At 38.9% G+C, this 125,022-nt stretch overlaps 2 protein-coding genes across 4 annotated transcripts; one reads left to right on the forward strand and one right to left on the reverse strand.

The window, feature by feature from the left end:
* Positions 1-14,520: 14,520 nt before the first annotated feature.
* LOC136752806 (low density lipoprotein receptor adapter protein 1) lies at positions 14,521-83,448 on the reverse strand. Of its 3 annotated transcripts, none has more exons than XM_066708480.1 (10): positions 83,253-83,448; positions 44,504-44,646; positions 34,037-34,149; positions 25,393-25,507; positions 24,415-24,487; positions 23,480-23,560; positions 23,266-23,393; positions 20,774-20,808; positions 17,028-17,056; positions 14,521-15,566 (listed from the first exon to the last, which is right to left on the reverse strand). In XM_066708480.1, exons 1-10 carry the CDS (start codon positions 83,335-83,337, stop codon positions 15,520-15,522), a joined length of 849 nt encoding a protein of 282 aa, XP_066564577.1. In that variant the 5' UTR covers positions 83,338-83,448; the 3' UTR covers positions 14,521-15,519. The 3 variants fall into 3 exon arrangements, with proteins under 3 accessions (XP_066564577.1, XP_066564749.1, XP_066564661.1); XM_066708652.1 differs by lacking the exon at positions 83,253-83,448 and adding an exon at positions 69,139-69,233; XM_066708564.1 differs by lacking the exon at positions 17,028-17,056 and having other exon boundaries at positions 83,253-83,446.
* A 13,394-nt stretch (positions 83,449-96,842) lies between these two features.
* On the forward strand, positions 96,843-102,198 carry LOC136752975 (mannose-binding protein C). Its single transcript, XM_066708766.1, has 6 exons — positions 96,843-96,927; positions 97,703-97,746; positions 98,403-98,649; positions 100,843-100,932; positions 101,256-101,351; positions 101,525-102,198. Exons 3-6 carry the CDS (start codon positions 98,427-98,429, stop codon positions 101,896-101,898), a joined length of 783 nt encoding a protein of 260 aa, XP_066564863.1. The 5' UTR covers positions 96,843-96,927; positions 97,703-97,746; positions 98,403-98,426; the 3' UTR covers positions 101,899-102,198.
* Positions 102,199-125,022: the final 22,824 nt, after the last annotated feature.

Raw genomic sequence — 125,022 nt, forward strand, 5'->3', positions numbered from 1 at the left:
ATGTGTTTTTCTGGATTTTTTTGTTGTTATTCTGTCTCTCACTGTTAAAATACACCTACCATTAAAATTATAGACTGATCATTTCTTTGTCAGTGGGCAAACATACAAAATCAGCAGGGGATCAAATACTTTTTTCCCTCACTGTAAGTTAAATTAAAGTATTCAATTTTGATTAATACATTGAATACAACCAAATACCAGACATTTAACTATGATCCCTATGCTTGTGTTAATATACATTGAAATGTATAGTATTTTGCATTGTATATAATGTGGTTTTCAATTAAATACCTGTAGCAGTCCCAAACACACAAATTAATATTTCATTAATGGTTTCAGCATAATTAATGTCAGTAGGAGCCACCATATATTTGTTCACAAACAAATACAATTTTGAAGACCCCTCTATTTGTATAAGGCCAGGTGCTTCATTATTGTTGAGTATATGTCATGTTGCAATATTTCTGCAGCCTGACAGTTCAATATACAGGGGATGTATTGGTAAAACAGGAGATGCGTCTGTTCTTTTTACCAAAGATAAAGAGATCAGCTCTTGAATTGTGACTGTAAAAGCTCCGGCAGTATATTTTACATTATAAGGCAGTGTGCAGAAACCCTGAAATTTAGTGGCTCTTTCAAAGGAAACTGGCATTGCTTTTAGACACGTTTTTCTGAAATTCTTCCAGATGTCTCTAAGAGGAGCTGCACATGTACAGAGAAAATCTGCTAGATTAGATAAATAGATCATATAGATTAATAGATTGATTGCTTGATTGATTGATTGGTTGGTTTAAGTGGTGCCAGAAAAACATGTTTTGTTGTAAATGAAAAGGGTGTGGTATACATTAATTATTGATTGTATAATGACCATTTCTCTTTTTATTGTAAACAAATTCTTGTGGTATGGATGATCTGGGTTTACATTAGTAGTCCTACAATCCTGAGGGACACTTACATTATATTCCCATTTCATATTCTTTTAGATCAGTGGTTCCCAAACCGGTCCTGGGGGACCCCCTACCCTGCTGGTTTTTGTTCCAACCGAGCTCTCAATTACTTAATTGAACCTTAATTGAAGTAACAATCTGCTTAGATTTTACTTATTAAATTGTGTAAGAAAATAGTTGTTTCTTCAATACGTTTTTTAATATAATTCTATACTTAAAACCCCTACTGTTTAAAATAATTAAAAGTCTCTGATTTAGGAAATTATTAGTTAAATTAAGGGTTCAATTAAGTAATTGAGAGCTCGGTTGGAACAAAAACCAGCAGGGTAGGGGGTCCCCCAGAACCGGTTTGGGAACCACTGTTTTAGATTGATGAAATTCATAAATATCCATTTCCATAGCTTTCAGAGTAACACACGTGTGAATTGATTGTTCTAGGAACAAAATATATATTTATACTATTGTACTTAATTTGTCTTTGTATTGTATACTTTTGGAGGTTCTTAAAATAGTGAAGGAAAATTCTGATGAAAGAAATAAAACAAAAAGAAACCAAAAAAATACTTAAAAGTGGTCCCAATCTGGATTCTTCTCAAAGTCCTGTTTTCATTCACTGCCATCTACCTATCTGCAAATGAACTCCATTGCATTTTTAAAATGAGCATATCTCATTGACTTATTTTTCTTAAAAACTAAAACATTTACATCTGTTATTCTTAATCATTTCTTTCATCCATCCATCTTTAAAACCACTTATCCTGGAGAGGGTTGCAGGGAAGCCAGAGCAAAGCAGGAATACATCAGTCCATTGCTGGGCAACACACACACTGCAATTTTAGACAGACCAATTAACCTAACCTGCATGTCTTCGGACAGTGGGAGGAAACCAGTGTCCCCGGAGAAAACCCACACAGACATGGGGAGAACATGCAAACTCCACACAGACAGGCCCCCTGAGCTGGGACTCAAACCCACCACCCTGGTGCAGTGAGGCAGCAGTGCTTAACCACCACACCACCCATCTCATTTCTTTCTTCTTGGGAATATACACTAGATACTGGTCTTTGAACTCACCTGCTCTGGAGCTTTGGTACATTTGTCCTGTGTATTTTTGGGCTCAGAAGTGCTAACCATTAGTTCCATTTAATAGAAATCATCAGGAATGCAAATGCAAATAGAAAATGTGCCCTTATCTTAAAGAAATGCACAATTCAGGTCACAGGTTTGTGAATGCTGGGAAGCCCCTTTGTTAATATTTTTTTTCTGTGTTGTTTTAATTGACATTATTGATTTTGAACTGTCGAGGGCACAATAGACTCTGAAACCTGCCCATTCTTTCTATCTGAAACCTGTCAAGTTAGATTCCTGTTCTTAAATCAGAAGTAATAGTCTTAGTACTCCATGCTATTTAAAATCAAGCGACTATTTTAAAACCTTGAGGGAGGCAATCATTGTACCTTTTCAGCAAACTGAGGAGCATGTGGAGCAGGTAAGAGTTACATGGTCCGCTTAGCCTTTTATACAGCAGCTGCACAAAGCTCTCACAGCAAGCCAGTGACTCGATGAGGAATCAACGCTGCTCTCTGGTCTAAGTGCGAACAGTGGGATTCTGATGACTCAATGAGGGGGAGAACAACATTAGAGCTGGACTACATTTGCCTGCAGTTAATTTGTTTTTTTTGTTCTCAGTTCAAAATCATGACGCACACTCACAGGCAAATGCAGAGCCACTGGCACCATTGCTCTGTATGTATCTGTATGTATCACAGAACACCTGCAGAGGCCCTTCAATATCACTGTGCAGGGTCAAACAGGCCACTCTCAAATAGAATAGCTAAGATATGAAGTGTGGACAATCCCAAAGTGCCTAGGAGCTGAAGTGATGTGGTTTTGTGGAGAGATCAGGCAGGTGGCTGAATCTTAGGCTGTCTGTGTGAGATTTTCTTGTCTACACTAAAGAATAATTTTATAAAATGTAACCTATTTATTCTCAGTTTCCAGGTGATTCGTTTGATTCTAAAGGGGGACGCTGTATTCAATTTCTTTAATTTTATATCCACTTTTGCTTGTTTTGTATCTCATCATATGTCTAAACCACATTGAAAGAGGGATTTTATTCTTAGCAAGACATGGTGTAGCAATATGTAGGTTTCTGAAGCTGATTAATTAATTGTAGGTTTTGATGCAGAAAATAACCCGGCTCACGTCTGTGCTCGGCAGATCAATAGGCAGAGCTGATATTTGAAAGGGTATTTTGATATTTTTTAAGAAGACGATATATTGTAGTCATCCCTTCAACTAAAGGCATAGGGAGTCAGATTTCTCTCTAGGTATTTTTTACAGCCATTTTACAACTGAATGAATTATCAATTAATCACAAAAAAATAAATCTAATTGTTCTAAAATACTTCAGGAATTGACGGTGCATTTGGCTGTGTTCTATGTGTCCTATTTCTTTTGTGTGTTTTTAATCATCTCCCCATTAACTGGTATGTTTGAGGAAATAAACTGAGGACAAATCATTAACTTTGCGGCCGGTGCAATTAGCCCAGCCCCTTGTACGCAACCCCAATATTGACATCATAAGCATGTGTTATGTCTGTATCTGAGTTACCTTATGTTATTCCACATATGGATGAATACTGTAATACACTGTACATAATTCATATATTGATAACATGTACTGATAAAATATTAGGCAATTGTTAGACATCAATGGCTTATTGAATTTTGATGAATAGATCAATTGATAATTGTTTAGTATAATAATTGGATCCTTAGTGTATAAGGACATATGTAGTTCAAAGTATTCGTATCCTTCATTTGAAACACTGTTATCCAGGGATTCATTTAGTACAATATCATTAATTTAAGATGACTGATTAATGCATTTCATGATTTTAGAATTAGATACTATTTATACTATGATACATTTATCTACTATATCATGTTGAGGGTCATTACTTATTTATAATATGAGTGTGTCAAGAATTGCAACACTGCTTGGTTTTTCATGCTCAACCATTTTTTCTGTGTGTATCAATGATGGTGCACCACCCAAAGGATATCCAGCCAATGGCAGGCCAGTGGTCGAAAATGGCTCATTGATGAAATGCCAATGGAGGCCAGCTGACAGTCAAGTACAACACTGGTGTCAAAAGACCCATAAAAAAATGCATAACGCATCCTACCTTGACACAAATGGGGTATGGCTGCAGACGACCCACTAGAGTTCCGCTTCTTTCAGCAAAACACAAGAAACTGAGGTTGCAGTGGGATAAGAAACGAAAACACTGCACACGAGGATTGGAAAAACATCCCCTGGTCTGATGAATCCCAGTTCCTGCTGTTTCACATTGATGGGAGGACTAGGGTATGGAGAGAACCACATGAGTACATTCAATAATCATGCCACGTGTCAACACTGCAGGCTGGTGGTGGTGGTGTGATGATGTGGGGTATGTTCTCATGGCACACATTGGGTCCCTTAAAAAAAGTGGAGCAACGTCTGAATGCCACAGAATATCTGAACATCACTGCCAATCAGGTGCATCCCTTCATGGCAGTATATGCATCTGCTAGTGGATGTTTTGAGCAGAATCATGTCCCATGCCACAAGGCTAGGGTTGTCCAGGAATGCTTCCACAAACATGACAGTTTATTCAGCTTACTGCAGTGGCCTGCCCAGTTATCAGATCTCAATCCACTTGAGCAAATGTGGGATGAGATGGACGAGCTATTCGGAGTAGAGATCCGCTACCACCCAACTTGGCACAACTGTGGGAAGCATTGGAGTCAACATGGGTCCGCATCCCTGTGGAACGCTTTTGACACCTTGTAGAGTCCATGTCCTGACACATTGAGGCTGTTCTGAAAGCAAAAGGGGGTGCAAATCAATACAGAAATCCCTTGCCAAGGGGGTTAGGTTCCTGAAAACCCTGGTGGTGCCAAAACCACGGTTGGCAAGACTAAAAGCCTGTGGGTTTGTAAGATATCTTGTATACATTTAATTGTTGGTGATTATCAATTGAGTAAGATTGAGTAGCACTACACATTTGCCCTTTATGGGTATCCACTGTTCTGAGTGTCCATAAAGAAAGGCACTAACTATTGGTCCTGCAGTTTATTATTTTTTACAGCTGCAGTCATTTTGAGATGCAACTAATTATTTCATGGTTAGATGCAATAGGTGCCCAGGAGGCTACAGTCATTACTGTTGCCTGGGAAATCCTGGTTTATTCAATCCCACCCAATGACCAATAAGGCAATGATTGAGAAATTATTCTTAGAGAAATTGTTAAAATGCAAACGAGTTAATGTTAATAACCCATGGAATCTAGACAATTAAATTATTTCCTGAGTCAAAGCAGGGTTGTCTGGACTTTGGGGTTCAAATGACACTCTGAAAGGAGGCTTTTCCAGGTTATAACACTGAGGAAGCCCATAAATAATTTTGCTGAAAATGTATGTTAATGACATATGTGAAAGGCCAAATAAGAGACCTGACCTTCCAATCACACATTAAAACAGATTATAATTACTCTGCACATACGCTCTCCCAATGCATTAGCCCTCATTCTAAACAGAAGGGGGGCTAATGCATTGCGAAAGAGTATGGGCATAGAAATTGAGAATATTTTAAACTAGGGACCAGGGGGGCAGGGAGCTCTGACAATGGGAGATGTTCCACTAAGGAAAGAAAACCAAGGGAAACTACTAGTAGGAAAGTCCTGAAATGTTTGTACCTCAATGCCAGGAATATAAGGAACAAGATGTTAGACCTAGAAGCCACAGTGCTGGTGTGTGACTATGATGATGTAGGAGTGACAGAAATATGGCTTACAGAAAATGATGGGGATGAATACAAATTGAAAGGATTTAGAAGAGAGAGGAGGTGGTGGGGTAGCATTATATGTCAAAAATGACATTGACGCAGAATAACTCAAATTAGATGCCGTTAATGAAACATAATCATTGTGGGTTAAACTTTTGAATAAAAGATCTGGAGGATTAGTGGTAGGAGGGTGTTACAGGCCACCCAACTCAGATATTCAGAAAGATGTTGCATTGTACAGTGTAATCAGGACTGCGTGTAGCAAGAATGTGGCTGTTATAATGGGGGATTTCAATTTCCCAAACACAGACTGCGAAAGCCCAGTTAGGACTACAGAAGAAGAAGTGGAATTGGTTGAGATGGTAAATGACCATCTTTCTAACTTTCTAGCTTGGAGTCATTCTTTAAAAAAACAAGGACCAAGTCTAAAACAATGGTCTACAATTTCAGAAAAGCAAATGTTGAAGGTATGAGGTGGCACTTAGAAGAGTTAGACTGGAGCACACTGGATACAGATTCAGTTAAAAAATGATGGTTACAAGAATATACTACTTGAGGCTAAGGAGAAATTTGTACCAAAACTTAGCAAATTAAGGACCAAAAAACAGTGGCCAAAATGGTTTTATAGAAGTATGAAAATGTTGTATAGCACATACAAAAGGGATAGAGATGAAACAAAAAACAAAGAATATGTCTGGCTCAGCAGATACAATCTCGGCAGCACAGGTTATTGAAAGGGACTTAGATAATATTCAGTTGTGGGCCGACACCTGTCAGATGAAATTCAATGTGGACACGTGCAAGGTATTACATGCAGGTAACAAAAATGTTCACTATAATTACTGTAATAATTCAGGACAGCTGAGATGGACCCAAGTGCAAGCTTTTATACAGAGGAGGCACAGCTGACAATGCCAAATGGATATCCAAAAGATGAGGTTAAAGACAGTCCAGGGGTCAATAGAAAGGGCAAAAAGGGCAGGCACACAGGAAAGTCAAAAGCCAGAGGGGAATGCTTAGAAATGCAACAAGACTTAGCAGAGATTGAAGGACAAACAGGGGTTTAAGTGCAGGGCAGAGTGGAGTCATTGGAGCTGGTGAAGAGAGGTAGAACCAATGAGTGAAGAGGGTTATTTGGACAAGTGCACATGGTCGGTAGGAATGTTAATTGGATGATTGCAGGGTTAGTATTCAGGGGATGATGACCTCAGGTGGTGAACAGGGGAACTGTGGCTGACAGGTGTGACAATTACACTATGGGAGGAATAGAACTAGATGAAGTATCGCATGATAAAGACCTTGGAGTCTATGTGGACTCCTCACTCTCCCCATCCAAAAAATGTGGGGAAGCAATAAAAAAGGAAACAGAATGTTAGGGTATATTGTCAAAAGTGTAGAATTGAGAACAAGGGCAGTGATGTTCAGACTGTACAATGCACTAGTTAGAGCTCATCTGGATACTGTGTGCAGTTCTGGGCTCCACACTTCAAGGAGGATATCGCTGCTCTAGAGGCAGTTCAGAGGAGAGCAACCAGACTTATTCCAGGTCTGAAGGGAATGTCCTACTGAGAGACTGAGGGAACTGAACCTTTTCACCCTGGAACAGAGGAGACTATGTGGGGACTTGATCCAAGTCTTCAAAATCATGAAAGGAATCGACCACATCAAACCAGAGGAGCTTTTCCAGATCAGCAGGGACACACGCACCCGGGGACACAAATGGAAATTGGGCTTCAAGGCATTCAAGACGTAAAACAGGAGACACTTCTTCACACAGAGAGGCGTCACAATCTGAACAAACTCCCCAGCAATGTGGCTGAAGAGACAATTTGGGAACATTCAGAAACAGACTGGATAGGATCCTTGGATCACTTAGTTATTAACAGACACCAAACGAGCACAATGAGTCGAATGGCCTCCTCTCGTTTGTGAACTTTCTTATATTCTTATTTGATGGCAGGTTTACAATAAATAGAAAGAAAATGTCAGATAAAAGTTTTTCAGTAGATCCAGGCCTAAAACATGTATTTCGTGTATTGGCATACCTTGCAGGATGCTATTAATGAAGGACTAATGTGTGATGGTTAGCCACAACGATTGTACACATATAGCACATGTGGTTACTTATTTTCTGGTCAAAGATAAAACACAAATATGACATCAGTCTCCTGGAAATTTGCTCAATGTACACATGACAGATTCTGTTTAAGTGTAACTAACCACTGACACTTACTTTGTCATTACGCAGAACTGCAGTTCAGCGTTCACTGTTTCCTTGTCACTCTTTCCCAAATCCAACCAAAGGAAGGCAATTGATGTCTGCACTGCCAGCCTTACTGTACTCTGGTTCCACACACCATTAGAGATTATGGAATTGAACTAATGCAGTTTTAACCATCCTTCAACTAAAGTCCAATGGCAGATGAAAAATAAGAGATTATATTTTCAATGTAAACAGAAAAGTATGTGTTTACAGCCTGCCTTCAGCTTTTATATTTCACTGCCAGTCCTGTAACAGAGTGACTATGATTTCAAAATAAAAGCCTGGTGCTGAAGCCACTCACTTCATCCTGGGACTGCATAATAGTTATTTATGTGTGAGCTAAAACTAAATTAACACAAATTACAGATAATTAAACAGTGAGCAAATTCACATTCGAACAACCATCTCAGAAATACCCCTGAGTTCCTGACCAACGCAGCTCAAACATGCTTCAGATCCTTGACTCCTGAAGACTGGACCCCAATATAGGGGCTTGCAATCTGTCAAAGTTAACGGAAGTGACATCACTAAGGAAGTGACATCATCCAGGATTATGTTCTTCAGGTGTGTAAGAAATATAATGTGTGTGTGTGTGTGTGTGTATATAATATATACACACATTTGCACAAATGTATTTATTATGCAGATGCTTATTACATCTCAACAATTATCAAAGTCCTGTTTACAAAGAAACGTTGTACAAGTACAAGGAATTCCATGTGCTCTGTTGTCTAAAAGTCCTTTATCACAATGTTGTTAATAGAAATCTGTTTTTTGCATAGATTTCAACAAAAGCACCTATCATTGATCAACACATACATAAATGAATATTGGGACATACATTTGAAATTCAGATGATACACATTCACTTGTTTATTAAGGACAAAATGAAAACAGTATGGAAGAAATATCTGATACTCCACATTTATAACACATTATTTGCATGGGTTTGGCTCAATGATGGACATAATGCACCACATGAGTAGTCAGAGAAGACCTATCTAAACAATTATTATACAATATTTCATTCCTGCACTTGGGCATCTCTGTTCCCCAGGAAGCCACTGGTATAAGGAGACTTTGCAGGGTGTTTGTCTAACTTTTACCGTTAAACGCTTTTGTAAGTGAACCATATACATTGACAGTACATTTTATACATGAAGAAAAGTGTCCATCTATAGTAGATGTCTCAGAGTGATACTAAATGTCTTGAATGACAAAATTATTTAAACAGTTAACATTAACATATTAACAAAGCCTTTTATTCAAAATATTCATAAGGTCTTTAAAAAATAAAACATCCCAGTTTTTGTATGTTTTTAAACAAAGAAAATATGAATGCACAAATATGATTCAAATGTATATTTTCAAACCTCATTTCCACCCATTCCTGTCCATAATAGTAATCATAATCACTATCATCAACATAACAGTAGAAAAGGACCAATAATAGTATAAAATTAGCAAAGAAAATAAACATTTCAGCACAAGCTAATTTAAATATTGAATGTATTTTTGTATGTATGCATGTATTTTATCAGCTTCAAACTGTCACCGAATAGGAAGATGGACCATCCTGCAGTGATAAATAAGAAATAAGTAGCACTTATAGTAAAATCCAACAGGAGGGAGTCAATTCACAGCCTGCAAAGCATCCATTCATTAGTTCAGTTCATCTGCAGTGCACAAACTGCATCTACAAAAAAAAAAAAAAAAACCTGCGAGGTTCCTTATAACAGAAAATTGTCTGGATTTCCTTCTACTTAAAAAAATAAACACTAAGAAAATATGTTTTTCTCCATGCACGTCCTGATGCTGCCAGTGTTTTCCATGCATTTCCCCATGCTCTCCCTGTCCCCCACACACATAAAAGTAGTATATGTGTTCACTCACAGTACAATACAGTGAAAGTGAAATGTTTTAAACCTTGAGTTTACTGCTTTCACTCTAACTAAAAGTAGTGTCCAGTATCTGTTTTCTACGGCTAAAATCTCCCAATAAGGATAAAGATTAATATGTGGTAACACGGAACTAAAGTAATAATGAATATTGAAGCTTTGGAGAGTAAGATCATTAACCCTTGTTGATGTAAACTGAACAGCTATTTCACCAGATTACAGACACTGTATGTACATGTGCTAGTGCTTTCCCCCTCAAAGTGATTATACAGCTGTGAACTTTCTTTCACAGATAAAAAGGGAATCAAATTGATTATTGTTGCATCGACTACCTTAAGATCTCACTTCAGATGAGTCTGTTTATATGCAGACAATAAATCTCAATACATATTTTTATCACCTCACAATTTAACTAACATGGCCAATGAGCTTACTTTGCCACTGAGCCGATAACGAAACAGCTCTTCCAAGATGGATTTTAAACGGCTGAAGGGTAGACTAGCAGAATCTGTCTGGAGTCTAAATATGAATGTTGAAAGGAGTATCAGTGATAGAAAATTGAACTTATTGCATTAACAGCTAAAGACACTTGATCCTAATATAAATTAAGAAAATACATTATAAGATGGGAAATACATTTCTGACCCTGAAATAGTCAAAGTTTCTTTTCATTCAGATGGAATACTTTAAGTCATCCAAAACATTATATGCTTTTAAGTCTCTGGTTCATGAAAAGCCTGTATGTCTTTATTTAAAAAAAAAAGAAACTATTATAAATTCTCAAATTTAGTAGCCTACATCTCTTTTAAATAGCATTATTATGATCCAGTACATGCATTTCTGTGAAGGAAAACAATTGACAGTGTTTGATGTCATTTTAGGCTACATGTTAATAATAACAATGCAGTATTAAACAGACGACATAGGAATGAAGTATAAAATTACAGAATGACATGATTAATTTCAATATTTCTAGAACATAAACTTTTTGTATAATTCTTTTAGACTGCGAAAGAACTACAGATATGACAGTTACAACTATTTGTAATACTTTGCTAGGTAATATGTTAATGGCATCAATACAAATATCTGTACAAAGTAAAAGGATTCCTTGAACAGAAGTAGTTCTATGATAAACATGATAAAATGTCTCCTTTTTTCTTTTTCTTACAATGAATCATGTAATCCTCAAAGTCCTTGTGTCTTGGTATGTGTATATCATAATATATGTTCCAATCTTTTCTCAACCTTGGGCGCAGAGTCATGTTATCTCTTCAGCGTCTGGCCCGACTCACGGATGCCTTCACACACTGAGATGCTGAAAGCAGGCAAGGCTTGACATTTCTATTGATAGTCTTCTGACACATTGTGATTGGGAAAGGATTCTGCCTTGAGAATACACCAGCTTTATGTGTAAAAGTTTGGGGTTTTAAGCTGTACAGTAGGAACTTTAATACTTTCAGTGCGATAACCCCTCAAAATCCGACCAAACTGCTGACACATTCACCAGCTCACTTAGTCCTTGTGCAGTGCTTAGATGGGTCAAATCCAAAACACTGGAACAAGATTATATCACAGTCTGTATCTGTATGTATACACATGTTGTGTTACAACCTGAAATTTTAATGCATTGAAATGGGATTTTTCCCCCCCCTTTGATTTACACTCCTCTCACCTACTCAACACTTTGAAAAGGCAAGATATTTTATATTGTGAATTAACGGTTAATGATAAATAAATAAATAAACAAAATAAATGTCTTGGTTAATGTAGTTTTCACTACTCTGAATCAATACTTGGTAGAACCACCACTTCCCTGATCTGTGCCTTTCCACCAATTCATCCCGGAGTTGTTTTGAAAGCTCATGGTCTTTACTGCAGTATCTTTGCATGAATGCACTAGCCCACTGTGGGACCCTACAGAGACAGGTAAATTTAATCTGAAATAAATGTGAATCACTTTTATTACACACAGATGGACTCCATTCAGTGTATTCTATGCACCTGAGATTTTTCACTAGTGCCATAGCAAAGCTTGAATGCTTATTTAATCAAAAGAAAATCTAATTTAAATGCATCAAAATGTCAAGGTTTGAACACAGCAACAAAAAGTCCAAGGGGGGTGAGCATTGTATATCATCATCAGCCTATACAGTGAGGGAAAAAAGTATTTGATCCCCTGCTGATTTTGGACGTTTGCCCACTGACAAAGAAATGATCAGTCTATAATTTTAATGGTAGGTGTATTTTAACAGTCAGAGACAGAATAACAGCAAAAAAATCCAGAAAAACGCATTTCAAAAAAGTTATAAATTGATTTGCATGTTAATGGGGGAAATAAGTATTTGATCCCCTATCAATCAGCAAGATTTCTGGCTCCCAGGTGTCTTTTATACAGGTAACGAGCTGAGATTAGGAGCACTCTCTTAAAGGGGGTGCTCCTAATCTCAGCTCGTTACCTGTATAAAAGACACCTGTCCACAGAAGCAATCAATCAATCAGATTCCAAACTCTCCACCATGGCCAAGACCAAAGAGCTGTCCAAGGATGTCAGGGACAAGATTGTAGACCTACACAAGGCTGGAATGGGCTACAAGACCATCGCCAAGCAGCTTGGTGAGAAGGTGACAACAGTTGGTGCGATTATTCGCAAATGGAAGAAACACAAAATAACTGATGCAACATGCAAATCAATTTATAACTTTTTTGAAATGTGTTTTTCTGGATTTTGTTGTTGTTATTCTGTCTCTCACTGTTAAGATACACATACCATTAAAATTAGACTGATCATTTCTTAGTCAGTGGGCAAACGTACAAAATCAACAGGGGATCAAATACTTTTTTCCCCACTGAATATATTATATAATACATATATATACACTCACCTAAAGGATTATTAGGAACACCTGTTCAATTTCTCATTAATGCAATTATCTAACCAACCAATCACATGGCAGGTGCTTCAATGCATTTAGGGGTGTGGTCCTGGTCAAGACAATCTCCTGAACTCCAAACTGAATGTGTGAATGGGAAAGAAAGGTGATTTAAGCAATTTTGAGCGTGGCATGGTTGTTGGTGTCAGACGGGCCGCTCTGAGTATTTCACAATCTGCTCAATTACTGGGATTTTCACGCACAACCATTTCTAGGGTTTACAAAGAATGGTGTGAAAAGGGAAAAACATCCAGTATGCGGCAGTCCTGTGGGCGAAAATGCCTTGTTGATGCAGGAGGTCAGAGGAGAATGGGCCGACTGATTCAAGCTGATAGAAGAGCAACTTTGACTGAAATAACCACTCGTTACAACCGAGGTATGCAGCAAAGCATTTGTGAAGCCACAACACATACAACCTTGAGGCGGATGGGCTACAACAGCAGAAGACCCCACCGGGTACCACTCATCTCCACTACAAATAGGAAAAAGAGGCTACAATTTGCACAAGCTCACCAAAATTGGACAGTTGAAGACTGGAAAAATGTTGCCTGGTCTGATGAGTCTGGATTTCTGTTGAGACATTCAGATGGTAGAGTCAGAATTTGGCGTAAACAGAATGAGAACATGGATCCATCATGCCTTGTTACCACTGTGCAGGCTGGTGGTGGTGGTGTAATGGTGTGGGGGATGTTTTCTTGGCACACTTTAGGCCCCTTAGTGCCAATTGGGCATCGTTTAAATGCCACGGCCTACCTGAGCATTGTTTCTGACCATGTCCATCCCTTTATGACCACCATGTACCCATCCTCTGATGGCTACTTCCAGCAGGATAATGCACCATGTCACAAAGGTCGAATCATTTCAAATTGGTTTCTTGAACATGACAATGAGTTCACTGTACTAAACAGTGGCCCCCACAGTCACCAGATCTCAACCCAAGAGCATCTTTGGGATGTGGTGGAACGGGAGCTTCGTGCCCTGGATGTGCATCCCACAAATCTCCATCAACTGCAAGATGCTATCCTATTAATATGGGCCAACATTTCTAAAGAATACTTTCAGCACCTTGTTGAATCAATGCCACGTAGAATTAAGGCAGTTCTGAAGGCGAAAGGGGGTCAAACACAGTATTAGTATGGTGTTCCTAATAATCCTATAGGTGAGTGTATATATATATACACACACACATACACACAAATATATTGTTAAGCTTTCACCTCTCTTAACGATGAGCAACAGGTGGAAAATGCAATGTAATGGCATTGTGCTTTATGGTTATAGTTCTCTGATCAGCCTAGAAAGCAGGATAAATCCAACAGCGCTGAGATCCCAGGTGTGGTCCAGGACCTGCTGACTCTAGCAGTGCTGATTTTATGATTCTGCAGTGGTGGCTGCCAGGATACACACAGGGCTGGGCAGTGTTCGTTTCAGCCACGTCAGGGGATGCAGGACTATAAGACAAAGATATTCATCTCCAGATCGCAGAGCCATTAAGTGCAGACTATGTCCCTGAATGTTATTCCTCATTAATGCTGGATCAGAGTGCTGCGGGAACACTTACTGAAGTTAAAGTTGTTTTTTTAGGGCACAAGAGGGAGGAAAATAATTCACACTTGCAAATAATGAGGGAAAAGCGAAACAAAAAAAAGAGCAATTGGCATTATTTAATCAAAAACATACTTAAAAAAAAAATAGTTCACTTGTTAAAAGCTTTGTGAATATGGACCTGCAACAACAAGGCCTTCATTAGAGCCGACAACACAAACTTAGTCCAAGTGACTTTACTTCAGCCAATCTTAAAGCAGTATTTAATCTGTAACACGAACACTTCCACTCATGAGGGAGAAGCCCTTAAATAAGCATCCATATATATATATATATATATATATATATATATATATATATATATGAATTAATTGTGACTATGCATCAATTCAATTGTTTGTTGGGTTGGACATTTGGTGCGTTAAACTAATGGAAAACAAAATGGCCCCTGCAACAAGACATTGATACATTTGATGTGCATCTCCTAAGAAAAACTAAAAGATCCTGTACATTTCACAGAAAACTGATTTTCTCTACAATGTCCAATGGCTGATTATAAAAATGTTAAATTAAATGCACCAAAGGGGCAAACATATCACAATCTGCTTCATAGAATACAGTAGGAAATCTTGCAAATAGATTCCTTTGTTTTTAAGAGGAAGCACCAATTAAATAAATTAATGTACAACTAAAAGAGGCACAATTTAGATGGTCTACATTATTGTAATGGATCCCAGCATTGCTTTCATGACAGATAACAACTAAAAGCAAACACATTGTAAATACAAAGTCAAACATCGCATATACCTCAGGTATTTTGATTCAGTGCCTTTTATCCCATGGTTTAGTAGAAGATGTAGACAAAATACTGGAGGGATCTTTGTTTTGGGCGAGACAGTTCCAGAAATGGTGCCAATCCACATCCCTGTACCCTGGATGACGTGAGTAATTGAGACGACTGCTTGCGTGAAACGAAGACATTTCCTTCCACTGAAAGAAACCGGAGTCCCTGTATTTCAGAAGTCCACGTGTGTTTCACTGGGACATGTCCGTGTTTCCAAGATGGCTGCTTTGCTAGTCCGATTGGCACCGCAGGTTTTCAGAGCTGCATCCTAAGACTGCGCTCCGGTCCGGGACTCCGCCAGTCTGACAAAACAGCACAACACAACAATGGTGCATCATTCCATCATTTAGAAACCTGTCTCTACACACACTGATCCTTACAAGTATGCATCTCAGGCATGGCAGGGCTTAATCTTTCACATCTGAACCTGAACTAAATAGGTGCTGAAAACTAAAGAAACCTGTTCCTCTTTGCAGGGCTCAAATGGCCACTTTTCCAAAAAGAACCTGAAACGTAAAACTGAGTGCATTTCTGTAAAGAATTGGTACCTTCCCTGCTTGTAATGTTAAGGATAAAAGAGCAAACTGCTAGTAAAGTCGCTTCAAAAGAAACACTTTACAGATATATCAATATAGCTGGTCTCAGGGTTAAGGAAGTGGGAGTAGAAATGCACTAAAGGCACTTTAAGCCCTCCAGCAGACATAATAATCAAATAAAAGCCAAGAAGTCCTATTCAAGCTTTGAGAAATAAAAGAACATCTATATACACACACAACAGTGAGAGGGTTATTTAAAACATATTCTGTCAGCGACCACAGATAATTTTGTTTTATAAAGAAGCTTATTAAACACACTTGTCCAAGTCAGCAACATATTCTGATTACTTTTAGATTGCTTGTGGGATATTATTCTTCCTTTATTAAAAATAAAATACAAAATCCTACAGCTGGAGTTCAAAAAGTAACATAAAGTGTAAATATATTCTACTTCTGTAATCAATGTACGTATCAATCAATATACATATTCACATACCAAGTCTGTTATCAAATAGAAAAAATGCTCTGTTCTGTAGGATGGAGGTCTGGAGATTGAGTTGGCTGAACAGTACAGCTACACTGGGACAGTTTCAAAGCCAAACTGGTAATGAATGTTAAACTTTTCTATCATCTAATGTAAAAACATGGCCCTTTAGTCTCTTCTTTCAATGCTGCCATGTCAGGAGAGGTTTCTCCTGTGGACCCACGTTGAAATGATCTTCAATCATTGCCCCTGGGTTTCAGTGAGCTTGCAGCTTTCCTGACAGCACATTTGGGGCAAGACTCTACTGAGTAGCTACTAACCCACTAGTCCTGAACTTCTATATGGGATGTAGGTCTTTTTATAGTTGCAGAATCCTTCAGAAGATTCACTGACTTGGACCACGATGAGGATTAATATTGACTGGATTCTTTCTGTGTTTGTCTTGTAACATGTACTGGCAATGAACATGACTTTAAATATCCACTAACTTCCACAGGTTCCATGATACTTCCACATAACCAAGAAGTGGTAGAGGGTTACATTTACACCATTTATGGTCTGGATATTGTGTATTTAGAAAATACATCATTACTTTTGACTTTTAATATTTCATTTTTTTCACATTTTGACTTATTTGTTCAAAAAGCACTGACTGTACACTGGTTTGTGGTTTTGACTTAATCCATTTATAGTCATGCTTCATTGTTTTATATCAAAATGCCTTACTACGCCACCACACTTACCTGTGTCCATGTCTTCACTATCCACATTGCTGCATGAAAAATCAGAACACAAGCACAGGTTGACAGATTCCATTGCAATTAATCACTTTGGCCTTTTGGATGAGTCTACTTTTCTACTAGAGACAGAGAGACGGGACCCTAAAGGACTGGGATCCATTTCCAGGTTTGCAACGAATTGGAGCTGGGGCTCCGCGCCCACACGTGCTACACGAGCCCCACACAGACATAATCCTCTCTGATGGGCTGATGCCCCACGCTGAATTAAGGGATCATTCCCCCAAAATATCTCATTTCAAATCTGTTGCAGTCTTCTGTAGTTGATTCCAAGCAGTACTTCTGAAGACTGAGTGTTTGAAATTATGAAATGCACTTTAAAAGAAAAATGTAGGTTTCATTTTGAGTGAAATTACTGCTAATATCTGAGCAGGAAATTCCAATTTGGATCACATTTATGAACATTAAAATTGCACATAGCACACTGTATACATCACAGTTTACTTCACTCAAGGAGCTTTATGTAAATTATGTTGTACATCCTTGACATTGCACAGCAGAATAGTCTTTAACTATCCCTTTAACTGGACAGGTGATCGCTGTAATTGCTAGATTTGGAAAGTACAGAAAAGACTGTAAATGATATATAAACATACTCTGTCTGAATACATATATTACTGAATAACAAAACGAATGTGCTTACATCTGCTTATATATGCAACGCTTATATAAGCTTTCTGAATTCAAAGAGCAAGCTGTGTGCTCACATGGAATGACTAATGCATTACAATTCACAGCGAAACGAAATATGGACATATTCCTGAATACTGGATACATACACTCTTTCAAAGGTGAGGAAATCCCAAAACATTCCTACTTCCATCTACCAAAGTGTACCTTTCAAAGCATGTGTATCACATGGTGTATTTTAACAGCAGCCACAATTATTTATCAATAGTTCCTATATTTTAGTTTTGTATTAATGTTGTTTTAAGGTCTATGCAGAATGATATAGTCAAGTGAACAGAAATAATTGTTTTAGAGGATAGAGAGGATTTTTCCACTGCATTAGCTTCCTCCCAATCTAACACACATCCTGCAGTAAAGCGATAATAACATCCACATGATCTATGAATCTCAATTGACAGAGGTCTTTTATTGCTCATTTATATACCTTCACGCTATGACCACTAATAAATAAAACACAACCTGCTGGAGATGGCTCGGTCTCAGGCACCCCAGAGAAAGACACCCCCTCCTCATGAACTGGCCTTCAGAGGAGCCAGCCTGCTCATCTCAGCACACCTCAGCATTCCCACACAGAAATCAGACTAAAAACTCAAATCTGCCCAAACCCCGTTCACAACAGGTATATTTTGCAAAGGGACTGCTAATTTAATTAAAGAAAAATACTACAAATACTAATAATAATCTTATCTATCCCATAATAACAGCTATCAAATAATAATAATGGTCAATTGCAGTGTTCTGCTCATTCTTCATCATATCTCATTATAGAAATCTCTATTGTCTTATATTTTAAAATGTGTATTTAACTATCAGCATTCTGGCAGCACTTCCCTTCCTATCCTTCATTCACTTCCCATATTCTGAGCGTTACATGGCAAACTCACGTCTCTGGAAAGCAATGCACATGATCACAGGACAATGCGGCATGTTGCATCCTTTTGGAAAGTCATGACTGAGGAAAAATACTAATTGTGCTCTGTACGGCTCAGAAATAATCTTCAACAGCACTGGGCAGCTACTGAAATATCGCCACCAGCTGCTCATTCATTTTTGACTTACATATAAGGGGATACTATAATCTGTTCAGATGTCAAAACATATTTAGTACATTAAGAACTGCTAGACTGCCAGATATAGTGCTTTCCTCATAAAAGTAAATTGGGTTATGGTTGCACCAGTAGGATGTATTGCTAAATGAATCCATAATGTTTTGATATATGAATTATATCTTTGAGTAGATCCAGCTGTGGCATCTGAGCAGGGTGAAATATGAGATGCCGTGGTGTTTTATCTAATGCTTTACCTGGTTTCCAGATACAAAATATGACTTGCTGTCGCTCTGCTGTCACTCCTGTTCTTAAAAGCATGAGATATGCGAGGGATCTGAAAATGTGCTAAGTTCTCCGAGTGGATAGAGACTCACTCCAGTCGGGGGGTTTCTGCAGGGATATAGCTGTCTCCCAAATGGGACAGCAGGAGTTGAAAACATCAAGCTTGCACAAACGTGACACCAGCCCTTGGTTACAATATCTTCAGTGTGAGGCGGAGGATGTAGTGTGTAATGGACTATGTAATGGGCTGACTATGAAATCATTTTTTCTTGTTTTGTTTTGTCTTCAGCTTTCAATCTCCAAGAGTCATTAGAGGAATATGAAGTGAATAAGAACAGTAACAGGAGGTTCAGGAGCTCCTTGCAGAAAATGTCAAATCAAAATTAATTGAAAACCCGTTTCCACAGGTCCTTTAAGGTCCGTCTCCCCTGCTGTGTGAGAGCTCCTTGTGTTGTCAGTGCGAATAATTGATGTGGGTGTGAGTGTAACATTTCAATTTGCTTCTACTTGACTGTGCATCTGTGATATCTCACCAGCCAGGCCACAGAGTGGGGGGGTGACTCGCTGATTGAACTGCTTAAAATCAAATGAATATTTAATACATGTTTTTGATAAATGCTAATTAATGGACATAATCCAATTAAGTAAAGGATGACAGAATAATGAGCCACTACATTAAAGATGGGAATATGATATGAATACAGATTTTGCTGCAATCACAATTTGGACAGATGGAGAGAACTCAAAATATTCAAATAAAAGAAATAGTACATTTTTTTCTGAATACCCTCAAAAGAGCACATCAACAGCAAAATAAATAAGGGTATGAGATGAATTTGGTTATTTTGTAAAGATAGTGTAGTGTTCTCCACCTGCAGATGTATATGTCCTGAAAGCAGTACAAATATGCTGTGACAAAGCACCATATAATTACATTTAAAAATAAAATAAACTGGCATTGTACATGAACACATATAAGACTATTTACATATATACACACTTATTTTCTGCAAATCTACAAGGCTACCAAATAATAGAGGCATATGTGGAATTACATTAAATGTAATGAATTCTGGAAATACAAATAAATGGAGTCTCAGGATAGATATCTCTTCCCCTTCCTGTTCATGACTTTGGGTGGGACAGGAGGTCATATCATTTTAATAAACTGAGCCCAAACAGTTCGAATGCCATTTCCCATTTGGCTCAAGCAAATTGTCTTTAGTAGAATTGAAGCACTAAAAGAAACGCCAACAATGAACCATTTGAGGTCTTATTGTGGGATGATAGTGTCATCTAGTGGCCAAAAGAGTTACTGCTGCTTTAATGTTGCTATTTAGTGCATGGTAAAAAACTGTAAACTTTGGGATGCTACTGTTTGAACACAATACACAACACATTGTTGATGCAGAGGTTTTGTTGTTATTTTGAGAAAATTATGCACAAATAATTTGCACAAAAATTACACAATAGTACAATTCTCAAACTGTATTTTGGCCAAATTAATAAATCACTATTTCTCTTGTCTATGGCCTTTGTTATGAATTTGCACCTTTAGAAATCTCTAGCATTAATTTCAGAATATAAAAAAGCTTGTAAAATATCATAAAATTTACTATACATTGTACATTGCACATGAGATTAAAAAAAATATACTAGACCAAGCTTTACCTTGAGAAAGCATCATCTAGCCCATCTTCTACATCCTAATCAGAAAAAAGAAAAAAAGAATGAGAGAAAGGTAGATTATGGCAATTAATAATAAACCTTCGCTAACATTCAAAACAAACAACAAATTAAAATTGAATTTATATCAAGTCAAAAGTGAACCCTATGTCCCTCGCTGCAGTTCATTGTGGGAAAGCTGTATCCGCAATATTCCGCGGGAGATTTCTGTTTGGCATTATGGGTGAAACGCCATAATGTGTTTCATCTGGTTTGCTACCAGCTGGGAGTTTCCTAGCTAGTCAAGTACTCAGTTTATTCATTGTTTGCTCTACCGATATGTGTCTCCAGATGAATTAAATTTAAAATTGTTCATGGCGGCCAATACAACCAGGCTAAACTTAACATGCACCATTAAAAAGGTCTGGATGCTCATGCCCACCGTGGTATACATGCCATTGTCTAGCAACAGTTGAAGAAGGACAAACTGCAACAATGTTTTTCATACATGGTGATTTAAAAAGTTTGAGATTAAAAAAGACATTTTTTCAGAAAGATGAAAAAGATCAGAAAGACTGATCAATATATACATTTTTTATGTGTACAAACCAGTTTTTAAAATACATAAATTATATATTACATTGTTCTAATTGAATGGAAATACAAAAGGTGTACATTATCCTACAAGAACTGTATTGTATTGTATTGAGTAATAAATAAAAAAAACATGTTAATGTATTAAAATTTAAATAATGACTACTTCAACACATGACATATTTACACAGCAATACTGATGGGTTTACAGACAGATCCATCTGTTGTTTTTCTTTACTGTCTCTTTACTGAGGGCCCAATAAAGTAAAAAATGTTGGCGCTGCAAGTCACTCGCAGAAGCATTAGCGCATGTCTGCGAATGGAATTCGCGCTGCTGAACTATCGCGATATCAAATCTGACCCGATCTGCGCCCCAAAACGACCTTCTCACAGCTCCTTTCTGGCACAACGTGAGAGAATAAAACCCAGCTTTCACACAGCCGCTACTACAACACTACACCACTGTACTCAGTCGCGCTTTCGTGTTTAGTTAGATGCTACTCTCTTCTCATTTTTAATGTAAATCCCATGATGTACAGTTGTGTAGTTAAAGTTGTAGTTAATCCCGCCCAACAATACAGTGGGAGTGGTTACAGTTTCGCTGCATTAAATCAAGAAAATATCTGCGAGAAAACACCCTGAAAATGCTCTCGCAGCTCCTCTAGTTTTAAACACTGAAGAGCTGTCTAAAGCCTCTGCGGTTGAGGCGCAGTGAGAGAAAGCGCGGCTCCGGCACAGGTTTGCGCAGGCGCAGCTCCGGGTTCATTCCAGCCTCCGCGGCTCTGTGTGTTCAGTGGAAATAACTGATTATTGCTACAGCAACTACGAGTATTAAAATTTGGAATGTTTTTATCTCTGTAAATGTAAAATACTTTCTCATTAAAACAGTAACTACAATACAGGTGTACAGTGCGGGTAACAAATTACATGTTGCGCCCAACATCCATACAAATGAAATGTTGCCTATTTTCGTGCATATCATTTTATATTATATTTTGTTCAACAATGTGTCAGTGTTTCGAATTATGTTTTTTACGTATTTTTTCATGACTTGTTTAATTCACTCGTTCGTTTATTCTGCTATTGCTTTGTTCATTGTTCTGAAAACTCTTGTCTTTAAAATGGTTTCCTTCTTAAAACATCTTTCGTGGGAGTAGTGCCTACTATCAAGTAAATATTGATCCTCACTCCTACTCACTACAACGTTATGTACATTCGGCCTATATTCTATAGAAGGGGGGTGTTTCCATGCATGATATATTTGGCATTAGTTTAGAGTTTTACATGTAACAGAAAAGGTGGGCAGCTTATTCCAGACAGGTATATCCAACAGAAGGACAAAGGTAATGCCGGCCAGTCTCTGTTTATATCAGGTTAGCATACACATTGTAGTGAATATTGTAGCGCTCCTGCTGCTGCCGGCTGCGGGACTAATGGAGAACTGTTGCGGCAGCATCCCAGCATGCATTGCGGCGCATTTTCTGTGTTGTTTGCCTGATTATTGTTGTGTTTGGGGGTATTGTGTTGTTGGGGTTAGTGTCTGTCTATGTGTGTGCCCTCACCTACTGTGACTTGCCTATGTGTTGTCCAGTCTGTTCATCCTAACTAGTCGGTCTGCCCCTATGGGAAGCCCCCTCCTATTCCCCATTGTTTCTGTTTCTGTCTCTGCCTGGTAAGTGCAATTAATTTCAGACACTCTGATTGGAATGTAAATGTAAAATACTTTCCCGATAAAACAGTATTTTACTCTGATTGGCTCCGGTTTCTCTTGTGCTGCCCGCCCACCATGGAAGCTTTTAATGAGAGAGGGGTGACGGGGAGTAATGCTACCTTGTTTAAAAGTCGTTTTACTGTGCTCCCAACATTGTATAATGTTAAAAAAAGTGTACTTCAAGAGCGCTTACCCATGAGTCATGTTTGATTGGTGGTCGCCGGACAGGGCTGTTGTGCTGTGACGTGGTGTGAAACGAAGAAGAGAAAAATGGCTTCCTTAAGTTTTCTTCTTTACTTAGACCTCTGTTAATTTCAGGGTCTGGATTTGATGGAAAAAAAATTGTATTAGATTTTTTTTTTAAGTTTTACTCCTGGGTAATGTTGTGAAAAGTGACTTGCCTTTACCTGAAACACAGTGGCTTTTCAGTTCACTCTTGGATTCTGTTCCTGCGCAGGAGCAGCACGGATGCACTTTCTTGCTTTTGTCTGTGAAGTAAGATAAAGGGATTTCATTCTGTTGTGTACCGCGACACTTCACTTTGTTTTTTTCATGCAAAATTAAATTGGTCTCTTTTCCGAAATTGCCATCCCATTTGAATAGGACTAATATGGATGCCTTACTGTAATCTTTCAAGCCCCAATGTTTACATGCAGTGTTTTTGACTTGAGAATTGATGATGCACATGCATGTCTGGGTCAAAAACACAGGAGAAGAAAGTTTATAGCCAAAAGAAAAAAGGCCACAGAGAAGTATAGGATCAGTCGCAAAAATACAGATACATATATGAAAAAATTACAAAATCATAGGAAATCCAGGCCCACTGGATGTAAACTCACATTTCACATGCAAAAGTGGGTGATAACACCCGATAGCTTTAAACGAGTGAGGTGTATTTACTAGTGAGGGCTCCAAAACAACAGAGAAATGATTTCACAATGTAATCCTCTGAGTCACAGTTTCTGACATGACAATAACATGAAAGCTGTACCCATGGCTTATGTGTATGATCTCAGGTTTACAGCAGCTTTTTCTTAATAAATGCAGCCCCTGTGAACCCAAGAGGGATGCGCTCATTCCACGTTTGTCTGGAACGAAATGTGTTGAATTTAAACCCTACCAAAGATGTTTGCAAGAATCAAGCCACTAGATGGTGCTGGTGTTTTAATTTTAAATTGGAGGAATTTCGTCTCTTCGTCTCCAAAGCTCAATGTTGGAACTCATCCCCAGTGAGCCAGTTCTACACTGGTTAGTTAAGCTCATTACTGACTATTGCAATAATTAATATATCACCTGGACTAAACAGTTTTGAATGTGTGTAATCATGAGATAAGTGATCTACCTTCTTGAGCAAGTTCCCACAGATCCAGAGCCACTTTGAAGGCCTGGGCAACGGTCAGCGTCACAGCCTGAGCCTACAAAACACACAACGGGTCAGAAAACGGTCAGATTTTAAACAAGGTTAATTAGTACTGGTAAAATACTGCATCCAGAACAACTTTGACCTGGAGATAATAGACGTTTCACTTACTCCCACTATAAACAGAATGAAAACAACACAATTCTGGTCAGGTGTGGGTTTGAGCTTCAGTGCATGTGAGTGAAAATAAGCAGTTAAAAAGTAATTTTAAAAACCTCACTCGGGTCCTTTTAAAAAAGTATGATGGGCCCAATTGTTGTTACTTAAAAATATAGATGGATTTGAAAATGAAATTATTCCTTTACATAAATTCAACTTCAAACAAATCCTATAACGCTCAGTTTGTTTTCTGTCCCCCTTTGAAAAAGCATGTCTTACATAACGCTTTTCAGGGTTTGAAGGTCAGCTTATGATTTCGCTTTCACTGCCGAGACCCTGCTTTCCAGATTGAGGGGACAAGGCAGAGGTAAACAATAAAAGAGAAAGCACAGCACGCAAATTATCCAATATCCGTTTATTTGTGGAAACCTTATTTCCCTCAGTGAAGTGAAATACAGTCGGCAACCTACACTTATTTGAAGAGTGACTCCAAACAACCTTTAAAGCTAAAGCAAAATGCTGTACAGCTGGCGATTGCATGCATAGTGAAAGCCACTGCGATGAGCCAACACTTCCAACACCGATCAATATGAAAGTGTGTGGGATTGAGCAGAGTTATGCATAATAAATATTCCGTTACAGAGGTACGGGAAACGTCCAGAATCCACACTCGGACTGAAACAGCCTTGGTTTTCAGGGTGACTGCATTCAAACCTGAGCTTTTAAACAGAAAGTGGACGTGCCGTTTTCTATTTTCATCCCACCTTATAAAGGTCACCTTACAGAGATGTGTGTACTTACGATCTTCTTTTTGGGGCACAGAAAAGCATGGCATTCCAGCGTCTCATTAAACTGGCTCTGAGCAACATAGGCAAACACCTTGTCCTGAGCTTTGTCTGCAGTGCAGTAGGAAATTCTACAAAAGAAAAGAAAAAGGGAGACAAACAGAGACAGGAATGATAATAAGGACACTTTTTTCCAATAAACTTTAGGAAATTGTGTATCATAGTTTTATGAACAGGATACATCTGGGAAGGTTTCTTTCTTGTTGATAATCCAGGGTATAATCATTTCTTTATGAAGTTATATTTGGATTCACAGTGTATGTTAAACACACACCTTTTAAAGAAGGTTTAAAGCCAAAGCAACACAACAGCAGGAGGGGAGAGATACAAGTGATATTAACGGATAGACTGAAATACCCTAGAGAGCGTCAATGACAGATCAAGAAGAAATCGACAGGTGGGTGCAGAGAAATTACATAAGGAACAGAAAAGTGTTTCCACAAACAGTTTAGAAGGAATCCTATCCTACATCAAATACATAATTACCCAGAGGACTGTTCTTTGAATGTGAAATAATAGGTTGACGTAGAGTTTGAACAGGGATATTTTCAGTTTCCACTTTCCCCCGTGCATTACAGGCCGTCAAACACAATGGAAAATTAAAGTCTGATTTTATTTCTCATACATATGCTGCTTGCTTCACAAGGTTTCCAGGTGCTTTATAATTTGATTTGAGTGTAATCTCTCAGAAAAGTCTCCATTGTATCAACAGCTTATGTAAATTAATGATAAAACATTTCTATTTTCTTTGCTTTGTATATTGCTAGAGAATAAAGCAAAACTGTCAAGGACAAAAGGCACTGAAGATTTTCAGTGTTGAAATGTTGTCTGCTCTACATTACTGAAGTCCTTTATAATGCATGCAGCTCCATTTTCATCATTGGTAAACATATTTTTTCATTGTACTGTACAAAAAACAAAAAATATGAATGTGTGTCACAAGGTCCCTTCTCTGAGACCCATGTGATTACGTTCACTGGATAACAAAGTCCCAAAAAGAACCAAGTTGTTATAAAACAATTATTTAATTAAGGTCCTTTATAAAACCCAAGATAAAAAAATAATAATCATCCAGGGATACAATTAATCAGAAGATATTCATTTAAGGAGATAAGATTACAGGACATAAACTATCCTGCAGAATTGGATTTAACAAGCTATTCCCTTTACTCTGTTACTTCACATTCTCTCTCCCTGTGTTCCTTTTGTCTCCTTTTATTCACACCAGTCCTTCCTGTTCCCCACAACCACACCTGCAACCAATAATTAAGTAATTGTGCCTGTGATTACTCAATTAAGCAATCAAGTGATAATTGGCAAACATCCAGACAAACAATGAACAACACTTACAGATAACAATACCAATACTCACTCATACACAATTAATCACAAATACAACTATTGTATATCCCACTAATAAATATCTCATTAATACATAATAACATTACCATCACTATACTAATAAACAATAACAATAATCTCAATTAATAAGCTTTATATCCCTTCCCCTACAGGTCAATTCTATATTTCCATTTTAATTCCCCAGTTGCAGGGTAAGTCTTTCATTTTAAACAGTCCATACTAAACAGGCCAGGGAGTAATAAAAGTCCACGGCCATGTGATATCACCTCATCCCAGTGTGATCATGCTGTTTCTATGGTTTAATTCTTTGTTTTTCTCTCATAGCATGGTGATGTATTTATGTGAAATACATTTAACCATTTCAATCTCACAGAAGACAACCATTTGTGCATCTCTGGCAGGTAACTCTAATATTCAAGGTCCACAGTTTTTAGGTTTTCATCTGTTGTTAATGCATTTGGAAAATAAACATCCATGTAATCTAATAACTACTTTCTGTCCACCTGAGACGTACAGCTGAAATTAAACGTGCAGGTGGGAGTGTTATATACACCGATCAGCCATAACATTATGACCACTGACAGGTGAAGTGAATAACACTGATAATCTTGTTATCATGGGACCTGTCAGTGGGTGGGATATATTAGGCAGCAAGTGAACATTTTGTCCTCAAAGTTGATGTGTTAGAAGTAGGAAAAATGGGCAAGCGTAAGGATCTGAGCGACTTTGACAAGGGCCAAATTGTGATGGCTAGACGACTGGGTCAGAGCATCTCCAAAACTGCAGCTCTTGTGGGGTGTTCCCAGTCTGCAGTGGTCAGTACCTATCAAAAGTGGTCCAAGGAAGGAAAAGGGGTGAAGCGGAGACAGGGTCATGGGCGGCCAAGGCTCATTGATGCACGTGGGCAGCGAAGGCTGGCCCGTGTGGTCCGATCCAACAGACGAGCTACTGTAGCTCAAATTGCTGAAAAAGTGAATGCTGGTTCTGATAGAAAGGACACACAGTGCATCGCAGTTTGTTGCGTATGGGGCTGCGTAGCCGCAGACCAGTCAGGGTGCCCATGCTGACCCCTGTCCACTGCCAAAAGCAGCTACAATGGGCACATGAGCATCAGAACTGGACCATGGAGCAATGGAAGAAGGTGGCCTGGTCTGATGAATCACGAGTTCAAGGTGTTGACTTGGCCTCCAAATTCACCAGATCTCAAACCAATCGAGCTTCTGTGGGATGTGCTGGGCAAACAAGTCCGATCCATGGAGGCCCCACCTCGCAACTTACAGGACTAAAGGATCTGCTGCTAATGTCTTGGTGCCAGATACCACAGCACACCTTCAGAGGTCTAGTGCAGTCCATGCCTCGACGGGTCAGGGCTGTTTTGGTGGCAAAAGGGGGACCAACACAATATTAGGCAGGTGGTCATAATGTTATGGCTGATCAGTGTATACACACATGCATAGTCATACATTTCCAATGTAACACCTTTCTCCCAGACTGATCCCTTCATTCGATAATAAAACACATTGTGCAGCTCGATGGGACATTAAACACAGATTGCAGCCAAAAAGAACTTCACATCACAGAAACATTAATTATATTAAACACAAAAAACAACAACACAAAAATGAACCAGAATTTAATACCTTATCAATTTGCTTGATACTAGATAGGAGTATTAAGATATGGGTTTTATTACCGGGGGAAAGGATTGAAATGAAACAAGTATTCCACTTCAAAAGACTTCCTAACATAATTAGTGCTATCAGAGAAATAGTGCACAGCAATGCTCAGATCTTAACTCTTGTTGTGATGCATGACCTAAATAATAATGTTGCAATGAGATTTTTGTTTCCATGAAGAAAATACTCTTTACCTTTTACCTTTAGCACTTCATATGAGAATAACAAATCTTAAATGATTAAATGGGTGCGTTTAAATAATGACACTGGGGCCGTGTCCAAGGAAACATGCTGGGAACAGCAGACGCATGTGACTTCAAATTAATTTCCACAAACCATTGCTAGCCTTTTCTTAGTGATCGGATGTGGTCAAATGTATTCACTCTTCATTTGAAACAATGTGATTCAGTCATTTAAACTTGTTTGATAAATATTGTTAATTAAACTATATGTAAACATCAAGGGCATCATGTAGCTAAATGTTTTGGGGGGCACAGTCAGAACAAATTACGATTGTTACAGATTGTTGGTATTTAATGCTGTATTGCTGCTACTACTGATCCTACAGCTGCTTCAGGGAGACGTCACTCTCATGGGCTTTAAAAGAAAATAAACTTTTTTGTTTAATATTTTGCTCTGCATCCTCACTCAACATACTATTATTATTTTTTAATTATTGTTTTTAAGAGGAAAGGGCCTAAAACAAACAATAATAATAATAAAATTTAATCACATCTACTTGTATTTCTGCATCTCCACACAGTAGCAGATCACATTGTACTAATTGTACAACACTGCCCTCCTGATTTATTTTTACCCGATGCAATATAACAAAAAAGTTTTAGCAAAGTGTGCAGTGAGTTTTGTTTTGTTTCTGTTTTGGATAAATACATGCAGATATAAAACACTGACACGATCAGTGTTAGATATCACATAAACATTTCAGTCCAAAGTTGATTGGATTTGAATGTTTAGAGTATGCATAATTGTGAACCTCGTTTTTGTACAAATATACAAATATGAATGCCTGACTGTTGTCATTCATTTAAATGGAAAGAAATACTGAATGTACATTTTAATTTATGTTGCTAAACCCACTGTAGTAGGCTACAGTGAGGGAAAAAAGTATTTGATCCCCTGCTGATTTTGTACGTTTGCCCACTGACAAAGAAATGATCAGTCTATAATTTTAATGGTATGTGTATCTTAACAGTGAGAGACAGAATAACAACAACAAAATCCAGAAAAACGCATTTCAAAAAAGTTATAAATTGATTTGCATGTTAATGAGGGAAATAAGTATTTGACCCCTTCGACTTGGTACTTGGTGGCAAAACCCTTGTTGGCAATCACAGAGGTCAGACGTTTCTTGTAGTTGGCCACCAGGTTTGCACACATCTCAGGAGGGATTTTGTCCCACTCCTCTTTGCAGATCCTCTCCAAGTCATTAAGGTTTCGAGGCTGACGTTTGGCAACTCGAACCTTCAGCTCCCTCCACAGATTTTCTATGGGATTAAGGTCTGGAGACTGGCTAGGCCACTCCAGGACCTTAATGTGCTTCTTCTTGAGCCACTCCTTTGTTGCCTTGGCTGTGTGTTTTGGGTCATTGTCATGCTGAAATATCCATCCACGACCCATTTTCAATGCCCTGGCTGAGGGAAGGAGGTTCTCACCCAAGATTTTATGGTACATGGCCCCGTCCATCGTCCCTTTGATGCGGTGCAGTTGTCCTGTCCCCTTAGCAGAAAAACACCCCCAAAGCATAATGTTTCCACCTCCATGTCTGATGGTGGGGATGGTGTTCTTGGGGTCATAGGCAGCATTCCTCCTCCTCCAAACACAGCGAGTTGAGTTGATGCCAAAGAGCTCGATTTTAGTCTCATCTGACCACAACACTTTCACCCAGTTCTCCTTTGAATCATTCAGCTGCTTGGCGATGGTCTTGTAGCCCATTCCAGCCTTGTGTAGGTCTACAATCTTGTCCCTGACATCCTTGGACAGCTCTTTGGTCTTGGCCATGGTGGAGAGTTTGGAATCTGATTGATTGATTGCTTCTGTGGACAGGTGTCTTTTATACAGGTAACGAGCTGAGATTAGGAGCACTCCCTTTAAGAGAGTGCTCCTAATCTCAGCTCGTTACCTGTATAAAAGACACCTGGGAGCCAGAAATCTTGCTGATTGATAGGGGATCAAATACTTATTTCCCTCATTAACATGCAAATCAATTTATAACTTTTTTGAAATGCGTTTTTCTGGATTTTTTTGTTGTTATTCTGTCTCTCACTGTTAAAATACACCTACCATTAAAATTATAGACGGATCATTTCTTTGTCAGTAAGCAAACGTACAATATCAGCAGGAGATCATAAACTTTTTTCCCTCACTGTATATGAAGGATGTGAGGCAACTGTACCTGTAGTTAAGTTAGTAGTATTACTAGAGCTAACTTTTATTTTCTTCTCTGTTGACTTTTCTTCAGGTTAAAGCACCTGAACTCTTAAATTATAATAAAGTACCAAAAGTAAAATGATTGACAGCAACTTATGCTGTACACCCCAGTTACACAAAACACATTGAATAGATTTACTATTTATATTCCTTAAAACTGGTTTTAAGCAGATTGCATACTGATTAAAAACAGAACATTACCACATAAATATCAAAATAGAAAGTTTGAAAATCCTGTTATAATTCATTTTAACAAAACAAAGAAGGCACAAAGTGCAACCGAATAAGAAAGACACACTAAAATGCCTAAACAAAGTGAATTTTGAAGAGCCTGTTGTGATAATCATAGTGTTGTTCAGTGTGTGCTGTACCTGCTGCCTTGCACACAAAGTGCAACACAAATATCAGCGATGCCAGGTACACACTCGATGACGCGAATGCGCTGATTAAGGGGCTGTTGCTAAATTGAACATTGTAGCTGAAGTGGTGAGGGATCATCTAAGAGAAATCATATTTACTGAAATGTTTCTACATTGGTTTGACATACAAAATATGAACAATTGAAATAAATTGGGGGAGCAAGTGCCCCCCCGTGCCCCAGTGGCATGACGTCACATGTATTTATTGTATCTTTTCACATGACATATAACACTTTTAAAAATCTGTAAAGACTGCAGTTGAGTGGATTAAGACACTTTCGACTAAGGTTCCATTGATTTCTCTGGCAATCAAAAGATTACACATCCCCTTCCTTGATGTTATTAAATCAGACCCTATTTCCCTGTTTCTTTCCAGCTCTAATCATTCAACCAAAGGGGCTTCAAATAAATTGAGTCTTAAAGCTTTCCAAAGGTTCCAAAGCATTCAGCTGTTATTTCCACATTTTAAGGCAACGCAGTATACAACAAACCCAAAGAAATTGGTAGAATACAGCATTCTATTCCATTAGAATATATCAGCCTTGTTAAATGCATTACTCCTCTCTCTGATATCCCTGATGCTACTCACAGTATATCACAGTGCATGACATACTGTGACTAGCAGTATATCATTAATGGTCTTTCTCTACGTTAATGGTACTTCTTGTCTACGCCCATTGCTTGTGATTCTAAAGCAACTGTTCATTCTGAAGTTGTGAACCCCCCAAACAGGACTGTGGTGCAATTTACACAGCAAGTGATGGTATGATGCTATTACCCCTGATGATTATAAATGTCAAGCAATGCAATTTGTGTAATACACTTTAGTCTCTGTAGCAATTCAGAGAGTGATTCAATATTCCACATGGCTGCAGTTTGATTCTCCGAGCACGGCTTGTGTTCAGCAGCATGAACAGCAGACAAAGCTGTGGCAGAGAGAGGGTGTCCCACTATTAAACTCTGTGAGGTACAGATCTCAAGCCTTCCTACAGCTTTGCAGCAAACTGTTGAGGAAGTATTCCAGATAAGGGGAATTCACACAAGGACACAAGCTGAAACCATCTGTAAGAAATGTCTAAACCTGTAGACAGAAATTCTTTTAATCTTAGCCCTTGTCTTAGAGAAGACATTCAATAAGATAAGGAAATCAAAAATACAGGTTATGGTATGTGAGCAGGACCCAGCCCCCGGATAGCTAGATTACACAGAGTTTAAAATTACTCATCAGACTCAATCCTCCTGGTAGACGTTTGCCTGCTAAATAAAGCTGCAGTATAAAACTCTTCCTGCCTTCTTCACAGCATTTAACCAAAATGTAATTTCGGAAGAGTGGTGAGGGAATAAAGAAATGCTTAACGAATTACAGCTTGTATTGCTGTTACTCATTTGGGGGCCAGCAAAAAGAGAGACCCTGTACTGCCTATATAAAAACCCCTACAGTGTTTTTCAAAATCTCCAGAGTTTGATTTCAGGATTCCAGACTCAGCGTTCGATTGCATTTAAAGAAGTTAGTAATAGTCAACCAAAATCTACTGACATGGTCCCAGTAGCCTCTCCTGCCCCAGGGCAGCAATGAAACAGGTATCAGAGGCTCCAAGTGGGAACTAATATATTAGGTTCCTTTGGGACTGAAAATAGCAGGCACTTCTTTATACAAAGCGTAGTTGGGGTCTGGAATAAGCTTCCCAGCTAAGATGGAGACGCCTTGTCCTTGGGTTCTTTCTAGTTCTCAATATAAATTTGGCAATCAATTAGCTACTAAAGTCAAAGTGCAAGATGGACTGAAAAAGACCCATTTGATAAATTTCTTAGGTTCTTATGTTGTAAAACTGCAGACTTATAGATAACGAACATCCACTCCCTGGCAGACTTTAAACACACCCAACCACGAACACACTAGGCCAATGTTGTTGTGCATCTTGGGAAATCCCAGTTACAGTAGGCTGTGAGATAATTCACATTTAAGCTAGCAATGTCTGGGACACTGTCATAACTCTCAGTGGAGGCTTTTACAGGATGGGCCAATCACAACTTCATTGGCAGTTACCCCTCATTGGAATTTCAAAAAAGTAAGCAGGTACAGTGACACATTTCATTCTGGTAGCATCGTGAAGTTGTAATTTGGCTGTAGTTGGCTTCTGACAAACATAACCAAAAATGTTGTGAGCCCTGAACTGGACCCTTTAGGAGAGTTCAAGACATTGATTCCTACCTACCATTATTATTTGTAAGGGAAACAAGAAGCTCACATGTTATTGGCCTCTTAAATGTGCATTGATTAACCACAGCATAACCCTGTTGTTTTCTGTCTAACATTGAAAATGCTGTTTGAAGTGTTACATCCTATTTCGAGAGTATCAATTTACTGCACATGCAAGTAATTCTTGCCTTACTGTGTTGTGAGAATAAAATATCAGACACCTTGTTTTTTTTTGTTATTGTTTCTTTTATACAAAAAGGAAACTCCTTTTGGAGAAGCAAGCAAACATTATAGTCCAATCTCTTTCACAATGGGCAACAGCAATGCAGTGATTTAACACCTAAATCATGACGGACAGTCCACCACTATAGAACCAGAGACAGATATTTCAAAGTTAGACTATCTGCTCCATCATATATCACAGCCGAACATCCCCAGTTTAAAACGAATAAAGAATAATACATAAATATGCATAAGGTTCCTTGTGTTACGAACCTGTATATGGAGACGTTTTCAATTAGTTCATTTGTTTCCGAGTCTGTCAAGATGATTCCCTTTGGAGACACTGTCAAGGTCACTTTCCGAAACTTCTTTGCGCTGGCTCTCGCCTGACAAGAAGAGAAACATCATAATTAATATCATGACCTCAAGGTGCGGACCACTGTCTCGGGTGTGTCTGGGAGCATTTTATCCATATGTCTCCAAATGAGAGCTGGGAAACTAGCGTGAGCAAAAGACCAGTCTGCTGACACAGTGGTTTGAAAACATTTCCAACTCCAGGGAGCTTGTGTGTGTGTGTGTGTGTGTGTGTGTGTGTGTGTGTGTGTGTGTTCGTGTGCCTGTGCCTGTGCATGTGTGAATATATTTTGAACACAAAGGTGTGGGAGAGGGTCTTATATTCATCAGATGTCAGAGTTTTGTTAAGGCTGAGCAATATCAATACAAGGATGAGTCACTAACAATACAAATGTCTCCCTGTGAAAAAAGAAACCTGTGCCCACGTACTAGTGATAGACTAGCAGGCTACCACTGCTTTGGGACAATCTTATGGAACAATCTTTCTCAGGATACCTATCTTTCTATATCAGTAACAACTTTTAAATATTGATATATTTTTACTTACCTTTAAAGTAAGTTTTTGTTTTACCTTTGTTTTCTGTTTGAACTGTATTGAATTATTAGTATTATTATTATTTATTTCTTAGCAGACACCCTTGTCCAGGAGCAATACAAAGTGCAATAATACAGTGCAGTTAAAGGCATAATACATTTTACAAATTCCAATTTACACAATTTGTACCAGTCGAATTTTTAGGGGTTATAATGGGAGTTTCAAATGTAACTGCCTAATGTTGCGTTCATATTGTTGACAAGAAAGACAAAATATAAATGAAAAGAATTGAATGACCGAGGGAAAAGTCTTGTAGCAGGTATTCTCTGGCCTATTGGTTGTCAAAATCCACATTCTACTGAGAACATATTTCTGAATTTACATATGTTTGTTTAAAGAATTTTGGAAGCTCTGTAATCATTTCTGTAATAAAGCAGAATAAATACAATACGTTCAAATACAAAGTTAACAATTGCAATTGCTGCTGTTGTGTTACTAAAATCTTGCACAGGGAGTTTCAGTTCAAAGATTGAAGTTGACTTTGTTGCTTTGTCACACTACAGTCGCACACCAGCAGTTAATACATTACTGTTTTTTAAATGTTTACTTCAAGCTACAAACCCATTTCCACAATATGTTTAAACCTCAATCTTTAAACAATAACAACTCTGCACACAGGCAGAAGTAAAAAAAAAAAAAAAAAAAAAAAACACATTGTAAAAGTTCATCATGGGGAAAAGGTGAAGAGAGATTCCGATTATTCAAACTATGAAAATATGCACCTAAAAACTAAAATATGATTTGGTTGCCTATACCGGGGGACAAGTTTGTGTGTATAATCATTGACAATGACAATGGTCCTTTATTTAATAAGGAAGGATGCGCAGGGACCAGGAAACGTCTTTCTCATTTCCCACACTGAGATCTGTGTCATTGCAACAGCCACGTCAAACAGACAACCAATGCAGAAACATTTCCCCCTGTCTCAATACTAATCAAGTCTGCAGAGCGAGCATGTGATCTCAAATCTCATTATATGTTTTAATGTCCCAGATAAAGTTGTAGCAATCAGTGAAATCTTAAAACATATAAAACATGGTGGTTTTTGCTAGAACATCTGGACAAGAAGTCATCAGCACAGATCTAGACTAGTTCTTGTGAACGTGTCAGTGAAAATAGAATCCACTGAAAATCAGGACCTTTTTATTGATGTGTTTTATATTTGATTACACATCAGAATGTGATGTATACCTGAAACAACATTGTGTTGGTGATTTGTCTTGTCAATGTGTCTTGAATGTTAATAATAAGGGAACTATTCTGTAGCATACAGGACTGGATCCACCGCTCTTATTGATTTGTTCCATCCACCTTCATTTTCATTCAACAGAGAGTAACAAGAAAAATAATTAATAGTGTTAAAAGGATGCCTCATTAAGGGAGAGAACCAAGGTATATTTAACTTGATAATTGGTGACACCAATTGAATGGCTTGCTAATATTTTCCTCTTTTTCTTAGCAAAGGCAAATCTAATCTTAAAATATTATATTCTAATACCTGTACAGAAGTGTTACATTATTTAGCATTTGTTGCGTTTCAGTCTCTCTCAAGCGGAATAATGTTGTGTCCACCTTTTATTGAAGATGAAATGGAGTTTAATGAGAATAAGTAGAAAACACACATACAAAAAAATATGCCGAGTCAAAGATAAATTAGTCGAAAAATAAAACTTGCCCACTTACTAAAGCTGCAAAAAACTATGTATTATTATAACATAATGCTCTCATTGTTTCTTAACAAACACTATGAGCATTATGTTATACTAATAAATAATTGAATGAGAATACCCTGCCAGGGAAAAGCTGAAGTATACTAAACTAAAATAGTGTCTTAAATAACATATTTGTAGTCAAGATGACAATGCTTAAGCATTTCAAAAGACTGGACAGTGAGGTTGACTCTCATAGACCCACATACCGAGACACAGCTACAACCCCACACCATTATCAGAGCCTTGAATGAAACTAACGGAAATCAAGTGAATGCAAAAGAAAAACCTCTGTACACTCAAGGGCTTTTCTTACGTTCCCTAAAATGCTAAAAATATGGAAGACCATTTCCACCACAAAAAAAAAAATTCACCCATTTTTGTTTTATGTTTTTTTTTTTATCAATTTGCCATAATTATGACTTAGTATCTCATAATTTCAACTTACGCTAACGGGGAAATTATGAGATAGTAAGTCATAATAACGAGATACTAAGTCATAATTATGAGATAGCAAATTCACCAAAAAAATTTGCAAAAGTAATATTCCATGACACCAAAAAAGACTGAATTAAAAAAATAAGGTCATTTTGCATTGAATTTACAAAGCCTTTTCATTCAGAAGGCAAATGTGTTTTAACAAGGGGATCCAACTGGGAGTGAAATTATAATATTCTAATTTAACGAGATGACTTTGTCAAGGACGAGTGGAATACAGTGGAGGGTTTCTGACTGGGACTTTGACTCCTGTATTATAGCTAGAAGAGTGCAAATCAAATTTGAGTGTAGCAGCCTGCTTATTAGTGAAAGCAAGAGAGAGACTTAACTCTAAAATGTTGTTGGGATCATGGTATAACATACAGTACTCATTCACCACTTCTGGGACAAAGAAGTTTTGGGTTTTCCTATCTTGTGGTAAATGGCTTTAAACACAACCATAGTGCTCTCGACCAGAACTCCTGTCAATATAAAATTAAAAAACGCAAATCAGATTCAGCTACTAATGCCCTTAATCCTATTCAACTAGTTTTGTTTCCATGGGAACTAAGAGACAAAAGCCAGAGCGGAGCCGAATTAATCTGCTCTGCCACTGATCAAATTCCAGATGCTAATTGGGAAATTATTTCTTTCTTAATAAGTTTTCTTTGTTTGTATATTCGATGAACTGTCCTCTACAGATTACCTTACTTTACATTGACTTATCAAATCTGTTGTCTGTACAGTTTTGAAACATCCTACACAAAAGTATAAAGACATGTATAAATACCACTATGCCATTCACAAGGCTACAGGTATCTTTTAAACTAAATGTCTTAGCTTTTCCCAGAACACACATGACAGCTGTTTGTGTTACAACAGCTTAGATTAGTCTTTATACTCAACTCGGTACTAATATGAAAGCTATGGCAATATTACAAAAGGAGGAACATATTGTATAGAAAGGAAAACCATGACTTTTATTTCTTAGTATGCTGCAGGCAGGGCAATGTGATCTCAGTTCAATCACTCTGATTCTCAAAAAGATTAAAAAGGATCCAGCTTCTTCCATCCCTGAAATATTCCAGTAAATATGCATGATGGCATACAGTTTCAGTTTTAAAAAGGAAAAAAGTAAAACTAAATGCTAAAATGTAAGCACAGTACAGTTGTTTTCACACATTACAGTTTTACCTTTTATGATTTTTGTAATGCAATTTAGTGTAGTGCAATTTTTTGTTTAGTGTTTTGACAAACCATTGTATAAAACACATAAAATAATACAAAGTTAATAATTATATATTTCTTGTTAAATCAATGCAATTTAATTTCTTAATAACATGAAAAGAAAAAACAAAAATCTCTTCTTCAGTCATTGATAACATAACTAACAACAGCAACAACCGGAACAAAAACCAGTCCATCATGTATCCAAATTGAAACTATCAGCAAGGATAATTTAGAGGACGCAGGGTTCAACACGAACAGGAACTTTATTTGCACAGTGCTTTTCAGGCTGGAGTGACACTCCTCTAACACGCTACCCTCACATGTGCTGAACTCAGCTCACTCTGCTACTGAACTGAACTCTACATGCACGCACTCACTGTACTGAATTCCACACAAACCACTCTGCACTGAACTGACTCAGCGTGTGGGAACCGTGCACCCCTATTTAAGCCCTCTGGCCCCATGACTGGCTCCTCCAATCACGTCGCCCCCCGTGTTCCCACGCTAACCCTTAACCCCAGTACTATCATGCACATGCACTACACACGTGAACCAGTAAGCATGCACACACACCATTAACCGCCCCATGCCCCAACACACAGACAGACACCCCCACACACTTACCCATGCCCCCCCAGTCCCTAACCCGTCGAGGCATGGACTCCACTAGACCTCTGAAGGTGTGCTGTGGTATCTGGCACCAAGACATTAGCAGCAGATCCTTTAGTCCTGTAAGTTGCGAGGTGGGGCCTCCATGGATCGGACTTGTTTGTCCAGCACATCCCACAGATGCTCGATTGGATTGAGATCTGGTGAATTTGGAGGCCAAGTCAACACCTTGAACTCGTGATTCATCAGACCAGGCCACCTTCCTCCATTGCTCCATGGTCCAGTTCTGATGCTCACATGCCCATTGTAGGCTCTTTTGGCAGTGGACAGGGATCACCATGGGCCCTTGTCAAATTTGGCCCTTGTCAAAGTCACTCAGATCCTTACAATTGCCCATTTTTCCTGCTTCTAATACATCAACTTTGAGGACAAAATGTTCACTTGCTGCCTAATATATCCCACCCACTAACAGGTGCCATGATAACGAGATTATCATTGTTAGTTACTTCACCTGTCAGTGGTCATAATGTTATGGCTGATCGGTGTATATAAATATATATATATATATATTGTGACAAAACGCCTTGGCTGTACACGTGTGCGGGTCTTCTCTGTGATCTTCTTAGGAGTAAAAAGAAGTCATGACCCAGGGAGGAGGTTGCAAAAACAGGGCTGTGCCTGTATGTTTACTTCAAACAAAACAAATCTGAAAACAAAACCTAACTCACACTGGAGTTGTAACTAATCTTACATAATCATTCTATTTTAAACAAAGTCTGGAATAAATATGTCTTGGCTTTCTCCTTATGAGCTACCTCTGTTTTCCAGATCACTCACCCTATTGTCTCTCTCTTCTCTCTCTCAGGCCCGCCTTATATACCTGGTGAATAATTGAGGAAGTAGCACCAGGTGACCACATTAGGTGGTAGAATGGCTGCCTGAGGGTTTCTGGGAAGTGTAGTTGTCTAGGGTTGGTATTCTACCCTAGAGTACAGACCTTGCAGCAGACCTGGCCTGACATATCTGCCATGTATGACCCTGCCCCTTGGTTTGTCACACATCCTCCCCCCCAGCTGCGACCCCATAGGTTGAGCGACAGCCACAAAGAAAGCATGCACCCGGGACAGCCCATCAACATTCCCCATGGCCTTCCCTGGCCTGTGCTGCAGGGTGAAATGAAAAGGTTGGAGACTCAAAAACCACCTCATCACACGGGCATTCCTGTCTTTCGAACGATGCATCCAAGTGAGGGGGGCATGGTCAGTGATCAGGGTGAAGTGCCTGCCCAACAAATAGTATCGAAGACTGTCCAAAGCCCACTTCACTGCCAAACATTCTTTTTCAACTACTGAATAATTTATTTCATTGGATTCCAATTTTCTGCTAAGGAACAACACCGGGTGTTCGTGATCACCCATTCTTTGGGACAAAACCGCTCCGAACCCCACCTCAGAGGCGTCCGTCCGGACTATAAATTCTTTCTGAAAGTCAGGTACCATTAAAATGGGGTTGCTGCAGAGCGCCTCCTGTAGGCTCCGGAAAGCCTGGTCTGCTGTATCACCCCATCTAACCATATTGGGTTCTCTAGCCTTAGTCGTATCAGTCAGAGGGGCCGCTAAGGTAGCATAGTCGGGAATAAACCTCCGGTAGTACCCAGTTAACCCTAAAAATGCCCTAACCTGCTTTTTATTGACAGGCCTAGGCCAAGAGTTTATGGCTTCAACCTTGGATATTTGGGGTTTCACCATACCCCTCCCTACTGTATAGCCCAAGTATTTGGCCTCTTCCAACCCCAAATTGCATTTGGTTGGATTAGCCGTCAGGCCTGCTGCATGTATTGAATTCAATACCGCTTGGAGCTGAGACAAATGTGATTCCCAATCTGGACTGTGAATGACCACATCATCTAAATATGCTGCCGCATACGTCCTGTGTGGTCTAAGTATGTGGTCCATCAACCTTTGAAAGGTGGCAGGAGCACCATGCAGGCCAAAGGGCATCACTGTGTAGTGAAACAGACCATCTGGGGTTGCAAAGGCTGTTTTTTCTTTGGCACCTGGGGTCAAGGGAATCTGCCAGTAGCCCTTGGCTAAGTCAAGAGTTGAAATATAGCGAGCATTCCCAATATTCTCTAACAATTTGTCTACTCGGGGCATTGGGTAGGCATCAAACTTTGAAATTTCATTAACCTTTCTAAAATCATTACAGAATCTCCAGGAGCCATCAGGTTTGGAAACCATGACTATAGGGCTGGACCACTCACTGTGGGATTCTTCAATAACCCCTGCCTCCAGCATTTCCTTAACCTCATTTCTAATAGCGTTCCTGCGAGCTTCTGGTACCCTGTAAGGCCTCATATTTACCTTCTTTCCTGGGAGAGACTAAATGGGTACGCCCTGGTATGCCTGAGAAAACTTCCCTATTACGTATTATCAAGTCGTTCACCTCCTTCAACTGGTCAGGTGACAGGGCGGCTGCAATATTCACCTTCGGTGTCCCTAGTGGCTGAGGGGGGTAAGTCAACATCAACACTTCCCTGTCCTTCCAGGCTTTAATTAAGTTGACATGATATATTTGTTCTGGGGGTTGACGGCCGGGTTGTCGAACCTTATAGTTCACTTCCCCTATTCACTCTATAATCTCATAAGGTCCCTTCCACGTAGCCAGATTGGTCATAACCTTAGACATAAAGGGTGTGCCCTGATCTGTTAATATCTCCCTCGGTATCCCCAGCCTACTACACATCAACATTAGCTCTTTTGCAATACCTTTTGAAGCCATGGTCCGCAGTGGAATGGCTTCTGGTTACCTGGTGGCATAATCCAAAATAACCAGTATATACTGATGCCCTCTGGCTGATTTCGGGAGAGGTCCCACCACATCCATAGCTATCCTAGCAAAGGGGGTCTCTATGATGGGCAAAGAGACCAGTGGGCTTCTGAAGGCTGGTTTAGGAGCATGTAGTTGACATTCAGGACATGAGCTACAATGTTCTGTCACGTCTGCATGTAAGCCTGGCTAGTAAAACCTCCTCAGGAGTCTATCCTTGGTTTTGTCCATCCCCAGATGTCCCCCCAGGATATGCCCATGTGCCAGATTGAGAACTGTTCGTCTGAACGGGGTGGGAACTAGCAATTGATCCACAATGTCCACCCCTATCTTATTTACACGGTACAATAGGTAATTTTGTACCATAAAATAAGGATAAGCTGTTGGCGGGTCTGCAGTAGTCATAGGGGTCCCATTTACTACCTTCACATTTTCTTTAGCATAGTATAGAGTGAGATCTCGCACCTGTGCACTGCCAAATTCAGTGGGGAGTCCCTCTAACACTGACACTTCTATATTGTCAGCTTCAGGGGTCTCTATCAATGGATTCTCACCCACCCTGCTAGTGCTGGGTTCCTCACCCTCCATAGGGTCATCTACGTCACTACATTCCACCCCTATGTTTTCAATTTAAATTTTCCCCAACCAAAACCTTCACTATCGACTCGACTGGAACCAGGTCTACTTTTAGCTCTAGTTGTGGGATCGAGGTAACTTCTGGCTTACAGTTTTCAGTGTGCATTTCCAATTTACTCTGTTTTCTACCTAGTTTTAAAAAAATAGGAAAATATCGTCCCAGTATCACATCATATGGCATGTTGGGTACCACACCGACTTCGTTATCTATATATAGACAGAGAGAGAGAGAGAGAGAGAGAGAGGCTAAATATCCTGGAATAATACTCTTCTCTATCCAGTCTGAGAGATAAGTCTATTGTGAAACATACACTTAAATACATCTTAGAAGTATGCATTCACACTCAGTACTGCTTTTAGAAATACATCATTATTTTCTTGTTTTTCTTTGTTATATTTGCTTAGGATAGCTGCTTCCAATGCCAACCTGAGGGCCAATACTGAGTGCTGTTTTCCACAGTGCTCTGATCTGAAATAGACTGGCGACTGGAAATTCGGTAACAAATAGAAAATTATAAAACCACAGAGTAATTGATTACATTCTTTAATGGCATGAGCAAAAGCAAAACACCTTAAATAAAATGTTCATAAATAAATTTTTGTCTTTAACTCACATCTGGGTGTTACACTCTTGTTAGCAATTCACATTTTTCGCAGAGTTAACAGCTAAGAGAGGGAATTACACATTTGCATTAAAGGAGCGCTATATTGTTCCCTATAATGGCAATAACAAACCTTTTAGAGAAATTAACTAGTCTCAGCTCGTCAGTACATGGAGACATATGAGTTAGTACTGTGTTGTTGGAACTGCTGCACTTGCTCTCTAAGATGTGGCAGTTTAGCAATAATATTGGTCTTGTTCTTATATTATTACTGCCAGTGCATTACTGATTTAATGTGGAATTCAAACACCTTGTCACTCTCGGCCTGAGGACGACTGGAAAACAGGGCGCAGAATTCCTGCAATATCTGCATATTTCAGCAAGAAAGTGTGTACATCGAAATGGGCTTTACAAACCATGTGATTTTATATTATACAGGATCGTACAGAAAATCACAGTCATCTTGGCATAATCTCTGTCTGAATATTTCTATGACCTTGAACCATGGGGCCATGTGAGCTATACTATCCTGCTATACTGATACTATCGATATTCTTCACAGGGAGCTAAAGCAAAGCTAGTATGGAAAATGAACAATACAACCATATAAAAGTTTTCCAGATCGCTATTACTAACAATGCACATCTCTAAAAAGATTGCCATAGTAATTTTTCCACAGCTGCTTTAAAGCTAACCATCCTTTGCCCAAGCATTCTTCACCCATCTACTGTATCCTCTCAGCACAACTTTACATTGGTCTTATTTCTGAGCCTTCCCACACAATATGAAATGCCAATATGTTATTGTATTGTCTTAGCCTAATTGTGGTTTGGAATATTAATGTTACATATAGAATTGATTGTGATAACTGTTTTGATGGAATGTATTATTTATTTATAAAACAACAAGCACAAAAGGAAGCAGATGTCAGAACACAAGAAAGTTTGCAAACGAGAGGAGCCCATTCGCCCCATCGTGCATTAATAACTAAGTGATAAAAAAAAATGTAAGCACAGAAGGATCTGGTAAATTACCCTTTACATTAAATGCAATGTTGCAAATATATAAATATGTGTGTGTGTGTCTGGAATGCATGTCAATTCATATGATCAATTTAATTAACATTAGGTGGATTAAATCAACCCTTGACATACATCCACTGATGGAGGAATTCTGTTCTCACATCTAATAATAAGGGAGCCAAAATCAATAATTTGTTAATTACAATAACTTTGAAGCCTTATAATAAATATGTCTATACTTGTACCTTTTCAAAACATGAATGGTCAATGAATAATACACTCAGTTATGGATCTTAAAACAACAACAAAAACAAAAAAAATCAGTTAATTACATTTTCTCTCAGAGAGTAATTTTTCTACTCAAAGAAGGATGTAATGGCTCACTATACTATGAAGATCTATAGCTAATGACTCAATCTAACTCATGTAAAGGGATTATTTATAAAGACTCAATTCTCATCAGAGCTCTGTCATTTAATCGTGAAGCAGACATGGCTTATCAACACTAATCCCAGCTCTAAAGGCAGGTAGAAACAGTACCAAGCCTCAATATATCAATCAAGACATCTCAATCAACGCCATTGCTTTTAAATGGATGGTAGCATTGATCATTCATGCGAGGCAGACCTTTGATTGGACATTTCACCCTGCCTGGCCTTAAGACAGACCTCACTCACCATGGAAACTATCCTTCTGATGGCTGCCGATGCCATCTCTTCTCCCTTGGGCTGCTCCACGAGGGTCATACCCAGGTACTTGACGTTGAACACCATGCCTTCCAACAGGGTCTCTTTTGTGTCCGTCCAGTTCTCTGGCAGCTCTGAAAGACAAGTTAGGTCATATTAGAAAGTTTCCAATGTGGTGGCTAGGGTCACACTACACAATTTCTATAATCCGACCTGGTTTTGAGAGCGGTGGGCAGCTCAAACTTAACGACCATTTTTCACCAAATATATGTCTTTTGCATCGTGAAGGAATGCACACTACACGATCATTTAAGGACAGGGGGTCACACACTTGAGCTAAGGTCACACTAGATGATTTTTAGCCCGATCTGAGCCCGATTTTGCTCTTCAGACAAATCTGCACTGTTCGTCATGACAAGCAGCTTGGTCGGGGCGCGTACCTGCCACCAATGGTCGCGTAGTGTGAGACAGTCCATAATGATATCGCTTGCCCTCCGATTCAATCATAACCTAGTCGGAGCCCCTACGATTTTATTTAACATGTTTAATATTTATGACTCACGCGGAGACTGGCAGCAGCCAATGAGAGTTGACCTGACTGAAGAGAAAAAAGAAACGGGAAGACTAATCATGACAGAAGTATTAGATTTTCATACTTATTTATTCAAATACCAATGGTTGATTTTGAGCATGTTATTTAAAAATACTTTGAAAATAATATTTTTAAATACAAATACCAGTTAGTATCTGTAATTGACCCAGGTCTGTGCAAGATATACACTCACCTAAAGGATTATTAGGAACACCATACTAATACTGTGTTTGACCCCCTTTCGCCTTCAGAACTGCCTTAATTCTACGTGGCATTGATTCAACAAGGTGCTGAAAGCATTCTTTAGAAATGTTGGCCCATATTGATAGGATAGCATCTTGCAGTTGATGGAGATTTGTGGGATGCACATCCAGGGCACGAAGCTCCCGTTCCACCACATCCCAAAGATGCTCTATTGGGTTGAGATCTGGTGACTGTGGGGGCCAGTTTAGTACAGTGAACTCATTGTCATGTTCAAGAAACCAATTTGAAATGATTCGACCTTTGTGACATGGTGCATTATCCTGCTGGAAGTAGCCATCAGAGGATGGGTACATGGTGGTCATAAAGGGATGGACATGGTCAGAAACAATGCTCAGGTAGGCCGTTGGCATTTAAACGATGCCCAATTGGCACTAAGGGGCCTAAAGTGTGCCAAGGAAACATCCCCCACACCATTACACCACCATCACCAGCCTGCACAGTGGTAACAAGGCATGATGGATCCATGTTCTCATTCTGTTTACGCCAAATTCTGATTCGACCATCTGAATGTCTCAACAGAAATCGAGACTCATCAGACCAGGCAACATTTTTCCAGTCTTCAACTGTCCAATTTTGGTGAGCTTGTGCAAATTGTAGCCTCTTTTTCCTATTTGTAGTGGAGATGAGTGGTACCCGGTGGGGTCTTCTGCTGTTGTAGCCCATCCGTCTCAAGGTTGTACGTGTTGTGGCTTCACAAATGCTTTGCTGCATACCTCGGTTGTAATGAGTGGTTATTTCAGTCAAAGTTGCTCTTCTATCAGCTTGAATCAGTCGGCCCATTCTCCTCTGACCTCTAGCATCAACAAGGCATTTTCGCCCACAGGACTGCCGCATACTGGATGTTTTTCCCTTTTCACACCATTCTTTGTAAACCCTAGAAATGGTTGCGCGTGAAAATCCCAGTAACTGAGCAGATTGTGAAATACTCAGACCGACCCATCTGGCACCAACAACCATGCCACGCTCAAAATTGCTTAAATCACCTTTCTTTCCCATTCAGACATTCAGTTTGGAGTTCAGGAGATTGTCTTGACCAGGACCACACCCCTAAATGCATTGAAGCAACTGCCATGTGATTGGTTGGTTAGATAATTGCATTAATGAGAAATTGAACAGGTGTTCCTAATAATCCTTTAGGTGAGTGTAGATCCCTACAATGCGATTCTCAAATTGTGGGATGGATATAGCCCGTGACTGTTGCTCAGCTCCAGCTCTCACAGCAGAGTATGCAGGCCACATTGCCCTCACCTCCCCATCCATTTCCGCGAGATTTGGGCAGTTTCGAGGCTGTGTCGGAGATCCCCACAACACAGGATTTCAGATCAGTAATAAAATAATGCCCAGACAAAGTATGGTCTATATCAATTTTTTCTTTCTTTTTTTAAAGCGATCTCTCTAAAACTAAATCTAAATAAAAAGTAATGTAATCATGTTGTGCAGAAAATGTATTGATGTATTGTGAGAAGTAGAATCATTTATGTAATGTTTTGGATGAACATATTCAGATTCTTTACTGCAAACTGACCTTCAGTGTGAGATCCACTAATATTGTCTACTGTGAACAGAACACAGGTAGCCTACAGCTGGTCTGAATTTAGAGAGACTATGAGAAAATTAGCTGTAAAGATAAGTTTTGAAAATCTTAACTAAGCCCAACTGAGAAAATCATTCAATATACTGAGTAATATGGAGCTTCTGTTGGAACAACACACTAGAGACACTGTGCCTCCTCAGGACCAGGGTTTGACACCACTCTATTAGGTTATGTGCAGTTGTAGGGGTGCTAAAGTGTAGAGAGTCCTGGCTGGGCTCCAAATCAGTCTCAATGCCAGAATGCCTCAATCTAGTTTAATTTCTCACTTCACCTCGTCTGGTGTGTAGTGACTGCCGGCACACAGTGGCTAAGCACACCATTTCGGAGAGCACTGCACTTCAGCAATGCAGAAAGCGATTCCCCTGCTACATAAAAAAATCCTTATGCAAGTTTACCTCAGATAATTTACCATAAGATTTATGCACTTTGAACATGGTTATACTATGATTTTACAAGAGGTTTACACTGGACATTGACCCATAATTCTAAGGCATGTTTACTGTGGTAATTTATTTATTTAAGAAGAAGAATAAAACGGTGAACTATTGTCAAATGTGAGTATTGATCAGCACCTATATTGAACTAACCCAAATAATTCCAATTGGCTTGTCAGGGGTCTGTGTATATTTGTCTTTCTTTCTGATTCTTGAGAAGGCTGTAGCAGACAGAGACACACTGTTCCCAAAACATTTAGTGTTCCTTGCCTTGACATTTTCAGGGGATGAGGTAAACATTGATAAATTGATAACAAACCTCCCTGCTGTTTCTAAGAGTCGTCCACAAGGTCACAAGTGGTGAGGGTGAATGTTACCCAAAGTGTATGGCAAAGGGGAATTATTCTAACTCGTTACATATATTATTGATCATTCAGTAATATAATCTGCTAGACTGGCAGATTAAACAGCATCTGATGAATATGATTTGATTCTTTCGATTTTATGCCACATATGGATATTTTCTTAGTTCTGTCTTGCGTTCTCACCCTTTAAATGACCACACCTACACCTACAGACTACAGTGCTTATTCATCATCTCACGTCTTGTATGCACTGCCCTGATACAGCCGTTCTTGTTAATTCAGAATATTACTCTGGGATATTCATTTTTCTTTTATAATTATGGGGAGTTATTTGCTCACTTGCAATTGATCATAAACTGTATTAACATTTATAAACTTTAACTAAGGATTTGGTTATACTTTTGTAAGTATTACATAATAGTGGTTTCAGTGCAAACAAGTAGAAACTGATCTATATATCCATAGTTTCCGTTTTCCATGTTACGCCTACAAAGTTTATCATTTCATTATATATATATATATATATATATATATATATATATATAATCACATGGACTGTGATCTGAACAGGCATAAGCACTCTGTCTGAGTAGAGCAGACCAGACATGTGGAAAAGCCCAGAGCAATTAAAACAGAGCATCAGGGCTGTGTCGTATATATCATCTGGAGTGGGTAGGACAAAAGAAGATATTGAAATCACATTTGGCAGTGCTCGAAAGTCCTCCGTCTCACCATCTGTTCCACCAAACACCACCAGCTGTTTTCCCCCCGTATAGACACAATCTTAATATTAACCGTCTGAATGAATAATCTATTTGAGAAATTAGATCTGTTTTTGTTACCTTCATTCCCACAAACAGAAAACAAAACCTTCAGATGAAATACTGTTTTGAGAGAATCTGCTAGTGGTAGATTCATATAAGTATAACTTTATAACTTTAATACATTTTACGATCAATTGCAAGTGAGCAAATAACCCCCGATAATTATAAAAGAAAAATGAATATCCCAGAGTAATATTCTGAATTAATAGCAACAGCTGTATCAGGGCAGTGCACACAAGACGTGAGATGATGAATAAGCACTGTAGTCTGCGAGTCTGGGTTTCGACATGGCGAGTTTGTTCCTGTTGCTTCCTTCATTTCTTGATGCACATGTGTTGTGCTGTTCTATTCAGATACCTCTCCTATTTTAGGTATCCTCATGTCAACAATATACTGTACAGGTACAGGTTGGGTGGGAGAATACATTTTGTTTTTTTAACGCATTTAAACTAGTTTTACTATAATTGTACAAGTATAACTTTAGGGGTGAAATATACAATATAATATAACATACCTTTTCAACTACAATAATGAATGTTTACAATGTTGTGCTTAACAAATTGTTTTTTCAGTCAGTATGTTAGTTAAGTATTTCTGCCGTTTACAGGAAAGTAAACCTTTGAAAGGTTGTGTGTGTGTAATACAGAACCCTCCCCCAACACCATGCTTTATTCCAAGAAGTGATTTCATAGATTATGTGATGTTTACAGAAAGTGACAGTTCACCAGCATCTGCCAAGAGTAACTCCCGGCCTGACCTTCCACCCTATTTTCATAAGAAATACAAAAAGCCTTTCAAATCTTTACCGGGAATATATACCAAGTATAATTACATGTTTTGTCAAGGAACCATGGTTCAGTAAGATGTCAATGTGGTCTGCTGATCCATAACCAAGCAGTGAAACACATCCCAAAGCAAAGCTCATTCGATTAAACCCGATGTCTAAAAGAAAACTCTAATGTGAGTGGAATACAGGGAATAAGCAAGGACAGATATCTGACTCTGAGGATGATTTTAATGCTTCTCTGGAGCTAAAGGTACTCAAAACACGGATTTTGTGTCACTTTAATACATAAAGACACTGTTCATTAATCTAAAGGGACTTACCATTTCTTCAGAAGCCTCTCGGACATGAATTATTGAGTACGCTATTGTTTATGCTCCGGGCCATCAAATGTATTTCCCTCAGCTACAGCGGTTTATTTATTTTTTTAATATACAATTCTTTCCTCCTGTTTGACAGTAGAACTGTTTTTGGGAAGAACAAAAATAAATATACTCTCAAGCTGACTGTTTTATAGGGTTGAGTGGTTTAATTTCATGGGCTATAAAACTTCATTTAGTAAGGCATTTAGTGAAGCTCGCATGAAACGAGATCTAACATCTCCTTCGATCTCACGGTTCTTTAATCTCCCAATCAGTGGGTCAACTCTTTTCTACTGGGATAATATATCATTCTACATAACCACGCACAATGTTCTGCTCCATTGACAAAATGGATGAAAACAGCTCATGGATGTCAACTGAGTATTAGAGCTTCAATAGGTTTCAAGAGTGTAATAGGCTGGATCTGAATAATGCCATCACTATAAGAAGTCTCAGATCAACTTCAGGATGCAGGATCTTTGAGAACTTGTTGTCAAGTTATGCCGGCACTCTTAGCTTTGTATTAATACGAGTGATTGAGAACTGTACTCAGATCACAATTGAGACTTGCTGTCTGCACAGCTAAAAATCCAAGCAACAAGACAGAGTGGGAGTAGGGTCAAATCTCACCCCCATTAAGCAAAGCTTGGCCTGATGCATACAAATATATAATCTGCTTCACTAATACTCACTCAAGGTGCTTTCACAACAGACCATATCCTTCATTAAAAAGCAACAACAGCTAAAGAATGAGTTTCTCAAGCCATCAAGAGCCAGTAATGAAAAGAGCAGCAGAACTGATTAGGACTTTGATCGAGCAGGGGTTAGGAGTCCTGGCTCTGGGCTGTGCTGAAAGGTGCTGTGCAATTGTGCATCAACATTGTTTCTACTATATTAGAGATACTGAGTGAGGTTTGAACTGAGATATTGTTTCAGTTTGGAGTCCTGTTTTCATGACCATTTACTGTTTCATTAGGTTTGCCTTGTATTCTGAGGGAGGGGGGGCAGCTTAATCACATGTCAATTGTTAATGTAGCTGAAGCTGATTATCTGTGTTCTTTCAAGAACTGGATCAAATTCGGGATCAGATAGCTATTAAAAAGCAAACAAAAAACAGCGCTTGATTGGCGCTCTTGCTTATGCTGTGATGTACAATTATATGTCTGAAAGCCTGTCTTCTCATGATATAATATGGACTTCTTTTGGAATCTCTCTGGGGCATTCATATATATATATATATATATATATATATATATATATATATATATATATATTTATATTGGATAACAAATCAGTGCAGAGGGAGATATTAGGAGAGAAATCAAAAGAAGAGCAACAATGGGATGGAGTGCATTTGGAAATAACAGCATGCTGCCGAGAGGAAATCTACCCACTTGTCTCAAGAGAAAAGTATTTGATCAATGCATACGACCAGTGCCCACTTATGGATGTGAAACCTGGTCCCTTAATGAAAACATGATACAGAAACTGCAGGTGATACAAAGGAGCAAGGAAAGATGTCTGCTTGGAATAAAATGAATGGATCTGAGAACAAAGCAAAATATGTGACATCACTGAGTAAAAATGTTAAAATAGCAAGGCTGGACACATTGCAAGACGAACAGATCAAAGATGGACAAAGGACGTGATTGAATGGATCCCAAGAGATGAAGAAAGACCTAGAAGATGAGCACATGGACGATGGGAAGATTAAATCATACACTTTGCAGATGTGATGTGGAAAAGAGACATATTGGGGAGCCGTCATCCAGCAGTGGATTATTATAGGGTGATGGTGATGGTCATGATATTTACATATAAGCACTCAAAGGCTCTGGTAGTAAGTTCAGGTCCAGTTATTCTACATCTCCAAGTTATCAGATTATCCATTATTATTTAATTGGAAATCATAATACATGATACTTAAGATGGCCATTTTTTTTACTGGTTTACTACCATATTATTGTGCCTAATTTACATATACACTACATGGCCAAAAGTATACAGACACCCCTTCAAATTAGTGGATTTGGCAATTTCAGCCACACCCATTGCTGACAGGTGTATAAAAATAAAGCACAGAGCCATGCAATCTCCTTGTTGGTAAGATTTCTGCCCTACTAGAGCTGCTCTGGTCAACTGTAAGTGCTGTTATTGTGAAGTGGAAACATCTAGGAGCAACAACAGCTCAGCTGCGAAGTGAAGCCACATAACCTCACAGAAAGGGACTGGCGATCGCTGAAGTGCATAGCACATACACATTGTCTGTCCTCAGTTGCAACAATCACTACCGAGTTCCAAACTGCCTCTGGAAGCAACATCAGCACAAGAACAGTTCATAGGGAGCTTCATGAAATGGGTTTACATGGCTGAGCAGCTGCACACAAGCCTAAGATCACCATGTGTAATGTCAAGTGTCGGCTATAGTGGAGTAAAGCTCACCGAGATTGGACCCTGGAGCAGTGGAACACGTTCTCTGGAGTGATGAATCACGCTTCACCATCTGACAGTCCGACAAACGTATCTGGGTTTGGCGGATGCCAGGAGAATGCTACTTGCCCCATTGCATAGTGCCAACTGTAAAGTTTGGTGGAGGAGGAATAATGGTCTGGAACTGTTTCTCATGTTTCAAACTAGGCCCCTTAATTCCACTGAAGGGAAATCTTAACACTACAGCATACAGTGACATTCTAAATGATTTTGCGCTTTGTGGCAACAGTCCATAGAGAAATGGTATGTTGAGATCAGTGTGGAAGAACTTGACTGGCCTGCACAGAGCCCTAACCTCAACCCCATCAACCACCTTTGGGATGAATTGCAAGCCAGGCCTTATCACCCAACATTAGTGCCTGACCTCACTAATGCTCTTGTTGCTGAATGGAAGCAAATCCCCACATCAATATTCCAACATCTAGTGGAAAGCCTTCCCAGAAGAGTGGAGGCTGTTATAGCAGCAAAGGGGGGACCAACTCCATATTAATGCCCATCATTTTGGAATGAGATGATCAATGAGCAGGTGTCCACATACCTTTGGCCATGTAGGGTATGTTTGGTAAGAATAGAACATAGCTACAAAGTCATAAACCTTATAGCAGTTACATTAATAAAACTACACTAGAACATGTAATTATCTTGATAGCTATGAGTTTGTTATTTAAGTAAAATTTGTAAACTCATCCAAAGATCTTTACTTTTTTGGACTTTTCTCTTTTTTTTTTTTAGAACGTCTGCTTATGAATCTAGGACACTACAGTGGCTACAAAATGGGACACGGGCAGGCTAAACTAAGGTGTAGAATAATCAGTTTCCTAACTATGCCCTGCAGCAGAAAATAGTTTATTCACTCCCACTAGGACCAGATGAAAAATGCAAGCTGCCAGACGCCCGCATCTCCCCTCCAAGAACAGCATCAGAAACTAGAGCAGTGAGTGTCACTTTAGAGTGTCACTTAAATGAAACATAGGAAATGTTCCTACAATTCCAACCTATGTTTTTCCTAATCAGCAGTTTAATTAAGCTGTCCCATCTTATAAGCATATATATGATCTGTGCATCATAGGTACACATCTTGACATGGCTAGAATATATATTGAAGAGAGAGTAAGAAAGACAGAGAGGGAGGTTAATAAGAAGCAGTCAAAAACAATATAGAAGTGTGATCCGGTGCACTGTCCAAATAATGTTTGAATACTATATTCCTTGTCTTTCAAGACATATTTATAAACAGACAGTGTATCTTGACAGGTAAGAACAGCATTAAGTGCTTTTGTGTCTTCCAAATAAGAATCAAACCTATTTTAATTGGCACCACAATCTTAACTGCCATCTCACTTCAATCTCCCAGGAGCCTGTTGATCAGTAACAGTGTCACATTCCCTGTCTAAATGCACCTCCACATGTCCCCACTAGATGTTGCCATCGCCCTTCCTTGCCAGTAATTTCTCCCAGCTCCCTTAATTCAATCGGTCAATCAATCAATCAACATTCCTAAACACCATGTCCACTTGTTCAATCACCCTCTGCTCCTAGTCACTCTGCACCTCCCAACGTGGTTTCTCGCTTCCCTCTACTCCACATATAAACCCCTCACTGTCTCTCACACTGTGAAGTTTTGTCAGTACTACACTACAACTCTGAGCAGTATCTACAGTGAGGGAAAAAAGTATTTGATCCCCTGCTGATTTTGTATGTTTGCCCACTGACAAAGAAATGATCAGTCTATAATTTTAATGGTAGGTGTATTTCAACAGTGAGATACTGAATAACAACACAAAAATCCAGAAAAACAAATTTCAAAAAAGTTATAAATTGATTTGCATGTTAATGAGGGAAATAAGTATTTGACCCCTTCGACTTAGTACTTGGTGGCAAAACCCTTGCTGGCAATCACAGAGGTCAGACGTTTCTTGTAGTTGGCCACCAGGTTTGCACACATCTCAGGAGGGATTTTGTCCCACTCCTCTTTGCAGATCCTCTCCAAGTCATTAAGGTTTCGAGGCTGATGTTTGGCAACTCGAACCTTCAGCTCCCTCCACAGATTTTCTATGGGATTAAGGTCTGGAGACTGGCTAGGCCACTCCAGGACCTTAATGTGCTTCTTCTTGAGCCACTCCTTTGTTGCCTTGGCTGTGTGTTGTGGGTCATTGTCATGCTGAAATACCCATCCATGACCCATTTTCAATGCCCTGGCTGAGGGAAGGAGGTTCTCACCCAAGATTTGACGGTAGATGGCCATGTCCATCTTCCCTTTGATGCGGTGCAGTTGTCCTGTCCACTTAGCAGAAAAACACCCCCAAAGCATAATGTTTCCATGTTTCTCCATGTTTGACGACGGGGATGGTGTTTTTGGGGTCATAGGCAGCATTCCTCCTCCTCCAAACACGGCGAGTTGAGTTGATGCCAAAGAGCTTGATTTTGGTCTCATCTGACCACAACACTTTCACCCAGTTCTCCTCTGAATCATTCAGCTGCTTGGCGATGGTCTTGTAGCCCATTCCAGCCTTGTGTAGGTCTACAATCTTGTCCCTGACATCCCTGGACAGCTCTTTGGTCTTGGCCATGGTGGAGAGTTTGGAATCTGATTGATTGATTGCTTCTGTGGATAGGTGTCTTTTATACAGGTAACGAGCTGAGATTAGGAGCTCTCCCTTTAAGAGAGTGCTCCTAATCTCAGCTTGTTACCTGTATAAAAGACACCTGGGAGCCAGAAATCTTGCTGATTGATAGGGGATCAAATACTTATTTCCCTCATTAACATGCAAATCAATTTATAACTTTTTTGAAATGCGTTTTACTGGATTTTTTTGTTGTTATTCTGTCTCTCACTGTTAAAATACACCTACCATTAAAATTATAGACTGATCACCACGACGACCCCTTTTGCCCAGCGTTTGATTGCCCTGTCTTGCTGGTATTCAACCCACGCCTGTCTGATGACCTCACTGCAACTGGTTCTCCCTGTTCCCGTGTCCTGCAGAGCATGAAAAACAGACATTTGACAGACAAGTTTCACAGACATTTGACTAACAGAAATGGAATAATGTGTCCCTGAACAAATCAAAAATCTGAGTGAGTTCAGGAATGATTTTAAAACATAAATGTTGTAAAATAAATTATTCTCTAAACAAACACACATCAAAAATACATCAATATATTTAATATATTTTCATCATTTCAAACTAATTTTATTTTCCTTTACTTTATAATAGACTCCTTTAGTGTTCCTGTATAGAATACAAATAGTAATATTTGGATGCTTGATCGGCTTAGACAGAGAGTATGAAATGTGTGACAAAGGGCTCATGCATTGTTTTGACCTGCTCAGTGGTAGATCTCAGGAAGTTACAGCTGGGCCAAACAATGCAATGCCTTCCAACTGGCCTTCCTCTGACTAAATAAGTCTTGATGAAAATGAGCAGGGATTGACACTGAACACTGCATTTTAACATTGCTTTCGAAAGTGGCTGGAGGCGATCATTTAAGTAAGAATCACAAATCCGAGCTCAAATAAATTGGTTGGCTTTCACGACTGCTAATTTCATGGCCAGATTATGTACAACAGCACCCAATTACAAGAGCCAATTAGTCAAACGAAGTGGTATCGATTTCACACAGCACGAGTCAAGACTCCACTGAAAAGTCAAATGAAAGCCATTCACATTTCCAGTGTACCACACAGATAGACGAGATTTACTAACAAATCTCAACAGCCGGAAGCTCTCAATGTTTCATGTAACACTTCGTTACAGGTGAAACGGTTCATTAACAAGCTTACAAGTTATTTTTATTTATTTCAGAGGAATGGGTTCAATCAAAACACTGACCCAACGTTTAACACCAAACTACAAATCCGTACTGGATTGCAGTTATATTTGAGAAGAAAGAAGTATCCGACAAGAAATCAAGCCACTACCTCAGTACAGGTTTGTTGTTTTATATTAGCTTGTTGGCTAAAGTTTTATTGTAATCGGATTATTTTAGTACACCCTTGTTTCATGTTTTGTCTGCATATAGCCTGTGGGTAGTTCTGTGCAAAGCTGAGCATGGAGATGAAATTGTGAAACAGTGATTTCCTACAGATGTTAAAATAGTAAAAGAAACCTGCAGATCTTTTGTTTTTGTTTGATTATTTCCATGGTATTTAGCTCTCAAAATACAAAAGAATATGTTTAGGAAATGTGCACAAATCACTGACATTTTTTGGAAGAAAACAAATGTCAAGTTTGCCTCCACATGACTGAAAATCAAACTATGTTCTATGATATCAAAATAATCATTTTTTTGGAATGATTTATCAAAATTGGCCATAAGGTAGAATATCAATACAAGTCACTGTAACATTACCACGTTGATTTAAGCCATATTGATTAATTATCACATTTCTGTCACGTGGAAGCCTAGTTTGTATTTGATTGTCATGGTATTGTACTTCCTATTAAGGTCATGCTTAGCGGTTTCCGATCATTTTCGCAAGCTCAAGAATACACCATCACAAAGAAAAGAACCACAACTACAAAGTAGAGAATTGGTGGAAAAAACGAATTGCATATGTGTATGTAAATAACTTGTGGCAGTCCAAAAGTGTAGAAAGTTAAAGAAACTCTGAAAATAGATCATTGATAAATAAGTACAGTTTAATGAACAGCATGTATTTACTAAATTAATCATAGATCTAAACTGTTTCAAAGCTATGGATATTTTCAACTACAACTGAATGCATCTTTGCAGGCATGTGCATCTGTATTTAAGCTATGCAATGTCTATTACTTTTAAAAACTACCTTACAAGCTCTATATTATTATTACATTTATATCAGTTAATACGTTTCTTTAATTTATTTGCGTTCAAGTTTTTTTAAATGCTTTTGCTGATACAAAAACCATATACAATATAATCTATGCTCAACTCTGGTATGCCATGCCTTAAATCATTGCCTTCAGAATCAAAGCTGCGTAGGTGAAAAGACACAACAGAGCACAAATGCCTCCATTATCAACAGTATATTGATGAAGACAAAACACGAGAACATCCTGGTCTGGTGCTACTGCTGTTCAGTGATTGTACAATAAAGTTAGCGCTTGGGTGCCTAACGGTGTGCTTTACATTTGTATATTCTTTTGTCATTCAAACAATTTGCTTAACTTTGCTTAGCAAAAGTTCCAGTGCATGTGCCACAGACACAATATGGGAAGGATCGAGCTGTTCTACCGTGATCACAATGAAATTGTTCATATTCGATTTTAACAACTTTTGCACATAGATAGAATTGCCACATAAGCAAAACCACATTTTATTGCTGTCTGTTCTGGCAACAGTAATATCACTGGAATACAGAGACAAAATGCCCAGGACGCTCTAATAAACTGGACACGTTCAGTGAACTGCATGCAGTAATGTAATGAGAATTCATACAATTCAAAATATATATACATAATAAATCAGATTGATGCAGAAGAGTGGCATCTCTTCTGTGGGAAAGCAAAGATTGAATTTCATTCATCATAATAATCATCATCATCATCATCGTCTTGTAATTTAGCCCTTTTTCAAGCTCAGCACCTATCAAGTGATGTCCATTCTCCAAGCACATATTATTAATTGTTAATTATGAATTATTCCACTGGAAGCAGGGCATAATTAACCCCGCTCATGTACCACTAAGGTGCAAATAAATAAATACATGAAATTGTGCATTAAAGGAAAGACAACTGAGCACAACACATGCAGTCTGAAAACACAATTCTGTAAAAGATAACTCGGAAGAAGCTTCTTATTGGTAGACCAGTCACAGCCAATGCTCAGAGTCCAGGTTGGGCCCTGTAATCCAGAGATAACGGATTCAGATCTGTGACCAGAAAACCCAAAGCCATGGCACTGGGTTGGCTTGGCTCGCAGTGTACCGGCGACTCATGTGGCTTGCCTGCAGTATTATTTGCCTCAATGTATGTTCCTCTCAAATATAGCAGCCTATGGAATAATGTGTCTAGAGCAATAGCCTGATTCCATGGTGGAAAGTGTTCCACCATGCTTTGCACAATTTAGATAAAGTCATATTTATCAGAAGTACAATAAAACTAGTTGGAAAAGGCAGCAAACAGCAGGAACTTATCGAAACTAGAAAGAATCACAGTAAGCACCATAGCTTCCCAAGAGCAAAACTGGGTGAAAAGGTAGGAGCTTCTTTGTAGGACTTTATGAAGGAAAGATATTGTTTGTTTGAATTTAAGTTTTGTGTATGTGTGTACCATATGGTTTCTTATATTTGTGTCTTGCAAGGCATGTTTTTCTAGCTGAGCTCTTCCAATTAATTTCTGGGGAAGGGGATTGTAATGAAATATAATACTTTACGTCACTGTTTGTTGCTTAATCTTCTTCAGTAGTAAATGATAAGGATATGTTCTCCCATCCTGCCTATTAGGAAATATCATGTTATATTTCGATGAACCCACAGACTTTCTTTTTAAGGAGTTGCTGAAATAATCGACTGGCTTACTTTGGAACTGAAGGCTGTTAGAGGGATACTGAATCAGATTAATCTGGTATCAAGGCAGACATACTGTCAGTGTAGTTCTATATGACTTGCAAGGCTTTTTAAGGCATGTCCCAGACATGCAATGGTTTTCAATTAAATTTCCAGGGAGATCACTGCAAAAAGAACCCACGGGCTTTGAGGCTGGGTAGAAAGCAGATCTTGACGTCAATGAAGCTCCTCTTGGGTCTTCATTCTGTGCTAAAGATATTTACTGCATTTGAAACTGTTTACATCCAACTTTTGTGTTAGCTTTGTGTTTTTAAATAATTAAAGAGATCTGGGAAATACAAGAACTCAGAGAAGAGGGAGATTTGCATCTGGAATATCAATCGCCTGCAGGACTCAATGTGCTGGAGGTCAGCGTCAAATAAACTGACTTCAAGCAAGTATTTTTTTTTTTTCACACATGAAAAGAATAGTAAGGAAACATGAATATAAAAACATATTTTATATGTGATACTAAATGTTAATGATTGTAGTTTAAATGTCTTACACGATGACCTTTATATGATGGAGAATACATAAGAAAATGTGATAGATACTGTACATGTTTTTTTGTTTAATGCAACTTAATTGATTCACAAGAAAATTAATCATAACAATTTATTTTTCTGTAGAACTTGAAAGTGAGGACACACAATTATCTCAGCGTCTGAATTGTCCCTGTCGTGGCCTGTACTGCACACGCTGTCGAAGTTTTATTAAAAGATTAAGCCAATATGCCATACAGTTCTAATTAAATCCCTTAAAATTATATTTTTAAGTAGCCCTAAGGGAGAATACATCAAACACTTTTCTAATCCACTCCCAAATTCCATTAGGAAGGTTAAGGGTAATAATCCATACATCAAACGTTCATTTCATTTAAGAAAATCATTTAAGATGGTTACATCAAATCAAGGAACAGTGAGGAATGGATCGAGTGCAAAGTGGATGAAGAAATGCAAATATCAAATCTTGGAAATCTTATCCCTCCATTATTGAAAGTCCCATTTCTCATTATGTCTTCATATACTTGTCTTTTTGTTGATTATAATTACAAAGATGGTATCGGCAAGCAAAGGGAATGAATATAAACTGCAATCCATGAACAATGATTTAGAGAAGGGGCCAACATGATCAGAGGAAATTGCAAATGCAAGTGAAAGAAAAAGACTCCACTAAATGTGATATGTTATTTAGCCTTGTATTAAACTCTTTAATTCAAGCAAACTCAAATCAAAGGCCTGGAGCTGAAATTGAATTAATTATACTTCTTCACCTCTGTAGCTTTTAAAATCTCATGGAGCAGCTGAACTGGTTAAACAGGAATGCTGAGGGATTATAAGTAATACAATACAATGCTTGGTGTGAGAAGCTCTTTCGTTATCTGGGAAGATACTAAACCAAGGTTATAATGTCTATAGATGTCACAAACAGCTGCCTTCTTAGGCATCAAAGAAGGAACAACATGTATTTTAATTACCCACCCTTCTTCAGCAACACAAATCCAAAAATACATCAAAAAGAAATTAGCTAGAAGAAAAATGTGGGTTTCCTTTTCTGTATTGACATCGAATTGCCTTGAGCCCATTCAATAATGCTAGCATTGAACCTCACTTCATCTCTGATAATTCCCCAGTGAACTGGTATTACTGCTCTGTGATGTTCTCACATCAGTTCATAGTGGGGGGGAAAAGTACGAAAAATAAAAAAATCTCTTATTTCATTAAGCAATTCTTAAACAATTCTATACAATTATTTAGTAAAATTTCAAATTTCCAAATTTAAAGAGTTATAGGCCTAATGTTAGTGTTATTTTGCTCGGGGTGGGAGACATCAATGACTGCGATTAAATTTACTAATGTGACCTTGTCCTTGCTTATTGGTCCCATTGATTTGCATACATGTAATCCCGTTAATATTAAAAAGCAGTCTTCTGCTATTTTATGGATCCAGCCTCCGACTCTGGCTTCTTTCGCTGCCAGTCCAGATAGCTAAATGTTAAAACAGTATTTAATTCACTTGTGGCTCAAACTAAATTTAGAAAGTGGACTGCAGACTCCCTAAAGTAATGCAAACCATGGTGGAGAATCACTTGATCATCATAGCTCTTCAAAAACTGAGGGGAAATAAGAGTGACAACTAAAAATAAGCATTGTCAAATTGAAAACGCAATGGTAAAACACCACAACGAAGAAGCTGCCGGCCAGCCACAATGTGATGTATGGATATGGCTGTGAAAACTGCAAGTCTTACATACTGGTTCCTGGAAATGTACTGCTGCATCAATAATTAACTCAAGAAAAACAAAGAACAAACAATTTAAATATGTACACAAAGGAGGGGTGTGGTTACTTTATGATTGAATCAAATTGTGACCACTAAATGTGGTTCTACATGCTGCTTTTTTATGCTTTTTTATTTATAATAATCAATCAATCAATAAACCAACCAATCATAAAAAAACATATATAGTGCTTTATATACAAAATAAATGTATGGCACTTTACAAGGAGCGTGGAAAAACAAAACAGTTATGGGTCTTGTCAAACAAAGTAGTCTTGAGTTAGTTTTGCACGTAATGCAATCGTACTGAAAGAGGTGACCAGACAAAGGTTTGCTTCAGCAGAGGGCAATTCTCGCTTAGGAAAGTAAAGCTGTACTACTTCTGCCAAGTAAGAAGGTACGAGATCATATGTCAGCTAAACATATATAAGAATATCTTGTAATTTATTCTCTGAGCGACAGGGGGCCAACAGAGGCCTGACAAATAGGAGTTAAATGGTGTCACAGCTGTGTCCGAGTCAAGACTCCCGGTGCTTTTGGATAGCTTGGTTAAAAGACTGTTATACTCAAACAGTCACAGAGAAAAGAAGTTCTACAAATTTCATTGGATTCTTCATACTAAATAATACAATTGAATGTAGTTATCTTCATGTGTCAACTAGTGCTAAATGTGTACTAGCCATACTGATTCTCAATGAATTATGTTAGTCAAAGATGTACCTGAACTTGTCAAAGAAATTGCAGAAGTATGACCTGCCTTAGGTACACATGTTACATGTCCAAGGTGTAGGTTTCATAGTTTTGCTGTATACAGGGTGTCTCCCTTTGTTTGCTTTGGGGTAATGATACATGGGTCATCAATACATTTAATTTACATGTCAAATTGGATGCATACCAGAAGAAACTATAAATATCACATCATTTCCACTATTATGTTCTAATGTACCAATAATAATAAAAAATGTTTACTGACCAAAGCTTAATTATATCTTTAGCATTGTGAAAGTGAAATCTACTGAGACATCTACTTTAGCACCACTCAGTAATTAAAGTGTAAAAATATGCCTAATATATATCTATAAAAATAGGATATATATAACCCAATTGAATCTGTTCTCCTCTAGCCTGAATGAAAGTTTTAACTGCAAGGAACTATGCTAGTAAAAGTTAAAAAAAATAATAATAATGCAAAGGTCATTTTTTGAAACAAGTTATCATTTGCCTTCAAGGTCTCCTTTCTCTTTGGCTGATGACAGACAAAGCAAAGTCCAGGTCACATACATTTTCTACTGCAACAATAACAAAGCCATCCATTATCAACCAAGAGTCATAGATACCAGGCCAGCAAGCATGTCTCAGGGATAAGGAAGATTAACATTGTGGAGCTCTGTACTTTGGCTGTTTCCCTGGCCATGTTTGTATTTCTTTTTCTATATTAAAACTAAAAAATTCTCCTAAGTGAAAACTACAAACCTTAACTCAGTGATTTGTTTTGTCAGCTGTTTCTTTGTTCTACTCTCAAATAAAACTGCTTTGAAGTACATGTTTGTAGTTTACTATTAGCAGGCTAGTGTCAACATTAGCAACAATTATAAATATATAACAATTAAACCAAACTAAAACAGGAAGTCATAAATATCAGTTTAAAATGTGTTCAGGAAGATACCTCTAGAATGTATGTTCATACAATAATGTGTAGTGAAAGAGAAGCAGCTAATAAAAGCCTTTCCTTTCTTAATTTCTAAAAAATTGTGTGGAAGTGATTTCCAAGGCAAAAAACAGACAAAGATAAGGCACCTGAAGGTTTTATTCTTTTATACAATAAAACCTAAGAATATCTCTCAATATTCGGAGAACTATCCTGTCTGTGACAAATCACAGAGGTATTTCCACTAACCAACACACGTTATGTATTTTACTATTCCCCTTATATATAATTCAAACATGTGACATCCATTTCTGACAGAACTGATATATTGTAGCACATGAAGTATGGAAGACTCCATTTTGAGCATGTGTACTGTAAAATACCTATGAATTAATTATATTATGCCTCACACTATATAGTTCACACTAAAGCTCAGAAAACATGATATAAGTACTCAGTTGCCAAACTGACCACAAGTGCAGAACATGAACCTCTGGAATGTCTTATAGTTTTCAAGGAGAGAAGTTTAATCATTTTATGACAACTGAAATCCCCCAGTGCAGTATTGCAATGATTTTTGCATTATGATATTCCAAGATGCCACCACGTCTGCAGGGGAAGTCATTCTGTAGCACTACAACAATCACAGAAAGATAAAAGGGAACAACCTGAAAGGGTAAACTAGGTAGGAAACAGACTTCACAGAAGTATAAAATGTCCACTATCATGGATAGCTTTTATGCACATTATAAATAGTGCAGTTCTGTGGGGGAGGGTTAGAAAGGGTTTCTATATAGATTATCCGAAAACGTGAATGTTTATATTGTGATCTATTTTGTTCAGCTGAAGCATGTCGTACACTGTACACAAACTCGTTATATATGCCACCAGGCAGCTGTATTATGTGCATGTCTAGATCATTGCACTTTTCTGAATGCAAAGGACAGTGCAGAGTTTGCTAGGCCATTGAAGATTTGTGAATTGAATGCAGTAACCACAGGAAGACTGCTATATATTGTGGCACAGTTTGGGGTTTGGTATATGACGGCTGCTATGTAAAAACAACTGGGAAGTGCACACACCTGCAGGGCCTTACTGCTACACCTCTCACTGCAAAAAAGGACAGGGCCCTATTTCCCACAGCACATTGCACCTGAGGGCGAATGCAGGAGGGCGAGAGGAGGATTGCAACAGAGATTAGCGGTGAGGAAAGAGGAGGATTGTTTATTGTTAACCCGCTTCACCACTGTTTGGTCTGAGAATCCGATCAGGCAACGACTCCCACATTCGAATCACAACAGCCCCAAAAAGCTTTTCCCCATTTTAAGTTACCGGGAAACCGTTTAGTGGCCCAGGGACAGATGGGAATGGAAATGCAAAGTGTAGTCAGCACCCTACACCGGGGCTGGGTTTCTTTTCAGTTTTACAGTCTTTATCGAGGCTTTTCTTTAGTTTGACGAGTACCCACACATATTCACAGCAAACCGACTCCCTGACATGCCCAAACACACCCCGGGTTTGGGACAATATATGTATCCATGTATTCACATACATCGAAAAACCTCAAATTGCTGCTGATATAGATTATCAATATTATGTGTCATTTAATTTTTAAAACCAATAACTATACTCATGCACGGTATGTCACCAATACATGATGCATTATTCCAGATGGTCAGTGTACAGGAAACCAGATACATTTTACAGAGTAGTGATAGGTAAGGAAATCTTACTTTGTCATATATTTTATATATCATGAAGAAAATGTCCTCTGTCCACAAAGTTTTTATACCACCTTAATGAATTTAAGATTGGAATACAATATCCTAATTTACACTGCTTGGCAACATAAACTGGATTCTAACAACACATATTCTTGGAGATAGTCAACATGGGTTTAGATGAGGCAGATCATGTCTTACTAATTTATTGGAGTTTTTTGAACATGCAACTGCAGCTGTAGATCACGTGAAAGCATATGATATGATATACTTAGATTTTCAATAAGCTTTTGATAAGCTTCCACACCAAAGACTGATCCTCAAATTGGAAGCTGTAGGCATTCAGGGTAATGTAAGTAGATGGATTATGAACTGGTTGATGTATAGGAAACTGAGGGTGTCGATTAGAGGCGTTGCTTCTCACTGGAGTGAGGTTGTTAGTGGAGTTCCACAGGGATCAGTACTAGGGCCTTTGCTTTTTCTAATCTATATTAATGATCTGGACTCTAGGATAGCTAGCAATCATGTCAAATTTGCAGATGATACTAAAATAGGTGGCTCACCAGATACAATCTCAGCAGCACAGGCTACTCAAAGGGACTTAGATAATAATCAGTTGTGGGCTGACACCTGGCAAATGAAATTCAATGTGGACAAGTGCAAGGTAATACATGCAGGTAACAAAAATGTCCACTATAATTACACTATGGGAGGAATAGAACTAGATGAAGTAACATATGAGAAAGACCTAGGAGTCTACATGGACTCCTCACTCTCCCCATCCAAACAATGTGGGGAAGCAATAAAAAAGGCAAACACAATGCCAGGGTATATTGTCAAAAGCGTAGAATTGAGAACAAGGGCAGTGATGTTCAGACTGTACAATGCACTAGTTAGAGCTCATCTGGATACTGTGTACAGTTCTGGGCTCCACACTTCAAGAAAGATATTGCTGCTCTAGAGGCAGTTCAGAGGAGAGCAACCAGACTTATTCCAGGTCTGAAGGGAATGTCCTACTGAGAGACTGAGGAACTGAACCTTTTCACCCTGGAACAGAGGAGACTACGTGGGGACTTGATCCAAGTCTTCAAAATCATGAAAGGCATCGACCACATCAAACCAGAGGAGCTTTTCCAGATCAGCAGGGGACACAAATGGAAATTGGCATTCAAGGCATTCAAAATGGAAAACAGGAGACGCTTCATTACACAATCTGGAACAAACTCCTCAGCAATGTGGTTGAAGATGAAAATTTGGGAACATTCAAAAATAGACTGGATAGGATCCTTGGATCGAATGGGTCGAATGGCCTCCTCTCATTTGCAAATGTTTCTTATGTAAATAAACTCAATGCATAGATTAACTTTTGCAGAAAGAAGATCAATACATTTTAAAGTGCATGTTTACATCGAGCCAAAGGCAGAGGTATTTATAATGGACTTTCAGTAAATTAGTCTGTGTAGTTTTTAATCAATATATATCCAATGCATTTTCTACGATAACTTGTATGGTTCCAAATCACTGTGGAAGCAGCTTTGCATTTAGAAATAGAAGTCACAGGAGTATATAATATGTTATTTATAATATCAGCATTTAAAAATAAAGTCATTAAAATTCTGAATGCCAACCCATGTACACTACAGGTACATCTCTGTCATGTCATGACAAATTCCACATTTCCAGTTTTCTTCATTTACAAAAGAGGAAAAAATAAAATGTAAATAAAACAACATCTGATATTTTCAACTACTTATCCTCAAAAAGTACTAATTAAGCTCTTGGCTTTTTCGTTTGCTTGTATTAATCAAACTGGTTTCATAAATGTTTTCTTAATTGCTTTAATCAGATATTAAATTACCATTCATCATGGAATAAATATCACCCCTACAAAGATACAATATATTTCAAAAGCAAAGGGATTTGATTTCAAACAATTAAAAGAGTATTTGCTTATGAATCATGTATGCAAATATGTTTTTTTGTTCATTATTAAATTGGGTAGCAGCACTTAAGTGTAATGCTGTAATGAGCTGGAGGGGGGGGAGGTTACATAAACTTAGTTAATGATAGACAGAAATCTATTTTCTGTTTCCACAGACTATTAATCCTTACCTGTCATGAACAGTATTGATTCATAAAGAAGCCTAGTCATTAAAAATAAATATCAGCTAAGCCTTAGGCAGCATTTTGTATTGTATATTATACATTTTCACCAGTTATTTATGAAATAAGATCTAAAACTTGGCTGTCTTGGCTTTCAAATCCATTTTCTTATTCATAGTTTGGGTGCATGAGGTAGAGCTTCTGTCAAAGAGCTTTGGGGATTTTCTACCTTATGAAGAACAGACACATATTTCATAGGATTTCAAAGCCATGTTTAAGTGATGGATGCCTCATATAGCTGTGCAAATATGTATTTAAGTATGCTGATATACCTTTAATTACAGCGCCTCTGTCACAGTTTTATAGGAATAAAAAGTTACATAACATTGATATGTATGCTTTGAATTCTCTATGAGCATCTCTGACAGAACAGAATTACTTTTGGAAAATAGTGATAGGTTAGGCTTACTATGGGCAGTCTGGGTACTTAAATAACAAGGCATCTTTCAGAATGAAATACTGTTTAATGGAATTTAATACAAGTGAGTCCAATAGTAAAACTGGCACTTAAGGAACATAATTTAAAACAAAACATCTGTAGGGTGTGATATATGTGCCTCATTTTAGCTCCATATTGTATCCATGGCACACTCAGTTGCCTTCCACATAAATTAAACAGATTACACTTGGAGAATGATGATGTGTCTTAAGCAGAGCAAAAGTCTTACTCACGCCTGTGCTTATTGTGGGCATTCGCTTCTGCGGGGGAAAATCACAGAGATTTCAGCCTGGTGTCACACAAGCCAAAAATGGAAGAATGCAATGTCCAGTACATTTCAATAAAGTAAGTCCATATGTTGATGTTTTGAATGCAATTGAAATGCTTTGTAATTAAGCACATGTGATGTACCTCACATGTGATTCAGAATATTGGGACAGCCCCATTATAGCTTTCAAAAGAAAATGTTGCTGCTCACTATAAAAACCTTAAGTCCCAAAATGAACCTCAAAGCTGTGCACTGTGGACAGATTCTAACAATTAACCAGACAGAATTAGTGGATCATCTGCACCCAGAGTGAGAAACCAGTAACCGGAAACCATAGGGGGCAAGTGGACACCTACGAGAGAAGCACAACCCCCTCTTGGTGCCTGAAGGACACACATAGGGGAATACTGGCAAGACTAGGAAATGGGCCATCTGGACAGCCACTGAACGAACAGGGAACCATCTGGAGGCTCAGTGAAGGAATACCGGTGTCTGCTTGCATGACTGAAAGGAGCACAGATGGATTAGGCATGTATGGTATGAAGGCCAACTGGGCACCCAACTATGGGACTGCAAAGTGTGAGCCAGTGTTGAAGTGGCCATCTCTCAGGACACAGCTGCTGATGTTTGCCGATAGTCGATCTAGAATCACACCTGACAGGCAAGGTGTGCAATGTAAGTCAAGGTACAGCCATCTGTTGACAAGGTCTGAGTCCATGGGCAGAATATACAAATAGAGGGCTGGGAATTAGTTAGGTACTGGTTGCTGGGACGAGATGTTTAAGTGAATTCATCAACAGATTTGCTGGGCTTTTATGCTGCATTTCCATTGACCCAGATAGTCTAAGGACAAGTTCAAAAGTTATTAGCCAACCATTATTTACAAAATTTTCTGAAGTGTATCACAATAAATTACAGTGTATTCCATACAGCCGTCCATGTTTTCTTTTTTGAAAGTTGAAAGAGGGCTTGTACACAACCATGGCTTGCATACACTATGATGTGCTGAATATACACGTTGCCCTGAAACATCACTTCTTGTTAACTCATCTGTGTTAATAAATAATTGCATTAAAGCTGTGGAGCATGCCATGATAGTTTAGCAGAAAAATACATGTTTCTGTTTTTTTCCTGGAAACATCCTTCTGCAACCATCTAACCAAATTCATGGATTATGGAGATCCAACAAACTAGAGAACTAGTGTGCTAATTGACCCTTTAATCCACCATTTGTCTTCTGCTCTTGTGCCATAATGCAAAATAAGTGATGAAATGAAAAGACAACTGCATTCACTCAGCTTGATTACATTCTACATATGGGATAGCATGGAGGGGACTAATGAAAAAAGTCTGAATTCCTTTTCTTTTATATGGTTTATATGACAATACAAATCCTTTATGCCTCTCTAAATCAATTCAATACTTGATTGCATGCATGCAGTGTAAGATCCCTTAATCCCCAGTAATAACTCTGTTTAACCCTATTGTAAAGTTACAACTACTTCCTTCTGTACAGAAATTGCATAATAGCTCATTTATCTTTAAAGTGCACAGCCTAAAGCGGAACTGTTCCACTTTTACAATTCAAACATTTCCTGGCTGTCATTTTCCTGGTCAAAGGCCTTTGTGACTTTCCTCAAAGTCTGTCAACTAAAGTCCTTTGACTACACACTGAGAATCTTCTTATACTTGAAACATCACTCACCATGACCGATCAGTTTGTTGAGTACCACCTGTATTTCAGTAAGCAGTCTGTACTGCAAGTCCATTAAACTTTTCTTCTTATTTCTTATAAGTTATTTTGCCCTAACTTTAGCACTAACATTGCAAACAATGTAAATTGCAGTTAAGAGGATAGATACCACTTACAAGGAATCATTCTTTAGGAAGTCCGGGAGTCATTTGCAGCTTAATATTGTTTGCCTCTTTCATTTAGAAACTCATTCATTTTTTCAGATTCACAGATTTTAAAATGATAGTGTTTAAGTACTGTGTGCTATTTAATAAATGACCTTGCCAACTTTTAAACTGGAAATATACACTCACCTAAAGGATTATTAGGAACACCTGTTCAATTTCTCATTAATGCAATTATCTAACCAACCAATCACATGGCAGTTGCTTCAATGCATTTAGGGGTGTGGTCCTGGTCAAGACAATCTCCTGAACTCCAAACTGAATGTCTGAATGGGAAAGAAAGGTGATTTAAGCAATTTTGAGCGTGGCATGGTTTTTGGTGCCAGACGGGCCGGTCTGAGTATTTCACAATCTGCTCAGTTACTGGGATTTTCACACACAACCATTTCTAGGGTTTACAAAGAATGGTGTGAAAAGGGAAAAACATCCAGTATGCGGCAGTCCTGTGGGCGAAAATGCCTTGTTGATGCTAGAGGTCAGAGGAGAATGGGCCGACTGATTCAAGCTGATAGAAGAGCAACTTTGACTGAAATAACCACTCGTTACAACCGAGGTATGCAGCAAAGCATTTGTGAAGCCACAACACGTACAACCTTGAGGCGGATGGGCTACAACAGCAGAAGACCCCACCGGGTACCACTCATCTCCACTACAAATAGGAAAAAGAGGCTACGATTTGCACAAGCTCACCAAAATTGGACAGTTGAAGACTGGAAAAATGTTGCCTGGTCTGATGAGTCTCGATTTCTGTTGAGACATTCAGATGGTAGAGTAAGAATTTGGCGTAAACAGAATGAGAACATGGATCCATCATGCCTTGTTACCACTGTGCAGGCTGGTGGTGGTGGTGTAATGGTGTGGGGGATGTTTTCTTGGCACACTTTAGGCCCCTTAGTGCCAATTGGGCATCGTTTAAATGCCACGGCCTACCTGAGCATTGTTTCTGACCATGTCCATCCCTTTATGACCACCATGTACCCATCCTCTGATGGCTACTTCCAGCAGGATAATGCACCATGTCACAAAGGTCGAATCATTTCAAATTGGTTTCTTGAACATGACAATGAGTTCACTGTACTAAACTGGCCCCCACAGTCACCAGATCTCAGCCCAATAGAGCATCTTTGGGATGTGGTGGAACGGGAGCTTCGTGCCCTGGATGTGCATCCCACAAATCTCCATCAACTGCAAGATGCTATCCTATCAATATGGGCCAACATTTCTAAAGAATGCTTTCAGCACCTTGTTGAATCAATGCCACGTAGAATTAAGGCAGTTCTGAAGGCGAAAGGGGGTCAAACACAGTATTAGTATGGTGTTCCTAATAATCCTTTAGGTGAGTGTATATATATACACACACACACACACACACACACACACATACTTTGATGCTTTATGATTAATATTAAACCTAAGACCTGACTCTTAAACTGCAATACATCTTTCAATTGTATTTTGTTTTTAATACAACCTCATCTCCCTCTCAAGTCAACCCATAAAATATGACAAAATCTTCTACATTATCTTCAGAATTATAACCATTCCTCACCTGCTTTTAAACACAACTTAAACCGCAATCCTTAGTTTACTCAAAAAGTCACCAAAACCAAGAGTGAAAAGTTCTGGTCCTCAAGAGTGGGATTAGCTGGTTTTCGTTTACCAAATTATATTGTGGCAACATTGAATGTAAGTGAAAACAGAACAATATGACATTTTGTAAACACCAATATTAGGACCCCAGCAGATGTTGAACTACATTCAAAAGAAAAACACAAATGACAAATGTCATGGAATAAAATATTTTAGTAAAAATAAATAAATCTGCAAGATATGTATCGTTTATGTATTTTTCATTTAAATATTTGTCAAGACTAAAATACAGCCAAACTACAAACTTGCACAATGTTGCCAGAATTAAATGTGATAGCTGGGTAAGCTCAAATAATGTATTGTCTGTTGAACTGATACTGGCATTTTTATACTTTCTCTGCATTTCATGGATTTGACAAGGGCCTAATCACAACGTACTAAACCAGCACTTCATGGCAGCCTGATTCCCAGAGGCTCCTTCCTATGAGCCAATAGAAACCGGTCCTGAAGTATGGTGTTTTTAATTGGATGGGATCCAAGATCAGACTAAGTATCATTTATTGAACCCTTTGACAGTCTGCACTGGCTTCATTGTGTTAGCTACATATTGTTCTCATCCCTGTAGAAGCATATTTTGTCTTAATCCTTCCGCTCATTTTATCAGGTTTCCTATACTGTTTCCTGCAATCTATTTTTGTTTTACTTTGGAACTTTGTATTTCTTCATTGCAATTCCCTGCGGTTTGTGACTGTCCAATGTGCAACAGCAGTGAGCTTGTAATGTGCCATTTTTATTATCTAATTGTGTTGATAATTGTTAGTCACCTTAAAGGTCTTGTATAATAAAAACAACAAATTAAATGACTACATACCAAAGAGTATATATTAATATTACTCTTACATTGTTCTTCTTCATAAACAGAACAAACCTACCGATCCAGTGCAACAATGTCCCTTTTAAAGCTTGTAAAGATGATCAGACCTGATGACACACAGCTAAAGCAGGGTTCAATTCTGTTTATGCCAATTATTTTTGATTAGACAAAAGTCAGTGTGTACTGAATCATATATAAGCTGACAGAACTGACACAGCAGTGGTGGGTGATTTTTGCATCCGGAAAACACTATCAACAATCACTTGTTTCTGTAGAAAGATAGCTTGGGATGCTTTCACCAAAACATCTGACTTTAAGCAGCGCAAAGTACTTGATTTTGTAATTTCTGTAATTCCATGTTCAAGAGGCTTTAGCATTAACAAAATGTGTGATTTTAAAGCATGTAAACCATTTTTATATCTGCATTTGTATCTTTGTTGTTCTTAAATATATTAATACTACTATATGTTTTTATTTAATATTATAATTATTTAGTTTTTAAGTGGGTCAAATTTGTGTTTTGGTCTGGGCCAAATAAAAACATTATTTCACTACATCAAGCTATAGACATAGAAAGTGGTATATTTCTCAACATCAGATTAGCAAACTATGTATGAGGTATTTTTAATGTTGTGAGATACAAATTCAGTAGCGAATAAGATGTTGTAAAGAAAGAAAATAAATACTTTATTAAAATGTAATCCTTGTAGCAATTACAAGACAACGTTGTACACTGGACAATTTCATTTCACTGACTTTAATGTAATTGGGTTTGCATGGTGAATAGGCAGACCCTGCAGTGGTCTGTATCGCTTGCCATCACTACAATGATGGCAGATTGCTGTTTCTGGGGCTGTCTAAACAATCACTGAAAATGCACAGAAAGGCCTGATCCCAATCACATGAATAATGGTTTCACTACCTCACGCCTAAAAAAGATTAATAAGAACTTAACTGAACTGCTTATAAACTATTACAACCAAATTAGTCTTGGTCTCCATAAAAACATACTTCATACATATCATTGTATTTCCCATGCCACAGACTATGATAAAGTATAGCAATTTAGTGGTAGACACTGAAATATTGCAGTCGCTTTTCAAATATGAAATAAGACAGTTGTGATCATATTGAGTAGATGGATGTTACTGTCACATTTGGTACAATTCTGGTAAACAAATGCCATTAAAAGTTGTTCAATGTCTCCTTTCTGACATATTTTCAAGATGCATGTGAAGAAAACATCAGACACTTTTCCTTTCCTTTCCTTGCATTGGCTATTATAATATGTTAATACATGTCTGAAAGGATTGCTGATGTAAGTTTTCCCCCTAATGTTACATAAATGTAGCCAATATTTCTTATTTAATAAACAACAAAAGTACAATACCTTCTTGGAATGCCTACAGTTCATAAGCAGCGAGAGGATTAAAGGAAATATTTTGAACTTCCTTTTGTGTATGTAATTCATGTTATTTTGTGTCGTCTTTTGGGTGATGTAAAATAGGGATGAAAGATCACGCTGCATTTAAAACAAAACCCTTGACGTCAAGGGAAACAACTTGCACATCTACCATATGATAAAGACACTTTATTGTTGAAACTGCAGTAAACTGAAAATTGGTCCAGCAACGTGGATCCCTTGATTACAGAGAGAAAAAGCCAGCAATCAAATTCCAAATCTGTATTTCTATTAATACAATTAGACCGTTTTATAGAACATTTAAGAAGGGACTTTCTGCTACACTTTTACTGCATCTACATAGCACTGAGCAGTATTACACACTGTATTGACGTTAATTTTTACTTTGAGAAACAAGAAAAGCAATACATGCAGGAATGTGCTATAAACAAAAAAAAACAGTTTATCGTTCCCCTAACCATCCAGTTTCACTGATTACATTGACTTTCCCACTCAGAAACCAATCTAGCAAACTGTATCTCCTCTTATTTCATTATTACCTTTGAGGACTGCTCTTAGAAAAAAGAGATTGCTTATGATTATCTCCCTGCTGTTATCATTTGGAAGCTTAACAAGAGTACCTTAGAGCAGTGGTTTTTACCTTTTTTACCTAGGGACCCTTAAACTTAAGTAGTTAAACCTGTGGACCCCCAACACCCCCCTTATTATTATTTTTCACGTTATGTTGATAGTTATTTACAAATATTACTTGGGTTAAATTATTATTATCATATGAACAGATTAACAAAAAAACACAGCACATTAAAATACATCTTACCTGATACTAATGAGATCCTTGCGCTTATTTGGCAGCACACAGCTTGTCCAGTTGAGGAGTATTTTCAGTTAGGTCATCTTCAACATTCATTCTTGAACAGAGTTTGTTTTTAATGCTGGTGAGAGCTGAGAATCGACTTTCACAAAGGTAAGTGGTAGCAAATGGAAGGAGGACTCGCAGAGCTTGGTTAGCAAATGCGGGAAATTCACCAGACACGTGTAACCAGAATTCAGCAGCAGGCAATGTTCCATGGGCACATGGTCAGTGGCATTTCTCAGCTCAATCAATTGATCCTCCTCCTTAGAGTTCATTTCAAGGAATTCCACATCAGTAGGTAAAAAGGGATTTGTGATCCACATCATTTCACTATTGCTTACCATGTCACTGAAGTACGTTCTGAACTGGCAAAGAAGGGAATCCATTATAATCCCACAAGTCAGGCCGTCAGCATTGACTTCGTCAAAGTTCACAAATTCCTGAAGGAACATGCTCACATTTCCTTTGCGTACTCGTTTCTGCCACAGATCCAGTTTCTCAATGAGAATGAGAATTCACTGTGTTTGAAAGTGTGACAAGAGTTGACTGGCAGCCTTGCACGCTAATATTAAGTTAATTCAGGTGGCCAAAGATATCAGTAAGATAAGCAAGTCGAGCAAGCCAATTTTCCTCTGAGAATCTGCCTGCTGATATGTGATTTTTTTCCTCCAAATTCACGATTTAAAACCTTTCCCTTGGAAAGCCACCTGATCTCAGTGTGCAGGAGAAGGTTTTGATGCAATTCGCCCATTTCGGCACACATTACTGATATAAAACGTGCATTTAATGGGTGTGCTTTGATAAAGTTGACCACTTTTATTGTCTCCTCAAGTACATGTTTCAGGTCATCTGGCATCTTTCTCATGACTAGGTTTTCCCTGTGAAGTATGCAATGTGTTGATTTTGCGAATGGTACAACCTTTGTAATTTGTTTTGCAACCACATTATGCATCCCTGTCATTACAGCAGCACCATCTGTGCTCAACACTGGTCCTAGTCTAGGTTGTTGTTTGTCATGAAATGATCAAGACACTTAAAAATCTCACCACTTGTCGTTTTTGTTGGTAGTGATTTGCAAAACAGCAATTCTTCTATTTCACCATTATGGATGTATCGCACATAGACCAACAGCTGAACCTCACCTGAAAACATCCACTGATTCGTCCAGTTGTAAACTGTATTTGCCACTTGCTTGAATACGGTGTAATAATTGGTCTTTCACGTCAATTGCAACATCTGTAATTTCCCTTTTGATGGTGTAATTTGATACAGGCACATCCTTCAGTTTATTAGCAGCTTCTTCACCTAACATTTCGCGGCACATACCAGTTGCAGCTGGCATTAGTACATTTTTGGCAATGGTACACGGCTTTCTGGCTTTGGCAATTCTAATTGCTAACTCGTAGGACAATTTGAGCGCTTTCTCTTGTACAGTTTACACAGTTTGTATCGTCTTTTTTAGTTTTTCTAAACAATTCCACTTCCTTTCAAAGTACTGCCGTCAGGGCTGGCCCTCCCATTAGGCAAGATTAGGCAGATGCCTATGGCGGCACTTGAATTTGAGGCAGCATTTTGACAATTGGCTGCCGCCCTCCGGTGCCCCTGATTGGTGGCACCCCAGCCACCAACTCATGGCGTTGCTGCAGTTCCTGCCCTCACCCCATTCCCGCTTCTCCTGTAGATCACTCCCACTATCCTTGGCAGCTATGGTGATGTGTGTGTTTATATGGGATTATCCAATTCTGAAACATTAATAAAAATGAATCTACCAATTAAATGATTGTTTTGTTTATTATGTTTTTTGTGTGTAACGAAGACGATTAAGTAGCCTAACCTAGCCTGCTAACGTTAGCTAGCTACAGTGCATCCGGAAAGTATTCACAGCGCTTCACTTTTTCCACATTTTGTTATGTTACAGTCTTATTCTAAAATGGATTAAATTCATTATTTTCCTCAAAATTCAACAAACAATACCCCATAATGACAACATGAAAGAAGTTTGTTTGAAATCTTTGCAAATTTATTAAAAATAAAAAAATAAAAAAGCACATATACATTAGTATTCATAGCCTTTGCTCAATACTTTGTTGAAGCACCTTTGGCACCAATTACAGCCTCAAGTCTTTTTGAGTATGATGCTACAAGTATTCAAAGCCTTTGCCATGACTCTCAAAATTGAGCTCAGGTGCATCCTGTTTCCACTGATCATCCTTGAGATGTTTCTACAACTTGATTGGAGTCCACCTGTGGTTCAATTCAGTTGATTGGACATGATTTGGAAAGACACACACCTGTCTATATAAGGTCCCACAGTTAACAGTGCATGTCAGAGCACAAACCAAGTCATGAAGTCCAAGGAATTGTCTGTAGACCTCCGAGACGACAGGATTGTATCGAGGCACAGATCTGGGGAAGGGTACAGAAATAATTCTGCAGCATTGAAGGTCCCAATGAGCACAGTGGCCGCCATCATCCGTAAATGAAAGAAGTTTGGAACCACCAGGACTCTTCCTAGAGCTGGCCACCCGGCCAAACTGAGCGATCGGGGGAGAAGGGCCTTAGTCAGGGAGGTGACCAAGAACCCGATGGTCACTCTAACAGCGCTCCAGCGTGTCTCTGTGGAGAGAGGAGAACCTTCCAGAAGAACAACCATCTCTGCAGCACTCCACCAATCAGGCCTGTATGGTAGAGTGGCCAGACGGAAGCCACTCCTCAGTAAAAGGCACATGACAGCCCGTCTGGAGTTTGCCAAAAGGCACCTGAAGGACTCTCAGACCATGAGAAACTAAATTCTCTGGTCTGATGAAACAAAGACTGAACTCTTTGGCCTGAATGGCAAGCGTCATGTCTGGAGGGAACCAGGCACTGCTCATCACCTGGCCAATACCATCCCTACAGTGAAGCATGGTGGTGGCAGCATCATGCTGTGGGGATGTTTTTCAGCGGCAGGAACTGGGAGACTAGTTAGGATCGAGGGAAAGATGAATGCAGCAATGTACAGAGACATCCTTGATGAAAACCTGCTCCAGAGCGCTCTGGACCTCAGACTGGGGAGAAGGTTCATCTTCCAACAGGACAACGACCCTAAGCACACAGCCAAGATAACAAAGGAGTGGCTACAGGACAACTCTGTGAATGTCCTTGAGTGGCCCAGCCAGAGCCCAGACTTGAACCCGATTGAACATCTCTGGAAAGAACTGAAAATGCCTGTTCACCGACACTCCATATCCAACCTGATGGCACTTGAGAGGTCCTGCAAAGAAGAATGGGAGAAACTGCCCAAAATAGGTGTGCCAAGCTTGTAGCATCATACTCAAAAAGACTTGAGGCTGTAATTGGTGCCAAAGGTGCTTCAACAAAGTATTGAGCAAAGGCTGTGAATACTAATGTATATGTGCTTTTATATTTTTTTATTTTTAATCAATTTGCAAAGATTTCAAACAAACTGTTATTGTTATTATGGGGTATTGTTTGTAGAATTTTGAGGAAAATAATTAATTTAATCCATTTTGGAATAAGGCTGTAACATAACAAAATGTGGAAAAAGTGAAGCGCTGTGAATACTTTCCGGATGCACTGTACTACTAGTGGATATATTGTTTGCTAAAAGTAAGCTATAGAGATTTGAAACAATTTGCTACCATGTCTAAGAGACAAAAACTCAGGAAGCGAAATCAGTAAGCGAATATAAAAATGATAAAAGAGGCACAATCTCTAAACCAAAGAAATTTGCTCTTGAAATGTATCAGCGTGCAGCAATGTCCATCAGCCAGTGTGGAGAAGAATGACTTACCATCCCCAATGACAGTGCTGGTGCTGCTGCTAAATCCAACTTCCAGACAAAAAACATAAAGTGGCCAAAATATATGAATGGATCTTTACGTGATCTGTTAGTGCAGGCTGGGCCACATCAGGATAAAGAGGGGAATTTAAACAGGATGTCTATGATGTAATTATTTTCAAACAGCGTTGCAAACAAGACACTCTGAGAAATATGTGTGTGTCGGGGGGCAGCATTTTTTTGTCTTACCTAGGGCGGTAGAACGTCCAGGGCCTGCCCAGACTGCCGTGGCTTGTCAACGCTTTCAGCATGTAAAGATTTAAGATGTCTTTTAAGTTTTGCCGGTTTAAGTGCTTCATTAGAAAGTACTTCCCCACAAATTACACATTGGGGCCTTGGTTTGCCACCAACACAAACGCACATAAATCTGAATGTAGCAGTTGTCATATTTCCTCAGTTACATTTTTTTTGATGGGGGTTCGGTTTTGCTTCTTTCTTTCTCCTCTGTTGTATTTTTGATATTTTCTGTTACTGAAGTAGACAAGTTGCTTTTCTAATTACAAACTTATCCATTGTATTTATAAAAACACACACTGGAAGAAAACTGAAAATGTGACTGTCCCATTCATTTTTTTCTTTGCACTGTACACAACTGCCGTAAAGCAGACGTGTGAGTGGCACATGATGAACAAAAGATAAATCAGAACCTCCGCTTTACGTCACTTTCAGTAAGTATTCCCGTGCATCAATCTCAAACAAATTATTTTCACAAATGTAAAGTTTTCTTATCTAAATGAGAAATTACAGCATAGCTAGGTGAAATGTGTATACTGCTAAGTCACTATATCGACTTGGTACGTACAACATTAGAGCACTGTGTGAGATTATTTGCAGGCACGTTCACGGACCCCCTTGATTATACTGGTGGACCACTAGGGGTCTGCGGACCACAGCTTGAGTACCACTGCCTTAGAGAAAACTAGGACAGGGACATTTTTTTGATTGCACTAACTTACACTCCTTAAAAGCCAGTCACTTGAAATCTTTTTTTCAAATATTGGAACCTGAAGATTTGTTTTCCTTGGGATTGTCTACACCCTGAAAACCAAAAAGAATAGAATGTACTAAGTAGCGCATTTCTTTTTCAGCCTGGATTGAGGCTGAGAGCACAGGAATGAGTACAGGCATACAGAATATATTTTGTATAAATCTGTGAATTGGTGATGGATTTGATAAAGACTTTATTTTTTTAAATACAATCAAATCAAAAATCAAAATGGAAGACTTCTAGCATGCATGCATTTACAAACAGATGTTCACCTCACCTTTCCCTAGTGCACGGCAGATTCATTTCATTCATGGGGTGACAAGCTGGCTTCTTGTGTCTTGCCTCTGATTTGAACTATCTGTAACTGGGGCCTGGAGCTAACCTGGCATCCAGTACTGGGTAATTATATGCCCACTCGAACACAGATTGGCACAACTCACATTAGCTAATTAGACCCTTCGACAGTTAGTCACATGTAAATAATGTGCACTGAAGGCATTATCTCCTCTTGCAGCCTGCACTGTGCATCTCTGAGCCAACGTGTGACCTCAGCAACTGATCGCCACAACAAACACTGTTGCCAGAGTTTAGCACTGGCTTAAAGTGTCGCAGCCAAAGCATGATTGTATTCACGTCACTGCCATTCAGAAGATATGGTCAACAACATTCAAAACCCAAAACTGATACTATGGTCAGTTATTTTCTTTAAATGCTAGGCTACAGTAAGTACAGCCTCATAGAACCCATTTTTTTTACAAGTTGAATATCTAATTTCATATATATAATATATATATAATATATAATTTAATTTCATGGATTGCATTTTGCACTTCCTTGATATTGATACACAAGTGACAATGGTGTATGCAAATACTGTCCCATTGTCATAATGGCAATAAGCGGTGTCAAAGATGGATGGATGGATGGATGGATGGATGGATGTCATAATGGCATTTCCAGTCTCCAGGCTCAGGAGAAAATGCTGAGAAGCATCTGTCTGTGTGAGACTTTTGAAAAAGCCAGGATGTGTTTGAATAGAAAATATTCTGCTCATCTCTTTAGGATACAAGCTACCAAGTTTGAAACTATGATTAACATTCTATTAGTATTAATGAAGTTGATTACAAGAAAAATCCAGAACCAGAACTAAAAACCTGTACCCAGTGGTGGCTTTATTTCCTGTTAGATGTTACATTTTCCTACTTGAAGTAACTACTCTGATGTTCAAGGCTATAATTTGCTAAATATATATATTTATATCTGTGCAGTCTCTTGTGGAGGCCTCTGTATTAGCTTAATGCTATATTTGGGTGGTATCTAAAAATGGGAAATAATAATTTTCCTTCTTATAAATTGCACTAGAATGGCAAATTAGAATTAGAATAGCAACCACTTAATCAAGCAATGAAATTCAACAATATCAAAACAATTTCAGTCCTATTAGTCTTAAACACTCATAAAAGGATTGATTTGCTTAGTGACCTTGGTATTTCTATTTCTCCCCAATAAAATGCCGTGACCTTTTCTCCTATTCTAGCCCTGACAACTAAAAGCCAATCATAGGCCACAAGATCCTGCTTCTGCTCTCCAAAGACACTTTCATTTACCACCCTGACAGCGAATCACAAAACAGACACCTCTGTGACACATGTGAAGCTTCTCACAATGGCTACAGCGATCCTACAATGTCCTTTGTTGTGTACTGTATACAGTGCTATATGGTCTGAAACCCTGTGGATGCTACTAATGTCAGTCAGGGGGACTGGCTACAGGCCAGAGAATGTAACTTGTTCAGTTAAGTCTTGGTTGCTGAAGGAAGTAAGACATTGATTTTCTGATCAATTGCCGACACGATCCAGTGATTTAAAATGTACTGGGAATGTATTAGAGGAACAAAACACAAAACACACACACATATATATGTACTGCCATCCCACCCAGGGCATACCCTGATCTGTGCACTATATAGTTATTATTATTACATCTAACAGACACTGCTAATCAATCTGAACACTTCACAGTAATTCACAAAATCTACAGATTCCCAAAAGCAATGTATCCAGGGGAATTGTTGGATTGTTCATATCTTTCATATTCTCTCTAGAGAAGAAGATGTATATACAACTATTCCCACTGAGGTATGAACTGAAAATGATTTAAATATAAGTTAACAATACAATGAAAACAAAACCATACAAAATACAGATCTCAGGACCAAAAGCAGAAATCATAATCATAAACAGAATTATCATGTGCAAACTAACCTTCAGAAGTTTGCCTAAAAAGCATGTAATTAGAGAAGATTTTAAATATTAGACAGGGTTTGTGGTAGGCACATTCAAAGGCCTGCATTAAAAGGACCATGGTTAGCATTGGCGAACATAAAGAATCACCAAATTAGCAAGTAAAGTTAGACTACAATAAATCATAAAATGCTTTATGATTCATAAGCAAAACAGGAAGTCGGTGTAAACAAGTGCAGCTCAATAATCTGGTGGAAGCACTTTGAACCACTGGCAGCAGATCTGTTAATTAATAATGATGAGAAACTAAAACAGTATCTGCATGCCCATTTTGTAGAAAGTTATGAGAACTGATCACAGTTGTTTTTATTATAAGTAGTAGTAGTCCTTATGCACATACATACACCTATACATATTGGAAATTGTATTTGTATTTATTTATTTGAGGAATGCCCTATTTAAGTATTAAAGAATACACAAACTCTTTGCCTTTGCGGAAGAAACACGAAATAAGATCATGACTTACTGGTTTTAAAAGTGAATAACAAAATGAAATAAGAAGTAAGATTACTGCACATGCATGGTGTAAAACATTTCTAAAGAAAAGCTTAATTTTTTATATGATTTAATTGCAATATTATGCAGAAATATATTCAGGTTGACCTATTTAAGCATATTCCAAATAACTTTTCAAGCAGTCTGTCTTCCAAGCACCAAACGTTGTAATATGTGGAGCGCAAAATTAAAATCTGAATTCATACATGCACTTTACTTTGGCAAATGTTCCCATAACAACCGCCCTCACCCAAAAAAAGGTCAATTACAAAAGGCCTTCATAATAAGAAATGAATTCAGAAGGGTGGTCTCAGTTAACAAGAGTTAATTGAGGAAAATGCCAGAAAATTGAAAAGGGCATGTTGACATTTCGAAACACAGCTGGAAAGTGTGGTTAGAATATCCTACCACACCTTTCTTTACAGAACAAATACATGAAATCCCAAGGAGTGAAATTAGTATACTGTCTCAGTGCAGGACTGTAAATGTACCTATGACACAGTTTCTTATGAGCAAGTCAGGGAGAACCACAGCCCTAACAGGAAAGACACTTAAAAAAAACAGAGAGCCACTAAATTAAATTACGCTTTTATTATTATTATGACGTATTTGGTTTGCCCACCCACGAAAGATACCGCACTTCTGAGCTAAATAACAGTTCACAAATGCAACAGCGGGAAGAAAACGTACTGAATGTTATAACGTTGAGTAATCGTTATTGTGATACATTGTATCGTGCCTTTACACAGCTATCTCTGTACCGCAGTTAATAACAAAACCCTGATATTTTTTATATTCATTGTTTCCGTGGAAACGGTAACAAGTCCCACAAGAGCCGGCAATAAGCATTTCAAAGACTGGGGAAAGATAATTCACTCTGGGGGGTATACGATATCATTTATACTCTAGGTTATTCACACTTGCTTGAATTAATAATAGCCTCAATATGTACAATACATCTATGTAAGTATTGCAAACAAGACGTATAGTTTATAACTAATTGGCAATTGGAGCACTAAACAGGTAAAATGCGGGTCACCCATAGTCAATAGCTGAGCACTGGCCGATTACAATGAAGCACCCCATTGTGTGTCAATTGATTTTCTTTCCTGCATTGTTTTACATTAAGAAATACATCGAATTACAACAATTAGCTATCACACATTAAACCAGAATATGGGAGACGAAACTTGGGTGCATCGTTTCTTTTCAGATAAATGATGAATGGCATTCTCCATTTCTGATACGTGTCTATAAAGTCGTGAAGATACCAGATAAAACCCCCTTCTAGACCCCCAGACAGCGGGGGCTTTAAACGCGCTCCTGCCCTACACGCTCGCAGCGGCGCGGGCACCAGGACCCAGAAACCCGGCCGGCGCACAACAGCGGGCGCAAACAGCCGAGAGCGGTACGTACTGCACGAACTGCCGCCGCTAATGCTACAAATGTGCGAAAAAATAGCAACAAAGTTAACAAAACCGAGCCACGCAATATCCCGCTCCGAATAAACCGCATTTCTGTCACTAAACCGGTCCAGACACTACATTGAATGATTTCTAAATTAGCCGCTTCTCTGCTGAATGGACCTATAGGTTGAAGGTACAAAAACATCAAGTTGCCTTTGTGCCTCTACCTTCGGGTTCATTCGAGCTGCGTGCACAGAGCTGTCAGACATTGCCCGCGAAGGGAAAGCACTCACTCTCGTGTTTGGAGGTGCCCCATGTGTGCCTGGGCACCCCGGGGCTCTTGATGATTGCCCTCCCGGCTGATTTGAGCGCGTCCATGGCGAGGCGTCCGGTGTAGGTGTGGGCTCTCTCCCCGCAGCTGGGTGCACAGCAGCCCGAGTGATGAGGGCTGAGCCCGGCAGGTCGGTGCAGTGCCGCCTGGCCGCCGCTGATAACGCTGCGCTGAACGGAGTGGAACAGAGCCGGGGGAGCGACACACAGGCTTAACCGTTTCGTGCCCGAGTGAAGTGTCCCATGTCCACAGCTCAGGACTGAGACGAGAGGCTTCTGTGACAGTGAGCGGACATTTACATATGCTCATGTAGTTTTCATGATTCCCTATCATATTACAATAGCTCTCTGGATATTTTGTTTTGAAATATATGAATACCATTAAAAAAAAAGTATACGACATATGTAGAACAACAGACACAGAAACATACATCCGTACATAAATACAGTGTGTATAGAAAGTCTACACCCTCTTGAACTTTTTTCACTCAGCGCCTCAGAGTCTCATGCAATTAAATGAGGCTTTTGTCCAGTTATCTACACACCACACTCCACACTGTTAAGGGGTGAAAAGTATGTATTGTTAAAATATATCAAAATGAAAATATCTTAATAGGATAAGTCTCCATCCCCCTGAGTCAATACTTGATGGAAGCACCTTTGACAGCTGTGAGTCTGTTGGGGTCCGTCTCTACCGATTTGGCACACCTTGATCAAACAATATTTCACCATTCTGATTTACACAACTGTTCAAGCTCTGTCAAGATCCTTGTGTAGCGTTGATGGACAGCAATCTTCAAAGTCATGCCACACATTTTGCGGCTCTGACTGGGCCACGCAAGGAGATTTACCTTTTTGTTCCTTAGCCACTCCAGTTTGGCGGTGTGATCATTGTCCTGCTGAAAGGTGAACTTCCATCCCAGTTTCAGCTTTTTTGCCGAGGGCAGCAGGTTTTCCTCAAGGACTTTTCTTTACTTTGCTCCATTCATTTTCCTTCCTATCTTGACAAGCTTCCCAGTCCCTGACACTACAAAGCATGATCCATATCATGAGGTTGACACCACCATGCTTCACAGTGGAATGGTGTTACCTGGGGACGTGCTGTTTTTGGGTTTGTGCCCGGCATAACACTTTGCATTTAGGCCAAATAGTTCAATTCTTGTTTAGTCAGACCACAGAATCTTTTGCCACATCTTTTTGCAAATTCTAAGTGGGATTTTGCACCGACGTTTTTCAGATATGGCCTCCTTCTTGCAACTCCTCCATACAGGCCAGATTTGTGGAGTACCTGAGCTATTGTTGACACATGGAGAGTTTTTCCCATCTCAGCTATGGGACAATGTAGGTCTTTCAGGGTTGTCATTGGCCTCTTAGTGGCTTCTCTGACCGATGCCCTTCGCATGCCAATGCTGCTCAGTTTGGGAGGATGGACTGCTCTTAGCAGATCATAAGTGGTGCTGTATATCTTCAACTTCTTAATGATCAACTTGACTGTGCTCCATATTTTTATACCCTTCCCCTGATCTGTGCCTTTCCACAGCTTTATTCCTGAGTTGTTTTGAAAGCTAATTGAATGCACTACCCAACTGTGGGACATTACAGAGACAGGTGTTTTTAGTCTGAAATCAAGTGAAGTACTTTTACTGCACACAGTTAGACTCCATTGAATTTATTGTGTGAAATCTGAAGACAATTGGTTGCACCTGAACTTAAGAGGTCGTAGCAAAGGGGTTTAATATTTATCTAATGAAGACTTTTCAGGTGTTCATTTTTAATGTATTCATTCCCCCCCACACACACTCCCATTTTATCCCACATTGAAAGTGTGGAGTAGGTTGTGTAAATTAAAAGAACTGATATTGACATGAATACAATTTTAAGGTTGTAACACAACACAATTTAAAAATAATGTTAAATATTGTGTGGCTAATAAAGAGAGAACAAATCACACTTTAATATATTGCACTATTCTCTAAAGCATGTATCATGTGGCAGAACATAAAACCCCACATAAAATGCATAAGGGCATTGCATGATGCAAATAGAAATAAATGAGTCTGATTTTTGTTTCTTGTAAACATCAAATAGAAAAGCTTTACAATATTACCAAAATATTAGGATATCCATTCACACACCAGTTGTGTGTTTTACCAGAGGTTATTTGCTATCATATATAGAGGGTATGTGAAGTAGTCCAAATATATACTGTATGAAAGAAATCTTCAATCTGTAACAGACAATTTACAGTTGTCAGAAAATATATACATTTCAAGAAATATAGGAAGAGTCAGAACATACATTATACAACTTCATTCATTATATGAGTAAAATTAGTAAAGAGATCAAACGGTGCATGATTCTATAAGTTCAGAGGTAGTTCAGTGGAAAAGAGCTGAAAATATGGCAATGGTTACACCAGTGCTACATGCAGCAGAGTCAAAACAGGTGCAGTTACTCATACTAGATGGATGAGTCAGATTTAACAGCAGTTGAAAGAGTCCCTTTTGGATTTCTGCAGTTAAGGGTGGACACACGCCATTTAAAATATGTTATGAGATTCTAATCAGAAATGTAACTGCTATGATGTACAGGTTTGTAGTTTGCTATAAGTGGGTTGGTCAAAGTTTTGATTTAATCCCTAGTTTTACTTTTTTAAAGATCTGGCTGAGGGAGGCATTATTTTTTCATTAAATCAGTAAATACTTATACTGCATGATTTACATGTTGTTTGTTTCAGCATACGCTATGCTGTTCCCGTCAGAATCGCCATGGAAATTCAGTTTCTTTTCCCTTCTTCCAGGAACTGTATAGGAATGTTGTGAGGTTCATCTGCATCAATAGCAGAGAACTTGATCCAAACATATGTCCTACTTTGTACTACAAACAATGAGATGTTTTTTTACTAGATATGGACACAAGCTTTTATATGACTGATGTATGAGAAGCAAGATATGCATCATTTGTGTCTGGTTGTAAAGATTTTTAATGTGGAGTCAAGGTAGCTGGAATGCAAATTATGTCATTCTGTCCTGTATGAAGTGACAACCAGGGGACACAGTGCCACCTTCTGGCTGTTTGTTGTGATTTACGAGCAATTCAATGCATGGTTAGAAATATATATTTTATATACATATAGTTGATGTATTAGAAGCAGGAAAAATGGGCAAGCATAAGGATCTGAGCGACTTTGACAAGGGCCAAATTGTGATGGCTAGACAACTGGGTCAGAGCATCTCCAAAACTGCAGCTCTTGTGGGGTGTTCCCGGTCTACACTGGTCAGTACCAAAAGTATCAAAAGTGGTCCAAGGAAGGAAAAGCAGTGAACCGGCAACAGGGTCATGGACGGCCAAGGCTGACTGATGCACGTGGGGAGCGAAGGCTGGCCCGTGTGGTCCGATCCTACAGACGAGCTACTGTAGCTCAAATTGCTGAAAAAGTGAATGCTGGTTCTGATATAAAGGTGTCAGAACACACAGTTCATCGCAGTTTGTTGCGTATGGGGCTGCCTAGCCGCAGACCAGTCAGGGTGCCCATGCTGACCCCTGTCCACTGCCGAAAGCGCCTACAATGGGCTCGTGAGCATCAGAACTGGACCACGGAGCAATGGAAGAAGGTGGCCTGATCTGATGAATCATGTTTTCTTTTACATTGCGTGGATGGCCGGGTGCGTGTGCATCGCTTACCTGGAGAACACATGGCACCAGGATGCACTATGAGAAGAAGGCAAGCCAGCGGAGGCAGTGTGATGTTTTGGGCAATGTTCTGGTGGGAAACCTTGGGTTCTGCCATTCATGTCGATGTTACTTTGACACGTATCACCTACCTAAACATTGTTGCATACCATTCTCTGATGGCATTGGCCTCTTTCAGCAGGATAATGCGACCTGCCACAAAGCAAAAATGGTTCAAGAATGGTTTGAGGAACACAACAACGAGTTCAAGGTGTTGACTTGGCCTCCAAATTCCCCAGATCTCAATCCAATCAAGCATCTGTGGGATGTGCTGGACAAACAAGTCCGATCCATGGAGGCCCCACCTCGCAACTTACAGGACTTAAAGGATTTGCTGCTAACGTCTTGGTGCCAGATACCACAGCACACCTTCAGAGGTCTAGTGGAGTCCATGCCTCGACAGGTCAGGGCTGTTTAGGCAGGTATAATGTTATGGCTGATCGGTGTATATATATATATATATATATATATATATATATATATATATATATATATTATATAGCGTCTGTGTTAAAACAATTATTTATTTTATTAAACTTTATTTATCTACAGTTGCTGAATTTTTAAAACTGACAGTACAAACACATCTACACACATGACACCCCAGATTAGCTGCACAATCAAGGGAAGTGTAGAAGTTGTTTCTTTTCTTCCCATACCTCTGGACTCCAGCTGTTTGGCCAGGGACTTCATGGACGGCTTTTCACTGTCTGCCTCAGTTGCGTTGTTGATGATGTTGAACTGCACAAACTCATCTATTTTATTTTTGTTAATGGGTTTCCAAAATATTGCAGCAGAGAGTCCTGGCAAGTTCGTTGGAGCTGCAAGCTATTCTTATGTATTTATGTTACTGCAATTATCACCTCATGTGCTGTGTAATTCGGTCTTAAACTACAAATCAGCCACTTACACAAATGCTGCTACCTGACAGTCCTCTATTCTGATTGACCATGACTGGATATGGAATAACCCAATAACTGAGAACCTATTTCCACTCTTGTGCGTCACGACAGTGCAGTTTGTTTTTAATGTGTGTAAGTGTAGAAAAAGTCATTACACAGAGATAGGTCGATGCAAAAGAAATCAGTTTGTCCAGTGCAATTGCAGCGGGGTGGCAATGAATGGATTTCGCACATCTCTCTTCGCACTTCAGCGCTCTGCTCTTTCCCCTCAGAGAGGGTCTGGCGCCCCACAGTTGGGGAACCACTGAGTTAAGGTATATGTAAGTTATATGCTACATTATATAAAACATTTTGCATCAATTATTTGTTGTGCAATTACATGTATTCCAGACAGTCTTTCAGCTTGAATTAACCAGATTCAATTTGAATGTGCATTTTACTGGACTGATAACAAAGTGAAGGATGGAACTGCTACTATAGCAAGCCACATTATCATTTCGATATATCTTTAATTCATCTAAATGATAATTTGTCTTGCCATACTGCAGCCCCAAATATCTTGCTTAGTATAGCAAAGCTAGTTCTTAAACCCGGAAGTGGCTTAACTGAGAAAGCAATAGCTGATTGCCTTGCTGAGTTGCATATCTCAAACATGTGTGATGTTGAACTCTAAGGAAATAAATTATGCTTGCATGTTCCAAAAGTTAATTAAAACTATTCATTGAACAGATTTTATCGAAACTATCTCTGATCTCAGGGTGGGTTTCAATAGCGCAGCCGGCCAAAGATTGTGTATTTATTTATTTTTTTGACATTTTTTGACATTCAAAATTGAACTTGTGATGACTTGAGTTTCCAAAACACACTGCAGTTTCAGCCTATATGGCTTCAGTTAATGATATTGCATTTTGAATCCCTTGATTCACAAAATATATCATCATATTTTTCAGAAATTGCTTTTCAATACAGGCAGTGTTCACAGGATGTAAGAAATGCAGAATATAAATATAATCAATAACAAAGAAGGACTTAGCATATTTTTATGGAAATCAACAGCGGAGGTGTAGTGTCATACATTTCTGTTATGAAATTGCAAAATATGAATGTGATTTTAAGCCAAATTCTTGTCCCTGTCTTTGTGTTTGTCTCCTGTATGGAGCCTGCTTGTCTGCCAGGCAAGATGTTAATCCCCCAGGCTAAACCTTTTGTAACCATTATGTACCAATTTATATAAACATAAAGGAGAAGAGGACACCTCATCTCAGGAAGGGTGCCTCCAGAACGCTCTCATAAATCAACAGAGAGGCTGGGCCATCAAGTCATAAATCTGCTGACACATTGGCTGGACATCCGACCAATCCACCATGGTGGGCTTTCCTCTGACTGAAATCGACAATGAGGAACCAAAACATCGTCTCAGATCACAATCCATGAATCTGGACTGCCCGATCACCACGGACAAGGACAGTTTGATAAGAGACAGTGTTTCCAGTTTAGGTTCATGGGAAAGCTTCACACCCAGATTTGTGAGCACAAAGACAGGATCCAAAGAGTTAAGAAGTTAAAGAAGTTAATTTGCTCTCGATCACACCTCAGCTCTGAACTTCACTCTCCCTCTGTGCGTGCCACTCTGTACCTCCAAGAAAGCCCTTGGAACCTATCACAGATTTTTGAACAAGAGTAAATTGATAAGTAATAAACATTCAATATTCTTACTTTTATAAACTCTAGAATTAAGTATAACACATCAATTCAGGAGTGATATAATCTGTTAAACTATTATCCCCATTTATTTCATGTTAGAGTTTAATGGGAATTATTGTGTTTGTTAATGGTGTCATTTTAATGAATTACCACTTCTGCTGTTAGCTATCTGAAATCTAAATTTGAAAGGAGTTCACAGTAGATTGATTTTCATATAGACATTCCATATATCTAAAGGATAGCAACCACTTCTTACAAGAATTAATGGGATCACCAAAGACGTCCCAACCTCAGCAGAACTGTAACTATCTTTTTGGGCATTAGATAATGACAATGATTGTCAATTACACAAAATACTAACACAATTAGATATTTGTGTTGAACTGACAGTATTAATATTTATATTAAAATTCATCTTAAATAATGATTGTAGTCACTAACCCCCCTAAGTGTGTGTGTGTGTATATATATATATATATATACTATTACTGTATTTACTTTTCCTCTTCTTGTGTTACTATTGCTTTAATAAAATGTGTTATTTTGTATTTCATTGAACATGTGTCTGTGTTATTTTATTCTAATAAATTTGAGCTCTACTGAATAAGAAACACCTTATTTACAAAATATAGAGAGTCTGTTGCCACTTTGTGGTCAACAACACTACAGGGGTAAACTCAATTAAATATCCGCTTCACAGACAAGTATTTTCTCAGTTATTATGTTGCCATCCTCAGCTGACACTATAAATGGCTTGCTTTATTGTTTAAGAGACTGATGTTGAGAGATGAATGCAGGCATTTTATGTAAGCTTAGATGCAGAGTTCACCATCTCAGTTCCTAGAGGGAAGTTGTGTCTTCTGGCTTTTATTCCAGTCAAGCTCCAAGTTACTTAATTAGTCTGATTGACTGTATGAATGTAATATGTATTTCCAGGATACAAATCATCCTATATGTAGTGCAACATATTTTAAGTCATCAATGATAAAATACATTAAAACAATGCTATATCTGTCTAGTTGACAAAATAACTAGACTAATCAAGTAATCAAGGCTTCCAAAAGCAGAATACATCGTCTCTCCAGGAACAGAGTTTAGGATCCCTGCTTCCAATGCAAATTAAACTACTTTAAATGAGGCACAGTTTTAATAAAGATGTTTTGCCATTAACCGTGTTTGTGCTTTCTGATTAATTATGTAGAAGTGTACAAGATGGATCCATCTGTCTATCTGTTTATCTATCTTTCTAATATAAATAATATCCACTATACCTCACACATACACTTGGGTTTCATATAAATGTTAAATATAATACTGTTGGACACAGGAATATATGCAACTGTTTCCCAATTACAGTGTGTTTTTATGGAGGCTTTTTCTGTGCTGATGTGCGCTGCACAGAATTAGATCTCGCACGTATGGAAACGGTAGCGATGGCCATCCGAGAGCCAAAGAAGATATACTTTCTCAAACATCACCTGAAGGTGGACAATTAAACTATACACAAACATATATGCTTTTATGTAAGCTTTTTAATTTTCTGCTAATTTCATACATTACCACTGATTGAAACTGTCAAATCACTTTGTAAGTACTTTGTGATTCTTACATCAGTCTCATAAGACTAATGTTTTTGAAAATGAAAATAAAATATGAAAATGAAACCTATATAACCAGCATATTTCGAACATATTAAATATACACACCAATACAACTAAACTGGAGACAGACAAATCAGTGCTACATTTTTAAATATAAATGTATCAGAGACATATCTTGGAAAATGGACATTTAAATAAAGTTAGAATGTGACTTACAGGTTTGTACAGGGGTGTTTATATATATTATGTATTACGAATACAAAATTGTTCATGTCTTTCTCATAATAAATTAACTGAGATGTGAAAAGGACCCATATAAAATCTAAACATATTACTAGGTCTTTCCTTTTCTGTTGCTCTGTGCCGACCAGTTGCTCTGTGCGTCTTGTCGGTGGGGACCATGCATCAGGGGCGTGATTATTTGCAGCGATTGTCCGCAAATTGGAACTAAGACCGTACCTAGCCAGCACAACCCCCGCCACTTTTTTTCTTTCAAGGGGCTCTGAAATCCTGGCTACGTCCCTGGCTGCAGTGTTAAGATTTCCCTTCAGTGGAACTAAGAGGCCGAGCCTGAACCATGAAAAACATCCCAAGAACATTATTCCTCCTTCAGACTTTACAGTTGGAACTATGCATTCAGGCAGATAGCGTTCTCCTGGCATCTGCCAAACCCAGATTCATCCATTGGACTGCCAGATGGTGAAGTGTTCCCAGAGAATGTGTTTCCACTGCTCCAATGGCGAAACGCTCGAGTGCGTTGCATATGGTGATCTTAAGCTTGTGTGTGGTTGCTCGATCATGGAAACCAATTTCATGAAGCTCCCAATGAATAGTTCTTGTGCTGATGTTGCTTCCAGAGGCAGTTTGGAACTCAGTAGTGATTTGTATGCGCTATGCTCTTCAGCACTCAATGTTCCCATTGTGTGAGCTTGTGTGGCCTACCACTTCACAGCTGAACTGTTGTTGCTCCTAGACATTTCCACTTCACAATAACAGCACTTACAGTTGACCGGGGCAGCTCTAGAAGGGTAGAAATGCGACAAACTGACTTGTTGGAAAGGTACCACGTTGAAAGTCACTTGAGTGCTTCTACTGCCAATGTGTGTCTATGGAGATTGCATGGCTGTGTGCTTGATTTTATACACCTGTTTCCACTAATTAGAAGGGTTGTACACATACTTTTGGCCATGTAGTGTATAAGAAACACACATTTCTACCATCTAAAAATATATATGTATTCATTCCGTATGGGGCAAAAAGCATTTGATTGCTTTATTATACTTTGGAGCTGTACTATTTTCAGATAAGTACATCTTTGCAGAACCTGTTCTGCTGAAGCAGCCTCTGACATATAAATGCCATGTTGTTATTATCTTGGTAGATCTACATGCAATCACCATAAAATAAGAAAACAAATCAATTGTTCTATTGTTTGCTTTACAAAATATCCTCAGACAAAACATTGCTTTACTTGTTGCAATACACAGTACCTGGCCTTGTCAAGAGACCACCAGGAAAATGTGGTCATGGGTCCGGTAGGAATGAAAGTTGAAAAAGGGGAACCAGGGCTTCAGGCACAATCCTGTTCAGGTTCAAAAAGCTGCATTTATTAATCACTCAGCTTTTATTAGGCTTATGTAATTTTGCACCTGCATCATGGACACCTGAGTTTACACTATCTTGAATATATGGCTCTTCACAATGGGCTAGATATTCGTAGGGTTTGCACACTGCAGAGGGGTCTGCCTGGTGCAAATGTCTATCGAGCAAAAATGCAAATTATTTGCCATATTCATCACCCCAATTAGAAGAGATACCCCTTGCATTCTCCATCTGGCAAACAGGTGACCTAACAACACCAATGGCAATGAAGCCTGTACAGTAGTAATTATTGGATAGTAGAATGCTATATCATGGGACTAAAACTACATCATCATGTACAGTGAGGGAAAAAAGTATTTGATCCCCTGCTGATTTTGTACGTTTGCCCACTGACAAAGAAATGATCAGTCTATACTTTTAATGGTAGGTGTATTTTAACAGTGAGAGACAGAATAACAACAAAAAAATCCAGAAAAACGCATTTCAAAAAAGTTATAAATTGATTTGCATGTTAATGAGGGAAATAAGTATTTGATCCCCTATCAATCAGCAAGATTTCTGGCTCCCAGGTGTCTTTTATACAGGTAACGAGCTGAGATTAGGAGCACTCCCTTTAAGAGAGTGCTCCTAATCTCAGCTCGTTACCTGTATAAAAGACACCTGTCCACAGAAGCAATCAATCAATCAGATTCCAAACTCTCCACCATGGCCAAGACCAAAGAGCTGTCCAAGGATGTCAGGGACAAGATTGTAGACCTACACAAGGCTGGAATGGGCTACAAGACCATCGCCAAGCAGCTTGGTGAGAAGGTGACAACAGTTGGTGCGATTATTCGCAAATGGAAGAAACACAAAATAACTGTCAGTCTCCCTCGGTCTGGGGCTCCATGCAAGATCTCACTTCGTGGAGTTTCAATGATCATGAGAACGGTGAGGAATCAGCCCAGAACTACACGGGAGGATCTTGTTAATGATCTCAAGGCAGCTGGGACCATAGTCACCAAGAAAACAATTGGTAACACACTACGCCGTGAAGGACTGAAATCCTGCAGCGCCCGCAAGGTCCCCCTGCTCAAGAAAGCACATGTACAGGCCTGTCTGAAGTTTCCCAATGATCATCTGAATGATTCAGAGGAGAACTGGGTGAAAGTGTTGTGGTCAGATGAGACCAAAATCGAGCTCTTTGGCATCAACTCAACTCGCCGTGTTTGGAGGAGGAGGAATGACCCCAAGAACACCATCCCCACCGTCAAACATGGAGGTGGAAACATTATGCTTTGGGGGTGTTTTTCTGCTAAGGGGACAGGACAACTGCACCGCATCAAAGGGACGATGGACGGGGCCATGTACTGTCAAATCTTGGGTGAGAACCTCCTTCCCTCAGCCAGGGCATTGAAAATGGGTCGTGGATGGGTATTCCAGCATGACAATGACCCAAAACACACAGCCAAGGCAACAAAGGAGTGGCTCAAGAAGAAGCACATTAAGGTCCTGGAGTGGCCTAGCCAGTCTCCAGACCTTAATCCCATAGAAAATCTGTGGAGGGAGCTGAAGGTTCGAGTTGCCAAACGTCAGCCTCGAAACTGACTTGGAGAGGATCTGCAAAGAGGAGTGGGACAAAATCCCTCCTGAGATGTGTGCAAACCTGGTGGCCAACTACAAAAAACGTCTGACCTCTGTGATTGCCAACAAGGGTTTTGCCACCAGGTGCTAAGTCGAAGGGGTCAAATACTTATTTCCCTCATTAACATGCAAATCAATTTATAACTTTTTTAAAATGCGTTTTTCTGGATTTTGTTGTTGTTATTCTGTCTCTCACTGTTAAAATACACCTACCATTAAAATTATAGACTGATCATTTCTTTGTCAGTGGGCAAACGTACAAAATCAGCAGGGTATCAAATAATTTTTTCCCTCACTGTATGGAATTTAAAATGTTTTCAGCTCCTTATGGTATGAATGCAGAATTGTATCTGAATGTTATGTTTTATACTAGATGTCTTGATGCCTAAACTCATTGTCATTTATAATTGAACATTTTAGATATTCACATATTTCCTTTTTCAATTCACCCTGATGTCCCAAATGACCACTGTTAGTTCAATACAATTTAGTATGCTCCTTCCCAACGCTTCCCAATGTTGTGGCTGCATTTTCTTTGCCAATATGTCATGACAATGGACTTATTATAGTATTTTGAAGTAATGGTTTTTAAATGGCTTGATATATTATAACTATACTTAAATTTACTATTACTATTACTTACTTACTATTACATTTATATTTGATTTAATTCCATTTACATTTGATTCATATCCAATATACTAAGGTTTACTGAAGATTTGTATCTGCATTTTGTAATGTTTGTGAATGATTTGTGAACATTGCCCACATGAAGAGGATACATAAATATGGGTGTATATATATATCCCTAAATGAGAAAGGTAGGCTTGTGGTAAACAAGGAGTCTTTGACGAGACACAGCTTTGGTGCTTTGTGTTTGACGATACAGGGCTGTGCTCACCAAAGCGCAATAGATAACACTGCCATGCTGGTTGTGACATGGCCAAACCGCCTCACTGAGGAATGGGCACACAGCAGGAACCAGCCGACTCCCCAGAGACTCCATCACTCAACTCCAATTGAAGTTTCAACAACAAGAGTTTGTGAAACACAGACCTTCAAAATACACTTAATAATTCATAAACCAGGGAAACAAAACAAACATGCAAACTACAAACTGCTAACAGAAGCTATAGCAAGCTTCTTCCTTAGTTTGATAACAAACAAGGAAAGGTGACCTAAAACTAAATTAAAGCTCAAAACCGAAATTCGAAAATGTTCAAGGTGGGTGTTGGACTCCGCCAAGGGTGCATCTTGTCCCTACTCCTGTTTGTAATTTTCATGGACAGGATATAAAGGCGCAGTTATTTAGCCATTGATGGATATACATATTTGGTTTGTATATTATGCCTAAAAATGTATTATTATAAATTCCAGTTGCATTTTTACAACTGTTTTCTTTAGATATACTATTTTTGAATGGAAATTAAATAGTTACATGAAAATATCTTTTAAGAAAGCATATAAGAGAGTGTAATGAATGTAATTAACAAACAAAGTCCATAATATTGGGAGCAAAAATGTGCAGGTTGCTGTTTGTACTGTGCTAATTTGCAGTGCATGCTCAATAGTCAGAATACTCATTGTTACATGGTCCCCCTTTAGCAGTCTCATAAAGTCTGATTGTTTATTCAATAAGCTAATAATTAAACAATTCTTGCAAACTTTCTGTCAATGGCATTACACAGTATATTGTATGTAAGACACCATCTAACATTAGTTTTTGTTTTCCATAAAGTATCAGTGTGCTCCACTATCAATGCTTACTTTGTGCTCTGTTTAATTATCTGTAATTAACAAATTTACTTATACAAGAATGAGTGGAGTAGGTCAATTTAATACACACATTTGAATCTATGAAGTAATAATAACACAAACAATATTCATATAAATAAACCAAACACAACATTGATAGATACTTTACCATTCAACCTGTCTTATGTCATTCTAGGAACAGGACATACTGGGATTCCAAAGATTTGAAAAATGAATTTTTGTTTGTTTGTTTTTGTGTGTTGTTGACTTTTTGGGTGAAACGATAATATAAAATGCATTGCCATCATCTTTTTAAAACACAGATTGTAACATATTTAGAAGTGATGACATTTTGACAGACTGCATACATATGCTCTTTATATGCAAATTCACAACTGCAAACCTGCAGCTGCCACCTGGACTCCATTCCTCACAGTCTGTTATAAGATGATCAGATTGCTATTTTTGTTAAAAGGAATTATACAGGTATGTTTAAAATCAAAGTTAAATAACAAAATTATGCCCCTGTTTTTCCTTTACTCAAAAATCAGACATTAAATATACCCACATCTCAAACAGATAAGAATCAGATAAAAATGGGATAAAAAGACCAATGAGAATGTGCCTCTTCGCCGAACCTCACACTGCTTTAGTGCAGGAAGGAATAAAGAGAAAACTAAATCTTAAGAAATTGTCAAAAGATCAACTCAAACAGAGAGGTAAGTTATTTCTACATTTTAAGCTATGGCAGAGAAAAGGATAATAAACTGATAATACATACATGTTATATGCTTACCAATAAAAGCTGCAGTGTTTTACAGAGTAGTTTTTTTCTACATATAATTGTATTATAAAAAATACTGCAAATTATAATTTTGCATTATTGCAGGGAACTGAAGTATACTGTACTTGGAAATTAAATCAGAATTTATGTTTTCTCATGAATCATGCATTCTACCAGTTTATGACATATTATTTAAACTTTGTAAAGTATTTGCATTCATTAGTAAACAACATAAAAACCTGTTTATTAGGTTTTTATATTTACTGTAAAATAAATGTTTTGCATGCATGATTTGCATGTTTCTTGTAAGTAAAGCAATATAAAATGTTTCTCCCTCTCCCAGGATCTTCTAATGTGTGTGTATATATATATATATATATATATATATATATATATATATATATATATGAAATGATTCAGTATTTTATGATTCAGTAACTTCCTGCACAATTGATTTGATCTGCTCATTGCAAAAACACATTAGACTTTCCAATGGGTATTCAAAATATTGTCAAATGTTTGTTATAAACCATTGTTCTTGAAATGTATTCAATGTATCTATTAATGTATTTGTAAAATAAATAAATACTTTTATTGATCATGCATGCCTTATAAAATAATTCTAAGGCACCAAACGTCATCATACAAACAAACAAAAAACAGCAATAAAAACACTCTCATTGACATCAACTTGTGTTATGTTCCTAAAGGAAACAATTCAGGAAAGAACATTGAAGAAATATTCCCTCAGAATGTAAGTATTTTAATTTCAGTGTTTTCAAATGTAACTACACTACCAAAAGTCAAACGTTTTAGAACACCCCCATTTTTCTAGTTTTTATTTAACTTTAAGCAGTTCAAGTCCAGTGAATAACCTGAAATGGTACAAAGGTAAGTGGTAAACTGCCAGAGGTTAAAAAAAAAAAGTTTAGATTACCAAAAACTGTAAACCAAAATAATGTACATTTAAGACATATATCTCATAGCATTATTTAGCAGTGTTACGCACAGCTCAATTTTTCACATCAGAGAATGCTTCACATTGTTATAAAGCTGAGAGTCTCAGCTTTCATGTGATACCAAACACCTGGAAAACAATACAACAGTGAAGAGTGCACATGGGATTAAAGAGAAGCACACGGATTTGGTGTTTTTTTAAGGGTACCAGAGGTGTTTGTCAGCTTAAGGGGATACATTTTGTTAAAGAAAACGATTCCATGATTTCTTTTTTATCTCCAATTGTTTATTTGTTCTATGCTTTAATTTCAGAGTACACTGAGACATTAAATGGCGTAGATTTCAATAAAAACTGGAAAAATGTAGGTGTACTAAAACTTTTGACTGGTAGTGTATATATATTGCTTACGTTATCATTTTGTTTAACAAAATTTAACGTATTCATGGTTTCAGAGTGCTTTATTGGCCAGTCCCAGGATGCTTGTGTCCAGGCAGTGTGCAGCACTGCTCATTGCAGTGGCTCTGCTGACGGTGGAGCTCGGTGTGGGTCTGAGTGCAGATCTCCAGACAAACACCTGCTCTGGATACCCAGGAATCCCAGGGACTCCCGGCAACAACGGAGCACCAGGGAGGGATGGGAGAGATGGGAAAGATGGCAGAGATGGAGGCCCTGGACAGAAAGGAGAAAAGGGAGAGAACGGTTTGTTCATATATTTAACATTATGCCCCAGATGTGAGATTTGAAAAGGATTAATTAAAAACATTACAAATAACTTAAATAGTATATTGGGATGTAATTGAGTGAAATCTGAAATATGTGCATTTGGACATATGCTTCCAATCTGTTTGATTCAACAATGCCCATTCTTAAGTCAATTAAACATTTCTCAATGTACCAGGAGTAATGCAGGTACCTGAATAAAACAAAATTTGAATCACAAAAATTGATCCTTAAATTATTTACCATCATAATCTATGTATTTTTTTCTATGTATTTCCAATTAATATAATTAATCTAATTCCAAACAATATACACCGATCAGCCATATATATTGTGTAGGTCCCAAAACAGCTCTGACCCGTCGAGGCATGGACTCCACTAGACCTCTGAAGGTGTGCTGTGGTATCTGGCACCAAGACGTTAGCAGCAGATCCTTTAAGTCCGGTAAGTTGCGAGGTGGGGCCTACATGGATCGGACGTGTTTGTCCAGCACATCCCACAGATGCTCGATTGGATTGAGATCTGGGGAATTTGGAGGCCAAGTCAACACCTTGAACTGGTGATTCATCAGACCAGGCCACCTTCTTCCATTGCTCCGTGGTCCAGTTCTGATGCTCACATGCCCATTGTAGGTGCTTTTGGCAGTGGACAGGGGTCAGCATGGGCACCCTGATTGGTCTGCGGCTACGCAGCCCCATACGCAACAAACTGCGATGCACTGTGTGTTCTGACACCTTTCTATCAGAACCAGCATTCACTTTTTCAGCAATTTGAGCTACAGTAGCTCGTCTGTTGGATTGGACCACACGGGCCAGCCTTCGTTCCCCACGTGCATCAGTGAGCCTTGGCCGCCCGTGACCCTGACGCTGGTTCACCGCTTTTCCTTCCTTGGACCACTTTTGATAGGTACTGACCACTGCAGATCAGGAAAACCCCACCAGAGCTGCAGTATTGGAGATGCTCCGACCCAGTCATCTGGCCATCACAATTTGGCCCTTGTCAAAGTCGCTCAGATCCTTACGCTTGCCCATTTTTCCTGCTTCTAACACATCAACTTTGAGGACAAAATGCTCACTTGCTGCCTAATATATCCCACCCACTGACAGGTGCCGAGATTATCAGTGTTATTCACTTCACCTGTCAATGGTCATAATGTTATGTCCGATCGGTGTATACATACATATTTTTTATATATACATTGTGACAGTGTGGGGGAGGGGGGTAGGTCCAGCATTGCTGGGGCTCTCAGGTGTGGTTTAAGTAAGACGGAGACGAGGATGTGGGGAAATACGTGCTAGTTTATTATTATTCATTTATTATGTCATTATTATGACATTTAATTTAATTCAAATTTGGAATACATAGGTACTTGTCCCTGAAGTATCTTTTTTCTTATTGATCCTATTACTTTTGTTTTACTTACTTTTCACTAAATCATTGTACATTCATGCTTTTCCCATGTCAGACCTTTTGGTTGATGTCTCAGACTATTAGTTAATAAAAACATATTAAAGGAATGAAAATAATGACAATTAGATTTACTACTACTACTACTACTACTACTACTACTAGTAATACAAAAATGAGAAGAATGTAGTGCTTGGTGTTTATTGTAGGGCTGTACTTTTTATTGGTCTGTAAAGCTACAGAACTTGGTTTCCAAATTGTTCAATGCAAAGAACAGTAATGATTGTAGTTGACTGAACTGGGTAGAAATGGGCATCATTTACATCTTGCACTGCCTCTCCCTTGATTTATATAGAGTGGCAGTCCAATGTTTACAGTCTTTCAGCGAAATCACTGCTTTACAAGCTCTGAAAACATATCAATGAAAAATAAGTAAAGTTTAATGAACACTATTTTGGCTTAGCACTATGTTATTTATGTATTTATTTATCCAGGGAGTCGACAGTTAACAAAGGAAACATTTTAAAGCATTACACAAGTGCATTAAAACAATCTATACAAAATACAATTAGCAAGCTTCCTAGAACAATAAGCTAACCAGTCCTAGGCATGCACTCAGTATTTGAGGTCTGAGGTCAAGACTCTGAGCAGTCAATGCGATATTTTCAAGCTCATCATAGAGCCTTTTATGTAGTTTGAAAAACATGATCAATCGGTCTTTTACTTGTTGCTATATATCTGGTCTAATATAATTCTTCAAAGCAGGTGAGAGAGGAATCCAGGGTCCTCCTGGGAAAAGTGGTCCCATTGGTCTATTAGGATTGAAGGGGGAAAAAGGTGAAGCCGGGCCTTCAGGTACAGTGTGCTAATGGCATTTACAACTTGCAGAATCTTTTTACCTGAAAAACAATGCATACATGCATCCCTATGTTGTTTAAAGTTAAGGGGCCTTTCATTTAGTGCTACTCCTAATCTGTAAACACCCCTGCTGAGGCAGCACACACTGGTAGAGCAAGATTTTGCAGAATAATGGATGTGCAACCAACATTTTTCCATTTAAAAACATTTTAAACCTTTTTTCAGTTGATTTTTATTTTTTCACATTTAGTTTTATTATGTAAATTTGAGGAAACTGTTCAGGACTGACCTTGTGAAAAAATAAACATTTGTGATTACAGCTTCTTCTTCAGGTCCACCATTGGAGCAAAACAAAATTGCTGAATTACAGTCAGAGGTTAAGACACTTAAAGACAGTCTGTCCAGAATTGAAAAAGGTAAGATTTTCATTTTAAAAAGATAATTTATGTATTCCGTGTATATATATATATGAGAGACAGAGAGAGAGAGAGAGATAGAGAGAGTACTAAAATATCCATAATAGCTTGGAAACTCAAGACATCTACACATACAGATTGTATGGTAATTGATTTTATGTTCTTTCTTGAAGCTGCACAATTTCGGTACTGGAAAATAGTTGGCAATAAGTACTTGGTGACCAATAAAGAACGTGGAACTTTTGAACACAGTTTAAAGGTCTGTGGTGATGCTGATGGAAAAACTTTCACACCGAAGAGCAATGTGGAAAATCTGGCTATTTCAAAGCTTCTTACCGAGTCTGAAACTGCTTATATTGGAGCAAATGACAGGAAAACTGAAGGAACCTTTGTGGATTTAGAGGAGCAGCCCCTTGCATTCTCCAACTGGGCAGATGGTGAACCCAACAATAGTGGAAACAATGAGGACTGTGCTGTCATACTGCGTAATGGAAAGTGGAATGATGTAACATGTGACACAGATCACATCACAATATGTGAGATTTAAAAAAGAAAAAAAGAAAAGAAAAAAAAAAAAAAATATATATATATATATATATATATATATATATATATATATATATATATATATATATACACACACACTGTTAATTTTCTATACTCAATAATTAATCAGTTTGTATCACATGATGTATTTCTGTGCTGGCCTGCATGATGCCTGATATCTTGTCATTATCTAAAAAGACATGTTTTGTTTTGGTAGTTCCGTTAACAATGATGTAATTGCAAAATGTAATTGCAATGCAAATGCGAAAAACCCACATTATATGAACTACTGTTACAATAATCATTGATGGAAATGACTGTTGCTTGTGCATTACCCTCTTCGGCTGACATTAAAAAATGGGAATTTTCTCCTAAAAGGACTGGCCCAATTTCAAAAGCCCATAAATCGCTGAAATATTCTATATATATGAACATAGCTTGGAGTAACACAATACGTATAACACAAGATAATAATAATGATAATAATAATAATAATAATAATAATAATAATAATAATAATAATAATATTATTTGTTTATTTATTTATTTATTAGTAGACGGCCTTACAAAATATAATAGTAAAAAGTTGTTTTTTCTGCACGTTGTTTCAATATATTTCAATATGTGTTGACGGGAGAAACAGAACCTACTGTGCGAGGGAGTTTGTGAGAGCTGTCCAAACACTTACCCAAGTGGGCAAACAAAACTGTAGATTAAATAATACAAATAACCACAATATACTACTTACAATTCCACCACAGGATCACCAGTCCAGTCCTTACAAAAATAAGACTACGCTGCCGCGTTGCATCACCATTTTTACACACTCCTCTTGTGCTGAGATGCTATTGGCTAACCGCCGAATCTGTATATCATTTGAAAGCTGATTTTATTGGCTACGTGGCTGTGTCAATCTCACAGACATCACAGCCAGTGTGTTCTTGTCACTCCAGCTATGGACAAACTATAGATAGTACTGTACTAAGGGGAAATAAATGTGCCAAATCACAATGCATTAAATACTTTTGTAACTGAACTACTCATAACTTGATTCATAACCACAAATCGTTTTGTTTTACATATGAAACATTTACATATTTTTTGTGACATTGACATAATGTAATTTATTAATAATGCTCTGGTGTCACTGGCAGTGGTGGCCGGTGAGTTTATGAACTGGCAGAGATATTTACTGTCTGCTGTCATTTTGTTTTTCTGATACTTGAATTAATATGGGTTTGGCGAAGCCAAATAAATAAATAAATCACGACCCTGTCTTCAAATATGATGGTCGAAATGAAATGCTTGTTTCGATCGATCTTCAATTTCGATTAAAACGTGTTCAACCTACTGACTAATACTGGTGGCTAGATAGTCAGTTAACTTACCTCACTGCTGCTGGTCTGGATGACTGACTTCAAATCTTTAATTGACTGACCAGCCGGCGGTCTTCTTTTCAGACCACAGGCTCCTGACAAGCACACGGGAGTCAGGGCCTGGGGTCTGGAAGATCAACACCTCTCTGCTCGTGTGTCGTTAAGACCATTGGCAGACGCCTTGAGGAGTGGAGGACCCTGAAGGACCTTTTTGATGTTGGGAGATGGCGAAGGAAAGAACCTAGGGCTACGTCATTCAGCTAGGGAAATGGAAAGCTCCCGAGAGGCGGCGAGATATTCCCACCTGAACGCCCGCCTCCAGCGCCTGAGTCTGTTACAGCTCAGAGACTTCGACCTGGCTGAGAGGTGGCCCGGGTAAAACTGAGCCTCTCCACCCTCTATAGGGAGGAACAGGAAAAGATCAAGGTCCTTTCCAGGGTCCGCATCATAGAGGACGATGAGAAATGCAGCCACTTCTTCTTCAAGAAAACAAAGGAGAGGCGGCCTGCAATGTCCTCCATGACTCCTCGGGGCAGGAGGTAGAGGGCAGAGAGGCTGTCAGTGATGCGGGACGACATGGCTGTGGTCTGCACGGACGCACCCTCCGTGGCCAGGGTGGAGGAACTGCTGGACGGCTTCTGCAGGGCGACGGGGGCTGCTGTGAATAAGGCCAAGAGCGAGGTCTACCTCTCCCAGGCATGGCCTGTCAGCCGGGGCCCACCGACCATGTTCCCTGGGAAGCCGTTCATCAAGGTCTTGGGGATCGCGATCGACGTGGGCTGGGAGGAAGCTTTATCTAAAGTACAAAGGAAGATCCACAGCTGGAGCACAAGGACCTTGACGATGACTGGTAAGGTGTTGGTCGTAAAGGCCATCCTCTACCCGATACTTCTCTACGTCGGCATGATATTTCCCCCAGACAGGCATACCGCAAAATTGATAAATAGAATTATATTTTGCTTTGTCTGGGGGAGTAAAATGGAGAGGCTGAAAAGAGTGCAGATGGTGAAGGGAGCCCTGGATGGAGGTAGGGGGGTCCCGGACGTTGTGCAGCTTATTAAGGCGCAGGGGCTGGTGTATGTGGTTAAGAACATCCAGGCTGCTGGCAAGAAAGTGAGTTTCATGAACCACTCTGCCTCTGCACCATGGACAACACTAGGCCGCACTCGTGGGATCCCCCGCTGTTCTACAGGGCGCTCCGAGCCTTTGCACTCGAAGTAGGCCTCCACAAAGCTGTGCTGGTCTCCTGGGATTACAAGACCATCTGTAACCAGATGAGATCTACCCAGGAGACCAGCAGAATAGTTCCCTCCAAAAACCTGTCGGAATATCTGGGATAACGCTTTGCACATTTGCCTCACAAACATGAAGAAAGATGTCCCCTGGATGGCCGTGAGTCGGTGTCTCCCCACCCAAGTGTTCATTTACAGAAGGGGCCTGGCCCTGTTTGACACCTGCCCCTACAAGGGCTGCCTGGGAGAGGCTCACATTTTTAGGGACTGCCCCTCCACTTGCAGGGTCTGGCTCCTGTTTTTCCCGTTCCTCCGCAGGTTTACCATTCCTGCGCGGGCGACTGCCCAGCAGATCCTGTATGGACCAGCCAAAGGTTTAACATCTACATCGCTGAGGTGCTTGTGGTGTGTCGTCTGCGCAGTGAAGCAGGCCATGTGGGAGGGATGGAACACCTGTCTCTTCAACAAGCAGGAGCTGGACCCAATAGTCATCGCGCGGAGGGGCATGGTCCTGGTTCAAGACTATGTCAATCTTGAGATCCATCAGGGGGGCAAGGAGGAAGCCTTTAAGAACTGGCACATTCAAGATCTGGGGGAGCTCAGGATCCTGTGATGGGACACCACCTCCGGGGACAGATACTCCCCCTGCTGGATCCCGAGTCCAAGATCTTTTACTCTTTACTGATGATGATTGTTTAAAAAATATATATTTTATTTGTTTTTAATACAATTAATTGTTTTTAAAGACACTTGTTTTCTTGTTTTGATAGTTTGGTGTTACATTGACCGTTCTTATTTTCTTTAAATGCATCAGATTGTTTCATTTTTGTTTTCTTTAGTTTCTTTTGTTTATCTGATGCATTTCCCGTTCATTTCAATGTATTAGACTGTTTTGTTTAATTGTTGTTCTTTTGGCAGTTTGCCCTTTAGCACATTTTGTTTTGAATTCACATTGGTATTTTGGTTTAATCACTTTAGAATTGTAAAAGTTTTAAATGATTTTACTAATGGATTTAAATTATTTGTGTATTGTTCTTAATGAGTAATGTAAAATACTACACCTAATAAAACAGTAAGTGCATGTGAGAAATAAAAACCACACGTTCACTCTATCTTGGTGTATGTGTGTGCCTCCTAACTATAACCTAGAAGGGTTATGGTTAAGCAAACCAATGACAATAGTAATTAAGTGTGTATATGTGAAAGAAACAACAAAAAAACAGTTGAAAATACTTAATAAAAATTCGTCAAGTTGTTACACATATATGTTTTAAATATTTGTAACTTGCACTTATTTTAATATGAAGTTCATCTGTTACCGCTCAGACGAGGAGACGAAGCAGACAATTGCACTTTCGGACAGAGGCAGACTTAAGTCAGTTACCAGGTCCACACCCAGTAATGGAGGTCCAGTTTCAACAATAAACAATGTTGTGGGAGCAGTGGGAGCAGTGGCAGCACCTCTGGACACGTGGGTGGAGGAGGGTGAAATTGTGTGAGAGCGGGGGCTCATCGGAGTTACCAGACAGCATTTTTGGATACGTGTACCACAGTTTGAAAACCGATGCTGGGGTAGATGATTGCACCGACCGAAATTACATCGAGAGCAACAGACGTGGACGGTCACTACTACTGAGTTTAGGCAATATCATTCGTGCTATTTCAACGTGCAAGTTCACGTTGTCTGGCAAACCTGTCCGCTACAAACCCAACGCATTGCACATCATGTATCACACTCCTCACACACAGAGAAAGTAAGAGAGAGAGAGAGAGAGAGAGAGAGAGAGAGAGAGAGAGAGAGAGAGAGAGAGAGACACACACACAGAGAGAGAGAGAGAGAGAGAGAGAGAGAGACACACAGAGAGAGAGAGAGAGAGAGAGAGAGACACACACACACACACACACACACACAGAGAGAGAGAGAGAGAGAGAGAGAGAGAGAGAGAGAGAGAGAGAGAGAGCAGTTAACGGAGCACAACAGGTGGCCGCTCAGTCCACACAAAACGCGACAAAGTCAGCACAGTTTCCAAATCGACACTGTTATTTAAAATATATTCAAACTCGCCATTTACATTTTCAAAGGAGCACAATCCGCCGGTTGTTGTGGTTGGATCGATCCATAATAATGTTAGCAATGGTACAATTTTCCAAATTACTTAGCTAGCTAGCGTTAGCTAACGTTAACTAATTTGGCTCAGACTACACTGTGCTGACGCCCGCAGTTCACGCAGCAGTGACGCAGTGACGCAGATGGAACTGGCTGGCGCTTATTCTGCTCGGTGATATTCTTGGTTGTTCATGGTGGGGCTAACACGATTCTTGGTGGGGCTGTAGACCCCACAATAAACTAACAATAACGTTATATCAACATGTGTTACTGTTCTAGGTAAGTTAGCATTGGGATTGTATTTGTATTTATTTATTTAAATATCAACAACAGCCATTTAGAAATAATAATAATACAGACTTCTAAATCAATAGAACCGTTACTTTATTGTTACACATCTGTGCACTCTGGCCATGATTGAGAATGTATGTATGTATGTATGTATGTATGTATGTATGTATGTATTTATTTATGTATTTATATTCTCAATTATGGCCAGAGTGCACAGATATGTAACAATAAAGTAACAGTTTGTAGTAGTAGTAGTAGTAGTAGTAGTAGTAGTTCTAAATGGCTGTTGCTGATATTTAAATAAATAAATACATATTCAGACGGGTGACAAATTAAAGTAAAAACCTGAATAAAGGAGTGGAGGAACATAACGAATGCAGATGCCTCCAAACAGCTGTACTGCATGTTACAATTAAGCAATTAACATCCTATCATGCTCTGTGGCATGCATAGAAATGCTGAGCAGGCCCAGTTGACTTTGATTTTGGATCAATATAGCAAGAGGAAAGGATCTAAGTGAAAGAGGGGTCATTATTGGGGCACGATTGGCAGGAGCTTCAGTCATAAAGACACTCAACTGACTAGTGTTCTGGACAAGTGGGCGAGTGCTTGTGTGGCGACACCAAGAGAACAGTACAGGCCTGACTGCTTGACCCCTACAGTGAGGGGGTCCGGAGGCTCTGTTATGCTGAGGGGGGCATTTTCCTGGTTTGGGTCCACTTGTCCCCTTAGAGGGAAGGGTCACTGCAAATCATTACAAAGTTATTCTGAGTGATCACCTTTAGCCTGTGGTGACACATTTCTATCCTGATGGGAGTGGTCTCTTCCAATATGACAATGCCCCCATCCACAGGGCACGAGGGGTCACTGAATGGTTTGATGAGTATGAAAATTATGTGAATCATATGCTATGGCCTTCACAGTCACCAGATCTCAACCCAATTGGACATCTATGGGAGATTTTGGACCAACGTGTTAGACAGTGCTCTCCACCACCATCATCAAAACACCAAATGAGGGAATATCTTTTGGAAGAATGGTGTTCATCCCTCCAGTAGAGTTCAGAGACTCGTAGAATCTGTGCCAAGAGCATTGAAGTTGTTCTGGCGGCTCGTGGTGCCCAACACCTTACTGAGACACTTTATGTTGGTTTTTTCTTTAATTTGTCACCCGTCTGTATGTGTGTGTGTGTGTGTGTGTGTGTGTGTGTGTGTTTATTTATTTATTTAGAGTTAGTGTTTGCTTGGAGATCATGTGACAATGTTTTGATAAAAGTAACTAAGTAACTTTTACTTTTTAAATGAGCTACTTTTTACTTTTACTAGAGTATTTTTTTATACCAGTACTTTTACTTCTACTTCAGTAAAATTTCATAAAAGTAACCGTACTTCTACTCGAGTAGGAATTTTCAGTAGTCTTTCCACCTCTGCCAATATGTAACATAAAAGCATCCATATTGCTTTGACAGATTGGCAGCGCTGACGGTGCAGCCGCCTGTGGTCTGTGAACACTAGAGCTTCCTTCACACAAAACATGCTTGGCTTTTAATACTATCATGTTACTTTATTTGTATATGTATGCATATATAAAATAAAGACTCTTATGCAAATGTGTTCCTAACAATTATAAAATGTGTGTTAATCAGTGTAAACTTTATTCATTTCAAACAAATACTCCAATACGACATACAGAAGTGACATCAACATCACCCACTCTGATGAATAAAGTTAACACTGACAAACAGACCTTTTGTGATTGAATACATATAGGAACACATTTGTATATAATCCTATATTTTATACACACACACATATACAATATCAAATAAAATAGCATGATGCATTGCTTAAACACCCCAAAACTAGCCAACACCAAAATGTCAAGCTACCCCATCAAAATCTTTAACCAATTGAGTAATAAAAACTATTTCACTAAACACATCTTATTACTGCTCTTGAAACCAGTTTAATTAAATCATTAAATACCTTAATCAATACCATAACAACCACATTATAATCAACAAACAATTTCAGAACTTTTAGTCATTGTTATTGTGGACATTGTTATAAGGACAGTAAAATATTAGTCCTACAATTCTACCTGGTTATTTCATTAGTGGCCACTAAGGGGTACTGTTTTAACAAATACAGTAATGTGACTGTCAGTACTACTCAACACAGGTTACCATAGAGATACACTTGACAGGTTAGCTGATACATTGTGCAGATCATCCAATAAGTAAAACAAACCCACTGAATAGACACATTATATTTTGTTTTCTAGCTTAAGAGGTAAGATGCATTGTTATTGTTATTACTATTAATCTGAACCATATTGTGAAGCTATTTACTATGAGGGGCCGTTCAATTAAAAAATAACAGAAAAAATAAATCATATACCAAAATGGATATGTCATATAGTAGAAACAATAATTAATATAGCAAAGTGCATATTTCATATAGCAGAAAAAATGTCAAATATACAGTGAGGGAAAAAATTATTTGATCCCCTGCTGATTTTGTACGTTTGCCCACTGACAAAGAAATGACCAGTCTATAATTGTAATGGTAGGTGTATTTTAACAGTGAGAGACAGAATAACAACAAATAAATCCAGAAAAACGCATTTCAAAAAAGTTATAAATTGATTTGCATGTTAATGAGGGAAATAAGTATTTGACCCCTTCGACTTAGTACTTGGTGGCAAAACCCTTGTTGGCAATCACAGAGGTCAGACGTTGCTTGTAGTTGGCCACCAGGTTTGCACACATCTCAGGAGGGATTTTGTCCCACTCCTCTTTGCAGATCCTCTCCAAGTCAGTTTCGAGGCTGACGTTTGGCAACTCGAACCTGGCTAGGCCACTCCAGGACCTTAATGTGCTTCTTCTTGAGCCACTCCTTTGTTGCCTTGGCTGTGTGTTTTGGGTCATTGTCATGCTGGAATACCCATCCACAACCCATTTTCAATGCCCTGGCTGAGGGAAGGAGGTTCTCACCCAAGATTTGACGGTACATGACCCCGTCCATCGTCCCTTTGATGCGGTGCAGTTGTCCTGTCCCCTTAGCAGAAAAACACCCCCAAAGCATAATGTTTCCACCTCCATGTTAGACGGTGGGGATTGTGTTCTTGGGATCATTCCTCCTCCTCCAAACACAGCGAGTTGAGTTGATGCCAAAGAGCTCGATTTTGGTCTCATCTGACCACAACACTTTCACCCAGTTCTCCTCTGAATCATTCAGATGTTCATTGGCATTTCAGGACAGGATTCAACAGGATTTCAGTCCTTCACGGCGTAGTGTGTTACCAATTGTTTTCTTGGTGACTATGGTCCCAGTTGCCTTGAGATCATTAACGAGATCCTCCCGTGTAGTTCTGGGCTGATTCCTCACCGTTCTCATGATCATTAAAACTCCACGAGGTGAGATCTTGCATGGAGCCCCAGATCGAGGGAGACTGACAGTTATTTTGTATTTCTTCCATTTGCGAATAATCGCACCAACTGTTGCCACCTTCTCGCCAAGCTGCTTGGCGATGGTCTTGTAGCCCATTCCAGCCTTGTGTAGGTATACAGTCTTGTCCCTGACATCCTTGGACAGCTCTTTGGTCTTGGCCGTGGTGGAGAGTTTGGAATCTGATTGACTGATTGCTTCTGTGGACAGGTGTCTTTTATACAGGTAACGAGCTGAGATTAGGAGCACTCCCTTTAAGAGAGTGCTCCTAATCTCAGCTCATTACCTGTATAAAAGACACCTGGGAGCCAGAAATCTTGCTGATTGATAGGGGAACAAATACTTATTTCCCTCATTAACATGCAAATCAATGTATAACTTTTATGAAATGCGTTTTTCTGGATTTTTTTGTTGTTATTCTGTCTCTCACTGTTAAAATACACCTACCATTAAAAGTATAGACTGATCATTTCTTTGTCAGTGGGCAAACATACAAAATCAGCAGGGGATCAAATACTTTTTTCCCTCACTGTATGTATTTTAAACGGCAGAGTGTGACTCCCTTATTACTCTTACTACAGATTTGTAACTGCAAACAATACTTTTTGCCGAATTATTTATAATTTACTTATCAGACGTCCTTAACCAGGGCAAGTTACAGTTGAAACAAAATACATATGTTTCATGATTAATCATCCAGATACAATATACAATGGACTTATGGACGCATTTATTAAACCAGTCCTTTATGTTTTAGAGAGAAACCCAGATCTGCTGTAATTATTTATTCATTAATTTAACTTGTAAATGGGCACGTTAACTGAATCGTGTTCGCCTTCACACTGATTGTCTGCGGATTGTCCTGCACACCATTCACACAACACAGCCTGAAACACCGGCCAGCTGTCATACAATATTAATAACATTATTATCCTCCAGTTTATTTTAACTAGTCACGGCACTGCACCGGTCCTGTGAAATCCAAGTTTTTAATACACTGGGATATTAACTGTAAGCAGTCATTGTCTCTGTACGTGGATTTCACTCCATGCTGCTAATAAAACTGCAATTTCTTCGTGATCGCACACGGCACTTGAGACACAATGTCTCTGATCTCTTCCCTGTCTGTCTACAGTCTTATGGACACGTCCAGCACCAGATATTTAACCTCCACAAAACACGGCCGCGTCCAGACGCTCAGCCAGTGGAAACGGGGCATTAGATGTGCATTTGTCTTTGTATTGAGAGGTTTATGCATTGCAAACCCTACTATAATATTGACAGACTGTTCTTGCTGACACATCCTGCATTGACATTCTCAGTCACCTGGGAAAGAGTTGCTCTTCTGTTTTTCCTTACATATCGCAGTGATGCACGAGTATCACGGTCATTGAATGTGTGCTTTCCACCACAATTTCCAACCCTATTTATGATGTCTTTCCCATTGATCTAATTGCAGATGTAACTTTAGTCACTCTTCCTGTTGAAACACTAGCCAGTTGAGTGTCTTTGTGACTGAAGCTCCTACCATTCGTGCCCCAATAATGCCCCTCTTTCAAAGTCACTTAGATCCTTTCCTCTTGCCATCTTCATCCAAAATTGAGGTCAACTGGGCCTGCTCAGCATTTGAATACATGCCACAGAGCATGATAGGATGTTAATTGCTTAATTGTATCATGCAGTACACCTGTTTGGAGGCATCTGCATTTGTTATGTTCCTCCACTCATTTAGCCACTCCAGTTTGGCGGTGTGATCATTGTCCATCTGAAAGGTGAACTTCCATCCCAGTTTCAACTTTTTTGCCGAGGGCAGCAGGTTTTCCTCAAGGACTTTTCTTTACTTTGCTCCATTCATTTTCCTTCCTATCTTGACAAGCTTCCCAGTCCCTGACACTGCAAAGCATGATCCATATCATGAGGCTGACACCCATGCTTCACAGTGGAATGGTGTTACCTGGGGACGTGCTGTTTTTGGGTTTGCGCCCGGCATAACACTTTGTATTTAGGCCAAATAGTTCAATTCTTGTTTAGTCAGACCACAGAATCTTTTGCCACATCTTTTTGCAAATTCCAACTGGGATTTTACACTGACGTCTTTCAGATATGGCCTCCTTCTTGCCACTCTTCCATACAGGCCAGATTTGTGGAGTACCTGAGCTATTGTTGACACATGGACAGTTTTTCCCATCTCAGCTATGGGACAATGTAGGTCTTTCAGGGTTGTCATTGGCCTCTTAGTGGCTTCTCTGACCGATGCCCTTCGCATGCCAATGCTACTCAATTTGGGAGGATGGACTGCTCTTAGCAGATCATAATTAATGATCAACTTGACTGTGCTCCATATTTTTATACCCTTCCCCTGATCTGTGCCTTTCCACAGCTTTATTCCTGAGTTGTTTTGAAAGCTAATTGAATGCACTACCCAACTGTGGGACCTTACAGAGACAGGTGTTTTTGTCTGAAATCAAGTGAATTACTTTTACTGCACACAGTTAGACTCCATTTAATTTATTGTGTGAAATCTGAAGGCAATTAAGGGTTCGTAGCAAAGGTTTAATATTTATCTAATGAAGACTTTTCAGGTGTTCATTTTTAATGTATTAATTAAATACACACACACACACACACACACACACACACACACATTTTTATCCCACATTGAAAGTGTAGCGTAGGTTGTGTAAATGAAAAGAAAGAACTGACATTGACATGAATACAATTTTCAGGTTATAACACAACAAAATTGAAAAATAATGTTACATTTTCTGTGGCTAATAAAGAGAGAACAAAACACACTTTAATATATTGCACTGTTTTCTAAAGCATGTATCATGTAACAGGACATAAAACCCCACATAAAATGCATAAGCGCATTGTATGATGCAAATAGAAATAAATGGGTCTGATTTTTCTTTTTTGTAAACATTAAATAGAAAAGCTTTACAATATTACAAAAATATTAGGATATCCATTCACCAGAGGTTATTTGCTATCATATATAGAGGGTGTGTGAAGTAGTCCAAAGATATACTGTATGAAAGAAATCTTCAATCTGTAACAGACAATTTACAGTTGTCAGAAAATATATACATTTCAAGAAATATAGGAAGAGTCAGAACATACATTATACAACTTCATTCATTATATGAGTAAAATTAGTAAAGAGATCAAACGGTGCATGATTCTATAAGTTCAGAGGTAGTTCAGTGGAAAAGAGCTGAAAATATGGCAATGGTTACACCAGTGCTACATGCAGCAGAGTCAAACAGGTGCAGTTTTCAGATTTAACAGCAGTTTTTGGATTTCTGCAGTTAAGGGTGGACACACTCCATTTAAAATATGTTATGAGATGCTGTATATTGTTATTTTGGTTGCTGTCCTTAATCTTCCCATTGTGAAGCTCATATTATACATGTAACCCCTCCAGAATATATAAATACATAAAGGTGTGAGCTAAGGGAGTGGAAAATTCAAATCCAGAATTGGTTATATATGGTTATAGGTCAGCACTGCGGAATAATGTTCTTTATACAAGGTCTGGTGAGTGGCAAGCATAAGTGGAAAATGTACTAAAACACTGAAATGCCAAGGCTATGGTTACATTATGCAAACGTGTTGGTTTTTAGAGATTTAGGGATGGATTAAATCAAAACTTTGACCCACCCGCTAATAGAAAACTACAGAACTGTACTCAGTTGCGGCTTCATTTTCAGTAAGATGACACTTTCTTCTAATCAAAAATGTAACCACTGTGATGTACAGGTTTGTAGTTTGCTATTAGCGGGTGGGTTAAAGTTTTGATTTAATCCCTAGTTTGTTGAATTTTTTACTTTTTAAAAGATCTGGCTGAGGGGGGCATTCTTTTTTCATTAAATCAGTAAATACTTATACTGCACGATTTACATGTTGTTTGTTTCAACATACGCTATGCTGTTCCCGTCAGAACCATCATGGAAATTCAGTTTCTTTTCCCTTCTTCCAGGAACTGTATAGGAATGTTGAGAGGTACATCTGCATGAATAGCAGAGAGCTTGATCCAAACATACACTCACCTAAAGGATTATTAGGAACACCTGTTCAATTTCTCATTAATGCAATTATCTAACCAACCAATCACATGGCAGTTGCTTCAATGCATTTAGGGGTGTGGTCCTGGTCAAGACAATCTCCTGAACTCCAAACTGAATGTCTGAATGGGAAAGAAAGGTGATTTAAGCAATTTTGAGCTTGGCATGGTTGTTGGTGCCAGACGGGCCGGTCTGAGTATTTCACAATCTGCTCAGATCCTGGGATTTTCACGCACAACCATTTCTAGGGTTTACAAAGAATGGTGTGAAAAGGTGCGAAAATGCCTTGTTGATGCTAGAGGTCAGAGGAGAATGGGCCGACTGATTCAAGCTGATAGAAGAGCAACTTTGACTGAAATAACCACTCGTTACAACCAAGGTATGCAGCAAAGCATTTGTGAAGCCACAACACATACAACCTTGAGGCGGATGGGCTACAACAGCAGAAGACCCCACCGGGTACCACTCATCTCCACTACAAATAGGAAAAAGAGGCTACAATTTGCACAAGCTCACCAAAATTGGACAGTTGAAGACTGGAAAAATGTTGCCTGGTCTGATGAGTCTCGATTTCTGTTGAGACATTCAGATGGTGGAGTCAGAATTTGGCGTAAACAGAATGAGAACATGGATCCATCATGCCTTGTTACCACTGTGCAGGCTGGTGGTGGTGGTGTAATGGTGTGGGGGATGTTTTGGGCATCATTTAAATGCCACGGCCTACCTGAGCATTGTTTCTGACCATGTCCATCCCTTTATGACCACCATGTACCCATCCTCTGATGGCTACTTCCAGCAGGATAATGCACCATGTCACAAAGGTCGAATCATTTCAAATTGGTTTCTTGAACATGACAATGAGTTCACTGTACTAAACTGGCCCCCACAGTCACCAGATCTCAGCCCAATAGAGCATCTTTGGGATGTGGTGGAACGGGAGCTTCGTGCCCTGGATGTGCATCCCACAAATCTCCATCAACCGCAAGATGCTATCCTATCAATATGGGCCAACATTTCTAAAGAATGCTTTCAGCACCTTGTTGAATCAATGCCACGTAGAATTAAGGCAGTTCTGAAGGCAAAAGGGGATCAAACACAGTATTAGTATGGTGTTCCTAATAATCCTTTAGGTGAGTGTATGTCCTTCATACTACAAACAATGAAATGTTTTTAACTAGAAAGCGACAAACGTTTTATGACTAATGTGTGAGAAGCATGATATACATAATTTGTGTCTGGTTGTAAAGATTTTTAATGTGGAGTCAAAGTAGCTGGAATGCAAATTATGGCATTCTGTCCTGTATGAAGAGAAGACCAGGGGACACAGTGCCACCTTATGGCTGTTTGTTGTGATTTACGAGCAAATTCAATGCATGGTTAGAAAGATATACTTTATATACATATATATATATATATATATATATATGTTTACTGTGGAACATTGTGCTGAATTAAATTAAAAATGTTGAAACACAGAGAAATTATAAACACAACATTACACATACACACACACACTTCAGAACTTATAGAATACAAAGCATAAGTAATACAATATTTGAAATTTAACAGGAAAAATAATATAATTTGAAGATGTTAATTAGCAACTTGTCACAAATTACAAACTTGTACCAAATTGCACTTGATTTCATGGTGAGGTGCTGCTAAAGTTAAGTTTGTTATTTGCGATTCACTCGTAAGTCAAATGTTGAAGTTGGTCTAGGCCCTCATCTACTCTTTCACTTGGAAAGTACCTGACCTCCCTTCAGTTAAGGTATATGTATGTTATATTGTACATTATATACACTCACCTAAAGGATTATTAGGAACACCATACTAATACTGTGTTTGACCCCCTTTCGCCTTCAGAACTGCCTTAATTCTACGTGGCATTGATTCAACAAGGTGCTGAAAGCATTCTTTAGAAATGTTGGCCCATATTGATAGGATAGCATCTTGCAGTTGATGGAGATTTGTGGGATGCACATCCAGGGCACGAAGCTCCCGTTCCACCACATCCCAAAGATGCTCTATTGGGTTGAGATCTGGTGACTGTGGGGGCCAGTTTAGTACAGTGAACTCATTGTCATGTTCAAGAAACCAATTTGAAATGATTCGACCTTTGTGACATGGTGCATTATCCTGCTGGAAGTAGCCATCAGAGGATGGGTACATGGTGGTCATAAAGGGATGGACATGGTCAGAAACAATGCTCAGGTAGGCCGTGGCATTTAAACGATGCCCAATTGGCACTAAGGGGCCTAAAGTGTGCCAAGAAAACATCCCCCACACCATTACACCACCACCACCAGCCTGCACAGTGGTAACAAGGCATGATGGATCCATGTTCTCATTCTGTTTACGCCAAATTCTTACTCTACCATCTGAATGTCTCAACAGAAATCGAGACTCATCAGACCAGGCAACATTTTTCCAGTCTTCAACTGTCCAATTTTGGTGAGCTTGTGCAAATTGTAGCCTCTTTTTCCTATTTGTAGTGGAGATGAGTGGTACCTGGTGGGGTCTTCTGCTGTTGTAGCCCATCCGTCTCAAGGTTGTACGTGTTGTGGCTTCACAAATGCTTTGCTGCATACCTCGGTTGTAACGAGTGGTTATTTCAGTCAAAGTTGCTCTTCTATCAGCTTGAATCAGTCGGCCCATTGTCCTCTGACCTCTAGCATCAACAAGGCATTTTTGCCCACAGGACTGCCGCATACTGGATGTTTTTCCCTTTTCACACCATTCTTTGTAAACCCTAGAAATGGTTGTGCGTGAAAATCCCAGTAACTGAGCAGATTGTGAAATACTCAGACCGGCCCGTCTGGCACCAACAACCATGCCACGCTCAAAATTGCTTAAATCACCTTTCTTTCCCATTCAGACATTCAGTTTGGAGTTCAGGAGATTGTCTTGACCAGGACCACACCCCTAAATGCATTGAAGCAACTGCCATGTGATTGGTTGGTTAGATAATTGCATTAATGAGAAATTGAACAGGTGTTCCTAATAATCCTTTAGGTGAGTGTAAAACATCTTGCTATAATTATTTGTTGTGCAATTAAATGAATTCCAGACAGTCTTTCAGCTTGAATTAACCAGATTAAATTTTAATGTGCATTTTACTAGACTGAAACACCATAAAAAAAGCAGATGAGGTTGATAACAAAGTGAAGGATGGAACTGCATCCCAAAAATTCTTGCTTAGTATAGCAAAGCTAGTTCTTAAATCTGGAAATGGCTTAACTGAGAAAAGAATAGCTGATTGCCTTGCTTATTTAAAGTGTTGCATATCTCAAACATTTGTGATGTTGAAATAAGTTATGCTTGCAGGTTCCAAGAGTTAATTAAAACCATTCATTCCACAGAGTTTATCGAAACTATCTCTGATCTCAGGGTGGGTTTCAATAGCGTCACATAACGCAGCCTGTATCAGGCCAAAGATTGTGATTTTTTTTTTTTTTTGGCAGCTGAGACTGAAATTCAAAATTGAACTTGTGATGACTTGAGTTTCCAGAACACACTGCAGTTTCAGCCTATATGGCTTCAGTTCATGATATGGCATTTTGAATCCCTTGATTCACAAAATATGTCATCATATTTTTCAGAAATTGCTTTTAAAAACAGGCAGTGTTCACAGGATGATAGAAATGCAGAATATAAATATAATCAATAACAAAGAAGGACTTAGCATATTTTTTATGGAAATTGCAAAATATGAATGCGATTTTAAGCCAAATTCTTGTCCCTGTCTTTGTGTTTGTCTCCTGTATGGAGCCTGCTTGTCTGCCAGGCAAGATGTTAATCCCCCAGGCTAAACCTTTTGTAACCATTATGTACCAATTTATATAAACATAAAGGAGAAGAGGACACCTCATCTCAGGAAGGGTGCCTCCAGAACGCTCTCATAAATCAACAGAGAGGCTGGGCCATCAAGTCATAAATCTGCTGACACATTGGCTGGACATCCGACCAATCCACCATGGTGGGCTTTCCTCTGACTCAAAACGCCAATGAGGAACCACAACATCGTCACAGATCACAATCCATGAATCTGGACTGCCGGATCACCACAGGCAAGGACAGTTTGAAAAGAGACAGTGTTTCCAGTTTAGGTTCATGGGAAAGCTTCACACCCAGATTTGTGAGCACAAAGACAGGATCCAAAGAGTTAAGAAGTTAAAGAAGTTAATTTGCTCTCGATCACACCTCAGCTCCGAACTTCGCTCTCCCTCTGTGCGTGCCACTCTGTACCTCCAAGAAAGCCCTTGGAACCTATCACAGATTTTTGAACAAGAGTAAATTGATAAGTAATAAACATTCAATATTCTTACTTTTATAAACTCTAGAATTAAGTATAACACATCAATTCAGGAGTGATATAATCTGTTAAAGTATTATCCCCATTTATTTCATGTTAGAGTTTAAAGATAATTTAATTGTTTAAGAGACTGATGTTGAGAGATGAATGCAGGCATTTTATGTAAGCTTATATGCAAGATTCACCAAATCAGTTCCTAGAGGGAAGTTGTGTCTTCTGGCTTTTATTCCAACCAGCTCTAAGTTACTTAATTAGTCTGATTGACTGTATGAATTTAATATTTATTTCCAGGATACAATCATGCTGTATGTAGTGCACCTTGACTCAAAATTATATTTGAAGTAATCAATGATAAAATATTATATTTTATATATTACAATTAGAAAACAAAATTGCTCATGTCATTCTCATAATAAATTAAATGAGATGTGAAAAGGACCCATACAAAATCTAAACATTACTAAACCAAACAGGTTGTTCTTTTTTAAAGGTCTTTTCTTGAAAAAATAATTATAGTCAAAAACATAATTTCCTTATAAGTATAAATGGTCCTATTCAGAACAAGGTTAATTTCTACAATATATTTGCAAACATATAAAATAATTATATGGATTATAGACTAAAATATATTTAAATATACTCCATATAATTCAAATAAAAAGGGTCTAATTGTGGTATGTGAAAAATACACTATATGACCAAAAGTATGTGGACACCTGCCGTTGAACATCTCATTCCCAACTCATGGGCATTAATATGGAGTTGGTCCCCCCTTTGCTGCTATAACTGCCTCCACTCTTCTGGGAAGGCTTTCCACTAGACGTTGGAAAATTGCTGCAGTGATTTGCTTCCATTCAGCCACAAGATCATTAGTGAGGTCGGGCACTGATTTTGGGTGATAAGGCTTGGCTCACAGTCAGCATTCCCATTCATCACAAGGGTGTTCGATGGGGTTGAGGTTAGGGCTCTGTGCAGGCCAGTCAAGTTCTTCGACACTGAAACCATTTCTGTATGGATCTCGCTTTGTGCTTGGGGGCATCGTCATGCTGAAACAGGAAAGGGCCTCTCCAAACTGTTACCACAAAGTTGGAGGCGCAAAATCATCTAGAATATCATTGTATGCTGTAGCATTAAGATTTCCCTTCAGTGGAACTAAGGGGCCAAGTCTGAACCATGGAAAACAGCCCAAGACCATTATTCCTCTTCCACCAAACTTTACAGTCGGCACTGTGCTTTCGGTCAGGTAGCGTTCTCCTGGCATCCACCAAACCCAGATTCGTCCATCGGAATGTCAGGTGGTGAAGCGTGATTCAACATTTCAGAGAATGCATTTCCACTGTTCCAGAGTCCAATGGAGGCGAGCTTTATAGCACTCCAGCCGACACTTGGCATCTTAGGGAACTCTACTGTCAGAAGCTTGAAGTATACTGTACTTGGAAATTAAATCAAAATCTATGTTTTCTCATGAATCATGCATTCTACTAGTTTATGACATATTATTTAAACTTTGTAAAGTATGTGCATTCATTAGTAAACAACATAAAAACCTGTTAATGATTTGTAGGTTTTTATATTAACTGTAAAATAAAAAACATTTATTTAGTGACAAGGTTTCAACATCCATAAGTGAGCACTGGTAGTCTGCAGTTGAAATAACTTTTGCCTGTCAAGTATTCAGTGATATTCTTCAATGTTCTTAGATTTAACAAAACCGTTAAAATTACTTTGGTTTTACTCAGGTTCAGTTTTCTTTCATACATCTGAGAGTCCTTGAATTTGACACCAGGTCTTCAGTTGTTTTTGCAAATATGACAATATCATCAGCAAATTGTAAGTTATTCAAATAAGCTTGGTTTAACTTGATTCCAATGCTGATGTAGAATTTCTGTAGATACATTTAAGAAGAGTTGTATATGTTTCCTCAACATTCTGATTTCTTAGAGCCCTGATAATTGAGTTTATATATATATATATATATATATCTTCAATCAAATGCTTTCTCATAGTCAATAAAGCCCAGGCACAGATTCTGCTCATATTCTCTGCATATGTCCAATTAGTCATTGTACAAAGTGTATATGATCAATCATGTTATATGCACTACTGAGTCCTGCGTACTCTCTTAATTGAAAGCGATGTGTTAATATCTTTGTAAATATTTTGTATAAGATAGGAAGTAAGCTGGGTTCTTCAGATCTTCTTTGTCTTCCTTCTTGTGAAGTAGAACAACATTGTTCCATTTATCTGGTATTTGTGTAATTCTGGGACACTTTGTGAAACGTTTTGCTAGAATCTTCTCCATTTCTCCTCCAGCTTATTTTAGGATTTTCACTGTGATTTCATCATTTCCAGATGCTTCACCATCTTGGTGGATTTGCTCAAGCTCTTTCAGGTTGCTTTCCAATTTGGTCTTGTCTGACCACAACACCTTTTAACCCATTTTTGCTGGATCACTCAGGTGCCTTTAGATGACTTATTTTTAGTCATAGCTTTCATCTTGCTCCCCTGCCATAGGCTTGTTTTGTGAAGTGTCCTGGATATTGTTGACTGATGCACATTTTCTCCTATCTCAGCCATTGAGCTCTTTCAAAGTTGCCCTTGGTCTCACAGTGGCATCCCTCACCAGTGTCCTCCTTGCCCGACTGCTCAATTTGAAGGGACGGCCTGATCTAGATAGTGTCTGGGTGATAAAATACAACATATATTTTTTGATGATTCAGTAGACTTGTGCTATTCAGACTTGTGATATAGACTTGTGATTTTTGTACCTGTCTCCTGACCTGTGTTTTTCAATGATTATATCCCTGACTTGCTTTGAAAGATCTTTGGTCAGGCAGTGAATTTCAAGCAATGACTCAACCATGAAGACCAAGAACCTCACAGAGGTATATACACCAATCAGCCATAACATTATGACCACCTGCCTAATATTGTGTAGGTCCCCCTTTTGCCGCCAAAACAGCCCTGACCCGTCGTGGCATGGACTCCACTAGACCTCTGAAGGTGTGCTGTGGTATCTGGCACCAAGACGTTAGCAGCAGATCCTTTAAGTCCTGTAAGTTGCAAGGTGGGGCCTCTATGGATCGGACTTGTTTGTCCAGCACATCCCACAGATGCTCGATTGGATTGAGATCTGGGGAATTTGGAGGCCAAGTCAACACCTTGAACTCGTGATTCATCAGACCAGGCCACCTTCTTCCATTGCTCTATGGTCCAGTTCTGATGCTCACGTGCCCATTGTAGGTGCTTTACAGGGGTCAGCATGGGCACCCTGACTGGTCTGCGGCTACGCAGCCCCATACGCAACAAACTGCGATGCACTGTGTGTTCTGACACCTTTCTATCAGATCCAGCATTCACTTTTGCAGCAATTTGAGCTACAGTAGCTCGTCTGTTGGATCGGACCACACGGGCCAGCCTTCAATCCCCACGTGCATCAATGAGCCTTGGTCGCCCATGACCCTGTCACCAGTTCACCGCTTTTCCTTCCTTGGACCACTTTTGATAGGTACTGACCACTGCAGACTGGGAATACCCCACAAGAGCTGTAGTTTTCCTGTTTCTAACACATCAACTTTGAGGACAAAATGTTCACTAGCTGCCTAATATATCCCACCCACTGACAGGTGCCATAAAAACAAGATTATCAGTGTTATTCACTTCACCTCTCAGTGGTCATAATGTTATGGCTGATGGGTGTATATACACAGTACTGTGCAAAATTTTTAGGCAGGTGTGAAAAAATGCTGTAAAGTAAGAATGCTTTTAAAAATAGACATGTTAATAGATTATATTTATCTAAATGCCAAATGCAAACTGAGTGAACAGAAGAAAAATCTAAATTTGCCTTCAAAACAGCATAAATTCTTCTAGGTACACCCATCAGCCATAAGGCAAAGGGTGGTCACACCAAATATTGATTGATGTAGATTTTTATTCTGTTCACTCACTTTGCATTTAGTTAATTGATAAATATAATCTATTAATGTCTATTTTTGAAAGCATTCTTACTTTACAGCATTTTCACCTGCCTAAAACTTTTTCACAGTACTGTATATATATACAAACAGGTGACAAATTAAAGGAAAAACCAAAATAAAGTGTCTCAGTAAGGTGTTGGGCACCACAAGCAACCAGAACAGCTTCAATGCTCTTGGCACAGATTCTACGAGTCTCTGGACTCTACTGGAGAGATGGAACACAATTCTTCCAAAAGATATTCCCTCATTTGGTGTTTTGATGATGGTGGTGGAGAGCGCTGTCTAACACGTCTGTCCAAAATCTCCCATAGGTGTTCAACTGGGTTGAGATCTGGTGACTGCGAAGGCCATAGCATATAATTCCTCGTGCTCTGTGGATGGGGCATTGTCATCCTGGAAGAGACCACTCCCATCAGGATAGAAATGTTTCACAATAACACCGAAGAACAACGTGGAAAATCTTGCTATTACAAAGGCCCTTGTCGAGTCCGAAGCTGCTTACATTGGAGTAAATGACAGGAAAACCAAAGGAACCTTTGAGGATTTAGAGGAGCAGCCCCTTGCATTCTCCAACTGGGCAGATGGTGAACCCAACAATAGTGGGAACAATGAGGACTGTGCTGTCATACTGCGTAATGGAAAGTGGAATGATGTAACATGTGACAAAGATCACATCACAATATGTGAGATTTAAAACAAAAAGAAATATATATATATATATATATATATATACACTGATCAGCCATAACATTATGACCACGGACAGGTGAAGTGAATAACACTGATAATCTCGTTATCATGGCACCTGTCAGTGGGTGGGATATATTAAGCAGCAAGTGAACATTTTGTCCTCAAAGTTGATGTGTTAGAAGCAGGAAAAATGGGCAAGCGTAAGGATCTGAGCGACTTTGACAAGGGCCAAATTGTGATGGCTAGATGACTGGGTCAGAGCATCTCCAAAACTGCAGCTCTGGTGGGGTGTTCCCGGTCTGCAGTGGTCAGTACCTATCAAAAGTGGTCCAAGGAAGGAAAAGTGGTGAACTGGCGATAGGGGCAGTCAAGGCTCATTGATGCATGTGGGGAGCAAAGGCTGGCCCGTGTGGTCCGATCCAACAGACGAGCTACTGTAGCTCAAATTGCCGAAAAAGTTAATGCTGGTTCTGATAGAAAGGTGTCAGAACACACAGTGCATCGCAGTTTGTTGCGTATGGGGCTGCGTAGCCGCAGACCAGTCAGGGTGCCCATGCTGACCCCTGTCCACTGCCGAAAGCGCCTACAATGGGCACGTGAGCATCAGAACTAGACCACGGAGCAATGGAAGAAGGATTGCCTAAGAAGATTGCCTTAGAAACACTAAGTGTACATTGCATGTGTTGTTCAATTAACTTTCAGTTACATTTCCCTGAGGGTATGGATATATTTGGTGGCTTCCATATCTGTCACCAGCTGAATCCATACTGTAGCTGTGTAATACAGTGTAATGACTGAAAATATTGATTATATCAAGTGCCAAATTCCTGCAGTTTTCCAATGTACTTTTCCTTATTCAACAAAAGATTAACACCTAGAATTGACAGGTGATTTAATTTATAATCCAAATAATTACTTGAGAGTGATTATAATCTTTGGTGGAATTTGGTTGGAAACAGGTGTTTTGAGAAAGATCCCCCTTTAGCTGTAATGTTATTATGTCAACACCTAGTGGGTTTAGGGGTGACACAATGAATGACCATGCCACCTCTTTTTACAACAAGAAAGGACCTCATTGTACCCACTCTTTCTCCCAAGCCACCACCACAAATTACAGGTAAGGATAAATAATGTGAATTTATACACACATAAACCCAGACAGGGCATGAAGACTGTTCTTGGTCAGTAGTAGTATCACAGGCAAATTGCCAAGGAAGAGGAAGTGTCGACATACACAAAACCTGGAAATGGGCAGGGGTTGAATCTGGCAACAGGAGTTTCAGAGGAAATCCTTAAGTTGTGGTCAATGCGGCAGGCACAGGGTCGATGATCAGGTGAGCAACACTGAGAGGGCAATCCAAGAGGCGATGGTCACTAACAGGGAAGCTAGGGTCAGTAATGGGGAAACACAATTTTAAAGTGGCAGAAACCAGGGCTAGGGAGCTTGGAAATGCTACAGTGAAGTAGACAAGACTGAGCATTGAATGGAAGTCACTGAGGTGTTTATATGCAGAGGAGAGGGAAGCAGGATACCAGTGATGGAGATGCTGAACAAATGGAGATGAGGACAGAACAAACAAGTGCACATGGTATTGTGGAGTTTTAATTGAATAATAGG

Source organism: Amia ocellicauda, chromosome 1 (genome assembly GCF_036373705.1).
Source record: "Amia ocellicauda isolate fAmiCal2 chromosome 1, fAmiCal2.hap1, whole genome shotgun sequence".
Lineage (NCBI taxonomy): Eukaryota > Metazoa > Chordata > Actinopteri > Amiiformes > Amiidae > Amia > Amia ocellicauda.

Excerpts from the sequence above, each read along its gene's own strand:
- LOC136752806 (XM_066708480.1), bottom strand. The coding sequence starts at position 83,337 with ATGGACGCGCTCAAATCAGCCGGGAGGGCAATCATCAAGAGCCCCGGG. Across the intron at positions 24,488-25,392 it reads TGTGCCCCAAAAAGAAGATC|GCTCAGGCTGTGACGCTGAC; the intron begins GTAAGTACACAC and ends TGTGTTTTGTAG. Across the intron at positions 23,561-24,414 it reads GTGGGAACTTGCTCAAGAAG|ACAAAAGCAAGAAAGTGCAT; the intron begins GTAGATCACTTA and ends CTTACTTCACAG.
- LOC136752975 (XM_066708766.1), top strand. The coding sequence starts at position 98,427 with ATGCTTGTGTCCAGGCAGTGTGCAGCACTGCTCATTGCAGTGGCTCTG. Across the intron at positions 100,933-101,255 it reads AGGTGAAGCCGGGCCTTCAG|CTTCTTCTTCAGGTCCACCA; the intron begins GTACAGTGTGCT and ends TTGTGATTACAG. Across the intron at positions 101,352-101,524 it reads TCTGTCCAGAATTGAAAAAG|CTGCACAATTTCGGTACTGG; the intron begins GTAAGATTTTCA and ends TCTTTCTTGAAG.